Source organism: Salvia miltiorrhiza, chromosome 6, assembly GCF_028751815.1.
Source record: "Salvia miltiorrhiza cultivar Shanhuang (shh) chromosome 6, IMPLAD_Smil_shh, whole genome shotgun sequence".
Lineage (NCBI taxonomy): Eukaryota > Viridiplantae > Streptophyta > Magnoliopsida > Lamiales > Lamiaceae > Salvia > Salvia miltiorrhiza.
Window position 1 is genome coordinate 42,554,657 of NC_080392.1, and position 142,577 is coordinate 42,697,233.

Genomic DNA, 142,577 nt, shown 5'->3' on the forward strand with positions numbered 1-142,577 from the left:
CACTTTAGCTATCTTGCTTGGACCACAATTTCACAAGATTACAATATGCGCTCAATTCTATTAAGCCTCATTCAGTGCATAATTGGAAAAGAAGAATGTGACAAACATAATGGAAAGGGAAATGGTGAGTTAAAAGATATCTTGTATAGGAGCTTGTATGGTAGAAGATACATGATTGTATTAGATGATATTTGGAGCACCACATTCTGGGATGAGATAAGGAGGTACTTCCCGGACAACAATAACAGGAGTCGGATTGTGATCACCACTAGGGAATCGGATGTCGCCAAATATGCAGACTCCAAGAGTCTGCTTCATAAGGTGCAGTTGCTGAACGAGCCTCAAAGTTGGGATCTTCTTAGCCAAATTGTGTTTGGAGAAGAGTATTGGCCTCATGAGTTACAAGGGATAGGAGAGAAGATTGCGAGTGATTGCGGTGGGCTTCCTCTGGCTATCAATGTGATTGGAGGGCTGTTGTCAAAGGTGGAAAGATTGAAAGGTGTTTGGGAGAATATTGGGAATGACGTAAGAGCTGCAATTGGTGAATCAGACAAGCAATTCTCCAATATACTATCCTTAAGTTATAACCATCTGCCGATTCACTTGAAACCATGTTTCCTCTATATGGTAGCATTCCCTGAAGATTATGAGATTGACCCCTTGAGACTCATATGGATGTGGGTAGCAGAAGGATTTGTGAAATCAAATGGCGATAAAAGTTTGGAGGAAGAGGCAGAGGATTATTTAAAGTCACTTGTAGAAAGGAATCTATTTTCGGTTATTACAAGTTATCATTGGTATGGAAAAGAAACGAGGTACAACATGCATGATCTTTTGAGAGATTTATGCATTAGGAAAGCTGATGATGGGAAGTTTCTACATGTCAAGAATTCCACATTCTGTAACCAGCTGCGTCGTGTGAGTATTCACACATCATATGGAATGGAAGATGATGAGTATGCTTCATCAGAGATACTTGTTCGATCATTTCTACTATTTGTCGAGTTGGATAGGAATGTACTTCCCATGGTTTCCACATTAAGCTTGCTTAGGGTGTTGGATTTATTGGAAATGAATAAGTATCACATTAAGATTGAGTTCCCAGAAGAAATATTACAACTTGTGAACTTACGCTACTTAACTATCAATTGCAAGTCATTGCCAAGAAGTGGAATATCAAGATTGAGTAATTTGCAAACGTTGATTGCTCTGTTAGGCGATGGCTCTTGTCCAGCTGACTTGTGGGAGATGTCTGAGTTAAGACATCTCATCATATTGGGTACATTTCTCAGGATAGAAGATGATTACATGAAAAAAATTGTTCTGAAGAAGCTGCAAACGATACGGAATGTGTATCTAACTCTGTCAGTGATTAGAAGGGGTTTCTTGGAAAGCATTCCAAATATAAAAAGCTTGGGAATCGCTTATAAGGTTGAAGGCTCATCATGGAAGATGAGTGAAGTAGTAGTTGATCTGAGTCATCTTCACAAACTCCAAACATTAAGCTGGGTTTCATCACAATATCTGCACGTACCCAAATTTCCATCTACTCTTAGAGAATTAACTCTGGAGTTTTGTGTAATAACTCTGGCAGTGACGACGGCTCTGTGTGCACTACCGAATCTGGAAGTGCTCAATATGCACAAATGTAGCTTCAAAAGCAATGAGACAGAAGAAGAAGAAGCAAATGAAGAGTGGGAAATAGCAGAAGGAGATGAATTCAGCTCATTGCACTTTCTACTACTCGAAGATTGTATTAGTCTGGTGCGTTGGAGAGCTGATGAAACCAACTTCCCTAGACTCCGCCATCTCTATATACGAAAGTGTCCGTATCTAGAGGAAATCCCCGCCGGCATTGGAGAAATCCCAACCCTCCAATTAATCTTCTTAGAATATTGCAGCGATTCTGCAGAGGCCTCAGCGAAACAGATTCAGGAGGAGCAGGTATTTGAATACGAGAACTACGACCTCCAACTTATTATCTGCAGATATGATGATTAGGTCAATATTATTATCACTTTCTGCCTATCCAAAAAATAAATAAAATCTTTCGCCTTGCTTTCCAAACACATATATTTGTATCATAATAATTTTTTTTTAGCACCGATTTCAACAAAGAAAGGAAGATGAAGACGACTAAAAGTGGCCACATTTGAAACTCATTTGATTTCCCTTCTCTTGTCTTGTCTACTATTGCTTCACAATTTGCTTTGTTTTTCACTTTTCATGCTTTTTTTACTGCCTTGTTTTTTCCTCATTTGAAAAAGACTTTTTATCAATTTTAAATTGCCCCATTGTTTTTTTATTTTTTTCTAGCAAGTTGTCCTCCCCTCCTATTTTTTCTCCTTTAATTTCTTTATATATGTAAGTTTCTGGGTTTGATGCAACTTTAAAATCCAAAGAAACCCAAGTATATTAATGCATGTACAAGTCTTGAAGAATCGATCTTCAACAAAAATGAAAATTTTGTCAATTTTTAAAAAAGGCTTACAACACAACCTACAAACTTCTATGTTTGGTGATATATTCAGAACCGTGTATTTTAGAATGTCAAGGTTCAATATTAACTTGATTATGTCACATTATCTTTAGTAGAATAAGCTCGTGATTTCGGGAACAATAAGAAAAACATTTTGTTGGTTATTTTGAGACAAATTTATGTAATGTATAACATCGTCATTATGTGAACTACATATGATCTTTGTTGGTCATCTTGTAATTTGTGATTGTGCTAATTGTGTAACAATCATGTTGTGGTTCTTGGAACATGATGATTATGTAAAGAATAGCATTACCGTGTGAATTTTAAAACTATCGTAAAGAATTGCATTTTATGTTACAAACAAACACATACTCTTATCTTTCATGTAAAAATAATTCTATGAGAAAATGATACGGATTTTAATAATTATCTTTCATGTGAATTTTATGATTGTTTTGACGAAGAACGCATGCGCGTAAAAAGCTACTAGCAGCCCGAAAAGTCTCCTTCCGTAAAGCGGCGCATCTCTCCCTCTTCTAGGTTCTGCCGCCGCCGCCTGAGGCCGGCGAAGATCTGGCGTGGGAGAGTCGTCGTCTGGAGATCGCTGCCGTTCTGAGGCCGGCGAAGACCCGGCGTGGGAGAGTCGTCGTCTGGAGATCGCTGCCGTCGTCTGGAGATCGCAGAGAGTCGTCGCGCGGGGCTGCTGCCGCTGCGCCGTCGGCCGCTACTTCGCCCAGAGCCGCCTGCTCGCCCGGAGGCTGCTGTTCCGGAGCTGGCGAATGACGGTAGAGGAGCTGTTGTCGACAGCGGACTGCTAGCCGGAGCTTGATTTGAGCCCGGCGCCGCTCACCCATCAGCCATCTTCCACCTCTCCAGATCGGAGTCCACTCCTCCTTTTCGGCCCAACACCCAGCGCGGCGCCGCTCTGACCTCTCCACCTCTCCAGATCGGAGTCCTCTCTTCCCCCATCTGCTGTGATTGAGCCGCTTTCCCACCGGTCCGGCAGTCCACCTCCATTCTCGGTTCTCCTGCCGGTGATGGATTCGAGTTCGTCGGAAGTCCATCGTGACAAGGGGGGCCTCAATCTTCCCCTGGTATCTTCTAATTTTGACAGGTCTCGATCTAAGTCCCCTGCCAATGTTCCGTCTCAGCAACCGCCTCTCGTAAAGCCGGGTTATTCTTCCGGCGCAGTGGCTGTTGGGCAGAAATCGTCGGGTTTTTCATCGGCGCAGAGTTTGATAGGTGATCCTAACCAGGCTATCCTTGGTTTGATACAGCCACTGCCGTCTATTGTTACTTCAGTAGCGCAGGTGCCGGGTTCGGCTCCGGCTGTTTCTTTCGCTGCGAAAGTAGCTGATAAAGTCCAACCCAAATCCCTTAAGAAGCCGGATGTTGCAGCGTATGGCCTCCGAGGACTTCCAATACAGCGAGAAGGAGAGGTTGTCACCCTCTCAGTGCCCAAATCGGAATATCAAACAAAGCTGGAAGAGTTTCAATTTGCACTTATCGGCAGACTTATCCAACGTAAAGGGGACAAGCCACGCACGTTCGCCGATCTCTCTCATGAACTTCGAACCATATGGCAGTGCGCCGACTGTCAACTGGTGCCCATGGCTAAGGGATTCTTCGTTGTTAAATTTTTGACGATTGAAGCGAAAAAGAAAGCTAAGGGGAGTTCTTTTCTCCAACTGTCAATTGGCCACGTACGCTTCCGTGAATGGACTAGGTATTTCGATCCGTATAAGGAAGTGTCGTCTCTGGCTCAGGTCTGGGTTCGGATATATTATCTCCCTGTTGAGTTATGGACTCCGGTGATTATTGCTGGCATAGGTCGTGTGCTTGGTCATCCTCTGCGAATTGATAACGCCTCTGCAACTGGTCATGTGGGACACTTTGCGCGGGTTTTGGTGGAACTTGACATGGCTTTGCCTATTCTTAACTCGATGTACATTGATGACGGCGATAGATCGTTCTACATTGAGTTCGGTTTTGAATCTATGCCCCTTTTTTGCTCGTGTTGTAAACTTACAGGTCATTCAACGGATAAATGCCGGAGAGCTGATAGGGCCACGAGCAAACAAAAGATCACTGAGCCTCCTGCTGTGGTTGTGAAGAATCTTGATAAGGGAGAGGGTCCGACTCCTGCATGGCAGCCCAAAGTTGATATTCTTAAACCTCTATCAGGTCCTGATCTTCTAGACGCGGCTACAGTGCCGGTTAAGAAATATGATCTCCCTCTGGCGGGGGATGCTAACCGATATCAAGCGCTTGATGAGGATGAGGAAGTGGAGGAGACTATCATTGCGGACTCCAATTATGAAGCAGAGGCTTTAAATGAGGAAGAAAATGATGGGTCGCCTCACACGGACAAGGCTAGTGATAAGGAGGGCTCGAATGTAGAGGGAACTTTGGAGTTGGATCCTGGAACGAATAGTGGAGCTGTGGTAGAGCAACAACCGATAGTTGGGGCAGAAGATTCAGCGAGCCAGCGGGTTAATTCGCCGATTAAGGAAGTTGATTTTGATAAGAAATCCATTCCTTCTCCGGATGACATGGCGAGTCGTATTATTAGGTTAGAGGACCAAGTTAATCAGGGGATGCAGTTGCTCTCGGAGCAGAAGCGCGGACGTGGTCGTCCAAAGGGCTCGGTGAAGGGACGAGAGCCTGTACATGCAATTCCGGAAGGTTGTATTAAAAGTCGTCTCAGGAATGCGGAAGAAATGGGTAACAAGCCGAGGGAGTTTGTGATTGACGTCACCAATAGGCCTAGTATGATTGCAATGAATAATGTCGTCCATAGGCGTTGGTCGGATGATTTGGATAATGATCCTGAGTTTCCTTTTTGAGTTGTTCTCCTTCGCTTTTTAAGTTTTGTTCCCTTAGTCTGCATTTTTGTGCTTTCAAGGGATGTTTTTTCTTTTTCACTTTTTAATAAATCTCAATTTAATGAGTGAAAAAAGAAACTCGCTTTAAATAAAGTACTATTAAAGTAGATAAAGGACACCTTAGTGAATAATGGATTTCAGATTAAGCGCATGTTTGGTTAAATATTTTTAGAGGTTGAAAAGGGATTTTGTTAATTAAATTCATTACTTATTTGATTCGAGTAATGATTTAACTATTACCCTTACTTGAGGCCTGAGGGTAACCTAATCACCTAAATTATTATCCCTAAAACAAAAAAGAACAAAAAAAGAAAGGAAATATCTTACAAGTGATTCCTTTTCATTGTTACCATTACACTCCTTTATTTGATTTCATTCCATTTTCATTCCTCTACTTGAACCAAACGAGCACTAAATCAAAGTAGTTAACCATGTATTATAGAATAGATAAAATAAATTGATATAAAGATAATAGTGCGTACTATTAATTTGTCGTTGACCTCGTTTGAAAATAAAATAGGACTATTTTTTGTGAATGTTTTAAAATGAAAATATATGACTATTTTTATTAGACGAATAGGATATAAGGTTATTCAAAATATGACACTAAGACAAAGTAGTATTAATATGCATAAATGTCTCAAAATTGTGCAATGTCAAACTCGAATCCATTCACAACTTGAAGCATTCACTCCATATTTTATTGAACAATATGAAATCTCGAAGATGAGGGCGAAAGCACTCTGCTGGGCCGATATTGACACTGAGAGACGAAAGCTAGGGGAGCGAATGGGATTAGATACCCCAGTAGTCCTAGCCGTAAACGATGGATACTAGGCGCTGTGTAACATGCCACTTGTGATGATATCTGCATCTTGAAACAAATTCTAAGCAAAAACAAACACTCCTTTATCCGAGTCGATCATCCTTTTTGCAGCAGCAGATCCAACTATTCTCTCAAGCTGATCACAAACACAAACAAAAACAAGATGTATTGAAATATACACTTAAAATAAGAATGGGACTCGTACAAAAGAAGAAGCATCGCAAATACAGAATCAACAAGCATGCATGCCATAAATAAATTTAATTTAAAAAAAATCCAATTAACCGTTGGAAAAAATCAAAACATATTCTACAAGCATCAAAATGTTATTATCGAATTAAAAAGTAAAGTATTAAAGTTTAAAAATCAATTATTAAGAATGTGTTCAGTTAATCGGGCCAACCCAATCGGGCTCGGGCTATTTTCGGTTCGGGCATTAGGGCTAAATTTTTTTCGGGCTAATAATTTTCAGCCCTAACCCATCTTTTTTATCGGTCTATACCCGTTGGTTTTGGGCTTTTTTGACATCCCTAGTTTACAAAAAAAATCAGTCTTAATTTAATCTTAATTACTTATTTCAAAGCAAACCATTCTTAATTCAATCTCAATTACTCATTTCAAATTTTGGTGGGACCCTTTCTTTATTACATAAAAATCACCACCAATTTTCTTAAAACCTGTGCCCACCAAAAGTGTAGGACATTTTGGTGGGACGATTTTCGGCCACCAATTTTCTTTATTATTTTTGGTGGACGGAGGGAGTAGGACATTTGTAATGGCAAAGAGATTATTTTAATAAATTAGATTAGATTTTCTATTAGGGGTGATGAACGGGTCGGGTACGGGATAACCGTACCCAAAATTCGGGTACCACTACCCAAAATTTAGCATTTATGTTACTTGTACCCGAATCCAAACGAGATTCGATTACCGATTAAACGAAACGGTTATATGGGTCGGTTAAACAGATAACCAAAATACCATTAAAAAAAGTTAGCTATATAAGATGATAGCTATTTAGTAGAACTTATTTAATCAATTCACCTTCACGATTCCCATATGCCATGAACAAGTTGATGATTTCATTGAGTTGAGTTAATATTTTAATAAAGTTTAATAGTGTTTTATTGATTGTTTTATTATACTTTGACTATTTATAAGTTTATTTAATTATTAATTTTTAAATTGATACATTTTCTTTAACGTAAAGTTGTAGTTATATTATAAATATCAAATTAAATATATTTATATTAATAAATTTATATTTTATAATTTTAAAATTAATTAAATTGGTTAAACGGGTATACCGGTAACTAAAAAATCTCAATACTCATACTCATAACCATACCATTTAGTCAAATATCGGTTATTGATTACCCGATAATCGACGAGTTTCAGTTCGATGCGGATATAACCAATACCCAATATCCAAATAAGCAGCCATGTTTTCTATAATTCATAAACTTAGGAATACTTGCAATTGCAGCAAAGGGGAGAGTTTGGGGCGTGTGTCTCCCAACCATTGCCGGCCGTTGCTTGGTGCAAAAGCTCCAGTTGAGGCGTGTTAGAATACCTCCCTTGCCTAACGTCCAACGTGGCATGCAAGCTATGCATAAAGCAAAGACAACTCAGCTAAAGGAAGAAAAGATACCAGCTCATGATGGAGAGCATGTGCAAGATGAAGGAATTCTAGATCCTTCTCAATAGTGACATGTGTTATTTAGTGATTGGGTTTACTATACCAGAAAGCACTTTTTGTTATCTTTTCTTCTTTAGAGTTTTGCAGTACAGCTGAGATATAAAAGGGCTGTAGCTTTTGTTTCATTGTATTCCATTATTCATGCTATTATCAATGAAAGAAATCTCGTTCTTCTCAATGTCTCTATTTTCAGCTTTCCTTTTATGGTATCAGAGCAGGTAATCCTTACCTGTCTCTTGATATCTCGCTGCCTTTTATTTATTTCTTATGGCTGATTCAGATGACTCCACCACTGGTGGATCTTCTTCTACCTCCTCAAATACATTAATCTATCTTCAAAGTATACCTACACCCACAAAACTAAAAGAGACCAATTATCTCATATGGAAACAGCAAATCCTTGCTACAGTCAAAGGTTATGGCCTCGAAGGATATATTATTGGAGCCATCAAGCCACCATCTATGTGGATTGCAGAAAAAGGTGTTAGATCTATGAATCCAGACTTCATCTTATGGGAAAGGCAGGACCAGATATTATCGGCGTGGATCCAATCTTCTTTGACAGAGAGTGTCATGATCTTGGTTGTTGGTCTCACTACATCCATATCCATATGGCAAGCTCTCGAAACCAACTTTTCAAACCAGTCAAGAGCAAAGGTAATGCAATATAAATTGCAGCTTCAAACTCTCAAGAAGAATAATCTGAGCATGACTGAATATTTGTCTAAAGTAAAAACATGTTGTGATCTGTTAAACTCTGTTGGCCATCATGTTTGTGATGAGGATCAAATTATGTATATTTTGAATGGTCTAGGGAGTGAGTATGATTCAGTTATGGTTACTGTGAGTGCTAAAATGGAATCATGGTCTGCCATGGATGTCCACTCTTTGCTGTTAAGTTTTGAACACAGGCTAGAATCCACCAAAGCTCCTCCTCTCAACTCTGATGGCTCTCAACCGTCTCTTAATTATGCTGCTCAATCTGGACAGCAAAATAACAACTATGCTAGTCAAAATAATAGAGGAAGAGGTGGTTACAATGGAAATAGAGGAGGGGGCAGAGGTAACTACAGAGGAGGTTCTAGTCGTGGAGGTTTTAATGGAGGCAGAGGTAGAGGAAGAAATCCTGGGAATAAGCCCATCTGTCAAGTGTGCTTCATACCTGGGCATACTGCCGATCGATGTTGGTATAGGTTTGATCAGTCTTTTGTCCCACGACAACAGAATCAATACCAACAGCAACAGTCATCTCAGAATCAATATTCTCCTGGTCAGAACTCTCAGTTCAATCCTAAGGCAAACATGGCTCAGCTGCCAAATACCTCTCAATCTCAAGGCTATGGTGGTTTTCCTTGTGCTAATGCTGATTATACCAGAGATAATGCTTGGTACTTGGACTCGGGGGCTACCAATCATATCACACATGATTTGTCTAATCTCAATACAGCCACTGAGTATCAGGGAAACTCTCAACTGCAAATGGGAAATGGTCAAGGTATTGATATTGCTCACATAGGTAAAGGAGTTCTTTATTTTTCTTTCTCTCAAAAACCTTTCCATCTTAATAATCTCCTTCATGTCCCTCACATTACCAAAAACCTTTTGAGTGTGTCTCAACTTGCTAAAGATAATAGTGTGTATTTTGAATTTCACTCTGAATTTTGTGTTGTGAAGGACCAAGTAACCAAGGCTACTCTCCTCACGGGTACACTTAAAGGAGGTCTTTACCAGTTTGCTTCATTCAAGCCCAGCTCTCATTCCACCAGTAGATCTGCCCTCACTCTCTTACCAGCTTTCAATCAACAGCCATTAGTGGCTTCTGCTGTTTTACAGCCCCCAACTGTTCTTACTCAATCTATTCTACCCCTTAGCCTAGATGTTTGGCATAATAGACTAGGCCATTGCAATGTAAATATTCTCAAAAAGGCTCTGCACTCTTGTAATCTTCCATTTAGTGAAATGAAGAATTCCAGTTTATGCCAACCTTGTGTTTTTGCTAAAATGCATCGACTTCCTTATACTGATTCTGTCACTGAACACCATACACCTCTTGAACTTATACACAGTGATCTTTGGGGTCCAGCACCTATTAAAAGCATTAATGGTTACTCATATTATGTTAGTTTTATAGATCACTCTAGTAGATATGTCTGGATTTACTTACTTAAAGCCAAAAGTGAAGTCCATGATGTTTTTATTCAGTTCAAAAATCTGGTTGAAACTCAGCTCAATACCAAAATTAAATCTATCCAAACCGATTGGGGAGGGGAGTATAGGGCTCTCACTTCATTTTTTGCTTCTCAAGGCATTTCTCACAGAGTCTCTTGCCCTTATACCCCTCAACAAAATGGGTTGGCAGAAAGGAAACATAGGCACATTGTAGAGATGGGTCTTTCTTTACTTTTTCAATCTGGTTTACCCATGAAGCACTGGGATGATGCTTTCACTACTTCAGTTTACTTGATCAATAGGCTTCCCACCAAAATCATCCATCTTAAGTCACCTCTTGAACAACTCTTCCATCAACAGCCTGATTACTCTTCTCTTAGAACTTTCGGTTGCCTGTGTTTTCCTTTTACTAGACCTTATAACTCACATAAATTACAGCCTAGGTCTGCTAGAGGTGTTTTTCTGGGATACAGTATACACCATAAAGGATATAAGGTGCTTTTGCCTTCTGGCAAAGTCCTTGTCACTAGAGATATCTTATTTGATGAGACTGTATTCCCTTACTCTTCTTCTTCTTCATTAAGTTCAGTCCCTGATAACTCATCTCCACTCATCTCCAATCCTCCTGGTTACTGGCAGATTAACTCTCCCCCACCACTTTTCCCACCTCACACTTCTCCTCATATATCACATTCTTCTCCTCATTTATCACCTATTGATTCTCCTTCCCCTGTTCTCAATGATCTCTCTCCTTTACTTCCAACTCCACCATTGTCTCCTGTGCATACTACTTCTCCCACTGTGACTCCATCTCCTGTTCCCACTCATAGTTCTTCTTCTCCTTCTTTATCTCCTGTGAGCAATAGCAATGCTAACCGTTCTGTTTCCTCTCTTTCTTTATCCAAATTCACTGGTAGTCCTCTTCCCAATCCTAAGGAATACAGAAGTATTGTAGGTGGTCTTCAATATCTCACTATTACACGGCCAGATCTCTCATTCTCAGTCAATAAAGTTAGTCAGTTCATGTCTAATCCACTTGACAGTCATTGGAAAGCTGTCAAGCGCATTCTTCGTTATGTTGTTGGTACTCTTGATCATGGAATTCACCTTGTTCGCTCTTCTCATCCTCAACTTGTTGCTTTTTCTGATTCTGACTGGGGTTCTGATTTTGATGATCGCCGCTCCACATCTGGTATGTGTGTCTTTTTTGGTGAAAATCTTGTCTCTTGGGCAGCCAAAAAGCAACACGTTGTCTCCCGTTCTAGTACTGAGGCTGAGTACCGTAGCCTTGCTAATGCAGCTGCTGAACTCACTTGGTTCACATCTCTTTTTCAAGAGCTCTCTGTTACTGTCTCCCAACTTCCCACTATTTGGGTTGACAACACTAGTACTATTTCCATGGCTACTAATCCTATTCTTCATGCTCGTACGAAGCATATCGAGCTTGATATCCATTTTGTCCGTGATAAGATTGCTGCTCATTCTCTTCGTGTTCTTCATGTTCCCTCGCTGGATCAGACAGCCGACATCTTTACCAAGCCATTGAGTGTTCAATTCTTCACTCGCCTTCGCAACAAACTTCATGTTGTCCCCTCTTGCTCGCTCGAATTGAGGGGGCATGTTAGAATACCTCCCTTGCCTGACGTCCAACGTGGCATGCAAGCTATGCATAAAGCAAAGACAACTCAGCTAAAGGAAGAAAAGATACCAGCTCATGATGGAGAGCATGTGCAAGATGAAGGAATTCTAGATCCTTCTCAATAGTGACATGTGTTATTTAGTGATTGGGTTTACTATACCAGAAAGCACTTTTTGTTATCTTTTCTTCTTTAGAGTTTTGCAGTACAGCTGAGATATAAAAGGGCTGTAGCTTTTGTTTCATTGTATTCCATTATTCATGCTATTATCAATGAAAGAAATCTCGTTCTTCTCAATGTCTCTATTTTCAGCTTTCCTTTTAAGGCGCAGTTGATAGAAACATCACCAGTGGAGTCTGCTTGATCATTACTGCATGACGAGAATGTGATGAAGAACAAGCACAGAAATGTGTTAAATAGAATGATCAATGATCAATCAATAAATCACTTCAAAAAAAAAAATAAAGATAAGTTGACGAGCATTATTATATATATAATTCACAAGTCGTCGTTGACCTCCATGGCTCTGTGGGAAATTAGGGCTTCTCATGATAAGGTTTGCTCTCTCAGCTATCCTGGAGCTCTTAGTTTCATTATTATCAGTACATGATAGTGTTCTCTCTCTCTCTCGTTAAATAATGTAAGTAGCCAAATTTGCACATGGAGTCAATGTGTTTGATCAAATGACGCTGAGACAAGGCATCGAACATTTCATAAGCTTATTCATGGTTGTGCAACTTCTTTATACTGTTTACTTACTTGGATACTTTTATCTTACTTTAATGTGGATTCTGCTCATGCTCTGCTACTACCATTTACATGAACTATTTGCATTTCTTTTGAGAAAGTAGTTAAAAGAAGCTAAGTATTCATGGTGAGAGTTGGTTTTACTTGGTTCTGTAGTACTCCCTCCGTCCCAGCTGAAATGTCCTATTTTCCTTTTTGGGTTGTCTCACTTGAAATGTGTCATGTTTCCTTTTTTGGCAATACACTTTCTCTCTGTACTTAATATTTAAATAATTTTCACCAACCCACTTTATCTACTTTATACATATTTCTTGATCTCCGTGCCGAAAAGAAACAAGATATTTCAGCTGGGATGGAGGGAGTAGCTGAGAGACGGCCCAAAGGATAGAAGACTGTTTGTGTACGTATGCAAAGACTTACATAATCAATCAGATTTATATGAGGACTTATGCAGTTGACTATGAAAGTCATCATCAATTACTTATCATTTCATCCCAAACATTCTACACTTTTAAGTTGTGTTAGATTACATACAAGTACAACCAACCATGAATCTCTATCCAATTTCAGTTTCTTTACTATTTGTCTACTTCCTAATTACAGCCAAAATCGGCTAGCACTAGTTCGAGTCACTTCACAGGTGATCTTTCCATAGACTGTGGCTCAAATGCAGCTTCTGCAGGGAGCAACGGCCGACAATGGCTCGGTGACGTGCAGCCGAAGCTCTCTTCCTTGGTGCAAATTAATGGCAAATCAACCACCTCAACTGTCGCCAATAAGTGGGCTCCGGATGATCGAGTTCCTCACAAGATGGCGAGAATCTCGCTTTCATCATTTTCCTACGCTATTCAAGTGGATCCAGGTCAGAAAATTATCCGCCTTCACTTTAATCCGTCTGAATATAAGGGGTTCAGAGGGTTCAAGGATTTGTTCACGGTTAAATGCGGTGGTTTTATCTTGCTCGGTAACTTTAGTGCTTCACTTACTGCTGATGCTCTTGGCGTGAATACTTTCTCTAAGGAGTTCTGTTTGAACATACAACCAAATCATCAGCTTAACATAATTTTCTCCCCTGAAACTAGCCAATCGCTAGATGCATATGCTTTTGTAAATGGCATTGAGATTATCTCTGTCCCTGCCAGTCTTTCTTATTTTCATGGCAGCGGCATTGGACTCCAAGCCGGTAAGGAGTCTCTGGAATATGTTGATGGTAACACTGCGCTTGAGATAATCCAAAGGCGAAATCTGAAGCAGGATGCTGGTTTGGCTGATCGAGATCTGGATAGCATGTTTCCGAAGTGGGCAACTCAGGAAGTAGTCAAGAAGAAAAATTGCAGCTGGAAGATAGCAGTGGAGGTTGGATTCAGGTACTTGATCAGGCTTCATTTCTCGGAGCTGGGACTAGAGATTGCAGAGACGGGTAAGCTGAGATTTAAGGTCCTCATAAATGAGATGATTGCTCAAACGAATAGTGACATATTGAGAGCAAGGGATGGAAAACATGTCTTGTATAAGGACTACATTGTGATCATGGCAGGGCTCAAAACAGATGATAAACGTGATATCTTGATTTCCTTCCTGTCTTACGATGAACTCAGAGATGGACGTGGAATTCTCGAGGGATATGAGATAGTTAAGTTAAGCAACCCCGACAACAGTCTAGCCAGTTCAAATCCCCTGCATCGACATGAGGATGCACCATCCAAGAGCTTCATATATCTGCTCTCGCTCAATGGTAACAGAAATGCAATTGCAACTGTTGTTATAACTATAATATCTCTCATCAATGTAATTGTTTATAAGTTGCGATACAATTGGGAAGCTAGAAGCAGTGAGGACGAAATCAGACCATCAGCCAGGGCTGAACGACTCTTTCGCCATTTTTCACTAGCTGAGATTCAATTTGCAACTCGAAATTTCAACGAGGGGCTTGTGATTGGCAAGGGAGGGTTTGGTAAAGTCTACAAAGGAGTCATTGATGAAGGGCAGAAAACTGTTGCTGCAAAGAGGAAAAAATCATGTTCCAGTCAAGGAGTACGGGAGTTTTTGACTGAGATTGAGACACTCTCCGAGCTTCGACATATTAATCTGGTTGCTCTAATTGGCTACTGCAGGGAACACAGGGAAATGATTCTAGTTTATGATTATATGCCCAACGGTACACTGGCAGACCATCTCTACAAAAATGCCAGGCGCAACAGAAATCATTCTCCTCTCACATGGAAGCAGCGCCTAAATATCTGCATAGAAGCCGGACGAGGTCTAGACTATCTTCATACGGGGGCCAGAGTCATACATCGTGATGTAAAGCCTTCAAACATCCTACTGGATGAAAATTTTGTAGCTAAGGTCTCGGATTTTGGCTTGGCCAAACCTGAAGACAGAAACAGGTTGGAAAGCCATGTTAGCACAGGGGTTAAGGGCACATTTGGGTACATTGATCCATATTATGTTAGCACCCAGAAACTAACAAAGACAAGTGACACGTATGCATTTGGTGTGGTTTTATTGGAAGTATTATGTGGGAGGCCGGCTGTAGAACCATGGTTTATGGAGGATGAGCGGATTTTGGCTAAATGGGCTTTAGATAAGATTACTAAAGGAGAAGTTGATCAGATTGTAGCTCTAAATCTCAGGGAAGAGATTTCACCAAGCAGCTTGAAAACATATGTAGGGGTTGCTGAAAGATGCTTGCATGATGAGCCAAAGAATCGGCCAACGATGGCTCAAGTTGTGCTGCAACTTCAGTTGGCACTTGAGCAACAGGAGAGCAAGATACCTCTGGTGTTAAACGAGATAGAAAATGCTCCTGCTAAAATTGAACAGCCAACAAACACAGGGCCGCAGCCAACAATGACCATTGATGATTTGCAGAATGTCACTCATCCTCCAAATGATAAACCGTACAGCAAACTGGTTAATCCTGAACCTAGACGGGGAAGAGAAGTTGGGAGACAATCTGCAAAGCATAAGCAATCAAGATTTTGGCCGCGTGGGGCATTTTGGAATAGAACTAATACATCTAAGGAAACTGAACCGTATAGACCAGGTATGGGCACCGCTAAACTCAAAAGCATCCCATACCTTGTGGCTGGGAATGGGGATACGACACCCCTTGAGCCCTGTTCATATCAGTGTGTGTTGTGTCTCGGTGTCTTTATTTATTTTATCTTACTGTAAATCATACAAAAATGTGGAAATCTTGCAGATTGGAAGACACTTGCTGCTGCCACCAATCAATTCTCCTCTTTAAACATGGTTGGGCGTGGTGCTAGAGTATATAAGGTGACTTATTCTCAACATTGAACTTATATGTGTTAAGTTTTTTGGACTTAGTTTAGAGAGGAAAGACAAGTCCATAGTCTCATAAAAGGCCCCACGTCTCATTTATATTTTCGTAGATATATACAACAATACATACACGTAGCAGGTCACAAACATTCCACAAATTAAGGAAGTTTGGTTGTCAAACTTTATGCTCCTACAAAACTCTGTAGCCTTTTACACGAACTTTGGCTTATACAAAATACAAAATGTTAAAAAAATATATATGTATCAAATCAAGAGACCAAACTAACAACATATAACATTAATAAAAAATGTCAAAACAAAATATTATGAGACCAAAGTAACAAAATATCACACATAGCATCAAACTTTCTAACTTTGATTAATAACATATCATTTCCTCTAACAGATATCAAATAGACTGAGCCTAGTATTAATTATTAACTAAAGTAGCTTTCTGCTACATATTTCATTAATCATATATAGTCGTGCAGGCTGCATTATCTACCAGAAAAGTCCTGGAGGAGTTAAAAAATGAGGTTCTTTTCCTGGGAAGTCTTGAGCACAATTCTCAAATGCATATCTATGTAAATGACAAGTCCCTCTCTGTGGAAGAGTTGTTATTGCTGCAAAGCTGCCCAAATCCTCCCAAGAAGCTTAGACCTGGAAGATACTGGTATGATAGGCATACTGGGTACTGGGGGAAGGTGAGAGCTGTCTCTTAGACTAGCTTCGAAAATTGGTGCAGTAACTTCTGCTCTTTTATCCTTTTCTTGGTATTGATTGTTTTGGCTCAAATAAGCAGGAAGGAGAAAAGCCGTATCAGTTGATCACCCCCCTATTGACAGTATGTGATCAGGTGAGGCCGAACGCTAGCAATGGTAATACAAATGTTTGGATAAATAGTCGGGAGATTACTAAGGCTGAGCTCTTGGTGTTACAGGTTTGTTTCACTTAAAAGTTTTACTTGACGTGTTACTGTTTTCAAGTTTGAAATCTGAGCAATTTAATGGAGTGTTTGCAGGCTGCTGGAGTTAATTGTCAAGGAAATACTTATTTATGGGTTATGGCAGATGGAAGCTGCCAGGAAGAAGGCTCGAATACAGTCATCACGAGATTATGGGAAAGGGTAGGGAAAATATTTTCTTCTCAAATTGCCTCATAATTTATGATTTTTGATGCACCTCAGTCTGGTATTACTTATGCTGGAAAACTTTTGTTCTTCAGAAACTAGTAAGGATGTTATGTTCTGCTCTTGCTCTGCCATTTCCTTCTGATATGGCAAACCATGGTGGTGAAGAAGTCAACAAAGACAGGGATAGAGTTAATGCAAAGAACCTTGAAGAGAGCACAAGATATAAACTTCTCCTAGTAGGCTGTGACCAATCAGGAACAAGCACAATTTTTACACAGGTAAATAGTAGTTGGTGCAATAGATCTTGTTTTGCTTAAATCTCGAATTTGTATGTATTTGATAATAAAAAATGAGCAATAAGATCACAAAGATGCATCATGGAAGATGCAGAAATTGACCCTACAAACTGATGTGAGTGAAACATAACATTATGTTTCTATGCTGCTGCTTTATTAGTTCAGAGAATTGGTTTTGTTGCAATCTGCTTCCAGAAAACTTTAAAATCTTCACCTCAGTCTATGTAATTAGATCTTCTATTCTTTTAGTATTCCGAATGAACACATTTCTCTGCTCATAACTGTATTTGAGATGAGGGAGCATGAGCATATTTTTGTGGCTGTGTATACCTCTGCATATGTATGTTTTTTTTTTTTTTGTTTTTTTTTTATAAATCTAGAAGATTAATTACCTTGGAATAATTTTGAGACAGAAAAAGCATATGTTGAGTCATTTGGCTTTGCAGCCACAAACTTATGAAATAATTGTAGTTCTTTTAACAGAAAAATGCATAACACAATAGCCATAAGGTCCATAATGTTGCATTAACTTTTATAGTGAGAAAGAAAGATGACTAACACTTCAAAATTTTTTCATGATATGAGTGCGAAACTTCTTATCAAAAATCAGGTTGAGTAGCTTAAATCGACATGAAGTCTATTTTACTCGTTTTTTTTTTTTCTGTTAGAGTTTGTTTCCATTGAAAGGAAATCACATATCGTGATAGTAGGGGTATCAAAACCGACACCAAGTTCCTTGAAGTATAAAACAGTTGAAAACTTCATTCTTCCCATATTTGATAGCAAACTTTCTAATGCATTACTCACATTCAAATTTAACTGGCATTTTGGATATAGTTGTCCTATACAGACAATGAACCTCTTTGGAATCTACTGATCTGATTATTGATGACAATCTCTTAATAATAGAGCAACTGAATCTTTATGTTCAATTCTTGTGTGGTTCCAGGCCAAAACTATACGTGGTGCCCTTGTTTCAGAAGATGAGAAGCAAAACATAAAGATCATGATCCAGAGAAATCTTTACACTTGCATTGGTATTTTGCTTGAGGGTCGCCAGCATATTAAAGAAGATTATGTGATAGAAACAATGGGACAAAGGAAAGAGGCTGCTCCTTCAGGTATGCATATAGTTGAATCATATGTTTCCAACTGTTCAAAATTTGCGAACAATCACAGATGCTTTGGAAGAAATATCTTCTCAATTTGTCTCAATTTGCAACACTATTCACCTAGAGGGCCCTCTGGCTTCCTGCTCTTTTTGTAATAATGTGTTTTTATTATTTGATCTAATACTGGAATAACCAATACACATAAGCCTTACGAGCCCTGGACCATCTATAGTTATATAAAAAGACCAGTCTGTTCTTCAGGATGCTTGATTAGACGCACAAAAAACACACTCTGTCAGGGGTGAGCAAAATAACCAAAACCAAATAACCGAACCGATCCAAACCGAAAGTTGAAAATAGGGTTTGATTTTTTCGGTTTGGTTCTTTTTTATTTTTCAAAAGAATTTGATTTTTCAGTTCGGTTCGGTTTGGTTCTGTAAAAACCGAACATAACCGAAAATCGAATTATATTTATATTACTAATATAAATTGGCGTTATCTTTTTATTTTAGACATTTATTTTTATTCTAATACTTCATAAATTGGTATTGGAATCGTTAATTTTATAAATTATATAAAAATCAAAGTTCGGTTTTTTCATATTCCCTTTAACTTCAAATTATTAATAAAAATAACAATTCAGACTTCATTTTTATGTAATTTATAAAATTAATGATCTCAATATCAATTTATGAAGTATTAGAATAAAAATAAATGCTTAAAACAAAAAAGACTAACGTTAACGAGGATTAAATGTGAGTGGTGCTCAGATGAGGATGTAGCATAACATTTAAATATATATACATATACTTGATATATATAAATATATATACATACTGATACATAATTTTGGTATTAAAATATGTATATATACATATATAGAGTTTTTATATTAAATAAAATTTAATTTTACTTTTTTTCTTTCTTTTTTTTCGGTTTTTCAGTTTTTTTTATTTTTTCTGGACTATTTCAATTTTTTGGTTTTAATTCTAAAAATTTTGGTTTTTCGATTCGGTTAATTCGATTTTTTTTTTAATAAAAACAAATATAAATTTGGTTTGATTTGGTTTTAGCAAAAAACTGAACTAAAAACCGAACGCACACCCCTACTCTATCTCACAGTTTTGTATATGTCCTTATTAGCCATGGCCCACAATAATGGGACTGTGCGACAGACTACCAGTTACAATCACATGATCTTTGATGAACTTGCATTTATTAAGTTTAGTTGTACCCATAGTTATTAATCGCGCACATCCCGCACGCGATCGCGCACTGATATTGCACCGGATCGCGATATAGAGGCAAGTAACTGATGGCGCACTATTCACACTATTAGAGCATCGCGCTAATCGCGCGCTATTTAGAAGTCTGTTGCATGGGCTAATAAATGCTGCATGGGCTGAAAGAGCATTTAGTCGGACCCATAGTTATTAATCACGCATCGCGCATGATCGCGCAAACCTATCCTAGCGCTATCGCACATCGCGCGCTATTTGAATATATCGCTCATAAATTTATAGACATAATATATATCATAATCATAAGAAAAACATGCATGATATGTCTAGTTAATAAAAAGATAAAGTCATAAAAATACTCTTTCAGCCTTGTGATCCCTCCTTTGAAGACTTTAGTGCAATAATTACATCTAACGATTTTTGTATTATTTGCTTCGACCATAGTTCCATGCAGCCATCCTATATCCTTTTTTCTTTTTCACTAGTTGAACTTGCCATAGAATATGAGAAGGGGAGAGGAAGAAGAACTATGAGAGGAACCTGAAAAGATCAGGAAGAAGAAGTGCAGATTGCAGAACTGTTTCTTAATCTAAAGAGAGACTGAAACGAAAGAAAATAAGACTCTGATTCTGAATGAAGACTCTGGAGTCTGGACCGATCAGACTTAGTTATAAGTAATTAAGTATATAACTTAAAAGTTAAAACCCTAATTAAATATTGGATATTGGAGAATCTAAATGAAGTTGGACTGTTGGAGTAGTAATGGACGATAAGACTCTCTGAATAACCCTAATTAATAAATATTAAAAGCCCTTAAGCCAAGCCCATGCAATATTTATTAGCCTATGCAACAGATTTCTCAATAGCGTGCGATCAGCGCGATGCGGGATCACAAAATAGCGCGAATAGCGCGCACGATCAATGACTAACCTCTATATCGCAATGCGGTGCGATATCAGTGCGCGAGCGCGATCTGCGCGATTAATAACTATGAGCCGGAGGCTATATAATTAGATATTTATTTTTATTTGAAATTAAGTTTTTATGACTTTTATCTTTTTATTAACTAGACATATTATGCATGTTTTTCTTATGATTATGATATATATTTCTGCGCAATATATTCAAATAGTGCACGATGTGCGATAGCGCTAGGACAGCTTTGCGCAATCGTGCACGATTAATAACTATGGTTGTACCCACATTCAAAAGATTAATCACAAGTAATCTCTAGTGAAATGCATAGAATAGACACTCTTATCTGTAATGAACTTGGTCAAATAACCAAATTTTGTTCTAATCCTCGTATTCTAAATGTTACTTATTGGTGGCAGTGAACTCAGATCAGGAAGATGAAACTAGTACTTTTTCATTGCCTTCAAATTTGGAAGCTTTTTCAAAGTGGCTAGTTCAGATGATGATATCAGGCAACTTGGAGGTTATAATCCCAGCTCTTGTGAGAGAGCTTTCACCATTAACTGAGCAGTTGTGGAAGAATGAAGCTTTTCAAGCCATATACAGACGGAGAAAGAAACTGCCTACGCTGCCTAGAGATGCTACCTACTATTTAGATCGAGTTAGTTGTGCTTGCTTATCTTCATTCCACTTAATCTTTTACAGTAGGGTGCTAATTTACTTCATTCCATATATACTCATAAGCTTTTTCTGCCTCGAAAGGCTGTTGAAATTTCACGCGAAGACTATGAACCATCTGAAATGGATATCCTATATTCAGAGGGTATAGCTTCCAATGAAGTCGCATCAATGGATCTTTCTTATCCGGACTCGGAACATCATGATAATCAACTAGTGAGGTCAGTCAAAGTTTATATTGTGTGAATGATGTCTACCCTCAAGATGAATTTAAAGTTGATTTATTCGTTCTTTTCCATATTATGTACAAAATTAATGCAAATAATATTTACTCGATGTTGTATGGAATACCGAGTTGCCCTAACGAGACATTTTCAACATAGAAAAAAGGGTGTTGTATTATAAGTAATGCAGGTAATTTCATAGTATAATATTTGTGCGCGCAGATGCCAGCTTATTAGAGTTCATGCAAGCAGCCTGGGAGGAAACTGCAAGTTGCTGGATACGTTTAAAGACGTTGATCTTGTCCTCTGTTGTGTTTCCCTCACAGATTATGCCGAGTACTATGAAGACGCGGATGGACTTCGCTCAAACAAGATGTTGGAAACCAAGAAAGTGTTTGAGAAGATTGTGACTCATCCAGCTCTTGCTGGGAAGAATTTCCTCGTCGTCCTGAATAAGTTTGACCTGCTGGAGGAGACGATCAAACAAGTTCCTCTCTCCGAATGCGGCTGGTTTCACGATTTCAATCCTGTGGTTTCATTTGATTTCAATCCTGTGATTCATTATGTGGGGTCGAAGTTCAAAAAGACATTCCGTTCCCTGACCGGGCGGAAGCTGTACGTAAAACAGGCTACGGCGCTGGATGCCCGTAGTGTTGATGAGGCTCTGATGTATGGTAAGGAGATTTGCAAGTGGGAGGACGACGTGCGTAATTTTCCCGTGGATGAATGGTCTAGTGATAGCTTTTATAGTACAGATTAGTCAGTCTGTTTGATGCATATATTCCTACAAATTGATCAAATGTACTTATATGCATTTGGTTGGTAAAACTAAAATCTCGTTCATGTATAATCAGACTATTAAAAAAGATAACTCTTTTAGCCTCAACTTAAAAACAACTCTTTTGTATACCAAAATCAGTTAAAAGACTAAAATACCCTTACATTATATCATTAAAGAAAAGCAAAAAAAAAAAAAAAGAGAGAAGTCATCGGCCCCTCCTCTCTCCTCCCTCCACCCCCAAATTCAAATTCTCTCTCTCTCTCCCAACTCACGACACGCTCACGACCGGCGCCACCACACGATCGAATTCCAGTCACGACGTCGAGATGGGCGACCGCGACCGGAACGACGACGACTCGGTGTCGGCGACAAGCTCCGAAGAGGAGGAGCGTCTCGCACATCCTACTCCTCCGGTGAGTGAGCCCTAATTTTCGCCCAATTTTGCCTCCCTTGAAAAATTGGAGCCTAAATTCATTGTTAAATGCATGTATATGTGTTATAATGCTTTGAGAATCATGTTTAGTTGGTAAATAGCTAGAGTTTGTTGAGATTTGTTGAAAACAACTTGAGAATTTTGGTGTTTTTTGTGAATTTTTCGGCTGAAATTGGGGGAAAGATCGTGGATGGACACGACGGGGGTTGGGGCAGGGTGGGCACGACGACAGGGGCCTGAGGCGGGGTGGGCACGAAGGGGGCTTGTGGCGGGGTAGGCACGACGTGGGTCTCGTCGTCGGATTCACGATGGCAGGCTCCCCATCGTGGGCACGATGGCGCCGTCGAGGTCACGACGATGGCCCACGATGGCGTCCATCGTGGTCACGACGGGGGCTTGGGGCGGGGTGGGCACGACGGGGGTTTGGGGCGGGGTAGGCACGACGGGGGTCTCGTCGTCGGATTCACGATGGCAGGCTCCCCATCGTGGGCACGATGGCGCCGTCGAGGTCACGACGATGGCCCACGATGGCGTCCATCGTGGTCACGACGGGGGCTTGGGGCGGGGTGGGCACGACGGGGGTTTGGGGCGGGGTAGGCACGACGGGGGTCTCGTCGTCGGATTCACGATGGCAGGCTCCCCATCGTGGGCACGATGGCGCCGTCGAGGTCACGACGATGGCCCACGATGGCGTCCATCGTGGTCACGACGGGAGCCTCCCATCGTGATCTCGACAGTCCGCCTACCCCGCTTCGTTTTTTTTTTTTTTTTTATTGTTGTATTATTTGTTTCAAATACATGATTATCTTTCTAATTTGTTTTTAATACATTGATTTTGTAGATTAATTGTGATTGGAAAAGGCCTACATTGATCTACGTGACCCGTGGAGTTAATCTTTATATGAGGACCGATATATTGAAGGAGGTCAAGAATGTTTTACTTGATAAAGGCGGTCCGTTGGCTCTAGAGAGATTTAAAGAAGGCGTAGTAGGACGGTTGATTGATATCAAGAGAAACCATAGTGCAAGTAATGCTCTACATCACTTGCTAGCTCGTCAATTGAAAGGTAGCGATATACCATGTGACGAGTCTTGGTTTCAAGTTGGTGGACAGACCATTCGATTTAGGCCGACGGAGTATGCCCTTGTCACGGGACTTCACTTTGGCAACAGTGATTTTGATCCATATGCAAAACACAAGCCTCCACGGAATGGTATATTCAATCGATTCTTCAATGGTGTATCCACGAAGGTGCATGTGTTGCGCAAGAGATTCAATGAGAAGAGCCTTGGCAAGGATGTGGAAGACTATTTGAAGGCTGCCAATCTTTTGGTGTACTATCTATTCCTCCTATGTCGGGATAATCCAGTGATCGAGGATTGGGCATGGACATTAGTTGAGGATTTTGAGCGTTGGGATGCCTTTCCATGGGGCTCATACACGTATGGCGCATTGTCTTACTACATAGACACTGTTGGGATTGCCCCGGACCAAGCTGAAAAAGATTACCACTTTTATGGTCCGGTTTGGGCCTTACAAATTTGGTCGTACGAGGCCGTTCCAGATTTGGGAAGCCAATGTGGCTTTCGAGAGCGCGAGGAGATATTGCCTCGTTGTTTGAGATGGAGCACTCGACAGATGAGGAAGATTGATTTTGCAACTTTTTTAGAGAAGCGGGTACGTTTTATCTTTTTATTATATAATTTTTTATATTAAAATTTGAATTCTAATATTGTGCATGTTATATTGTTTTGTAGCGGCCGGTATATCCTGTGTTGGAAGCTACATCTAGTGAGTTAGATGAGTACTATATGATGAGCTTCGACAATGGGGATATGTTTGATGTTCGTTTCGAGGCTCCTGTACGCGTTGCCTCAAGATATGAGACAACATTGAAGGCGCCTGTACAGAAAGCACGACGCGGGACGAAGCGCCCCCGACAGAGCACTCCACTTCTCACTCCAACAGAGGGGGGAGAGAGAGCTAGAGTGTGTTGTGTGCACGGACGGCCTTGCCCAGACAACGAAGGGGGCACTGACAGGGGGCATGATATCGAGGACAGATTGAGGGCAGTTATCGATGATAGATTGAGGGCAGTTTTGACTGATGATTCTGATACAGGCTTTCTTGCTGTATTGAGAGCAGTTATCGATGACAGATTGAGGGCAGTTTCCGGCCGGAGGCGTTCTAGGAGTCCTCCACTCTTCCGGGAAGAGGATGTTATCTCCCACCACTCTCAGAGTCGCTCCCGCCAGCCACAGCCTCAGCATGTCGCTGCCGATGAGGCCTTTTCTTTGCAGCCTCAGCACGTCCCCACCGAGGTCGGTACTTCTTTGCAGCCTCAGCATGCCCCCACCGAGGAGGCTATTGTTTTTCAGCCTCAGGACATACCCATCGAGGAGGTTACTGCTTTTCAGCCTCAGCACATACCCACCGAGACCAGTGCTTCTTGGGAGCCTCAGCACGTCCCCAACGAGGCCGGTACTCCTTTGCAGCCCCAGCATGCCCCCGCCGATGAGGCTATTGTTTTTCAGCCTCAGGACATACCCATCGAGGAGGTTACTGCTTTTCAGCCTCAGCACATACCCACCGAGACCAGTGCTTCTTGGGAGCCTCAGCACGTCCCCAACGAGGCCGGTACTCCTTTGCAGCCCCAGCATGCCCCCGCCGATGAGGCTACTGCTTTGCAACAGTTTACCAACCTCTTCAAGTCTGTGGTACCTGTGTCGCACTCTCCTATCAAGGGAGCCTCTTACCAGACCTATATCCCATATGATAAGGTTTGTACCTTACATTCTCCTGACAAGGCCAAGAAAGCGTCTAAGCCACATGATAAGGTACAAACATCTGAGCCTAGTGTTGATTTGGATGATCTCGAGGAGTTTGGGGAGGATGAGGATGAGGACACGGGCGATAAGAGTTTGGGGCCTCGAGAGCGTAGACCGTCTGCTGCTATTCGGACTCCTTTTAAGGGTCAAAGTCCGTCTACTGCTGAGGTATTGAGGACTCAGTACAGAAAATTCAGAATTAGTGGACCTAATTCCATTGCAGTTGTGACTGCGACAGAAGCTCCTTTAAATCAAGAGTTCTTCGATGATCTTGAGAATACTGACATGGACTTCACCCAAGATGTAAGTTTTAATTCATAATTTGTATTGTGTTATGTACATCCTTAACTAACCTCAAAGTTTATGCTTCACAGGTCATAGACCAATACGTGCTTTTTATTCGGACACGTCTTGGGATAGCCAAAGAAAAAAGCATGTCTACTACTTTAGTCATCGGCACTGATTTTTATGTAAGTTTTACTATGATCCTTCATTTGTGATTCTTGTTTTCCTATCATTATTATTGAACTTGTATCTTGCAACTTTTTGTAGGTTGTATTGCATGCCGAGCTTACCCGACTGCATCCAAAGGATCCCAATTTTAAGAAGGTGAAGGGAAAGCCAACATATCCCAAATGGACTTTACCTGAAGGACTCGAACGCTTGGTTAAAGGGCTAGATACGACAAATTCAACTCCGTGGTGGAATGTAGATTTTGTAAGTATAGTATACTAGTGTAATTTGCATTTGGTATTCTTATTGGTTTATTAAACTATAAGTTATATTTTTTTTTTCAACAGATTGTTGCAATTTGTCTTGTGGGCAAAAATCACTGGGTCACTGTGCGAATTCGACTTGTTGATTGGAAGGTCGAGTTGTATGACTCATTGTCACACCTGTTTGATGAAGGCAAGGCTTCTGTGCGCGACGATGAGATGAAGCCCATTACTCGTCTCATGCCTCGTCTATTAGAGCTCTCCGGTTATTGGGAGAACACAACTCGGATAAAGAGAGAAGACGAGATGGAGCTTCGTAAGATGCCGAGTAGTGCCCAGTTCGCCCAGGTCGACAACCACAGTTGCGGCCCTTTCGCTTGCATGTATCTTGATCGTTTAGTTGCCACTCCTGACAAAAAGCTGAGACATTCGGAACAAATCAACGAAAAATATATCAAGAAGTATAGGTGGATTGTAGGATCTAGAATATTTTGTCTCACTCAAATTTGAAACATATTGAGACTTATTTTGAGATTTATTGAGACATATTTCATGTTATTTGCTTTTAATTTGGTATGTTGTTCACTTTTTGATGTTGATTTTTGTATATTGCCATCGTATGTTGTTGGTAATGGTGGCTACCGTGAAGGTGAGATGGGCTGCCGTGATCACGATGGGGGCTTCCCATCGTGAGCACGATGGGAAGCTCCCATCGTGTCCTGCAATCCCGTCGTCACCGTCCCGTCGTGTCCTTCCCGTCGTGTCCTTCCCTCCCGTCGTGACCCTCCCGTCGTGTCCTTACAATCGTGTTCTTCCCTCCCGTCGTGACCCTCCCGTCGTGTCCTTCCCATCGTGTCCTGCCCTCCCGTCGTGTTCCACTTCCCCTGCCCAAACGACCGTGCCCACGACGGCCACCTTCGTGTCCAACCATCGTGCCCACGATCGTGCAGACACGATGGCCATCGTGGGCAACCATCGTGATCACGATGGTTGGACACGAAGGTTGCCACGATCGTGCCCACGATGTCTTACTCACGACTATGGCCACGATGGCTTGTGGTAGTCATCGTGTGGTTATTAAAATCATTCAATTTCGAATTTAAATACGATTACTGACTTGTTTAGTGTATTATATTATGTTTAAAATCATATTTTATCACTCAACCTTTGTTTCTAATCAAAATTAAACTATCTGAGGTTATATACATTGAGATCTACAAATATCTAGTTTGAAAATACTTATAAGATTTCATAGAATGTATTATTTGATAACACATTTTACACAAACAATATAATTATGTGTTTTACGATAAAATTTTCAATAAACTATGTATTAAAATGTTTTTTAGAAGATATATATTATGTTGAATGTTAAATAATCGAATATAACATCATAAATTTCAAGAAATAAACATCACACGATAAAAAAATGTCGTGGCCACGTTCGTGGCCGACCTTCGTGCCCACGATGGTTGGACACGATGGCTATCGTGTCCAACCGTCGTGGGCACGATGGTCGGCCACGAACGCGCCCACGATCGTGCACACGATGTATTACTCACGACCATGGACACGATGGTTGTGGTAGTCATCGTGTGGTTATTAAAATCATTCAATTTCGAATTTAAATACGATTATTGACTTGTTAGTGTATTATATTATGTTTAAAATCATATTTTATCACTCAACCTTTGTTTCTAATCAAAATTAAACTATTTGAGGTTATATACATTGAGATCTACAAAATATCTAGTTTGAAAATACTTATAAGATTTCATAGAATGTATTATAGTTTGATAACACATTTTACACAAACAATAGAATTATGCTAACACGATCGGCATTCATTATGCTAACACACCATACATTCTTTATTCCAATCCTACCAACAATTCTAAAATAATTTAATCATCCTCTTCAATATAAAAAATTCCACGGAGCAAGAAAAACATCGGTTCTCCGTGCCACTGGTACGCAAGATAGCCTCTATCAGCCTACAACAAAAAAGGTTTACTTAACATTATGTGAAATTATAGAAATTAGTATATGTAATACAATGTTTGTATCATACCGCACTATACGCCTGCAACTGTTCGACGCTGATTTCCATTGTGTTATGCATGGGATCCCATTTCACACTGGGATCCTCAAGGAGGTTTCCAAATTTGAAAAATCGGTCCCTCAACTGGTTTATTTTAGCCTGGTAAAAATTAAGCTGGTGATGTATATCAAATTCACAGTTCATACCTTCACAAAGTCTGCGTTGTCGACCATCTTGCAGATGTTCGGGATTGCCATCCCACTGTCCGCAATCGACCATCTTCAATAGCCTTGTGAGAAATTTGTACTCTATTTGAGCCGTCCACTTGTAATCACCCCTATCGGCGGGGTACCACATCTCACGTTGAAGGAAATCTATGGTATTGAGATAATTCATTTTGTAACAAAACGAAGTTATGAAATTAACTCAAAATGCTTTGTGATATGAGACCTCCTCATCCCCTCATCCCTTAAATAGAGTACGAGAATGAGTTATATACAATTGCACCCGTGACTTTCGAGTTGTCATTCCAAAAAATTATACACTATTGCACTCGTGAGTGGCATGGGTCCCTTGCCATCGTGGACCACGATCGTGCCCACGATCGTGTCCATCGTGCTCACGATGGCACGATCGTGGGGTCATGCCGTGAACACGATGGTGCTCCACGATGGCAGCGACCATGTCCACGATCTTTGACGCCGTGAAATCGTACACTTTATTCGAAAAACATGTGGGACATAATTGATTCGTCTCATTAATTATGCTTTCCCGTGTGTTTGAACACATTTTCCAAAAAATGCACCCGTGACTAGTTGTCATTCAAAATAGTTAAACACTATTGCGCCCGTGACCACCATGGGCACACATGGATTGCCATCGTGGGCCACGATCGTGCCCACGATCGTGTCCATCGTGTCCCACGATGGTACGATCGTGGCCCACGATCGTGTGCACGATGGTACGATCGTGCCCACGATCGTGTCCCTCGTGCCCACGATGGCTACCATCGTGCCTACAATGATCACGGTTGCATAGTATTACTCTCTATTTAATGGGATCAAACCCCCACTCCTCATATCACTAAACCTTTTAAGTTATTTTCATAACTTTTTTTTTCCGCACAAAATGAATTATCTAAACACTCTAGATTGGCTTCAACGTGAAATGTGGTTCACCGATGATCCAAGGAACGAATGGACCCAGGATATGGAGTATTACTTCTTACTAAAGCTGATGAGGATGGTTGACAATGAGGTTTGGGATGGTAGTCCACAGCATTTGGAAATCGACCGCGCTCGTCGCCTTACTGAAAAAATGAATACCTACTTTGATGTGAATCATAGTAGACATTTTTACGCCGTTAAGATTCACACGCTGAGGTCCCGATATCTTTTATTTCGGCAACTCATTAAGGATGAAAATGTGAAATGGGATCCTTTGCATAACGACATTCGAATAAGCGACGAGGACTTTACCTACTTATGTTCGGTATGATTTCTCTATTATTGTATTACATATCGTTATTTCTAATAAGTTTACATAATTTTAAGTAAAACGTTTTTGCTTTTTGTTGTTGTAGGTTGATCAAAGGTATGCTGCGTACCGATTCCACGGAGACCCGTTTTTTTTCTTACTCCGTGGAGTTTTTTATCGTCAGGACGATTAAATCTTTTTAGTTGTAGATTGATGTTTGTTTGTGTTGTTTTTGTTGTTGTAAATTGATGTTTTTGTTGTTGTAAATTGTAATGATAATAAATGTCGTTTTAATATGCCTTACTCACGGAGACCCAATGAATGTCACGATGACAGATTCGTGACAAAACCGTGATCAGGATGGCAGCCTCCCATCGTGATCACGATGGCAGCTCCCATCGTGATCACGGTGGGAGGCTCCTATCGTGATCACGATGGCCGCCTCCCATCGTGATCACGATGGGAGGCTGCCATCGTGATCACGGCAGACTGTGTTAAAAACACCAACATCCACTATCAAAAACTCAATTGATACAAAAAACGGATTAAATTCAAACTAAATGAACATTAAAATAGATATTGGACACAAAGTTCCTTCTAAGAAGTGACAAAAAGTTTAACAACTTACATTTATTCACGGAGGGGCATTGGACATGCTCTAATATCATGACCCTCTTCTCCACAATTGCTACATCTTTTTTTCTTCCGACGTCTCTGGGTCGGTTGTGCTTCCTCCGTATCATGAGATGGTTCATCTGTGGCATGAGAAGGATCCTGAGAAGTTTCCTCAAACTCTGCTTCTTGAAATGGAACATTCAAATCCACCCCACCCACAGGGATAGATATTGTGCATTTTTTTCTATTGTGTCCCGTTCCATTACACCTAGAGCACACTTGACGCCGTCGTGAGGGTAGTCCTTCAACTGTTGACCGAGTACGACTCATCTTTGGACGCCCAGACTGACGTAGAGTCTCCGGATCGGGTGGACTACAATAGATTGATAAGACATCTCCTGGCACATTCCATTCACTCGGATGTGGTATTGGACTAACATGTTCGGCATAAGTTTGTGTCAACTCATATTGTTTGAAATATTTGTGTACGAAATCGTACACATTCAAACCATTGCCCGCCCACCTAATAAAACAATATAATTTCGGCTTAAAAACAAATTAAAATGTAATTAAAAAGTAAATAAATTTTACATACCTTATAGCGGCAACCGCATGCTTGCATGGAATTTTATCCTCATCAAACTCTCGACACTCACAAGTCCAATTCTGAAGATCGACTTGATATTGTTGATCATCCTCTTCAACTTTATACACAAGTCCGGTGGTGGCTCGAACAGTAAGAGAGAGACTTGCTTGCACAGAATTAGATAGCTTGTTGAACGTAGACACCGTTAACACATGATCTCTCGATTCAGACGATGTACGTCGCTCGTCAAACCAATCCTCCAAAAGTGTGCGAAACGATTCAAGTAAAGAGCACACTGGTAAACGCCTAGCCCACCACAACCGAGAGTTAAACGATTCCGCTGCATTAGACGTCATAAATCCATAGCGTTGCACCGGACACTTTGACCTAGCCCACCTCTCCGGTCCAATTTGAGAAAGTCGTCGGTGAGCTCCATCCGGACTAGCGTCGTGCAGCAATGAAAAAATTTTTTCGAACACTTCGTGACGATAAGAATATGCTGCTTCATAGAAGACCGTGGCCACTGTCTTCCCATAGGGCGTTAGATTCTTCAACAGATGGTGATAACACAGTCCATGGAATGCATTTGGATACACGGCTTGAACTGCATTCCGAATGCTTTTATGTTGGTCACTCACAATTAATAAATCTTCTGGAGGATTGTAACACCGCCGTAGATTGTAGAGAAAATAAGTCCACGACTCATCGTTCTCTATTGGTCCGAGGCCAATTGCTAGAGGAAACACTTGATCGTTCCCATCCTTTGTCACAGCAACAAATAACACTCCTCTGTTCTTTCCCTTCAAGTGGGTTCCGTCTATTACAATCACCGGTCGAAGATACTGCTCAAAAGCCCGAATACTTTGCCCGAGGGCAACAAACATGTGGCAGAACACTCCCTCACGAGTCGTCTGCAAATCATAAACAGTCCCTGGATTACGTTGTTTCAATAGATAAAGATACGATGGAAGCCTCACATATGACATATTGAAGTCACCATACGTTCTCTCTATCGCCTGCTGCCTAGTTCTGACTGCGAAGCAATATAGCATTTGAACGCCATACTTACTACGCATCTCAGCAATCATCTCCTTTGGCCTCAAAACAACCTTCTCATCGATTAATTTTTTGGCAAAATAATATGCAGCCACCTCGCCACTCACAGACCGTGCTGTAGTAACACGATTCAAATCCGCCTGACATGTGTGATCCAATGTCAACTTAGTAATTCTCCAAAGAGTTGCAGCCTCTACTGCACATAATCTAAAAGTGCAGTTCTTCCTACCACTCTTGCATATGTACACTGCACGAGAATCTGTAGAACGATCGGTTGCAAACTCTAGATAGTGCTCCAAATGATAAATTCCTATAGCTATCCTCAACTCTACTTTGGATCGAAATATGGCCCCTACCTCGAGCAGTCCGTAGGCTATTGGATGATACTCTTCCCACCCCAACTGTAATATACTTTCAATGTGCGGAAATGGAATATCCCAATCGCGCGAGCCATGTTCATGCTCAACATAGCTTGCAGTCTGATAATCCGATGAAAAATGTCGCAACTCATTGCGACGATCTTCCACATCGTCTTCAGATGTAGACTCTGCTTCATCTTCCTCATAATCCTCATCGAATACCTCTTCATCATCTTCCTCATGATACGGCATTCTTTGATCATGATGTACAGCCGAGGTACATCCTCTCATAGTGTTGCGGCTCACATTACTATCGGGGCCGGAAGAACCGCCTTTCTCAATCACATAAACTTCTGGATCCTCTCTAGGATCTGCTAACCATCGAAGCAACTCCATATCTCCCCTCAATAGAACTTTTGCTTTAATACCATTGATGTTTGTGACGTACCATAACGTATATTCGGTCTCATTTCGATATCCCAAACCCTCTCTAATAAGATCCACGAGGTTAGCACGATTAATTGTACCGGAATCGATATACGCAACAAAGAATTCCCCATCTATATATGTTGATCGCTCCCAACGACCGCCATGATGTATCATAATACGTCGCCCCGACATCTGAAATTAACAAAATGTAATATAAACAGTCAGAAAACCATTAAAAGTACCTTAAAACATGGACTGTCAACCCCACGATCGCAGCACACCATCATGATCACGATGGCACTCACGATCGTGGACACGATCGTGGCCACGATCGTGGCCACGATCGTGAGTGCCATCGTGATGACGATGGTGTGCTTCGAATATGTGGGCTAAACCCTAAACCCTAATAACATGACGTCGAAACATAAACTCTAATGTGTGACCTATTTGAAACAAAATAAACAATATTCATGATCAACATATATACTTCCATGAGATCAAAACGTTCAAACAACGAAACAATCATAAAAGCCGTTTTTAGAATGTTTTTTCACGTTTTTTTTTTCATATTTCATGCTTGTGAGTAGTAGACGGAGGAACAAAACATACATACCTTTATATGAAGCGAGATGAACGAAGGAACGTCGCCTCTTGTTGTTTTCTTCTTCCTTTATGGTTGATCTTTGGATTTCTTTGATTAGGGTTTAGGTTTTAATTCGTGGTTCTTTTTGTTTCGTTCTTTGGTTTTAATTCGTGGTTTTGGATTTCTTTCGTTCTTACAACAACTACAAGCTTCCACAATTATTATCACCAACAACCTCTTCATCACAAAAGTTATTCCTAGTCTCAACCGAAAAGATTCACCAAATCTGCACTTCATTAATGACATTCCGGAGTTCACGGCGTCGTGACCACGTTCGAGCCATTTATCGTGAGCGTCCATCGTCCCCTCGGCCCGTCGTGGCCATCGTCCCCTCGGCCCGTCGTGGCCATCGTGCCCACGGGCAATTGGCCTCGACCGTCGTGGGCACGACTGCGCGCTCGCGGGGTGGGCACGTCGGGGGCCTCGTCGTTCGGCGTGGGCACGATGGGGGCGTCGTCCGAGGTGAACACGATGGACGGGGTGGGCACGATGGCTCGCGTGCCCACGATGGGCACGATGGTCGTGTCCACCATCGTGCCCACGTTGGACACGACAGTCGTGTCCACGATCGTCGCCATCGTGTCCGCCATCGTGGACACGGGTTTGACTTTGGCTTCAAGTGGTGGGCACCGTAAGGGGTATTTTAGTCCTTTCACAGATTTTGGTATACAAAAGAGTTAGTTTTAAAGAGGAGCTAAAAAAGTTATCTTTTTTATTTTTTGGTATTTGTTGATTAGTTTCCTCTTTGTTAATTAAGGTTTAGGTGTGCTAGATATGTATGGTTATGGATGCAATGCATCGTCCTTTGTTAAGATGGAAAGTAGGCGGAGGATTTATCCAAAATTTTAATGATTAAATGATCCACAATGACTTTTTTTTTTTGATAAATTATATAAGTAATAAAGAAATTTAAAGATTTGTGTGATTGAGGATTTAAATTCAGGATCTCAAGTCTTGGGCATTATCCTCCTACCAGTTAGGCCAATACATGCACACAACCACAATGACTCTTTAATTATAAAGGGAGTTGTTGTAGTATCAGACGACGGACCATGTGTGCTCATTAGTTGATAGTTTGTTATGCTTATGCTAATAGAGAGCATCGGCTAACCACTTTAAATTAAGTCTCCCTTCGTCTCTCAAATATCTTCTTAATAGAGCGTGACACGTATTTTAATAGGAAGTTAATTGTATATTTGATAAGTAAAAAATGAGTCCTAGAAAAAATGAAGATTGTAAGGATAATTATTAGTGGAATTATTTCCAAAAATAAGTTATGAAGATGTTTTGAGATCAGACTAAAATGGAAATAGATGAAGATGTTTGAGGGACGAAGGGAATACCTATTATCTTAAGTATCATTTGTGGCTTCCTGAACCTACTGCTATTTGCAGGTCTGACTTGCATATTTTGTGAATGAGCTCCCATTTTAGCACTTGGCTCAATATGAGAAACCCATAATCCACATGCTAACTTTGTCTTGCAAAGATAACTTCAAGCTTTGCAGAGCCATAATTCACATCTACTTTAAAATTGCACCAGATAATGCTGGATGGACTTTGACAGCAAAGATTAGCTTTTCTTGATTGAATACATGCATGGTTACCAATAACCAATCGAAAAATAAATGTCCACAAAAATATTTATTTATTAGTGATGGGTATTTCAGATAAGATTCATATAATCATGGTTCTTTCAATTAAAATAGCTACTAGTAAAATACTACGACTAAACTTGTGGTTTTAAATTAATTAAAGTATTAAAAACATGAAGGAAGCAACATGTCGAAGCTTGAAGGAATAAAGGATATGGAAGAAAGATATCTCAGCTTTGATTTTCAGATGAATATTATTATTGGTTACATAAACAGTACAATTTTTCAAATTAAATCAGATCATGGCAGCAACCAATAATTTCAACGACTAATCTTGTTTGGGACACAGTTATCACATCTAAGGAGGGTTCCACTTATATACAGCTCACCTCTTACTGTAAGCCATGTATTTGACTTGCAACACATGGTGAGCTTGACCAACAAATCAGAGTCTACATCTTTGCATTGCTCAAATAGATACGAATTTGTATACCTTCTTACTCAAGTATTTATCTCTTTTATCTCGACTTTCTACATATCAGATTCAACATCATACTTCTCCTCTGCAATAGACTTCGCCATCGATCATTACCCCCATTGAACCGGGCTCGTGTTCTGGAAGAGGAGGGCCGGTCTACTGGAGTTGGGATGTGCATACTCATAGGAAGAGGCATTCATGTTATCCAAACTTCTAGATTGTTGATCATGTCTGGAAGGAGCAGTGATAAGAAGAAAATCTGTTCCACCACACCTTTGACAGCTAATATAGAAATTGCACCGCCAGTTTCAGTTGGGGAAAAAATTATATATGCTGCCACCGGTCAATGTAGTTAAATAGAGATGGAAACTTCTGAATGTAAAAGTTCAGAATATATGTCACTTTCAAGAAGACAGTAATGTCAAGAACTAATACTCTTCCACAAAAGAATTATTACATATGATATAGACAAGAATGTACTTTTAGGGTGTGTTTACTTTGATAAAAAAGGTTAGAAAAAATATATTTTCCATTATTTTCACATGTTTCCTATGATGGATAATTTTCTCCGATCAGGCTGGAAAATTTATTCGGGCAGCCCCTTTTCACTCATTTTCTCGCAAATGTTGGATAATATTATCCTATTGGGAGGGTGTGAAAATATTTTCCAACATTTGAATTTGTTTATCCATCTATTTCTAACAAAGTAAACACATGATAAAAAAAAAGAGAAAAAGATAATATTATCTCACATTTTCTTATCCATCATTTTCAAATGAAAATTTTACTACCAAAGTAAACACACCCTTAGTCTCTTAGATGCGTTCACTCTGGTTGTAAAATTTTCATTGAAAAATGATGGATAAGAAAAGATGAAAAAATGAGAAAATGTTGAAAAATATTTTCACACCCTTACCCTAGGATAATATTAACATTGGTGAGAAAATGAGTGAAAAGGAGCTGTCCGAAAAAATATTCCACTCTGGCCGAATGAAAATTTTCCATCATAATAAACACTGTGAAAATGATGGAAAATAAGTGAAAATATATTTTTTCTCTCATTTTCCATCAAAGTAAACGCACCCGTAATGTATACTAACATCCAACAAAAGTTTATGTACAAAATTTATACGTGCATGAAAATTTATGGATTTGTACGAGTATCGTAGGACCCATATATGTTGAGACGAAATTGCACTTTCAATTTCCAAGAAGATCTGTCTCTCAATTTTGTTTTAATCTACAGATTGTTGTGACCGACGAGTATGAAACATATGAAAAGTGAGGACTAAATTGATTAAACAGTCCAATCACTATAGAATATGTCTTAAAGACTGCATCTCAGCAACAGCTGGACTGCAAACATGATCATTTAACACCTAATGTCCATTCCTCTGGCTTCAGTGCACAGCTATGCATCCCTGTCGAATTCCTACTCATTCTTGTACTTTCTCTTCTTCGTCATCACACCCGCAGCTGCTAGGAATGATGATGTTTCCATCAACTGTGGCTCAAGAGAGCATTCGGTAGCAGAAAATGGCAGAAAATGGCATGGAGACATACACCAACCAAAGCTTTCTTCCTTGCTGCAGCTGAAAGGCTCGTCCACTAGTGTCGACTCCCATCCAGAAGTCGGCCTCTGCTCATCCAGTTCCCTACACCACGGCAAGAGTCTCTCGTTCCCAGTTCTCCTACGTATTTCAAGTGAATGCAGGTCAGAAAATCATCCGCCTTCATTTTAAACCCGCTCCATACAAAGGCTTTAACGGCCTCCACGACTTATTCGCTGTTGAAGCCGGACCTTTTATCTTGCTCAGTAATTTTAGCGCTTCTCTTCACTGCTGATGCTCTTGGTGTCAATTCATTTGTCAAGGATTTCTGTTTATATGTCAAGGAAAATGAACAATTGAACATATTTTTCACTCCTGAAAGTAGTCATGCATATGCTTTTGTTAATGGCATTGAGATAATCTCAGTGCCAGATAGCCTTTCTTACTTTCATGGCGGGGATAGTGGACTCCAAGTTCTTGGCCAGAGGTCTGTGATCTTTGTTGGCGACAGCACTGCACTTGAGATAGTTCATCGAGTAAAGATCAAACAGGATCCGGTTCCATTTTCCGAAGATTTGGACTTGTTTCCAAAGTGGGCAACTCAGAAAGCAGAGAAGATGGAGAGCAACACATGGAGAATAGCAGTCCAAGTAGGATTCAACTACTTGATCAGGCTTCACTTCTCCGGTCTCGGACTCAAGATTTCAGAGACCGGAGAAGTGTTGTTTGACGTCCTAATTAATGAAATGGTTGCTTTCACTAGTATTGACATGGGGAAGGAAAGGGAAGGAAATCGCATACTTCGTTATAGAGACTATATGCTGACAGTGAGGGGGCTGAAAAGAGAGGCTAAACGCGATATCTCCATCTCCATACGCTCGTATGATGAGCTCGTAGATGGACACGGAGTGCTCGGAGGATTCGAGATAGCTAAGCTGAGCAATACCGATAACAGTCTAGCCAGTCCACAGGATTCTCCATCACTAACCATCCAAAATTTGGACTATGTTTCTGGTCATAGAGATGCAATTTCAGCTGTCGCAATCACTCTAATTTGTCTGGTAAACATCATTGTTCATAAGCTGAGAGAATGTTGGGAAGCTAGCAGCAGTGAGGAAGAAAACAAACCATCAGCCAGGGCTGAACAACTCTGTCGCCATTTCTCACTAGCTGAGATCCAACTAGCCACTAGAAATTTCTGTGAGGCACTTCTAATTGGAAGGGGTGGATTTGGTAAAGTCTACAAAGGCCTCATTGATAACGGACAAAACACTGTTGCTGTGAAAAGGTTAAAATCAAACTCCAAACAAGGAGCACATGAGTTCTTGACAGAGATTGAAACACTTTCTCAGCTCCGACATGTCAATCTAGTTTCCCTGATTGGTTATTGCAATGAGAAGAGAGAAATGATTCTTGTTTACGACTATATGGGCGGAGGGACACTAGCAGACCATCTCTACAAACTTCCAAGGCAAAACATCAACTATTCTTATCTCACATGGAAGCAACGCCTCAACATCTGCATTGGTGCTGGTCGCGGACTAGACTATCTCCACACGAGCTACGGAGTTATACATCGTGATGTGAAGGCCTCAAACATTTTGATGGATGAAAGTTTCACAGCTAAGGTCTGTGACTTCGGATTGGCCAAAACCGAAGATGGAATGCTGAGCCATGTTAGCACAAATGTCAAGGGCACGTTCGGCTACTTCGACCCTAGTTACTTCCGCACGCGTAGACTAACAAGAAAGAGTGACACCTATGCATTTGGGGTGGTGTTGTTGGAAGTCTTATGTGGAAGAGCAGCTGTGGATTCTTGGGTTGCAGGGGATGATCATATTTTGTCGTGGTGGGCTCGAGATATGATTAGGAAGGGGGAAGTTAATCAGATTGTTGATCCAAGTGTGAGAGAGGAGATTAGACCAGACAGCCTCAACACATTTGTTGGGATTGCTGAAAGATGCTTATCTGATGAACCAAGAAATCGACCAACAATGTCTCAAGCTGTAACACAGCTAGAGTTTGCACTTGAGCAACAGGAAAGCAAACCAGATTTGGTGGCGAATGAGATAGAAAGTGTTCCTGATGATGAAACTGATACAACAACTGCCTCAACATATCAGCAGAAACTCACTCTGCCTAGAATGCAACAAACTAACAGCAATGCTGTCAGTGCTCATCAATGCTCCATCAGAAAAGAAACGCGGGATAAATTCATTAATGAATAAGCCATCGCGACCTTGTCCATGGGGCGCGCTTTGGAACAGAGTTAAACCATCCAAGAAAAGGGAGTTGTTATTATCAGGACCCCGCCACGGTAGAACCAAAGAAGATCCTATCAACATTCAAGTCTCTGTTGGAAAAACAGAGACGTTTGACGCAGACATACAACTGCCCAAGTTTAGTTGGGCTACAATTGCAGCTGCCACCAACCGTTTCTCATCTTCAAATGTAGTTGGGCGTGGAGGATCTGGCAAGGTTTATAAGGTGAGTTATTTCTTGAATGAGCACTCATTATAACAAAGTTTTCACAACCTTCCCCCTAACTAAACCATGCATTTGTATAGGCTGTGCTACCTACAGGAAAAGTAGTCGCAGTTAAGAGGCACTCACCAACATCCTCACAAGCTCTGGAGGATTTCAAAGCTGAGATTCTTTTGCTTTCCCATCTTCAGCATCGGAATGTCATAAAATTACTAGGCTATTGCACTCATAGAGATGAAAAGTTGCTGGTATACGAGTTCATGGAAAACAGAAGTCTAGATAATTTTATAGGTTGGTTGCTACCTCTTCCAAATCTTTTTTCTTGTTGGAAAAGAACTGCATTTCATTTTAGCTTAAAAGTGTTTTATGTCCCGAATTTTCAGTATTTTCTACAAAATGTCTCGAACTTTCATTTTCCTCCAAAAAATTCCTAACTTTTAGTTTTTTCCATAAAATGTCCCGCTATACAAAATTCGATGACAAAAAGATGAATTATCTTGCCGAAAGAAATATCTTGGGAGCCTTCATTGTTGGAAAACTATATTAAAAACCACCATTGTTGGAAAACGCTGAAAGTTCGGGGTTTTTTTTGTTATCTTTTCGTCATTGAATTTTGTATAGCGGGATGTTTTATGGAAAAAACTAAAAATTCAGGATTTTTTAGGATAAAATGAAAGTCCGAAATATTTTATGAAAAACACTGAAAGTTCGGAATATAAAATACTATTAACTCTTTCATTTTCATTGTCAAAGCAATAGTAATTAAGAAATGAGATGAGTTACTGTGGTCTGTACGCTTGCAATGGCTTATGTGGTCTGTACACTATGAAAAACTTTTATTTTCATTGCTGAAGCACAACATCGAGATCAACGCCTGCAATGGCTTCTGTGGTCTGTACGCTTCAAAGTCATAACTGGGATCGCGCGAGGACTTGTTTATCTTCATCAAGATTCTGGGCTGAGAGTGATTTACAGAGATCTCAAGTCTAAAAACATTCTTTTGGATGCTGATATGAATCCTAAAATCACAGGCTTTGAGTTTTCCAGGACACTGGAGGAAAATCAACATGAATTAGAAACCACAGAAATAGCCGGGACAACCTCGTAAATTCAGGATCCTTCTCTATTTGGTCTATCCCTCTTCTCTCCTCTTTCCAAATTTATTTTATTACCAAGTTTGTATTATCTGTCTTTGCAGAAGCTATATGCCTCCAGAATACCTCGAGCAGGGGAAGCTTTCAGTTAAATCAGATGTCTATAGCTTTGGAATCATAGTCCTTGAGATTCTAAGCGGCAGGAGAGTCTGGAGTGTAGCTTATGGGGAGGCCATGATGTTCCTTCCTAGCTATGTAAGTATGAATGAAATCAAACAATCATATAAGAGGGAGGGTGTTTGGCTGAGATTATAAGCTCTTTAACATACTCCCACTGTCCCACTTCAAATGTCTCAAAACCAGTCCTATGGTTTTGAGGTTTTGAGACATTTGAAGTGGGACAGACGGAGTAGCTTATAAGTCCTATGGTTTTGAGACATTTGAAGTGGGACAGACGGAGTAGCTTATAAGCTGTTTATGAGCTTATAAGTTCCTTTAAGGTGTTTGGCAAAATAAGCTCCTAATCAGCTTAAGCTCTAAGAGCTTATAAGCTCCTCAAAGCTTAACTTCATCTACCCCAACTTATTTTCTCATTATCTTATTAGCAACACTCATTTTATAAAAATAATTCAACTATGACTTTTTATTTTCATCATATATTATTCTAATTTCATTTTTCTTCGATTTTCTCTCTCTAACAAATATTTTCTCTGGGCTCATTCCTCCCTTAAAAGGCCTTATAAGGGAGAGAGTTGTCTCAACATATAAAGTGGCTCATGCCACTATCTCCAATCCAATGTGGGACACTTCAATACACCCCCCGCACGCGCAGCGTGGATTATCCCAAACGCCATCTGTTGACAACGATATTGGGGGGGGGGCCATCATTGGATTGGGTTGGCTCTGATACCATGTTAGAAATGGATATTGGGCCCATTCCTCCCTTAAAAGGCCTTGTAAGGGAGAGGGTTGCCTCACCATATAAAGTGGCTCATGCCACTATCTCCAATCCAATGTGGGACACTTCAATAAACACCCTAATTATGTACGTCAAAGTTACGATCCATTTATGAACACGATCATGTTTCAGGCATGGAAACTTTGGAGTGAAGCAAATCCATTAAAACTAGTAGATAACTTACTTGGACGTGCATTTCTGGTGGATGAAGCACTAAGATGCATTCAAGTTGGTCTGCTGTGCACACAACGAGATCCAAACTGCAGACCGAAGATGCCTTGCGTTCTCAAGATTTTGGAAGGCGATGAGCCACATGTGGAGCCGAAAGTAGAGCAACGAAAGCCGCGACGACTCCCCGGAGAAGATCATGTACACACTAATGAACCTGCCAGCAATGGAACAATAGAGCTCATCAGCACGCTGGAAAGGTAAATCTGTCAGTTTTATTGTGACACAACTTCATGATCATTTACAGAAAAAGACAGTTAAAAACTGCACTTCCAAGTAACACAACATTTTATATGTGTTAAAGAGGAGGTTATTCTGTATTTATAATTACTAGCAGAGGAAACGTGCGTTGCACGTATATGTAGATGCTGAATTACTTGATGTAATATTATGCTACAAATTATCTTTATAGACTACGTAACTATTGTTGAGCATGGAATTAATCTCAACAACGAAATAAATGAAAATAGAAAATAACATCAAGAATTTATGTGGTTCGATAGAAAGATGTACGTTCAAGGAGATCAAGAAATTTCACTATTAATTATTCGATTTTACAATAACAAGGTTGAGTCATGCCATAAGAATGAAAAAAGCCCCCCTTCAATCCACATACGAGAATCATATTTATAAGTTATAAAGTAAACTTAGTCCTAAAGCCCATTAATGGAGGCAATTGGGCCCAAATCTCGTTATAATAATCTTGGTTTTGAGGGTGAACTGTCAAGGGATGGTGCAGAGCTGGATTGTCAAGGCTGAGGCAGAGCTAAGCTGCAAAACTAAGTTCCAAGGCTGAAACAAAGCTAAGATCCAAAGCTGTCAAAAACTGAGCTATCAAGGCTGGGTGTCCAAAATAATAATAATAATAATAATAATAATAATAATAATAATAATAATAATAATAATAGAGGGAAAGATTTTAGCACTATATTCGCACAACGCTGACACGTGGTTTACCCCTCATCAACCATATTAGATGCAGTACTCAATACTCAGGATAACATTGAGAAAATTATTGTGAATAAAGTTTGTTAAAATACATATTAAAATTATGAAAAGTCAAATATTGCTAGTAAATAAAAGATTAACTAAAAGCAACTATGTTAACTATTAGTTAGTCTAAACTATTAAATGTAAATTTATGTTCACATCAATAGAAATTTTTTGGATTCTTCTCTCCACAAAGACCATGCAACATATGTTTTTTCATTAATTCAAATAACTCAGAATCTTTTTCTTCGTCGGGAACTTCAACACACACAAACTTGTCAATTTCATTTGTAGAATTGATCTTATTTTCAGACATGTGGTAATCCTCAATTTGGAATTTCAATTACATGAATATATGCATCTACATGTCCAAAATTTATTTTTTGTTGTATTTCCTTTCGTTCTGTGTTGCATGTCATTGTGATAAATAAAATTGACTTTCTAATTCTTTGTACTAATATCAATGCATCAAGATATATGTGTCTAATATCTAATGTTGGACCCCCGATAAACGTTGCAAGAAAAATAATTATTTTGCCAACTTCATTCCCTCACTACAATTCTCCTTTGAAAACATTATCAACAATTCTTTGATATAATTTTTCTCTCATACTTGATTGGTTGTGGCTATAGAAATATAGTCTTGTCGTCTCCAATTTTATATACATATCAACAATAAATTGTTGTAACAATCTTCTTGCTAATAAAGTATGGGTTCCTTTATATTTAAGATTTGTAGTTTATAGCAAATATATATATTCTTGACATGATACATTCTTATTATTTTGCTTTATGACACTTGTGAAATTGAAAGAATACATCACAAACATTTATTGAAATAAAAATGAGTTGGAGATAGAAGACAATGTCTAGGAGATCAAAGGAAAAGACTTCATTAAATTTTCAAGGTTCTCGAATATATGGAGAATCGAGATTTATAGTCAATATTAAGTTGTTGGTTTAGATTAGTTGATTCAAAATGGTGGCAAATAACTTTAATTAGGGATTAATTGATTCAAAATTTGATTGCAAATAACTTTAATAACTTTTCAACTGTTCTTATCTTTACTTTATTGAAAAAATGAGTGGATACTAGAAAGGATCATAAGACCCATAATAATATTTTATTCTATGTCTATCACCTAAATAAGCATGAATCATGATATCTCGCTCAAATGGTATTGTTGTCATTATTACCTTACAATTTGATTTGCATGTGGAGATCGAATTATATACTCGTTGATCTAAGTTCACATATTTGGATATATGAAATTCAACATTATCCATTGACAAACCTCCCTTTTTTCTTTTTATTATAATTTCTGGATTACTATAGTTATGATGTTTTTTGAACTTTCCATATATAGAAGAATAATCTTTCAATCTTCAAAAAACTTTTACATATGGATTGACCTCCAAAAATTTTGTGACATTCTTCACTACTATTTAGGATATAATTTGTTCATTGTGTTCTCTACTCGCTTCATGTTTCATAAACATAATTGAAATAAGCCAGGAGTTGAATCTTGTGGGATCAATTCCGAAAGATCATGATAAACCGTTCCTTGTGCTAAAAAATAGTAAATTCCTTCTCTTGCAAATGGAATAGACAATTGTATGAGCGGATATTTCTTCGAAAATCCATAGATTCTTGTGAACAATTCTTCAGGAATTTCATAAAAAGGAAGTATAACTTTTTCATTATCACAACAAAAAGTAGCCTCATATTGATATTTCGCAGCACCACAATAAGTGCAATTGGAGCACCGCAATAAGTGCAATCGGACATACCTTTTTTAATTTATGTAGCACCGAACCTACAACTATAAACAATAGATTTAAATATAATAAATATTATTTAATGTATATCTATAAATAAATATTATTCTCAAAACATTGTATTACTTACTATTTTAGGTTAGAACGTTTCCTTTTCATTTCTTTGTGGGTATATCTATGCGGCTGTAATATTACGTACAATATTAAAAAAAGATTAAGAAAAAAATTCCAACTCATGTATAGCCAGATGGTTTGGCTATGCCTAAATTAACCTACTCTATAAAAAATAAAATTCACGCATCATGCTATGTTGGCATTATATTTTTTGGTGTTGTTGAAGAAATTTTTTTAGCTAAAGGCGAGCTTGATGTGAATGAAGAATTGCGAGTACTCATACTTTAGAATCAAGAAGAAAAATAATACAAAACTTGTAGAAATATATATGCTCAAATTAATAATAATTCAAAATTAATCAGAATTATATAGTTTGAATCAAAATATTGATAGGTTTATCAAATTTTGAGACACAAAACGGTCATAATACAGAATAACCATGTAACTTTTTTTGATAATTATATGAATTGAGATTTTTTACATTAATTAGGTAACGACTCTATTGCATGCATATGATTAGCATACAAACTTATTGTAACAGCCCGGCTCCAAACTTGACGGTTGTCCCCACAGACCAATATGAGTCTTTTCTAGCGTGTTTTGTCCTCACTCGCACGCTCCCTGAGAAACTTCCCAGGGGGTCACCCATCCCGGAATTGCTCCAAGCCAAGCACGCTTAACCTTGGAGTTTCTTCCGTTTGGGCACCAGAAAAGAAGATGCATCTTATTGATATGAGTAGCCCAATCAAATCCTTTAAGCTCTCCTCGAATATGCAGTCCCATACCTGCATATTCTCGGAATCCCTCTCGTTCGGGTGTGTTCCGGTTCATCCCTGCGCCCCTCCGCTTGGAAGTCTTAACCGGAGCCGCTCTTTGTCCGTGCCTCTTTGCACCGGCGATCACTCCGTACTTCGTCCCCGGGCGTCACAGGCCCACCAGCTTCCGCGAGGTTCAGCTCTGATACCACCTGTAACAGCCCGGCTCCAAACTTGGCGGCTGTCCCCACAGACCAATACGAGTCTTTTCTAGCGTGTTTTGTCCTCACTCGCACGCTCCCTGAGAAACTTCCCAGGGGGTCACCCATCCCGGAATTGCTCCAAGCCAAGCACGCTTAACCTTGGAGTTTCTTCCGTTTGGGCACCAGAAAAGAAGATGCATCTTATTGATATGAGTAGCCCAATCAAATCCTTTAAGCTCTCCTCGAATATGCAGTCCCATACCTGCATATTCTCGGAATCCCTCTCGTTCGGGTGTGTTCCGGTTCATCCATGCGCCCCTCCGCTTGGAAGTCTTAACCGGAGCCGCTCTTTGTCCGTGCCTCTTTGCACCGGCGATCACTCCGTACTTCGTCCCCGGGCGTCACACCTATATATGCGAAAAGAGCTTAAAAGAGTAAATTATTTCACTAACTTATTTATGATGAAAGGGTAAACGAAAGAGGGAAGAAAGAAGAAAGTAGTAGTAATTTTGAAGAATTTGAACTTATTTAGAATTGTGATTAGTGTAATTCTTATATGTTTATAATAATAATAATAATAATAATATGATATTACATCATTGCCCTTAAAATTGATTTAAAAATAGGGACATAATAGGCAAATCAAATTTTATAAAACAAGACTCTTTTATAATAGGTATATAGATTTATAGGGTGATCACTTATTTACATTTGTATCTTAAGATTCAAATTTGTTGTTTGAGCAAACCACAAGAGAATATAGATTGAAGAAAACTTCAAGAAAGGGCTTACACATATATGAACTGGGGTGGCATGTAAACTACAAATTTTCTGAAATATTAAGAGAAAAGGTGCAGATAAACCCTCCTAAATGTAGCCCTTATAGCGTATACCTCCCCATTCTCACTGTGCATGCAACTAAACCCCCCCAACTCAAGAAAAAGGGTGCAAATACCCCCCTCGCCCTAACCTCCGTTTTCTCACCGTTAGTCGGTTTTAATGCTCCTTAATCAATCATTTAAAGAATAACGAGATTTTAATGTGTATTAATAAAATAATTCTTATATAGTTATATGAGAACTGAATCATGGATGTACTATATGTACATATATTTTATAGAATTTATTTCATTTCTGTTAATGTAACACCCCGTGTTTTGAGAAGCTATTTGTGCCCTAGCTCGAATTTAAATTGAGTTTTAAATAGTAGCTAGAGGAATTATGCACGTGGGCGAATAAATGAGATAAGAAATTTTTAGAGTTTAATAGGAGGCGATATTATTTTCCCGAGTCTTATAAATTCTCTTATTGAGAAACCTATCTTCGCACTATATTTTTATTAAAATGTCTATGTGACATAAATATTTTACTTGGTAGAATATTCACATATGATTTATTGATGCATTGTTATTATGATATTAGATATATCATAATAGAGATAATTTTTCCTCACATGAATAAATATATTTTCATGAGATATATTTTTCTCACATACTAAATAAGAGTTATAATTATTCAAGTATATATATATATATATATATATATATATATATACACACCTATCTCTCTTTCTCTCTCACTCTCTCTATCTCTCTCAATCTCTCTCACTCTTTCTCTCTCACTCTCTCACCCTTACGCAGCACTAGCTCCCTCCCCACTCTCCCACATTATTCTTCTCTTTCCCATCAATGGAAATCACATGCACCATTAAAGAGTCCCTAAAAAGCTAATCTAACTAGCCAACTCATTCCTCCACACTTTAAGCTCACAAGCACATGCACACCTCTCTCTCATCTCCCTCCCTCTCTTATTCTTCTTTATTTTCAGCAGCCCTCCTCCTCCTCCTCACTCCACCACACTTCTTTTTCTTGTTCCACCAAATATAGTAAGAACTAAGGTTTCTTAAAGTGTTCATCTTCAAGCTCAAGCTCCAAGCATACTACGCATCATCTTCTACTCCACCTCCATTGATCTTGTTGGTAGCAACCTCAATCCTCCTCTTATGTTATATATATATTTTCTTGTGGTATAAGCATGTATATTGATGCATAATTGAAGCATGATGAGTTATTAGTGTGAAAATGCATGAGAATGGTGATGAAAGTATAGATCTATGATGATATGTGTATATGTTGTTGTTTCAACCATTTTGAGAAGTTTTCTTACGTTCTGGACTGATCAGTCGACGAGGTTTCCCTCGTCCAAAACTCTTCAAACTTTTACAGTGTGTCGATATATGTGTCTTGAGGACGCTGGTAAAATTTCAAGTCATTTGGACTTCTTTTACTACCTTTTTAAAATGCAAAACTTTTACTGCGCATGTCCACCGGAAATTTAGAAAGGCAGTCCCTAGAGTCACACTTTTCAGTAACTTTCAAAAACATTCAGCCTCCCAAATTTTTATGGTAGAAAGATACATGTATTATACTGATTTACACCAAATTTCAAACCATTTGGCCAACGTTTACTATTTTTCAAAAATCATAGCTTCCAGTCGTGCAAAACTGCCGAATCTGGTAGACTGTGGGAAAACACCCATATCTCGTAAACCACTTGGAGTTTTTCACTCTACTTTTTTTTAAATAAAACTAGACGCAGAAAGGTTTTCAACAGTGTAAGTCTCGAATCTAGGAGATTTCTGAGTCAAAACAGTTTATTCGTTAAAGTTGAGGCAGAGCAGAATGATAAACTGTAGGAGTCTGAAAATTTCTACTTTGTAATTGTTTTGAGGATTTTAAAGTTTTGGTGGATTAATACACCATGTTATGTCATGAAAATACTACTAGAAAATTTTATATTTATTTCCAAGCTTACGTGAATATTTGGGAATTTACTTACAAGGAAAAAGATTTCGAGTTCATAGGATTATTTTTTTTAAGTCATTTGACTATTGTGATAAATCGTGAAAATGTATTATGTGGAAATTGATTATTGCAAAGTATGAATGACTATTTGATGTTTATGAATGCTATTTACCTAGGATTGAGAGTCTTTTAATTGGATAAGATATCTAATTAAATTGAGAGGTCCAATTGGGTAAATAGTAGATAGGTTATAAGATGAGATTAAGCATATGATGAAAGCATAAGTATTGAGATATTAGTTAGATGAAATTCTAACTAGAGTTTATTTTGTCTCATGACAATCTAAACCACGTGCGCCACCAAAGGTTCGAGTGACGGCCGGCGTTAGTACGACTCTGAGCGTTACGTCATCGACCCCTGAGACAGGTGGGCTTTATTCTAACTCTATTATGGCTAGCTACCATGATAATGAGTTCAAATGCAAATTCTTATGAAAATGAAGCATGTTGAAGCATTATTGATGAATCTTATGAAAATGAAGCATGTTGAAGCATTATTGATGAGTATTATGAAAATTGTCAACTTGCCATATTTATTATTGATGAGAATGAGATATGGTATGTTGCCTCTATGAAAGACATGATTATGATCATGATGCAAGATATCGGCCTTTGACTGATTTATATGACAGTAAAGGTTTTGTGCGCAGAGGTGACCGTGAGCCGTCTCTAGTCGGCCGGTCACGGTGATTTGAAGGAGGCCTCCTTCTCTTCACCTTATATATATATTATATGAGTTCTCATAGTTGGCACATACCGTGAATATATAATGTCTGCAGACTAATGATATTATTATGATGATGCAAATGAGTTTATGACAGAAAAACATGAACAGGTATTTTTAATCTCAGTTAAATCCTGTTGATGCATTGAAAAGGGCAAGATTGACATATAGCTCTAAGAGCAACATTTCAATTATTTCCGGCATGAGTCCACTGAGTGCTTTTTGGTACTCAGCCCTGCATGTATTTCTAAATGTGCAGGTCTGGCTTGGCGCGAGGATGGGTGAAAGCTGTTGGAATTGTCAGTTGGCTGTGTCTTTCCTATGTCTCATATTTATCTTTATAAGCTTTGACTCTATAAGAATTTGAACTCCCTGCTATATGTCTTCACACATATAGTAACGCATCTCGCTGCATAACTCTGATGAAACTCTTTATTTAATTTGCTTATGTCTGTAATATCCCTTAAGGGAAATACTTCTCAGACCCTTGCTAAGTTTCAATGGCTTAATCATGTTTACCCAAGCTAGTAATTATTTTGGTCTTGAAATCCTTCTTTAAAATGAGTAAAGTTTGCAATTGCTTCCGCTAAAACAAGATGTATTCCTATTTCTTTCACTATTTCTTTTATTAGTCGTACGATACTTGGTATACGCTATCACTGGCTATATCGGGCTGCGACAGAGTGGTATCAGAGCAGCTCGTCTGCTCTGAGTATAATCTCTTATAGAGTTTTTTTTTTTTTATTGAGTCTAAGCTAGAGTCTTAGACTAAAAGAGCTATGTCACTGACAAGAGCCAACACCCCATCTCCGCCAGCTTGACGAGGTATGCAAGTTAAAGTTTAAAGTTACTTATGAGCATGAGATATGCAATTGATAAGTTGATGATATTTATAAGTTGAGAAAGAAGCATGATTAGTACATGATGCAATATTATTGATATCTGGTTTTGATTGACTGGATAAGTAAGATGGTGGAAAATTTTTATTGGAATCAATATTGATACCGATACACTACGAGAATCCTAGAGGAACACCGACAAACGAGTATGTTATTGAGTAATAAACGAGTAAGTCATTCTTGACTTAGTAACACGAGTTGTTATTCTAGCATGGCAGACAGATTCGACATAGTACAGGCTTTCTATGACTGTACTTTGGAGCACCACGAGACTATTGGAGAGTTCTTAGCACGCTTCCACCACAGGTGGATTGACGCCGTAGAGCATGGAGTCACGGCCCAGCAGGCCATGCAGATACTACCACATAGGATGCCACCCCACTGGCAGGCTTGGTGTCATTTTATCGCCCCAGACTTCTATAGCCCGTTGGCACCGGGAGGATTTGAGGTGCGATTCCCGGAGTACCTAACCATTCTGTTGAGCCGGTTCGTGATGTATGCGAACCCACCTTACTTTTACCTGACGGAGAGTGACACCCGAGAGGGTGAGGTAGAGAGTCAGCCTCAGGGTCTTCTTGAGACTGAGGATCCTTTTATGGCATTGGGACTAGACCTCCTTATCTTCCAGCCGATTGATGACCCTATTCCTTCACTTCCTCAGGGCACTCTGCCCGAGGAGGAGATTTCTCCTATTGATATCTTGGTTACCCCTATGACCATAGACACCACTGAGGCCATCGATACCATCGAGCAGCTGATGAGCCCCATCCGTGAGACCCTCCCTGTTCCTCCCCTCCCTACGGTTGGAGAGGGCGAGATTGCTATGGCTGATGTTGATCCATTCGCACCAGGACCTTCACGACCCCAGGGGACAGCTAGAGACATGGAGGACGACACAGGATCAGTCCCAGTTGTTGGGACTCTCATCTCACAGCCTTGGATCTTCCTAACATGGGCCAGGCCTTCGAGACGGACGTCCCTCGAGGAGATCCGATTCGAGAGAGAGCCGCCTTCGACCCTTTTCACCGTGCCGACTCTGACAGTGAGGATGGTGTGCCGTATGTGCCCCGATTGGGTGACGCTCGAGCAGATGTCGGTGATGATGCTACGGAGGATGGGAGTGACGATAGTAGCCGGGGTGATGGTAGAGGTCATGGGTGGATATGGTTTTGATATGATGGTATTTGAATAGAGATGTATATATATGGTAGCTTTGTTTAGATAGCCCCTAGATTTGGCTAACAATGGATAGTTCCATCCCAGACCAGGGTTTGTACTTATTTTGTTAGGCCCCCATAGTACACGGGTAACGGATAGTATCTGTACCCAGTTGTAGGGCTGCTTGTACATAGAGGCAATATTGATGCAGTAGCTAGGTCTTTAGCAGAGTAGTACTTTGTACTGACCTATAGCAGTTTATAGATCATAGTATACATTTTGTACAAAAGAAGTCCTCGCTGAGGCAATTTTCACGGTATATACATGATGGGCCAAAGTGGCCATTTTTGACTAAATGAGAAATGTGATTACTTGTTTTGATGCATTGTTATGATGTAGTTGTCAATTTGTATACATTGATTGAGAACCGAGTACTTGATGCATTGAGTATACTCTATGTGATAATGTATGTATATACATATATATATATATATATAAGACGCATGGTATGTTGTGAATTACTCAGCCATAAGACTAGAGTAAGATGATCCTTGTCACATAGAGGAACTTATCTTTTGACCCAAACTTGTAGATTGTCATAATGCCTCCACGAAGAGTGAACAGAGATACACCCGAGAATGAGGAAGAACCCAGAGAACCTACGCCGCCGCCTCCACCTCAAGATAGGAGAGTGGAAGAACTTTTCTTAAGACAGAACCCACCGACTTTCGCAGGCACGGGAGACCCTGCTGAAACGGAAGAATGGATTCGTGCTATGGAACGAATCTTTCGATTTTTGAGATGCAACGACGCACAACGTCTTATGTGCGTGTCTTACCAGCTGAAAGGAACCGCCGACTATTGGTGGGAAGCAAAGCAGAAAACTATGACCCCGGAGCAGTTAGATGAACTCACTTGGGAGCTTTTTAAGACTGCTCTATGTGAGAAGTTCATACCCAGAAGCTATAGGAAAAAGAAGGAGATGGAGTTTACCACCTTAAAGCAAGGGAATAAAACTGTAGTGGAGTACGATCGACTATTCTGCGATCTGGCCCGATATGCACCGTATAGAGTGGATACGGATGAGAAGATGTCCGAGTTATTTTGCGCCGGACTGCGACAAGAGATAAGAGTTGTATTGGCAAGTCAAACGGCACTTTCCTACGCCGAGGCCTTGAACAGAGCTCTAGATATGGAGCTAGCAATGCAACCAGAGAAAATAACACACACACCAACGCCTCCATCAGCTCAATATACGCAAGTATCAAACACTCCCTACTCTAACCAAGGACAGAAAGGAAAACGCAAATGGGAAAATCGTGGAAATGAGGGTAAAAAGCCATGGCAAGGTCAGAATGTCCAGGCTCCATTCGTGAAAGGCGATAAATTATTTTATGGTGGACCAGCGACCTCACACCCCGGACACCAAGGGATACCCCCTTGTCCTAAGTGCAACAAGTTACACACAGGAGTGTGCAGAGCTGGAAACCCAAATTGTTTCACTTGTGGGAAACCAGGGCATTACTCGAGCCAGTGCCCCAACCGACAGCAAGGGATGAGTGGAGGAAGACCCAATCAGTTTCCAACCCCACAACTCAGAGCAATGGAGGGAATTCTTCCTCTACCTCAACCACTACAGCAACAACCTTTTCGCCGTCCAAACCAGCCTCATAAGCAGCTACCTGCACCGCAAGCAGGAATACCACCGCAATATCAAAGGATGTATGCTATCAATAAGAAGAATCAGGATAAGAACCAAGGAAACTTAACAGGTATTGGGGAACTGAAAGGTGTACCCATTGTTATTCTCTTTGATACTGGAGCATCACATTCTTTCATCTCATATACTTGTGTGGATACGTTAGAGCTGAATGTAGAACCAGCCCAGCTACACTTAAGGGTAGCCACTCCCTTAGGGAAGATCACCACCGTGACACATGTGTGTCCTAACTTAGAATTCGAATTAGGACCTCTTAAGCTTAAGGCTAAGACGTTGAGACTTCTGCGCATGTGGACCACAGACATCATTTTGGGAATGGACTGGTTAGCAGAACACCATGCGGTGATACAATGCGAGCAGAGACGGATATCATTCCAGCCACCTGGCCTGGAACCTACATGTTTTTATGCCATCAATAGGAAATGGAAGAAGACACCTATCATCTCTGCAGTGCAAGCGAACCAGATACTAAAAGAAAAGGGCGCGACAGCATATTTAGTATACTTGAGCCAAGAAGAGGAAGCACAAATAAAGATTGAAGATGTACCTATAGTGCGGGAGTATCAAGACGTTTTCCCTGATATTCTACCAAGTCTACCCCCGAACCGACAATTCGAATTCACAATCGACTTGGAACCTGGAGCAGCACCAATATCCAAAGCACCATATAGGATGGCACCAGCAGAATTGCAAGAACTGAAGTTGCAACTACAAGAATTGTTGGACATGGGATTCATTCGACCCAGTGTTTCGCCTTGGGGAGCACCGGTCCTGTTTGTCAAAAAGAAAGACGGAAGTTTAAGATTGTGTATCGATTACCGGGAATTAAACAAGGTGACCCTAAAGAACAAGTATCCTTTGCCACGTATAGACGATTTGTTTGATCAACTTCGAGGAGCACGCGCTTTCTCAAAGATAGATTTAAGGACGGGATATCACCAATTGAGAATACGACCTGAGGATATTCCAAAGACAGCATTCCGCACGAGATACGGACACTATGAGTTCATAGTGATGCCTTTTGGATTAACAAATGCCCCCGCCGTATTCATGGATCTCATGAATCGAGTGTTTCACGAATATTTGGATCAATTCGTGTTGGTATTCATAGACGACATCTTGATTTACTCGAAGAATGAGAAGGATCATGAAGAGCACCTTAGAACCGTGCTAGAGAAGCTAAGAGCTGAAAAGCTTTATGCTAAGTATAGCAAATGTGAGTTTTGGCTACGAGAAGTCAATTTCTTAGGCCACGTCATTTCAGCTGCAGGAATCAAAGTGGATCCTGCCAAAGTTCAAGCAGTGCAAGAATGGAGATCACCAACGACACCTCACGAGATTCGTAGCTTCCTAGGATTAGCAGGCTACTACCGTCGTTTTATACAAGATTTCTCCAAAATAGCCAAGCCTATAACTCATCTGCTCAAGAAAGAAGTCAAATTCTTGTGGACAGACGAATGCGAACAAAGCTTTCAAGAATTGAAGAAGAGGTTGACCACCGCCCCAGTACTAGCCGTTCCAGAAGCAAACAAGGAATATACCATATATACAGACGCATCAAAGAAAGGACTAGGTTGTGTACTGATGCAAGAGGGAAAGGTAATAGCTTATGCCTCGCGACAGCTTAGGCCACATGAAGCAAATTACCCGACACATGACCTAGAGCTAGCAGCAGTAGTGCACGCATTGAAAATTTGGAGACACCACCTTTATGGAGTAAGATGTGAAATTTACACCGACCATAAGAGTCTCAAATATTTCTTTGAACAGAAGGATCTGAATATGAGACAAAGAAGATGGCTAGAATTGGTCAAGGACTACGATTGTGGAATCAATTATCATCCAGGCAAAGCCAACGTCGTGGCAGATGCCTTGAGCAGAATGGAACGAGCCAAGTTAGGATGTATCCTAACCAAGGAGAATGACTTGGTTAGGGAATTCGAAAGGTTAAGGTTGGAAGTGGTATTTCCACCGCAAACCACAGATTTGATCATGGCGACACTCAGTGTTACCCCCGATCTAAGATCAAGGATTGTTAGTATGCAAAGAGAGGATGAGAAATTGGAAAGATTGCGAGTGAAAATCCGTACCGAGAAGCTTGAGTCATACCAAGAAGCAGCAGATAATGCATTGATGTTTGAGGGAAGAATCTGTGTACCCAATGATGAGAAATTAAGAAATGAAATCATGAGCGAAGCTCATGACACGCCTTACGCAGCACATCCGGGAGGTACAAAGATGTACCAAGATTTAAAAGCAAGATTTTGGTGGGAAGGCATGAAGCGAGACATAGCTTCGTTTGTAGAACGATGTTTAGCTTGTCAGCAAGTGAAGGCATTACACCAACGACCTTATGGCAAATTACAACCGTTAGAAATCCCAGAGTGGAAATGGGACCACATTGCCATGGACTTTGTCACTGCCTTGCCAAAGTCGAATAGAGGGAATACCGCCGTTTGGGTGATCATAGATAGATTGACGAAAAGTGCTCACTTCATACCGATTCCTGTCACAAGTGGTTCTGAAAAGTTAGCTCAAATATACATTCGTGAGATAGTACGTTTACACGGAGTTCCAATGACGATTACCTCCGATAGAGATACAAAATTCACCTCACGTTTTTGGATGAGCTTACACAGGGAATTGGGTACTAAGTTGAATTTTAGCACAGCTTTTCATCCACAGACGGATGGACAGTCTGAAAGAACTATACAAGTTTTGGAAGATATGATTCGGACTGTAGTGTTAGATAGAGGAGCTCAATGGGAACAAGTGTTACCCCTGATTGAATTTGCCTACAATAATAGTTTCCAAACGACTATTAACATGGCACCATATGAAGCCCTCTATGGAAGAAAATGTAGATCTCCGCTTTATTGGGATGAAGTAGGAGAAAGAAAAGTGTTAGGTCCTGACGCAGTGGAAGAAATGATCACAACTGTGAGACAAATTCGGCAACGAATTAAAGAAGCTCAAGATCGCCAAAAATCTTATGCCGACACTAGACGCACAGAGATTCAGTTTGAAGTGGGAAGTAAAGTCTTTTTGAAAGTTTCCCCTTCTCGAGGGATTCACCGATTTGGTATAAAAGGAAAGCTCAAGCCTAGATTTATAGGCCCATACGACATATTGGAAAAAGTAGGCCCTGTTGCCTATAGACTCGCGTTACCTCCAAATTTCGCGAATGTTCACAATGTCTTTCACGTGTCGCAGTTGAGAAAATACGTGTTTGACCCGAAGCATGTTATTCATCGAGAGGATATATCTCTTGAACCAGACCTGAAATATGAAGAAAGACCCGAAGCTGTGTTGGATAGAAAGATCCAACAATTGAGAAATAAGTCACTTGCCTTAGTCAAAATACAATGGAGACATCACGGGCAAGAAGAAGCAACTTGGGAATTGGAGGATAAAATGAAGGAAAAATATCCAGAATTGTTTCCCGAAGGTGAGATTTCAAATTTCGGGACGAAATTTTTTTTAAGGGGGTAAGGATGTAACACCCCGTGTTTTGAGAAGCTATTTGTGCCCTAGCTCGAATTTAAATTGAGTTTTAAATAGTAGCTAGAGGAATTATGCACGTGGGCGAATAAATGAGATAAGAAATTTTTAGAGTTTAATAGGAGGCGATATTATTTTCCCGAGTCTTATAAATTCTCTTATTGAGAAACCTATCTTCGCACTATATTTTTATTAAAATGTCTATGTGATATAAATATTTTACTTGGTAGAATATTCACATATGATTTATTGATGCATTGTTATTATGATATTAGATATATCATAATAGAGATAATTTTTCCTCACATGAATAAATATATTTTCATGAGATATATTTTTCTCACATACTAAATAAGAGTTATAATTATTCAAGTATATATATATATATATATATATATATATATATATATATACACACCTATCTCTCTTTCTCTCTCACTCTCTCTATCTCTCTCAATCTCTCTCACTCTTTCTCTCTCACTCTCTCACCCTTACGCAGCACTAGCTCCCTCCCCACTCTCCCACATTATTCTTCTCTTTCCCATCAATGGAAATCACATGCACCATTAAAGAGTCCCTAAAAAGCTAATCTAACTAGCCAACTCATTCCTCCACACTTTAAGCTCACAAGCACATGCACACCTCTCTCTCATCTCCCTCCCTCTCTTATTCTTCTTTATTTTCAGCAGCCCTCCTCCTCCTCCTCACTCCACCACACTTCTTTTTCTTGTTCCACCAAATATAGTAAGAACTAAGGTTTCTTAAAGTGTTCATCTTCAAGCTCAAGCTCCAAGCATACTACGCATCATCTTCTACTCCACCTCCATTGATCTTGTTGGTAGCAACCTCAATCCTCCTCTTATGTTATATATATATTTTCTTGTGGTATAAGCATGTATATTGATGCATAATTGAAGCATGATGAGTTATTAGTGTGAAAATGCATGAGAATGGTGATGAAAGTATAGATCTATGATGATATGTGTATATGTTGTTGTTTCAACCATTTTGAGAAGTTTTCTTACGTTCTGGACTGATCAGTCGACGAGGTTTCCCTCGTCCAAAACTCTTCAAACTTTTACAGTGTGTCGATATATGTGTCTTGAGGACGCTGGTAAAATTTCAAGTCATTTGGACTTCTTTTACTACCTTTTTAAAATGCAAAACTTTTACTGCGCATGTCCACCGGAAATTTAGAAAGGCAGTCCCTAGAGTCACACTTTTCAGTAACTTTCAAAAACATTCAGCCTCCCAAATTTTTATGGTAGAAAGATACATGTATTATACTGATTTACACCAAATTTCAAACCATTTGGCCAACGTTTACTATTTTTCAAAAATCATAGCTTCCAGTCGTGCAAAACTGCCGAATCTGGTAGACTGTGGGAAAACACCCATATCTCGTAAACCACTTGGAGTTTTTCACTCTACTTTTTTTTAAATAAAACTAGACGCAGAAAGGTTTTCAACAGTGTAAGTCTCGAATCTAGGAGATTTCTGAGTCAAAACAGTTTATTCGTTAAAGTTGAGGCAGAGCAGAATGATAAACTGTAGGAGTCTGAAAATTTCTACTTTGTAATTGTTTTGAGGATTTTAAAGTTTTGGTGGATTAATACACCATGTTATGTCATGAAAATACTACTAGAAAATTTTATATTTATTTCCAAGCTTACGTGAATATTTGGGAATTTACTTACAAGGAAAAAGATTTCGAGTTCATAGGATTATTTTTTTTAAGTCATTTGACTATTGTGATAAATCGTGAAAATGTATTATGTGGAAATTGATTATTGCAAAGTATGAATGACTATTTGATGTTTATGAATGCTATTTACCTAGGATTGAGAGTCTTTTAATTGGATAAGATATCTAATTAAATTGAGAGGTCCAATTGGGTAAATAGTAGATAGGTTATAAGATGAGATTAAGCATATGATGAAAGCATAAGTATTGAGATATTAGTTAGATGAAATTCTAACTAGAGTTTATTTTGTCTCATGACAATCTAAACCACGTGCGCCACCAAAGGTTCGAGTGACGGCCGGCGTTAGTACGACTCTGAGCGTTACGTCATCGACCCCTGAGACAGGTGGGCTTTATTCTAACTCTATTATGGCTAGCTACCATGATAATGAGTTCAAATGCAAATTCTTATGAAAATGAAGCATGTTGAAGCATTATTGATGAATCTTATGAAAATGAAGCATGTTGAAGCATTATTGATGAGTATTATGAAAATTGTCAACTTGCCATATTTATTATTGATGAGAATGAGATATGGTATGTTGCCTCTATGAAAGACATGATTATGATCATGATGCAAGATATCGGCCTTTGACTGATTTATATGACAGTAAAGGTTTTGTGCGCAGAGGTGACCGTGAGCCGTCTCTAGTCGGCCGGTCACGGTGATTTGAAGGAGGCCTCCTTCTCTTCACCTTATATATATATTATATGAGTTCTCATAGTTGGCACATACCGTGAATATATAATGTCTGCAGACTAATGATATTATTATGATGATGCAAATGAGTTTATGACAGAAAAACATGAACAGGTATTTTTAATCTCAGTTAAATCCTGTTGATGCATTGAAAAGGGCAAGATTGACATATAGCTCTAAGAGCAACATTTCAATTATTTCCGGCATGAGTCCACTGAGTGCTTTTTGGTACTCAGCCCTGCATGTATTTCTAAATGTGCAGGTCTGGCTTGGCGCGAGGATGGGTGAAAGCTGTTGGAATTGTCAGTTGGCTGTGTCTTTCCTATGTCTCATATTTATCTTTATAAGCTTTGACTCTATAAGAATTTGAACTCCCTGCTATATGTCTTCACACATATAGTAACGCATCTCGCTGCATAACTCTGATGAAACTCTTTATTTAATTTGCTTATGTCTGTAATATCCCTTAAGGGAAATACTTCTCAGACCCTTGCTAAGTTTCAATGGCTTAATCATGTTTACCCAAGCTAGTAATTATTTTGGTCTTGAAATCCTTCTTTAAAATGAGTAAAGTTTGCAATTGCTTCCGCTAAAACAAGATGTATTCCTATTTCTTTCACTATTTCTTTTATTAGTCGTACGATACTTGGTATACGCTATCACTGGCTATATCGGGCTGCGACAGTTAAACCAAGTGAAATTCGAAAGGAGTGGTCAGTTTGAGTATAATTCAAAAAGTTCAATTCTCAATTAAACTGGTTAACTGAATTAACCGATTTTTTTCTAACAAATTCAGAAATTGGGCATTAATCGGTTAACCGAAGTATTAACCGGTTCGATTACCGGTTATGAAAAGGTTGCTTATCCGGTTCCGGTTAACCGGTAAACCAGTTCGGTTAAAACCGAACCGGACCGGTTACCAGTCCTAGCGGAGATAAAAAATTTATTAATCAACTATCATAAACTGCTCGAGTGAGAGTGTGTGATTATCTGTGTGATCTTTTATCAGGACTGGATTAAACTGGTATTAGGATTAATAAATTAATTGTGCGAATTTGATTAACAAAGTTACATCTCTAGGATCAGTATATTTATTTATTTTACTTTTATTCTCCATCTTATATTTTTGATTTTTCTTGAATATTGCTAGATAATTATTAGAATTGCTTAGAGTATTTTCGGTTATCAGTTCATGTGAATATGATACTCGATTGTTATATATGTTATAATTGTATTGTGTTAATTGTGATATTTTGTTGCTAATAAAGCAGTGATCACATGTCTCTCTGTATTTATTATTGTAAAAGTTGTCCTTTGAATTTAAGATTTGGTGGGAATGAAAAACATGTTCTTTTGTTCTTAGTTTTCCTTCCACCTTTTCACTTTTACTCACTGACGTCCTTAAAAGTGGCGCACTAATTATAATGGTTGTTTAATTCAGCGTTTTTCTATTGCTTTTCATTAATGGAATGTTGTTTAGTTCTATCCTCTCTCTTCTCGTATGTTACATTAAAAAAATGCACTTCTCATATTTACATTGCTTAATTTTAATTAACAACACAAAAAATGATAAATTAATTAACAAATTTTGAATTATTCATCAAATTTAGAGATGGCAATGGGTCCGAGACCCGGTCCAGATCCGCGGATCCAGACCCTGTTTTCCGGATTTGGACCTTGCAAAATTTGGACCCGACGGATCTGGACCACTCTCTAAAATATCGGATCCGGATCTGGAGTAGATGTTAGAAAACCCAGATCCGGTCCAGATCCGGATCTGGACCCGGTTATATTTAAATATATAATATTTTTATTTTTTATTTTTATCTAACCCTAATCTAAACCTAAAAGTCTAACTTCACAATTAGAATTCCTAATTTCCTTATTAATTATGCATAAAGATATGAGAGTTAGATACAATATGGGGCATATTGCATGATTCGCATTATATTAGGATTATTAGGATTATCATTATATTAGGAGTATTATGTTATTTCTTATTTTGGATTGTTTGGTTTTAAATGAATTATGGTGTTCTTATTATTTGGGATTGTTTAGTTTTAAATGGATTATGGTGTATTTTTTGTTTAAATGATTGTTGAAACTTTAGGCAATTGTTATGATTTTTATTTTAATGTTTAATTAGCTTAGAATTTATTTTAGAAAATAAAATGATATGGATCTGGGTCTGGACCCGAGACCCCGTGGATCTTATGGATCTGGGTCTGGATCCTATTTTTTTGGATCCAATGGATCTGGACCGGATCTGGATCTAAGTAAAAAAATATGGATTTGGATCTGGACCAAGCAGGATCCGGTCCAGATCCGGCCCATTGCCATCCCTAATCAAATTATTGTTAAACATCAATGAATTAATTAGTCACAATCAATTTTAATTAACACACATAATAATATCGACTCAAACACCATTCACAACACACTCACCCAACATTTCTTAAAATCCGCACTAGAAAAAGTAAAGAACACTGATCATGGACGGGTGGAATATTATTCAAAATAGTGAAGAAATTAAAATAGATGAACAAAGACCATATACTTTTCATTAATTTTATGTTAAGAAAAAAAAAATAGAGGCATATAAAAATTATTCTACATTATTTTGTTATCATATCAGCAAATACCTTTTTTGTTTCATTATAATTTTTTGTTGAGACCCATCAGTCTACAAAGGTCAACTTACTCTGCTTCTTCTCTTCCTCCTCAATGCATATACAAAAGCAGCAACAAGCAATAATCTACTTAAAACCATGACCCGACTTTCCATTAACTGCGGCTCGGCCGCCACTTCTGCGGCGCTCAACGGCAGAGAGTGGATCGGAGATATACGACCAAAGGGATCATCGCTGCTACAGATAAAGGGTTCATCAACCACCTCAACTGTCACACATAGCTCCATCTCTGCTGATCAAGCTCCCCACAAGACGGCGAGAATCTCTGCTTCTCAATTCTCCTACGCATTTCGAGTTAGCCCAGGTGAGAAAATTCTCCGCCTTCATTTAGGCTGATCACCTCCACAAATATGCCAAGGAAGGTCTCACTTGGAAGCAACGCCTGGATATCTGCATAGGCACTGCGCGAGGCCTAGACTATCTCCACACCGGCAATGGACTCATTCATCGCGATGTCAAAGCTTCAAACATACTCATGGATGAGAATCTCGTGCCCAAGGTCTCGGATTTTGGGTTAGCGAAGCCGGAAGATCGAAGCAAGTTACAGAGCCATGTAAGCACCAAAGTTAAGGGAACGTATGGATACTTGGACCCATATTATTACAGTAGCCGCAAGTTAACAAGGAAGAGCGACGCATACGCCTTTGGTGTGGTGTTGCTGGAAGTATTGTGTGAGAGACGACCAATGGATCCGCGGTTTGAAGAGGAGTACTGCCTCACCAGGTGGGCTGGAAACAAGATTAGTGAGGGAGAGGTTAATCAGATTGTAGCTTCGAGTCTGTTGGATGAAATCCTACCAGATAGCCTGAAAGTATATGTTGAGGTTGCTGAAAGATGTTTGCATGATGAACCCAAGAAAAGGCCAACAATGGCTCAAATTTTGGTGCAGCTCGAGTTTGTGCTTCAGCATCATGAGAATGGGAGGATTGCAGAGCCAAATCACGTCGACATGTTTCCATCAAATGATATGGTGTCACCTGCAAACACCGAGCAATCAACAGAAGCCTCTTCTCCTACAAAACAAACTAATTCAAATTATTTTCCAGCTAGACAAGATGAATGGAGGGAAACAACACATTATAAGGCACGTTTTCGGGCATTAGATACATTATGGAACAGGTTAAAACCATCTAAGAGAAAAGAACTCAGCTTATCATCAGGTATATGTTCATTCTCCAACTTATTATCAATATACTGAGTTGTGTATTCCAATGGTGCATTTATTTTTGATGGATAAATTTATCATGGGAAAATGAAGGATAACAAAAATTTATGCCTTTAAATGTCTTCTTTCTTTTCCCACATGTTATACAAATGTAAAAAAAGAAATGAGGCATTTAAAGGCATAAATTTTTGTTATCCCTCATTTTTCTCATGATAAATATATCCATCAAAGTAACGCACCCCAAAAGTAAAATCATAACGTACAATTATTTTACAACGCACCCCAAAAGTAAAATCATAACGTACAATTATTTTACACAAATTTGTGAGGCTGACATACGCCTGCCCAAGTTTGAGTTTAGAAGGATTGTGGCTGCTACCAATCAATTCTCCTCGTCACATAAGATTGGAATAGGTGGATAAAACCACAAAAAAACATTTTTTTACTGAGGAATTACTGTCCCTCGGTAATTACCAAGTATTTTGTGACAATTTTCCGAGAAATAAGGTATTTTCGAATATTCCCATGATTTACCGAGAGAACACCGAGTAAGTTCATTACCGAGGGATTTAATCACTCGGTAAAGTTTAAATTTAATTCTTAATCATAACTTTTAATTTTACCGAGGGATTATGTACTCTGGGAAATTGAATTAAAGTATTTCCCTGGTTTCCACCCCACAACACTTTCCCTCCCCAAATTAGAAGCCCTAATCGCTGCTGCCGTCCGCCTCCTTTGCGCTGCCGTCCACCTCCATTGTTTCCGCTGCCATCCACCTCATTTGCGCCGTGAGCTCCCTCTCTCTCTCTCTCTCTCTCATTGCCATCCACCACATCCTTGTCAGCTTCTTCATTCCACTGTCGCTTTTGCCGTCGCCACCGCCGCTCGCCGCCCGTCGCTTTTCAAGTTATACTCTACTGTAAGTTTCATCTTGCCATTTGTGTAGTAACCATAATTCTAGGCACAAATATATCCATGAAAATCATTACTGCGCATCTTTTCCCTTGTCAGTGGACGCCAAAATATATTTGATCTTAGGATAATCATTGTTCTTAGTAATTATTGAATTATTTTCCTCATATATGTAGTGCAGTAGCATATTTGGAGTGTAACTGCTAAAATGAGAAACAGTAGGAAAACATTGGCGAGCTTATCAGAATACACCTGCTGATGCTCTTACAATTCCTTTTAACAAGTCAAGTAAAAAAGTTACAAAATAGTGATGGATTAAATGTTGAACTGGGATTCTTTTATATTTGAGTTTATAGCTTTGTTATGTGTATAATAAGAGATGAATATATATGTTTGAGGAATGGGGCCATTTTTTTGGATTTATTTGAAAGAAAGGAATGTAGAATTTAGGAGATGGATTGTTAGTCAGAATTGAGAATTAGTATTGGTGGAAGATTAGAATTTGAGATTTTGTAGTGGTCTGCGAAAGTTTATGTTGTCACACTATCTTCTGCTACTCCCACTATGTGCAGACAATTACAGAAACTGTAAAGTAGCATATATATATATATATGCTGCTTTTTGAAAAAAGTATAAATGAACTTTCATTATCTCTACGTGTTTATTCGTTGTATTTTTATTTTTATTGAGAATCTCAGGTGATATGTCTCGTGATTTGAGTTTCAATTTTTGGATATTAATAGAGAGGTAGCAAGATCCGTTTCACGGCTGATAGCTCTCACGCTGGGCCTAAATATCAACTTTTTTTTGTCAACCTGGAATACTTGGAAGATCCATTGCAACACTGAAGCTGCTACATTATGAAGGTAAGGATTATTGAGATTCAATCAATGCAAGTAACATGTCATATATAGCTGATATTAGTTGACCTCCTGGGCAATCAATGAAGTTCCCCAGATTTTTAGCATGTTGAAACAATCAGTATTATCGAACTTGCTCAGCATTCTTTAACACGTCATTGTGAAGCTGGTCATACCAGTGAAACTTTTTTGAAGTGATTGCCCTTAGCAAGTGGTTTAGAAATATCTCAACTGGTTTAGTTTACTGTTTGTAATTTCACCCATTTGACATCAGATTTTTGAAGAATGATAGATGAAGTTATTTAGGATGTAAAGAGTATTAATTAATAAGAATGGTAGTTTATTCTGATTCTGATCACTAAATCTTAGAAATTTCAAGCCTTGAAAGAATTACACAAACTTCAATTGCTTGTGCTTGATCTCAGTCAATTAGTAAGTTACCTTAGCCGGTTAAATCAATTTTCATATCACAGTGATTTTCTTGTTCAGTTTGAACTAATTTTTGTGAAGGGCCTTATATTATGTTGTTTGCCCTATTCTGCCTGCAGAGGTTTCATTATTGAGGAATGACATTGCCAACAATCAATGTTCGTGTCATTGAAAGATGAACTAGTAACCAATCAATCTGGTTCCTCTGTGAGTAGTCATATATATAATGTAGAAGAAACATTTCATAGCAAGATAATGTATAGGAGAATCACAATTTACTGGAATCCCATGTCAGTCAGTTTGTCATTGGTTGTACTTGGAAGTAGGTAAGGGCAATCGCAATTTATTGGAATCACCAATCGCTGCTTGTTGCTCCCACACCTTAGAAATGTGAAGTGGATGACAGATTAGGTATTCTTTCCTTTCAAGTTCTAGTTCTGCGGGTGATAGAGGTTTATGCTATCTGTATCCACAGGAATTGGATTCAAAAGTCTGGGATTGAGAATAACACTGCAGAAATTCTAGCAGCTGAAGAAATTGAACTGTGAGTATTATTCCCCAAATTCTGCAGAAAACAAACGTATTATTCTGTTTTAGACTACAACTTTCAATTAATTCTAGCTAGTTTTGACTCTGAACTCCAATTATTTATCTAAATTTGGAGGTGATTGAGGTAGTGTTATGTTTTTACCTACTCATCTGAATTTTGATGAAACAAAATTCATGGTAGTTAGTAAATCTGCTACTTTGCATTATGACTTCATCTACTATGCCTGCTATAAGGTGTATATAATTACTCATTCCCAAGTGAGTAATAACTGTTGCTATAATGACTACCGGTGCTTGGGCATAAAAAAAATCCAAGAGTGATGAACTGCAAGAAAACTGCTATTATTGAGTCTACTGTCTAAAGAGCAAATTAGGCATAGTTATTTGAAGGCATCCTAAAATGGAAAAGCAAGGTTGAGAAGTTATGGATATAAAAACTCATATGAGCAAAGTGATTTAAGTAACAAGAAGTCGTTCATCTTCATTCTATATAGTGATTTCAATTCCTTTTCATTTCTATATATATATATATATATATATATATATATATATATGTGCTCACAATTCCTTGCACAGATTGAGCTCCTAAGCAGAAGTATCCCCTCTTCCACACACACAGAGTGACTATCACGTGATCTCATAGTCCTCTTTATAATTTTTAAACACATGATCTCATTGTCTTTATTTACAGGAGGATTTTCAACAAAAAAGCCAATATTCTTCATGTGGATCTAACAAAACATGCATGTCTGGTGTCTTTATTTTGCAGTATAAGTGATTAAGCTCTACAGTTATGATTGATTTATAGGCTATTTACCATAACGTTTTTATGTTTGAACACTTCATTATATGTTCTTTTTTATGTTTGTAGTATACCATTCCGCGCTTGACTCGTGAGAAGTATAGGAAAGTCAAGAACAAGAAAAGAGAAGTATCGTGATAATGATGATGGTGATTATGACGACAATGATGAGTGACAGGTCTATTTATGTATAATTTTATATCAGTTTTGATTAATTGTTGTCTTTTTTTTTTTCAAATATCACCTTATAATGTGTATATGATAATTTATGAACAGATATGAGTACTAGATTCCATCGTGGCCGTCTTGGAGGTTCTAGCAGTGCAGCATCATCCCGTGCAACATCATCCCATAGAGCATCATCCCGTGCATCATCTACTTTGCCAGCATCGACTTCAGATGTAGAGTTAGAGCAAACGACATCTGATGCAGTCTCAAACAATGATGGAAGGATACCTCTTTCAAGGACGCTTGAAGGGTTTGTCACTTTATAATTTTTTCAATGTTAATATATCTAAAGTTGATAATAATTTTGTTATTTTTTTGTAATTCTAATTAACAGGGAGTTAGCATTGTACAAGGACTTCTCTAGAGTAATTGACAATTTTTTAGGAGGATTCAAAACCCGACAGGTATCAACTGGAAGGCTACTCCAGGCGACGTCAAGGATCTATATTTTGAGGAGTTTCGAGTAAGCACTTTTTTGCATATATTCACTACTTGACAACACATTTAATAAAAATTGTATGATTGCTCAATTTGACCAATATATGTTTTAATAGAGATACTATTCATGGAATGAGAGATGAGAGGATAAAGTAGGCCGGCTTTGGGAAAATAGGGCGGGTAGCAGGTTTACTGACTTTCTGTATGAGGTCAGGGCATGTAGGAAACCCGATGATAAAAGGAGGCCGGGTTACATATGTGATGATCAATGGAAGGCATTATGCGCAAATTGGGATACTCTTGAGGCGATCCAGAAGTCTAAACGTGCAAGCAAGGCTAGATTGTCCGAGCCAGATGGACCTAGCACTGGAATAAGCAAACATCGGGGTGGCTCAAAGTCTGTTGCTGTGAGAGCTCATGAGATGGTGAGCACTTAATAATTAAACTATTATTTATGTTCTATTATATGTATGTATATATATTATGATTGATTTATTTTTTTGTTTAATAGTCTTTGAATGAGGGAATTCCTGTGTTAAGAAGTGCGTGTATGATTCCTTTAAGACATTACACGTGAATAAAGATGGAACGTATACCTACAAGAAGGCTGAAGAAGTTGATGTAAGTTTTGTTTTATAATTAAAATCAATATTTAATATACCTTTAATTAATTTTTCAATATATTTGACTTTTAATTTTTACTAATTAGGCGAGAGTGAAGGCGAATGCTGAGCAGCAAAGAGAGAATGTTGATTTGAGTCAGATATATGTGGATGAGGTGATGGGAGGCCGCCTCGATAAGAAGAAGAGGATGTTCGGCACAGGTACTATTGCACGGAGTCTTGTGGGCGGTACATCACAGACATTCCATTCACAGTAGGTTGAGGCTCGAATTGAAGAGCTGCAGCAGCAGCTTCAGGAGGAGCGCGAGCATACACTCCAGCAGCTTCAGATGGAGCGCGAGCAGAGAGTCCGATTGGAGGAGTCACTTCGGGTGACTAATGAGATGCTCCAGCAGTTCTTGAGGTCCCAGCAGTCAAGGAGTAGTGGCTCGGGAGGTTCTCCCGAGCCACTACTCCTCGATTGCTGGGACCTCAAGAACTGCTGGAGTGTATGCTCGCGCTCCTCCTGAAGCTGCTGCTGTCTATGCTCGCGTTCCTCCTGAAGCTGTTGCTGCAACTCTTCAATTCGAGCCTCAACCTGCTGTGATTGAAAAGTCTATGATGTACCGCCCACAAGACTCCGTGCAAAGATAAATGTGCCGAACATCCTCTTCTTCTTATCGAAGCGGCCTCCCATCACCTCATCCACATATATCTGACTCAAATCAGCATTCTCTCATTGCTGTTCAGCAATCGCCTTCACTCTCGCCTAATTAGTAAAAATTAAAAGTCAAATATATTAAAAAATTAATTAAAGGTATATTAAATGTTGATTTTAATTATAAAAAAAACTTACATCAAATTCTTCAGCCTTCTTATAGGTATACGTTCCATCTTTATTCACGTGTAATGTCTTAAAAGAATCATACACGCACTTCTTACAGGAATTTCCTCCTTCAAAGACTATTAAACAAAAATATAAATCAATCATAATATATATACATACATATAATGGAACATAAATAATAGTTTAATTATTAAGTGCTCACCATTTCATGAGCTCTCACAACAACAAACTTCGAGCCACCCCGATGTTTGCTTATTCCAGTGCTAGGTCCATCTGGCTCGGACAATCTAGCCTTGCTTGCACGTTTAGACTTCTGGATCGCCTTAGGAGTATCCCAATTTGTGCATAATGCCTTCCATTGATCATCACATATGTAACCCGACTTCCATTTATCATCGGGTTTTCTACATGCCTTAACCTCATACAGAAAGTCAGGAAACCTGCTACCCGCCCTATTTTCTCAAAGCCGGCGTACTTCATCCTCTCATCTCTCATCCCATGAATAGTATTTCTATTAAAACATATATTGGTCAAATTGAGCAATCATAGAATTTCTATTAAATGTGATGTCAAGTAGTGAATATATGCAAAAAAGTGCGTACTCGAAACTCCTCAAAATATAGATCCTTGACGTCACCTGGAGTAGCCTTCCAATTGATACCTGTCAGGTTTGGAATCCTCCTAAAAGATTTGCCAATTACTCTAGAGAAGTCCTTGTACAATGCTAACTCCCTGTTAATTAGAATAACAAAATTATTATCAACTTTAGATATATTAACATGGGATAATTGCGTGAAAATACACAAACTTTGCCAAAAATTCATATTTGACGCTAAGTTAGGATTTTACATTTTAATACACCAACTTTCGTTGTTGTCCAAATTTGACACGACTTAATTATTAAAAATTCAAAAAACAACCTCTTTTTGTAAATAATTATACAAAGAGTCAAAGACCCACTTATGTTATTATTTGGGACATTTTAACCAAAACAATATATTTCCTTATGATGTTTTCTTTTAACTTTGATTCGCGCCTAAAATGGTTTAAAAGAAAACATCATAAGGAAATATCTTGTTTTGGTTTAAATGTCTCAAACTATAACATAAGTGGGTCTTTGTATAATTATTTACAAAAATGGGTTGTTTTTTGAATTTTTAAGAATTAAGTCGTGTCAAATTTGGACAACAACGAAAGTTGGTGTATTAAAATGTAAAATCCTAACTTCACGTCAAATATGGATTTTTGGCAAAGTTTGTGTATTTAGCTGCAATTTTCCCTATTAACATTGAAAAAATTATAAAGTGACCAACCCTTCAGGCGTCCTCGAAAGAGGTATCATTCCATCATTGTTTGAGACTACATCAGATGCTGTTTGCTCTAACTCTACATCTGAAGTCGATGCTGGCAAAGTCGATGATGCACGGGATGATGCTGCACTGCTAGAACCTCCACGATGGGATCTAGTACTCATATTTGTTCATAAATTATCATATACACATTATAAGGTGATATTTAAAAAAAAAAAGACAACAATGAATCAAAACTGATATAAAATTATACATAAATAGACCTGTCATTCATCATAATCACCACCATCATCATCACGATACTTCTCTTTTCTTGTTCTTGACTTTCCTATACTTATCACGAGTCAAGCGCGGAGTGGTATACTACAAACATAAAAAAGAACATATAATGAGGTGTTCAAACATAAAAAAGTTATGGTAAATAGCCTATAAATCAATCATAACTGTAGAACTTAATCACTTATTCTGTAAAATAAAGACACCAGACATACATGCTTTGTTAGATCCACATGAAGAATATTAGCTTTCTGTTGAAAATCCTCCTGTAAATAAAGACAATGAGATCATGTGTTTAAAAATTATAAAGAGGACTATGAGATCACGTGATAGTCACTCTGTGTGTGTGGAAGAGGGGATACTTCTGCTTAGGAGCTCAATCTGTGCAAGGAATTGTGAGCACACACACACACACATATATATATATATATATATATATATATATGTATATAGAAATGAAAAGGAATTGAAATCACTATATAGAATGAAGATGAAAGACTTCTTATTACTTAAATCACTTTGCTCATATGAGTTTTTATATCCATAACTTCTCAACCTTGCTTTTCCATTTTAGGATGCCTTCAAATAATTATGCCTAATTTGCTCTTTAGACAGTAGACTCAAATATAGCAGTTTTCTTGCAGTTCATCACTCTTGGATTTTTTTTATGCCCAAGAACCAGTAGTCATTATAGCAACAATTATTACTCACTTGGGAATGAGTAATTATATACACCTTATAGCAGGCATAGTAGATGAAGTCATAATGCAAAGTAGCAGATTTACTAACTACCATGAATTTTGTTGATTCATCAAAATTCATGAATTTTGTTGATTCATCAAAATTCATGAATTTTGTTGATTCATCAAAATTCAGATGAGTGGGTAAAAACATAACACTACCTCAATCACCTCCAAATTTAGATAAATAATTGGAGTTCAGAGTCAAAACTAGCTAGAATTAATTGAAAGTAAGTTGTAGTCTAAAACAGAATAATACGTTTGTTTTGTGCAGAATTTGGGGAATAATAGCATCTGGGGAATAATACTCACAGTTCAATTTCTTCAGCTGCTGGAATTTCTGCAGTGTTATTCTCAATCCTAGACTTTTGAATCCTATTCCTGTGGATACCGATAGCATAAACCTCTATCACCCGCAGAACTAGAACTTGAAAGGAAAGAATACCTAATCTGTCATCCACTTCACATTTCTAAGGTGTGGGAGCAACAAGCAGCGATTGGTGATTCCAGCAAATTGTGATTGCCCTTACCTACTTCCAAGTACAACCAATGACAAACTGACTGACATGGATTCCAGTAAATTGTGATTCTCCTATACATTATCTTGCTATGGAATGTTTCTTCTACATTATATATATGACTACTCACAGAGGAACCAGACTGATTGGTTACTAGTTCATCTTTCAATGACACGAACATTGATTGTTGGCAATGTCATTCCTCAATAATGAAACCTCTGCAGGCAGAATAGGGCAAACAACATAATCTAAGGCCCTTCACAAAAATTAGTTCAAATTGAACAAGAAAATCACTGTGATATGAAAATTGATTTAACCGGCTAAGGTAACTTACTAATTAACTGAGATCAAGCACAAGCAATTGAAGTTTGTGTAATTCTTTCAAGGCTTGAAATTTTTAAGATTTAGTGATCAGAATCAGAATAAACTACCATTCTTATTAATTAATACTCTTTACATCCTAACTAACTTCATCTATCATTCTTCAAAAATCTGATGTCAAATGGGTGAAATTACAAACAGTAAACCAGTTGAGATATTTCTAAACCACTTGCTAAGGGCAATCACTTCAAAAAAGTTTCACTGGTATGACCAGCTTCACAATGACGTGTTAAAGAATGCTGAGCAAGTTCGATAATACTGATTGTTTCAACATGTTAAAAATCTGGGGAGCTTCATTGATTAGAGAGAGAGAGAGGGAGCTCACGGCGCAAATGAGTTGGATGGCAGCGGAAACAATCAGTATTTGATTTGAAAGAGCTTATAAGCTCTTGGAGCTTACGAGATGTTTCAAGAGTTTATAAGATATAGTTTCTTAAGAGCTTGTAGGTTGGTTGAATTATTTTTATAAAATGAGTGCTGCTTATAAGATAATGAGAAAGTAAATTGGGGTAGAGAAACTTATTTTTTGGGGAGCTTATAAAGCCTTAGAGCTTATTTTTACAACCTATAAGCTCTTTAAGAACTTATTTTGCTTAACACTTTGAAGGAGCTTATAAGCTCGGCCAAACACCCTCTTAGTTCTTGTTTCTTCAATGTAATGGAACATTTGCTCATAGATGAACAACGATGTCGTCAGCTTCAGTGGTCAGCACGCTTCAAAATCATAATTGGGATTGCTAAAGGAGTTATTTATCTTCATCAAGAGTTGAGTCCGAAAACGATTCATAGGAATCTGAACCCCACCAATATATTTCTGGACAATGAGATGAATCCTAAAATTTCAGGCTTTGCCGCAGCCAGATATTTTCAAGATGACGACCAATCAAAAATGTCCGTCACCATTAATGCTGGAACCATGTACTGTCATGATATATATCCCTTCTACTCCAATTTCTGAGTTTTTGACACCTGAATATATAACAATATTTTGTTTCTTTCATTTGTGTATGCAGAGGTTATCTTCCACCAGAATATTTTCTTGAGGGGAGAATTTCAGAGAAGACAGATGTCTACAATTTTGGGGTGTTAGTCCTGGAGATATTGAGTGGCAAGAGAAATAGCAGAGACACGGAGAACCTCATTGGCGATGTAAGAACAATTAACTTCTACGAACTTCTAATAGAGTATTCTCTTTAGTTGTAAAATTATCATGAGAAAATGAGGAATAATCAAAATTTCTCCTTTTAAATCCCTTATTTTCTACCAAAGAGAATTTCACCTTTTCGCATTCCTCCTTTTTCCTGTAAGGAGGGATAATATTATCACACAAAAGAATGAATGAGAAATGGTGAATTTTTTTTATACAAAATAAAGGAAAAGAAAAGAGAGATTTAAAGAGAGAAATTATGTTTATCTCTCTTTTTCTCATGATAAATTTACAACAAAAAAGAACACACCGTAAATATATAATGTGCATGCAAGCAAGGCAAGTTCATCATCGATAGTAAAGATTGAGGTTATACAAATAGAACATACCAAGTCAAACTATAAAGTTAACTGCAAAAATTCTTGCTCCATTTTATCTGACTTGCCGCCTTCAATCACATGTCATCATACATTCATACTATACATGCATGAAATCAAATAGCAGAATGCAAGTGAACATGCAGATAGACGAATTCCATGTATAAAATCACATAGGGTAATTAAATTATGTATAAATGGTGCAATGGTGTTTGAGACTTTGAGTGCATTCTCAAGTTTATGCAGTTGTATAATCGTGAATGCATTATGATGTGATGAATGTCCACAGACATGGAAGCTGTTGACAGGAAATAAGGATGTATTCAAGACGGTAGATGGTTACCTCGGAGAAGAGTTTTCAGAGGAAGAAGCGTCGAGATGTATACAAGTAGGTCTGCTGTGCACCCAATATGGGCCACAACAGCGTCCAAAGATGGCTTCTGCGCTAAAAATGTTGCTAGGAGAAGACGTTTCGCTACAAGAGAAGATGGCACAAGCGCACTGCCCTTCCTATTTGGATCCTGACTTCGCAGACTTGCCCAATTTTGACTTCTTTAATCCAAGAAATTGTTCTAACGAGAGACAGAGTTATTTCCACTCAGTAGCACCACATAATATGGAAGTCGACTATGCAACCAATTGTGTGCAACAGATTGGACAGATTCAGACTCCTTTAATCCCCCCCGTTGAAAGAGAATTAATCAGAGTTGTTTCCTTTAATCCATTCGCATATCCGTATTTATTTGAATATGATAAATAGTGAATCTATATTTACTTGAGATCTCATACACATTTCCTTAGATTCTTGGTAAATACATTTGTGATCCAAAGCCTAGTTCATCGAGCAAATTAACTATCATACTCGATTGTTCTTATTGTAACTGTTTGCTCATTATTAGTTATTTTTTTTTAAACATCTATACCCCTTCTGTAATAGACAGGTTTGTGTTAGAAAATATAACGCAAGTAAGCGATAAAGTGCTTTGTCATTTCAAAGGAAAGGTTAAGTTTTGGTCACGGCCGGAAACAATGGTTTAGTTCTGGTGTGAATTGAATAGCTAACTTGCACCCATAAAATAAGAGATCCTAAGGTTATCTGGATTCTCATGTTAAATAAGCAGAACCTTGTAAAACCTTTTGTGTGATTTTAAGTTTTTGTTTCTCTCAATCAGCTCATCTAAACTGTCATACTATTTGCATACTTGTATACTGCATCATTAAGCATATCGTCAATTGTCCTTCTCAGCTAACTCAAGGCTAATCTGATTAATTTGAATGAGACGATAAAATTTTAATAAGGTTTCCAAAATATCGTGAGTAACTAAAGCCACCACATTTCGCTCCAAGTCACTTATTTGTCCAACTGATAAGCTTCTAAGCTATCAGTATGATATCTAACTGATCGCCACTCTACTGAACTGATCTTACTTATCCTATAGAAAATTTAAATTATAAAAATAACAAATTATATATGTGTATAAATATAAATAATGAACATTAATAGTAACAAACTTAAGTTATTTTTTATTTTTATTTTTTTGAAAAAAAATAACATGTAATATGCATTTTCGCGCATAGCGCACGAGCCCAACTAGTGAAATAAGAACAGTGGGTAGGAATTATATCTTACCCATAACTATTTCACACACTTTGACCATAAAAGAATTGTCACATGATCAATAACACGAATTTTCATAAAATGTGAGTGAAGTTGTTACTGGAATAAAAGCTCTACTTTAAAGTCAGTGGGGTTCTATAAATCGTACTGCTATAAATGGAAGTGACAAATTTTTATGTGGACGGACCAAAAAGGAAATTGTAGCAAATTTTTCACTATTATAAATCGTGGCGTAAAGTAATACCGTTAAATTTCGACGAATTACACGCTAGTATATAAGTAGATAGTTTTATAACGAGTATGATATACAAACGATTATAAAGTACTTATGAAGTCATATATGTAGGCTATGTCACGTTCAATGCAAGTGTAATACTACCGGTACAATGAAATTACAAAGATATTACATGAAGTAATTTCTGAAGAAATCTCCATTCCAACTCATAGAGGAGAATTTATCGACGGAAGAAGCTTCCATGTCAAATTCTTCTCATCTACCCTACATTTTTCTCTATTTTTGCAATTTAAAATCTTTAAAAATGCTCCAACTTCTTATCTTCTTAAATGATACTAGCAGACTACTTTTCAAACAAATCCGTGTGGCTGATGCAAATCGACAGTTATCTTTATTAAAAAAAAAAAAAGACTAAGAAGTTGACTGCAGATTACAAAATAAAGAATTCAATATCCATCATAGTAATGCAAATCTGATCTATAGCTTGATTACATTCTTCCACAACCCATCTTTAATTTTGAGAACAAAAAAATAAAAAATATGCCAGTTTCAGAATTACCAGTTATTCTCAAATTTCTGTGTTTGTTCTGCGAAATCTTTGTCGTCCTTGCCAGCAGCACTCCTACTACTCATCCCCTGCCAGACAGTATTGCCATTTCCTGTGGTTCTTCGGGCAGTTTGATTGCGCTGGATGGACGTGTTTGGATGGGTGATTCGGTACTCGAATCCAGCTTGTCACTGCAGATCAATGGCAAACCTTCCAACTCAAGACCCATCCACCAACTTGCTTCATTCGATTCTGTACCCTGCAAGACTGCTCGAGCATCTCACCACGCATTCAGTTACGTCTTCCAAGTCAAGCCCGGACAGAAATTCATCCGCCTGCACTTCTATCAAGATTCATACGACGGCTTCAAGAGGTCGGAAGCTTTGTTCACTGTTAAATCAGGCCCTTACACACTCCTCAACAATTTCAGCACAACTCTTGCTGCTGATGTTTTGGGTGAAAAGCATATCATCAAAGAGTACTGTGTAAATATTGAAGACGGACAACCTTTGACTATAACATTTTTCCCAGCTCAGGGGAAAAAGAAGTCAGATGACTTCTATGCCTTTGTCAATGGCATTGAGGTTGTCTCAATGCCGACTGGTCTTTATTTCACTCCCGAAGGGGAGTTGGGCGCCCATGTTGTCGGAAAGAAGTACAGATTCTACATTGATAACAGCACAGCACTCGAGCTGGTTCAACGGTTGAATGTTGGTGGAAGCTCCATCTTGCCAGCTCAAGATTCATGCCTGTTCCGCAGATGGGATGAAGACTCCAACTACTTGCTCGAGACAGGTGCTATTTCTGCCAATACTTTAACTGCAGTTAGATATGCAGACATGTTAACAATAACATACGTTGCACCAATTCAAGTCTATCAAACAGCAAGGATAATGCTTGCAGACACTAAATTGAGAGCCAGTAGTCTTAAATGGAAACTACCAGTGCAATTAGGATTCAGATACCTAATTAGGCTCCATTTTTCCAAGTTTAACCAGCAGACGGCGGAGATTAACAACAAGGACTTCTCTGTTCTCATCAATAATCAGATAGCTGAGGACAATGCCAATATTAATCAATGGGGTGAAGTATCTGAAGTTGCAGTCTACAGAGACTATATTGTGATGATGGATGGTGATAAAATGGAGGGGAAGCGCTACCTTACCATCATGTTCCAGCCAAAGTTTGAATCAAGGGATGAACAATTCCATGGCTCATTGATTGCTTTAGAAGTATTTAAGCAGAGCAACCCCGACAACAATCTAGCAGGTACTGGGACAGTTCCCGAGTTGCAGAATCCGAAATCAACACCAAAGCGAAAGAAATCAAAATCAAGTTACCGTACAAACTTGATCTCTGCTGCCCTCACAGCTGTACTAGCCTTAATGAATGTTGCAGTTTACAACCTGAGAAGAATCTCAGACTCTAGTTCCAGAAGGAACACGAGATCATCTTTGGTGGAAGATCGATGCCGTCAGTTCTCAATTGAAGAAATCCGTTTGGCAACCAACAGCTTTGATCCTCAGTTTCACATCGGCAGTGGAGGATATGGCAGAGTCTACAAAGGGAGCATCGACGGTGGGGCAACCGCCGTTGCAATCAAGCGATTGAAAACGGATTCCCGGCAAGGAGAAACTGAGTTTTGGACGGAAATCAAGATGCTATCCAAGCTCAGGCATACGCATCTCGTTACGCTGATTGGTTACTGCAATGATGGTCAGGAACGGATTTTGGTTTACCAGTATATCACCCAGGGAACACTTACAGACCATCTCTACAAAGCCAACAGACATGGAAGGGCTAATCCTCCACTTCCATGGGAACTTCGACTCAAAGTCTCAATTGGTGCTGCACGTGGCTTATACTATCTTCACTCACGGCATAGGATCATACACAGGGATGTGAAAAGCTCGAACATTCTGCTGGATGAGAATTGGGTTGCCAAGATCTCAGATTTTGGGCTGTCCAAAATGGGACCAGCAAATGATTCATTCACCCATATCAGTACGAACGTCAAAGGCACATACGGATACCTAGATCCAGAGTACTTCTTAACTCGTAAATTGACGAGAAAATCAGATGTCTACGCATTTGGAGTGGTTTTATTTGAAGTTCTGTCTGGAAGACCTGCATTGAACATGAGACTTGACGAGGAGCAACACAGCCTAGCCGGATGGGCTCGATATTGCATACGAGAGGGGAAAGTGGATCGACTCATTGACCACAACTTGATGGAGCAGATTTCACCAGCTTGTTTAAAAGTATTTGTTGGAATTGCAGGCAGATGCTTACACACTCAACCCCAGGGAAGGCCTTCAATGGCAGATGTAGGGATGGCCCTTGAATTAGCTTTGGCATTGCAGCAGACCGAAGATCCAACAGGCCAGGCGGAAGAGGTGGAAAATGCTGGAAGAACTTACAGCGACCATAGTGATGGGGTTATTTCTATGGATGACATAAGTCTCCCAACGGGAGAATCAGATAGGATTACCAATGAAGATAATCTCAGCAACGGAAGCAGTGATCAGAAGAGTGGAAAAAAGAAGGCTAAGGATAATGGTTCAAACAATAATGTCACACAAAGATGGTGGTGGGACCCATTTGGGATTTTTCCAAGAACGCCATCAAAATCGAAAGCTCTGCAACAGCAGCCACGCGAGGTAATCCATCAGTTTTCCCTCAAGGAGATTCAGAAAGCCACAAATAATTTTCACAAAAGTCACATTATTGGCTATGGAGGACTGGACAATGTATATAGAGGGTATATAGATGGTGGTAAAAAATCTGTAGCAATCAGATGCTCAAGAGCTAACGCATCCAGAGTATCCATGGCACATGAGTTGCAAACAAAGAAAGCGACTCAAATGACGTCTCATGATCATGTTGCCTCTCTGATAGGGTATTGCGAGACAGAATCAGACATGATTCTTATATATGAGCACATGGCAAATGGGACACTCTATGACCATCTCCATGATGCTTCAAAAGATCCCCTTCCGTGGAAGCAAAGACTTCAAATCTGCATTGGTGCAGCTCGCGGTTTAAAGTACATTCATTCCACGGACGAGCAGACAATGCTACATCGTGACTTGAAGTCGAACAACATCTGGTTAGATGACAACTGGACAGCCAAGGTTTCTGGATGGGGTTTGTCCAAAAAGACAGGAAACAATCAGGTGCCGTCAATTATCAGGGGGCTTCTGGATTCAGACTACATACATGGAGAAGAGTTTACAGAAAAGTCTTTTGTCTACTCATTTGGTCTGATTTTGTTTGAGGTGCTGTTTGCTGAAAAAGAATCAGACCGCTGGTTCGACGAGGATCAAGTGAGACTAGCCCAGTGGATCAAGTCATGCATGAGGACTAACTTTTCTGGTTGTATTGACCCCTTTCTAGTTGGGAGAATACCACGAGATAGCCTAAATATATTCTTGGAAACCGCTGGAAGATGTCTACTGGATTATGGAAGAGACCGGCCATCAATGACAGATATAGTGGAAAGACTTGAGGATGCATTACAGCTCCAAGAAGCGAGCTGACTTAGAGTAATCCATATTGGGCATGTTTGCTAGCAAGAGGATCAAAAATGTTTCAATGTGCCAACGTGAGTGAAATGTTGTTCAGGGCTCTCAATTCTCCATTTTGGTTTTTAACTAGTTAAACAACTTGTGTGGGTAAGAATACCCAAAGAGATAAAAATAGATGATGGCTCATATCTTTATCTCATGTATCATACTACCATATACATCTCAAATTTATGGTTTTTAACTGTTCTTCTTGTTATTTGGTAGTGTAGAAAATAGAATGACGATAAATGAAAAAGATACAGAGCCGAGGCGAGAATAAATTCTCTCTCCGTAAGGCAAAATTACTTCCGCTCTTGTGCTTGCGGATCTACAGTAATTGCCCCCAAGATACAACGATTTTGGGATGATAGACGAGTCCTTAGCACTAGGAGATCGCTATCCGGTCGAACAGCTTGATACTCGGGACTGAGTATGTAAACTAAACTAATATGACAAATTGATTATCTGAATTCGTTGGTGTATTTAATCTCATTATGGAGGACCCTATTTATAGTGTTCCAGGGGTTTCCTTGAACGGACGTGACTTTCCAATCCGAAGAGGTGCACCCTTCTTTGTTTGAAGAGATGTGTCTCTTCTGTCGGAAGAGGTGTATTGTTTGGGCAAACATGTGGTTCGAACCATCGTGTCTCTTCGGTCCTTAACCGCTGCCACGCGCACTGTTTGGATAAATATGTCCGAACCATCGTGTCTCTTCAGTCCTAAACCGTCGCCACATTTTTGGCATTAATTACTCATTCAATTCTTTATAGATTTAAATAAGTAAATATACCAATTTAATCTACTCAACATGTAGATTCAAAAATATCATTTAATTCCATTAATTACCAAAGTAATTATGACATTAAATAAGATATTTATTCCAACACTTCTACTGAATTGTCTCATATTAAGAACAATAACACAGGGAAATAGAAGTTAGCAAGTTGTGCAGGTGTACAGCCGGTACATTCTGTTACCATCAAATCTTTTTTCTTCCCTGCCATCACCAGGAGATTGCATGCTTATAACTTACCCTTACTGGCAGCCCAGTGCAGCGGGGTACAACCTAGAAAAAAAAAAAAAAACGCATCAGATGCTTCTGAAGTAGCTAACTGGACACATTTTTGACACAGTAAAAACAAATATGAAACACGATTATACATGTAGCGTGGAGCATTCCAACTAACCTTTATCTTGTCGCGTTCTATGAGCATTCAGATATAGCAGAAGGCAAATGCAATCAGGAAATCCCTTGTAAGCAGCCCTACAGTCATGATCAGTCATTAATGAAATTAACAAACTAAATTTAGCAAATTAAAGCCACTTTAGAAGTCTAACAAGAAAGAAAGAGAAATAACATGCCAAAGACAGCAGCTGCAAGCCCTCAACTAAGACAGAACATAGGATAGTTCCCTTATGAACTTAAACTTAAAATAATAATTGCATTTCAATACAAAGTTTTCTAAGAAAATCAGAGAAAGAAAGAAATACCTTTGCCAGTTGCAGTGTAAGCAGATATTTGGTCTATAAAATTTGGATTCTTTTATGTTGCTTCGTGCATATATTTAGCAAACAGTTGGAGAGCTACTTTTACTTCGTTTAACACTCAACACAATTTAACTGAGTGTTAAAGTTTCTCTTACACTACAACAAAACTCAATGCATGTGTTCTATCAAAAGTCACCACGAACATGGCCCAGGTATATAAGGAAGTAAATGATAGAATTGATTTTTGAAAAGAACATTAAAGAAGAATAAAAGTAGCAGATATGCCAAACTTGCAATGACCAAGTGATAAATATCTTGACCACAAGTGAAAAGGGAGACCAAATCAAAATACTAGAACAGGGAGCACATATCTATAATTATCTAAGAGAATCCAAACTACTAATACCAACATAAATGATAATGGTCCCCAGAAAACATATCCAATAGATCATAAAAATGAAACATCAACCTTGCTTCCATACAAAACTAATACTTCCTCACCTAAAACCTATAGTATAATCGAAGAAAGTCTATAATGGAAATGGAACATTGAGGTAATTTAGTATCTACTTCCAGAGCAATAAAATAAATGTCAATCACAAACCCCAAAATATAGTTTGTCGATTCAAGATTCGTGAGAAATAGTGGCAAAAAATGTCATTGTCGCCATCAGACATTTATTGACCCCTGTCTGAAACACCAAATAACTTTGCAACAAAATGCCATATTTGTGGAACTATATCAAGACTATGATGGTGATCTGACAAATTAATCTTTTGCATAGTTCGTCTAAAACTCAGATCAATTATTTTCAACTAGTAACAGAAGAATGTAAAACAAACCTGATAACCTAGACAATCAGCTGCACTGATACAAGCACCCTCCTGCAGCAGAAGTTCAGCAACCTCAATTGTAATGCCCCGACTTTTTATTAAGGATTATAGACTTTTAATTATTGATTTAAGGATTTCTTATGGTAATTAGGGTTCAGCATCCATTAATAAAATACGGACTTATGTGAATTTGATTATTACATACGTGATAATTTATTTTTATTTTTATTTCAACGGATGATGCACTCAAAATATATTTTGAGTCCATTAAGAGAATGATGGAGCTCAAAGATTTATTTTGAGTTTTCAAATCGAAAAAAAAAATTATGTATTTATTTATTTTTACCGAGAAATTTAGGAATGATGAGTTATAAAAATTTTCCATCAATATTTTTCTCAAATTATTTTCCTATGATGTATTTATAAATTGAGAGAGTGCACTAATGTTAGTGCTATTTATTCTAATTTTGATCACAAGAGTTTTATGCTCTAGCATTTTATTAATTGATGATTAGTCTTACATATATTTTTTTTTTACACATGGGTTATTACTACACCACATTTTTATATTTACTTAATGTAACACCCCATTATCCTCCACTAATATTTTCTTTTCCCTACCACTAATCTTTTTCCCTACCACCACTAATATTTTCTTTTCCCTACCACTAATCTTTTTCCCTACCACTACTCCTACCTCTCCACCACACTACTCCTTTTCCCCCACCACTACATTCTTTCTCCCAGTCTCACAACTTTTCTCCCACCATTATCACACTCCATAGAAGCCTTTGAAGCCCCAAGAGAAGTAGCAAAGCAAGGGAGAGTGTGGGAAAACTATAGAGTGAAGGTTGTGCTTCGAGGGTGAGTTTTTCTTTGCTTTTTCTCAACTGAAAATGCTTTATAGCCATGGATTTTTACACATTTGTGTGCTATATTATGTGAGGATATGTTTTATGATTTTGGATGATTATTTTGGTAGAGTTTATTGGGTGAAAAACCGTGCATGAGGTAAGGCAGCGAATCTGCCATAAGCACACTGCTCGGCAGTGTTTTGCAAGGCGATTCTAGCCATCCAAACGGTTCCCAAAAATTCCCAAATTAATTTTGTATCATCTTTCATATGTTTTCTATACTTTGGTAAAATTTCAGAAGGTTTGGAGCTCTTATGATTTATTTATGAATTTGTAAACATCACTGCCCATCTGGAATACAGTTTTGGTAAACAATCTTTGGGAGGCCATAAGTAAAGTTTCAATCGGTGAAAACCTTTGAAACTTGAATATGTCACTCTAGACTCCCGTATCTTTCTTTTGACATCGGTCTCACCATTTTTGAGTAAGGGAAACAACCGGTATAAATTCTTGAAATCTAGTTCTTATTCCTTGTACCATCCAGTAGATTTTACAAACCTACGACTTTGAGGTGGCAAAGGCCGACTTAAATCTTTGATTCTCAAGCCTATCTTTCTACGGAATATTCACTGACATGTTGGGAACTTACTTGTTCAGTTTTAGAATTTTTGGTGAAGCCTAAAGTGGTTTTTCCGATTTATGTTCTGAATCTGCCAAACTTGAACTCTTTTTGTGCACTGAAATTTTAGACAGTCATATCTTCTAAACCATGAATGTTCTTGGAGTAAATCCAACTGGAGAGTGTTACGATCTCTCCCTAGTTTCCAGATTGACCCTTGGGGTTCCCAGTGGAGTTTTGTAAAGGGGGATATGAATTTTTAAAGAAAGCCCACTGACTTGGTTGTAATCTGGAAATCTGAAATTTTCAGATTTTTGCTTGTTAAATACCCATCTTTGAGAGGGCATATCTTGCTCGTTTGAATTTTTTTTTTCATTCGATTCAAATTGGAGAATGATCCTTGAAATGTCTAGTTTCCAGAATGTCTTTTGGAGCCTCATTTGGAGATCCGAGGCAGATTTGATGTCTGTTGCAAAACAACCTCTTAAGAGCTCAAGTTGTTGAATTATTTTCTATGTATCAAAGTTTATTTTAAAGGATGTTTCATGAAAGATTTAGTATATGTGCGTAACGAATTTGGGACTATTTATTTAAAATGAGGTCCGTTCTTTTATTTAAATTATGATGGACTTTTAATGAATATTTTTGGGATTAAACTCTTATTTCTTGATTTATATAAATTATTTTTTTAAGGACTTATAAATATGAATTTCGTAGGCCTACTGACCTACTGTGATCGACGGTTTGTCGATGTCTAATAGCTTTGAAAATTTTATAGCAAGTCCCTACATGAGTCGTGAGTACCCTGGTAAAATTTCAAGCCATTCCAACTTCGTTTGATACTTCTTTAAAATGCAAAACCTAAACTGCACATTACTACCGAGAATTTCAGAGAACAGAGGAAAGCGTCATTCATTTCAGTAGCTTCCTGTGTGATCTAGCTTTCCAAATTTTTATGGTATTAACCTTATTGTGTTAGATAGATATCCACCAAAGTTGAGCCCAGTTTGACAACGTTTACTATTTTTCAAAAATCCATGTTTTCGATTGTTCAAAACTGCCGAACATGGTAGATCGTGGTAAAAACGTCATATCTCTCAAACCACTTGGAGTTTTCGACTCTACTTTTTTTATATGAAACTAGACTCGAATATCTTTCTTTCGGTACGAGTCTCGAGTCCAGGAGATGTCGGAGTCAGAACAGATTAAATTTTGAAATTGAGTCAGTGTAAAAATAGAGCATGTTTTGATGATGTTTGATTGTGATTCTTATGTGCCTTATGTGTTTGTGTTGCCTATGTGTTTGAATGAGATTAGACGAGGTATGATTGATTTTTGACTGTCTTTAATGTAATGAATTATGGATGCTAGAACCCTAAAACATTAAAAGATACCCTAGGCACGTAGAATTAGACTTTGTCTTATGACAATTTCTTCACGAACTTATCGACTCTTCATCAATGAAGGTCCGGGCGACAGAAAGTGAAGCCGAAGAAGAAACGACTCCACGCCAGCTTTAAGAACAATTGAGGTGGGCATTATTTTATTATTACATATATAGAGATCCCCTGCGTGACGTAGGCCTCATATGCGAATATATATGCATGATATGTTTTGACTATTTATTCAGTTCTTATAAAATGCTTATATGTTCAATGCCCTTTATGAAAATGAAAATGTTATGAAAATGAAATGTTTATGAAATAATTGACTGCCAAAATGTTTATGTTTTTATATGTATCCTATCTGTGTTGGTTCGCCAACTTTAAAGGAAATCCAATTGGGATCCTATGCTAGACAAAGGTCGCTAGCTAGGGTTAACGTGTACACTCATGGAGACTGCGAGTCGCTTGCGACCGGTCTTGGCGTCCGTGGTAAGGAGGCCTCCTTCCCGGCGCGTGACAGAAAGGACAGATATGGATCATATAGACTGAAAATGGGATGCGCATCCACCTTTATGAAAATGAATGAAATGTTTTAGTAAGCGCAGGTTATTCAAGAAAACCCCTGTGTGTTACTGTTGGCAGTTCAATTTATATATGTATGCATGTTGTATTTTCGGCTTATGTCACTGAGTATTTTTATACTCAGCCCTGCATGTATTTCTAAATGTGCAGGTTGAGCAGGCGATGGAATGGATCGGTGTTGAGCGGATTTCCCTTTTGATGTTTATGTAATGAAACCTTGAGTATGCATCTCCATATGCATAACTCACACGTTTTTTCGCTGCAAACACTCTGACTTATTTATCATTTCTACTTGAACTTATTACTACTTCATTTTAATTAACTTTCAGTTGGGGTCTAGTCGTTATGGCAGACTCGTTTGTGAATTACCCAAGTGGTTATATATATATACCACTAGTTTGTTATTAATGTTGGTTACTTAGTAAATCCCCTTTAATTTCTGTTTCTTATTGTTCACCCCAAGTCATAACCCCGGTTAACCCGTCATTGGGATAGTGGGTTGTGACATCAATTGACCCCTCACTGCACTCCAATGCAAAGCTGTTTCTCCAATACGATTACGTGCATTAGTATCACCTCCATGCTGTCAACAACAAACCACAGCACAATCAGATAACTCGTAACAGTTCACTATAAAACTAAATACATATAAGGGATGGTATAATTATTAGATGCAGGCCGTTATAATCTGCTTACATCCATAAATTCTATCTGTTAAAACATGGTATCATCATAATGCAGAGAAAAATAAAGAGAAGCCAATGGTTGTTATTGTATTTCTTATATTTCTCATTACAATCATCCCTTTTATAGTGTAAGTGTACGCTTGAAGAGGAGATGACAATCAATATTACACTTCTACAAAGTCATACAAGGATCCCTATGATTAAGGGATTTTGGTTAATTTTTTACTGATGTTGGGAGCCTTGACTGCTGCTATTTCTGACTTTGTTTATATTTTCAACACTCCCCCTCAAGTTGAGTGACGGGATTTCCGATACTCAACTTGGAAAGAATTTCACAAAAACTTTTGGAGTTTACAGCCTTGGTTAAGATATCAGCCAGCTGATCTTCAGACCTCACAAAAGGTAAAGCCACAATACCACTTTCGATCTTTTCTTTGATAAAGTGTCTATCCACCTCTACATGCTTTGTCCTGTCATGTTGCACAGGATTCTCTGATATACTGATAGCAGCTTTGTTATCGCAGAATAATTGGCACGTCTTTGTTGGATAGAAACCCAGTTCTGTCAGTAATCTTCTTAACCAAAGAACTTCAGTTAGTCCACTTTTGATTCCTCTGAACTCTGCTTCGGCACTAGAAAGTGCCACCACTTTCTGCTTTTTGCTTCTCCATGAGACAAGATTACCTCCAATGAAGGCAAAGTATCCAGCTGTTGATTTTCTATCAACTGGATTTCCAGCCCAATCGACATCAGTGTAGGCTTGTATTTCTAGATGCCCATTTTTTCTGAAAAGAACTCCATAGTCAAAGGTTCCCTTTAAATATCTCACAATTCTGAGTGCAGCTTCCAAGTGATCAGCTTGAGGTTGATGCATAAACTGGCTTACAACACCAACAGCATAGGCAATATCAGGTCGAGTATGGGATAGGTAGATGAGTTTCCCTACTAACCGTTGATATTGCCCTCGATCAGCTAACTCCGCCCCGTTCACAATTTTCAACCCATGATTCACAGCAATAGGTGTTTCTGCTGGTTTGCAATCCATCATTCCTGTTTCAGCTAGAAGATCAAGAGTGTACTTCTTCTGGTTGATAAAAATCCCCATTCTTGATCTGAGTACTTCAATCCCGAGGAAGTATTTCAGTGTCCCCAAATCCTTCATTTCAAATTCTTTGAACAAATTTGATTTGAGCTTCTGGATTTCTTCAGAATCGTCTCCTGTTATAATCATGTCATCAACATAAATGACTAAACAAGAGATGAGGTCACCTCGTTTCTTTAGAAAAAGGGTGTGATCTGCATTACTCTGCTGGTATCCAAACTTCTTCATGGCCATAGTGAATCTCCCAAACCAAGCTCTTGGGGACTGTTTGAGTCCATATAAAGTTTTCTTTAATCTGCAAACTTCACCTTCCTCGAATTCATTCTTAAATCCTTCGGGTGCTTCCATGTATACCTCCCTTTCTTCTTCGAGCTCTCCATGAAGGAAGGCATTCGTAACATCAAACTGATGAAGATCCCAATCCTTATTTGCAGCAATGGAGAAAAGAACTCTGACAGTGTTCATCTTTGCCACAGGTGAGAATGTTTCTGCATAATCAATCCCATATGTTTGTGTGTAACCTTTTGCAACCAATCGAGCTTTGTATCGCTCAATCGATCCATCGGGTTTCCGTTTGATTGTGAAGACCCATCTGCACCCAACAGTTCTTTTCCCTCTCGGCAATCTGCACTTCACCCATGTGTGATTTCGGTTTAAGGCACCTATCTCTTTTTTCATAGCATTTCTCCAATGTTCAATTTTGAGAGCTTCCTCTGCTGTTTGTGGGATCTCCTCATCATATAAAGCTGCTTCATATGCTGTAGCGGTTTTGGATAGGTTCCCTTTGGCAATATTGCCAATAGAGTACCTCGAATTTCTCCCGACCTTCTCTGGAGAGTATCGTTTAGGAGGAACCCCTCGAGTACTCCTAGGAGGCAGCACGTATCCCCTGGTATCTTTCTCTGCAATATTCTCCTGTTCTTCATCAATAACTTGATGAACACGATCAGTTACCTCAGAAGATAAATTTTGTTCTGAATGCCTTACCTCGAATATCAATGGTGGAGGAGATATAGAATCATGGGATGGAAGAGATATGGGATCTGTAGTGCATGAGATCTGCTCGGTGGCAAGGTTAACTGTTTCTGTTGGTCCTGCTTCCGTACTTGGCATTGGTAACCAGCTTAACAAGTCTATTTTACTTTCTTGCTCTCTCTCCCCCTGACTGTTAAGTTGGTTTTCATAAAAGAACTCAGTTTCGAGAAAATCACAATTCGTGGTGGTTAAGACTTGACGAGTTTTGGGATTGTAACACCTATACCCTTTCTGATTAATACCATAACCTACAAAGACACATTTAATGGCACAAGGGGAAAGTTTAGTTCTTTCATGTTTGGGGATATGGACAAAAACGGAGCACCCAAAAACCCTAGGTTGGAGAGTAAGAGCAAGAGGGACAGATGCCAAGGTGGAGAGTTTTTCTAAAGGAGTTTGTAACTGGAGAGTTCTAGTGGGAAGACGGTTTATAAGATAGACAGAGGTAGCAACAGCTTCAGGCCAGAAGTGTGTGGGTACTTTAGATTCAATCATCATAGCTCGGGTCATTTCAAGGAGAATTCTATTTTTTCTTTCTGCCACACCATTTTGTTCAGGGGTATGGGGACAGGTAGTTTGATGGATTATCCCCTTTTGTTGACAAAATTCCTGCATGGATCTATTGACAAATTCCCCCCCATTATCGGTTCTAAGAGTCTGAATGTTTTTCTCAAATTGAGTTTGAATCATAGTGGAAAAATGGGTAAACTTTTCAAAAACTTCAGATTTGTGTTTGAGGAAATAAACCCATGTCATCCTTGTGCAATCATCAATGAAAAGCAAAAAATATTTAAAACCTGAACCCCCGGCAATAGGTGAAGGTCCCCAAACATCAGAATGAATTAAAGAGAAAATAGACTCAACTACAGTATTATTAGGTTTAAAAGAGTGTCTGTGGCTTTTAGCCAAAATACAAGTTTCACAAGACAGAGTTCCCCCTTTTATTAATTCAGGAAATAATATCTTAAGATAACTTGTGGAAGGATGCCCTAACCGACGATGCCAAAGCCAAGCTTCCCGGTTAGCAGTTCCGTGAGCGAGCATCACCTCGCCTTGTTGAGCTATCTCATCCACATAGTATAACCCATCTCGCTCAGTGCCACGTCCAATAATCTCCCCCGTCCTAATATCCTGAAGAAGACAGAATTGAGCATTCATTAGCATGGTACAATTTAGTTCTTTTGTAACATGGCTAATAGACAAGAGTTTATGAGATAGAGAAGGGACATAAAGACAGTTTGAGAGGTGCATAGTAAGAGAGATTTCTATGGTTCCAGCCCCTTCAACACGGGTTAAGTCACCATTTGCAGTTTGAACATGTGTTCGGTATGGTGCTGATGGCTTAATGATATCAGTTTTATCAAAAGTCATCGTATCAGTGGCTCCACAATCAAAAATCCACCTTTTATCCCTATCCCTATTATCAGATGAGTTTTGATATGTAGCGGAAGATTTTAGGGATTTTCTACATAAAAGGCTGATATTTTGAGTATCACACAAAGGTTTGGGGTGTTTTTTAAATTTATGAAAAACTAGGGAGTTAGTTTTCATAAGATGGGGTTCTTTCTGAAATTCAGAATGGTTCAGGGGTGGATTTTCAAATTTCGAAAATTCGAGGGACCTAAGGGCAAAACATGGGGTCTTTTATAAGAATATGAAGAAGTTAGGGGGTTTGGTGTGAACCCTATACCTAATTCTGCGCCTCCATCAAACAAGGCTGCGCCTCCTCCCTTCCTTGGTCCTGCAGCCGCTGCCGGACGATCCACAACCGCTGCCGCCACCGCCGGTCGGTCCACGGCCGGTGCCGCCGCCCCCACGGTCAGCGGCGACTGATTTCCAGCCGCCGATATCTCCCTCGCGCCCCACGGTCCAGAGGCTGCCAGTCGGTCGACAGCCATGGCCACCGCCGATCCGGTTGGTGTTGCTCCGATCTGCTCCGAATTTCCTCCACTTCCGTCCGCCATTTTCCCTTTCGCAACCTTGGAATTGTTTTCCCACCACTCCGGGTAACCAATAATTTGAAAACACATTTCTTTAATGTGTTTGTTCATGCCGCAATGAATACAATAGAGTTTTGATTTGTCCTCTTTCTTGCGATTTGAAGTGTTCCCGGAGCGTGGTGGGTTGCCTCGGCCGGCGGCGATGTGTGGCGGCCGGGATATAGACTGTTGGGTATGGTGGTGAACGGTGGCGAGGCCGGTTCCAATCCCTCCCGATGATGATGCGTTGATGTCGGAATGGTTGGTTGCCGGCTGCAAAATTTGTAGCCGGGCGGCCTCCCTTCTAACTTTTGAGAAAGCCGACTCCGCTGAGGGAGCCGGGGTTTCCTTGAGGATATCCCGACGGACGTTGTCGTATTTTGTATCTAATCCGGAGAGGAATTGGTACAACCGCCGATTTCCGATCAGTTTCTGGTATTTGGTGATGCCTTCTTCACAACAGCCCAACGGATTCGGCTCCCTCCTGTCGATATTGAGCCATATGGTTTGTAATTCGTTCCAATATTCCTCTAGAGTGAGTTGCCCCTGATTCACCTTATTCGCTTTTACTTCGTTCCAATATTCCTCTAGAGTGAGTTGCCCCTGATTCACCTTATTCGCTTTTACTTCCAAGTCGTAAATTTGGAGTGGATCTGTGGCTCCACTCCCATAGGTTACTGCTAAGCTATCCCACACGGCTTTGGCTGTTTGATGTTGGGAAAAATTCATTACTAATTTCCCGTCCATATTCTGTAATAGCCAGCAAAAAACGGTCAAATCCGTTTCTTCCCATTTGTAGTAATTGGGATCTGTGGTGTCGGGAGGTGGTGGTTGTCCGGTAATGTGTCTGGTTCTGCCTCTACTGCCTATGGCTACCTTCATGAGGCGTGACCATAGTGGATAGTTGTTGCCATCTAGCTTGAATCCGAGCACGATGTTGTCGGAGTTTCGCATCATATTGGCGATTTGTTGGGTTAGTTCGTTTGTATCTGCATTCTGGTCTATATTTTGTAATTCCCCTGACATTTTCGTACTGTTTTCTGCAGGGAAAAAAAAGAAAAAAATGACAGTTGACTGCCTTGGTTTGAAAGGTTGGAGATATGGTAATGGAACAATGATGTTTTTTTCTGAGTTCCAAGGATTAAACTTGCTCTGATAATGCAGAGAAAAATAAAGAGAAGTCAATGGTTGTTATTGTATTTCTTATATTTCTCATTACAATCATCCCTTTTATAGTGTAAGTGTACGCTTGAAGAGGAGATGACAGTCAATATTACACTTCTACAAAGTCATACATACAAAGTCATACAAGGATATCCCTATGATTAAGGGATTTTGGTTAATTTTTGACTGATGTTGGGAGCCTTGACTGCTGTTATTTCTGACTTTGTTTATATTTTCAACACTATCAACAGTTGACATCAAACAAGAAGTAGAATCCACTATCTAGATGAGCATTACATCGCATATAGAAATTACACAAAACTTCCAATATATACAACATAATGCATCAGCAGATGCATATGCTACAAGTGATTTCAGATCCAAAGGCATGTCTATATTTGACAAACATGAACAAAAAATTGTGAAATTTTGTACATACTGAAATTTCCAACTGTACTTTCTAAAATTGCTGGCTGTAAATATGCACTTGGGCCAAGCATACATGGCCTTTAAGGTTGGGTCAAATTTCCAAACAAATCTGAGGAGTTTTTGTCCATTGACTAGACCATCTAGTTTGTGAAGGAGTCCCATAATTTGACAAACCTTCAGGTTAATTTTGTTCTGTAATCTAACCAAATCACGATGTAATCCACTCTAAATCGTTGATAGAAATCAATCAATTTCCCCCAATACAGCCAGAATATGATCATCACAAAAACGAAAATGTCACGCACGAAAGAGCAAAAGGGAAAATCCTCGATCGGTACCTCAATAATGTACTGAGCTATCGCCGGTAGATTATTAAGCGCCGCCCAATGGAGGGCGTAGTAGCCTTCGGCGTCGGGCTCCAAAACGGAGCAACCCTCACCCTCAACCAGCCTCCGGAGCTTCTACATATCCCCGTAGGCAGCCGCCCAGTAAACATCGTTCCTCGAGCTCTTGTCCTCCGGCGCGGTGGCGGCATCCCTCGATTCCACCACCTCCCCAACTTCGATCTCCGACGCTATGAATACAAAATAGACATCACCATACAAAGAAAAATAGACATCACCATTCTGCAACCAAAAACGTATCACCATACAAACTCAATGACTATATAAAAAAATATTTCTTGAGGAACATGATCAGTGGAGTCCCGATTATTCCGCGGGAGCTTAATATTACCCACCTCTTTTTCGCTGACGATAGTCTTATTTTTTTCAAGGCGGAAAAACAGTGAAGAGTATTATCCAAAGCTATCAATGTGCTTCGGGGCAGTTGACTAATATGGATAAATCTTCTATCACCTATAGCCCAAACACGAGCACGGTGATGGAGGCGGTAGTGCACATGCAGTGTTCTGGGGGGTTAAGTCAGGAGACGGAATTCAACGATACTTGGGTTTACCGGCTTTCTTGTTGCGTCAAAAGCGACTCCAGTTTGGGTATTTGAAAGAGAGAATGGAGAGAAAGATTCAAAACTGGAACCAAAGGGATTTTTCCGTGGGTGGAAAAGAAGTCCTCGTCAAATCGGTGGCGCAAGCGGTTCCCGTGTATGCTATGCAATGTTTCCGGCCGCCGGAATCTATCTGTGATGACATGCATTGGATGTGTGCTGCTTTTTGGTGGGGCGATAAAGAGAATGAGAGGGAGGATGCATTGGATGAGATGGGAGAAGATGTGTGTGCCTGGAGGTATGGGGTTTCGAGACCTTAAGGCTTTTAATAAAGCGCTTCTTGCGAAGCAAATTTGGCGGATGCTGATGCGTCCGGAGTCGCTTGTCACTCGTGTGTTCCGTGCGAAATATTTTAAAGATGGTGACATTATGCATGCACCGGTACCTCCGAGATCATCTTATGTATGGCGATCTATTACGGCAATGAGGATAAGCGATACTCCACTAATGGCACTAATATGGCCATAAGTATCATTCGTGCAGAACTGAGTATATGACACTAATAGTGTGCCATGTGTGCCTAACCTGCGCGCAAACTCGAATCCGACCTGAATCTGGTCAGCCCTAATCAAGGGCAAAACAGTAGGGATGGCAATCGGGTACGATGGGTATGGATAGAGACTATCCATACCCATACCCACGAACTAAATGGATAGTGGTTGCTACCCACGAAACTATCCATGGATATCAAATGGTATCCAAACCCACTACCCGCGGATACCCACTACCCGTCGGGTATCCGCGAAACCCGCTATCCGACGGGTATCCGTCACCCACTATCCGACGGATACCCGTTATCCGCCGGATACCCACTATCCGCCGGATACCCACTATCCGCTGGATACCCACGAAATAGAATTTAAATATTAATTTACAACAAATTTAATAGAAAAAAAAATCAACACAAATATCATAGTTCAAATCCACAAAGAACAATGTTTAAATTCAAATTCACAAAGAACAATGTTCAAATTCATCAACTAAAATATAAAATCCAACAAAGAACAATGTCTATAATTGCTCGACAGTAGAAATAGAATCCTCTTCATTGAACTCTTCTTCTTGGCATAGGAAACAGAATAATAGTATTAGAGCTTGGGCCTTCTTTCAATTTTTATTTGGGCCTATTTTCAAATATAATATGCTAGCCCATAACCTTAAAATATATATTCAAGGCCCATATTTTATGAATTTTTTTATGGATAATTGACGGGTAATTGACGGATAATTAGCGGGTATTTTTGGCGGGTAAACGGGTTTCGCGGGTATGGATAGTAAGTATCCAAACCCATACCCACGAACTAAATGGATAGTGAATTGCACCCACGAAACTATCCGTGGATATCAAATGGTATCCAAACCCTACCCTAATGGGTGCGGGTTTTCGCGGATACCCGCTACCCGTGGGTAGATTGCCATCCCTACAAAACAGTCCTAAAACATAAAAAATGGCTAGATTTTGTGTTTTTTCAATTAGTGGCCAAATATTGTGTTTCCTTCTTCAAAATGATCATGCGAGTATATTGTTTCAAAATCTATATATAATATAAAAGATCAGTACAACGGTAACTTTTTACCTCCAAATTTTCTCTCTCCCATTTTTCACTAAATTTAACCAATTTCTCTCACTTCTAACCAACTACCCGTCACTCACTCTTTCTCTCTCTCTCTCTCCCCCTCTATTTTCCTTTTTCTTTTTCTTTGCAAGTTTTCAATTTTTGTTTTCTTTTCTTTATTTTTTTTTTACATTTAGAAATTTTGTTTTTCCTAAAATTTATACATTTAAATTAATTAAAAAAATTAATACGCATATCAAATTAAATATCATGACATGAGCTTCAATTTAATTTATAATAGTATATAAAAAAAACTTTAAACTAAAAAGAAGATATTCAAATTAATTTTTTTTAAATTAATCGCTTTCTCTCTCTTATTTTATAAATGAAGTTAGTTTTTCATCTTTTTTGTTATTTGCATAAAATATTTTATGAAATCATGAAAATTATGTACATTTTATTATGCAAGACTGCAATTGTTTTTATTACTCTTTTATTTTAAATTTTTATTTTATTTTTTCACGATATTTATGTTTTAAACTTGCATGAGTTTTTCATAATTTCTTTTTGCGTTATACTTATAGGTTTTTTTCTATTGTTATTAGTGTAGAGAGATAAGGACCATAGTGCGTTTAATTATTTTCATATGTTTTGTCGTATATTTGGATTGCTTTAATAGATTATTTCGTATTGGTTATATATAAAAATATGAAATTTAATGATATACAATTGAGTTTTACATGAGTTTTAATTATAATATTTTTTTTAAAATCCAACTTGGTGTAGGAGTTTATATTGGTTTATTTTAGAATTCTTTAATCTAATAGAAAGAAAAAAAAAAGATAAATTCATAGGTTTGTAATTTATTTTTCCTGTAAAAAAAGTAGAATTGAACATATGATTTATATTTATTTAATTTAACAATAATTTATTTGGTAATATATATATTTTAAATGCATTAACTTTATAAATTCAATACAGTATAACTTTATAAATTCAATACAGTATTCTCACATTCTTACGAAAAACATAATTTTCACAATAACCAATCCATATATACTAGGTATGTGAATAAATTTTTATATAATATTTGAATCTCCTACTTTATGAAGAATGTGTATTAAAATATTTTTCATAAAATTTAAGGATATTTTTATTTAAAATTTACCAAGCTCCTTAAATTTTTTAGTCTGAATACCTCTTAATTTCAATATCCGTCGTGCATCGCACGAATGGGCGTATACCAGTATAATATAGTTATGAGTATTTTCTATAACAAATAAAGTTAATTAGAGACTTGATATAATTATTATTAATTATGGTATATAAATATAAATTGTACTTACTAATAATTTAATATTTTCAAACATCACGTGATGAACTTGTTCACGAGCTATCGAATCGAATACTACGATGCTCAAGCTTGACTTGTTTAATTGACGACTTCAATGCCCCTAAAATAATTTGAAGAGCTTCAATAAATGAGCTAAACTCAAACGAGTTTTCATATATATCTATCAAATTTGAACGGAAAAAGTTGCGACTTTTCATTTCTCCAATACAATTGGTAGATGGTGTGTTTTTATGCCATCTATATAAATAGTGAGTAATTTTGAAATTTTCAAACTCATTCAGAATTGTGATTGTAATAATAATAATAATAATAATAATAATAATAATAATAATAATAATAATAATAATAATAATAATAATAATAAAATACAAATCAAATATTGTAAAATAAGGCTATTTTATGCGTGAAACAATGGCATAAACCGTATAATTAATAAAGGAAGAAAAAGAAACAAAAAATCCTAACATACACACCCTTAAGAACACTTGAGGGTCGGGCTCCATCAAAATCTTACTGGCAAAAATTCAAAGGGAAAAGCACCAGGGAAAAGAGTGCCCCGTCTATTATAGCAATCAGTAAACACCAAAAGACAAACACAAAATACTATAATAGGTATAGATTTTTAGTTTGGGGATATGATTTGGAATTTCTACCCTCCTTCTTTCTCTCTTACAAAAGAGTATATCATTATTCAAATCCTAAATACTAATGCTTGAGGCGGCGCATCACAGGGTGGCATATCTGGCGGCGGCGGCAGCATCTTCTCATTGGGGCCTTCCCCGTCCTTAACGATGAACACCATCTTCATTCCCCAGCTCAGATGCCGCTCGAAATGGCAGTGCATGTACCACACTCCTGCGATATTATTGCAACATTACTTACTTAGTTATCAATCTATGGAACTTAATTATGCTTATATAATAAAGAAGATCGAAAGAGAAAATTGACAAAACCAAACCGGGATTGTTAGCCTTGAATCTGATAGCGGCCCATCCATTTCTTGGAACGGCAAAGGTGTCCATCAACGGTGGGTCAACGAGATTATAGTTTTCCGGATCCCTGGTTGGGTCGAAGTTCCCGAATCCGGTTCCGACGACGTAGACTGTGTATCCATGTAAATGTATGGGATGATCGATTCCCTCGCCGAGGTTGGTGCCTTGAAGCACGATCTCAACTTCCGCGTTATACTCCAACACGTACACAGCCGTTCCGAATCGGGGATGCGACTCACTCTGCGGAAAATCACCTTGCGTGAAGTCGAACACTCTGGCCGGCTGCGCCGGGAAATCGGGCGTGAAAACTCCTCTGACCCCTTTGTAATAAGCCTCGAGAATGTTGCCGGTTTGCGGCATCAGCATCGACACGTTGTTAATGCTCGCCAGCAGCCTCTCGCTCTGCACGCACGAACTCGTGAGACATGGCCACAGATTGATGGAGAGAACGAAGAAGAGGTTGCGTGTGATGTTCTTGGGAACTTGGATGCGGTAGTCGTCGTTGGCCAGGCTTCTGAGCCTCTTGCTGAAATGGGTCGACGCCCAGCTGCCACTCAAGTCAGGGAAAGATGGAAGGACGGGCGACGACGGCGGGGTGTAGTTACCGAGGTAGTCGAGGATTCCGGTGGTGGGGACGTAATCCGCTCCGGAGGCGTGTACGACGCCGGCCATGTAATAACGGTTGGGCGGCTGGTTGGCTTCGAGAAGGAAATCCATGGTCTGGCCGGGGGCAATGGCGACGTGATCGGTGTTCAGCGGCTTCGTGTAGGTGCCGTCCATGCCGACGACGGTGATGTTGTGGTTGTGGATCTTGAAGTACATGATGTAGTCCATCATTGCATTAACCATTCTGATCAGGTAAGTCTTGCCCGCCTCCACACTCAACTTGAATGTATCTACATAGAATTAAAAACTCTCATTTTACAAAATTTAGTTTGCTGATTAGGTCTCTATTTTTAAATCTAATTTAAAGACAATAATGTGATATCATTATACAAGAATCTCAATCCAATCCTATCAGACCGAGTCTATACATCAGACGGGTCGAGTCTGTGGCAGACGCAGATTATTGGGTGCGACCGTTGCACAGGTGTGCGACGGGTCGACCCGGCTCCAAACCCGCCCTCCTGACCCGGAACCCTGACCCGCGTGGGCTTGACCCATACTCCTAATTATTACATTTGTTTATATTAATTGTTACTTTTAATAAACATAATATATACATTTGTTCATATAAATGTATATTGATATGTATAATGTTTTATATTGAATGAAGCTAAATATTTATATTAATAAGTATACATTTGTGCGACCAAATGTATATCTTATGCTTATTAAAAGTAAATACTCCTATTAGGGTTTAGTCTTCAGGCTTAGGGTTTAGTTTACAGGGTTTAGTTTATAGAATTTAGGGTTTAGAAAATATAATACTTTATATTAAATGAAGGTAAATACCTATATTTATATAAGTATACATTTGTGCGAACAAATGTATATTTCATGCTTATTAAAGTAATAATTATTATAAACAAATGTAATAATTTAGGATTCAGGATTTCGGGTCTGGGCACGGGTCGAGTCGAGCGCGGGTCGGGGCGGACCCGTCGCACTGGAGTGCGACCGCCGCATTCAAGACCGACCCTGTGGCGGATAATTCAAAATAATCGGCGTGGAGAAAAGTAATGTTTTTGAAACATTAACTTTATTTATATCAATAATTATTTTTTCTAACAATAATAATTACTTGAACAAAATAACTAGACCGCACCCTCCCCAGCCACCGTGCCCGCGCCATCCTATTGGGTCGAGTCAAATCCGTCTCACCTAAACATTCGATTCGGAGACTAACTCTAATTCTAAATAAGTTTAAATGCATCAAAATTACTTACTAGTTATATAGATCGATGGTACTTTAAAAACATTAAAAATAAAAATATTAAACTAATTAATTAATAAAGTCACTTGAATTTTAGCTTTTAACACTTTCTTTTAAGATTTTTGATCACTTGAGAAGTGATGAGAATTAAACATTTAATTGAGTGCAAAGATTACACATATATCTTTTCTTTTCATTTTCTAACATTACTATACTTTTATAATAAAAGTGATACATGTATATATATTAAATATAATTAACATTTTCATTGACTTCTCAAAATATATAATATGATATATATATATATATATATATATATATATATATATAGGGAGAGGTTCAAGAAAGAACCATAAATAAAAGAAGACCGGAGAACCATTTTCAGCCATTCGATCATCAAGATCTACGGTGGATGCATCATCTTGTTGGATGAATGCAGATCCTGGGTTCGAATCCTGAAGGGAGCATTTTTTTTTAATTTTTTTAGTGCATTAATTTTAATAGCGAATGCATTAATTTTTACAGTTGATGCATTAGATTTGATGGTTCTCCCGTTCTCACAAATAATGTAGTTCTCTCTAGAACCACACCCTATATATATATATATATATATATATATATATATACTACTCAATTATAGTAAATTATATGTAGGAGTATTAATTAGTTGAATTGCCTAGGATGCACGCTTTCTCTGCTGATCAAATAAAATGTTGTACTCATATTTGTTTGGATTTTAAAATTAACTCACCTTGTTTTGAGCATGGATATAGGTCGCCAGGTTGGCCATTCATGACGAAAGCATCAGAAACTTTGGGATCGCGTCCTTCGGCTAGAAAATTCTTGTAAACTTGTTCCACATCATCATTCCACCACTCTCCTGCAACGCCATTAGTTATTCCGAATTCATACAAACCCTAAAATTCCAACACAATTCATTTGACATATATATATATACCTAGTAAGATTGGAACTTGAGCATGAGGCTTAGGGAAAGGATAAGTGTGTGTTTTCGGCGGTAGAATGACTATGGCGCCATACACAGTAGCTCGAGACCAATCGCTGTGAGCGTGCCAAAACAAAGTGCCTTCTTCGTTAGACAGCACAATCTGTTGTCTAAACCTCTTGCCGGGACTAATAGGACACTGTGTCACGTAGTTGACTCCATCTGTCCATGGATATCTCCGCATTTTTACTCCATGCCTGGAATCATCACCATGCTACGTTATGATATACTAAGGGTTCGTTTATTTTGATGGAAAATGAGAAAATAAAGTATGTTTTTACTATTTATCCATTATTTTGATATGCTTACTATGATAAAAAAAAAATAAAATAATAACATTTGTACCAGTGGATAGTAATATTTTGATGGGAGCGATTGATAACATCGACTACCACCACTTCTCCCCTTCTAGCATATATAGTTGGCCCCGGGAATTGGCCGTTTACCGTTAGCAGGGTTTTGTTGGTGCATAGTCTGGTGTGTGAAGTTCTTCTCACCTGCAAATTAACTTAGCCTTCCGATTAACATTTCTAAAATTAAAAAACATATATATAAAAAACAAAATCAATTATTAATGATATGATGGCGAACGTACTTCAAATTTATGAACTAAGGCATGGACTACTGGAGCCATGCCTCCGAGCATAATAATACCAAAGAAGCACATGACGAAAACCTTCCTAGTCGAAAACATTTTTGTTCTGTCTATTTTCTTTTTCTGATATGTATTGTGGAGGTAGCTAGCTAGGGCAAACTTCTTTCTGTATTTATAATATTGTTGATATTCTAGCTAGTCTTTATTGGACTTGATAATTAATTTGAAAATACCATCATCATCAACTAGTCTTGTAATTCGTCGAAAACATTTTTTTTCTGTCTATTTTCTTTTTCTGATAAGTATGGTTGAGATGGGATAAACATGTTTTCGTATTTATTGGCTTTCGTTTTCTATATTGGACTTGGTAATTAGTTTGAAAATACCATCATCAGGAAACTAATCGTATAATTAATTTCTCAAAATTCGACGGAAATGATTTCGTACGTATCATTTCAAATGGAGGGTCGACCCGAGTAAACCGATTAAGAAGGAGGGTTAGGCAGAGGCGGATCCAGCATGGGACGGTGGGCGTACAACTGTACCCCCAAAAAAAATAGCTAATAATATTATATATACTAATATATAATAAATATATTATTTAGTGTATTTTATACCCCTAATAATCTAAATGTCAGAATAGCGAGTCTCCGATTCTCCATCTTACTTGGGCTTGGCGGTTGGGCCCAATTTAAAGTTTTTTTTTTTTTTTGAAATGGAGGGCCCCAAATTGATTATTTAAGAACAAAGGCGGCTGTGGAGTGTGGATAGCAGCATAGATGTATTAACTAATAAAAAGAAAAAGTAAACTTACAATTTTTTATCCTTTAAATTTTCAAGTGTTGATTTATCAACTCTAATGTCAATTCCATATATTCATGAAAGATATGAGAAAAAATTAGAAGTTTTAATATTTGGATGATATTAATTCGTTTTCGATGAAGCTTGTTAAAACAAAAAGACATACAAACTTATCCTCTAATGTTTTCTGCTAATTAAAATGATATTGATTTTTTCCGTTGCCACTACAAATATAGAGATAGTATTTTTTGGAATGACTCATCACTTATGTCAAGAATAAGTTGCACAATAACATAAGGGATCAAGTTTTAAATGATTGTTTGGTCACTTTTATTGAGAAAGATATATTTTTCTACGAGTTTTCGATAATGAGATTGTCAAACGCTTTGAAGAAATGAAGACTCGTCGAAAAATAAACTACATATATCGTTATTTAATTTTCTTTTGTATCTTTGAACAACGTTTTAAAATAAATTATTTTTAACATTAAATTATCATTTACACTTATGTTTATGAGATTATTTTTTCGTACCCCAATTTAAAAATCCTGGTTTCGCCACTGGGGTAACGGGGTTAGGGCTGAAAATTTTTAGCCGAAAAAAATTTAGCCCGAATGGCCCGAACCGAAAATAGCTCGAACCCGATAGGGTTGGCCCAAAAATCAAGTCGAGTGACCCGATTAATCGAACACTTTCTTAATAATTGATTTTTAAACTTTAATACTTTACTTTTTAATTCGATAATAATATTTTGATGCTTGTAGAATATGTTTTGATTTTTTCCTAGGGTCATAACAAACATCTATAATATAAAAGTCAAAGAAAGATAGTCATTTATGTTAAATCTATAATTTTTATCGGAAACAAAGTTAAAGTTAGATATTATGTAAATTTACGTTAAAATAACACTAATTTTAGTATCTAAATCAAGATGAAATGTCTTGATTTAAAAAACACGACATATTGTTATTACAACAGTATGATTATCTATTTAAAAAAATAAACATATAAAAAAATCGTAAACTTGCGGGCCCGAACGGGCTAGCCCGAAACCGAGTGGGTTAGGGTTAGGGTTAGGGTCGAAAAAATTTCACCCGAAAAATAAAAAAACCGACTAATCCTAATCGAAAATAACCTAAAACCAAATAGACTAGCCCAAAACCGAGTGGGCTGGCCGATTGACATCTCTACTTGCCTCCGCATGTTCGTCTATTAATTAATTAATAGTCGTAGGCAAATACTTGCATGCGATGTGTGAAACAATTTATATAAACATAGTATTTTTTTTATGTTAGAATACTAAAATGAGTTCATGGTGTAGCGGATAGGTCAGTGGGCACAGGCGCTAGGGGCACGGGTCGGGGGCTAAGCTGGTGGGCAGAGATTGTATAAAAAATAAAGGGTTAAGTATCAAATATCCCCCTATCGATGGCGTCCCTATCGCGTACAGGACCCTATAGTCAAGGTAAGCGTTGTTTACTACCTCAACGTGGCAAAATCGAACCAATTCCCCCCCCCCCCCCGCGTTTTAACGGTGCTTAACACCGTTAGTTTTTTAAATATTTTTAATTAAGGTGGGCCCCTATCTTGTGTTTTCCGGTGACAGCGAAAGAGGTCGTTGAGCCGCCAAGCCAGAATCTCACAATCGCCGGTCTTCTTCCATCACCATTCCAGGCCACCAAATTCCATCACCATTTCATCGTCGGAATCTCACCAAATTCCTCCATCACCATCAGCAAACAACAACAAAAAAAAAACCTCAAATCTTTAGTGAAAAAACAGATCTATTGAATAAAAATGAAAAAAAACCCTCTCCCTTCCCCCCTCCCCCCAAAATTCCAGGCCACCTTCGAAATCTCCTCCAAAATTTGGGGCACCGCCGCCGTCAATGGCGTCGCCGCCTACTGCTCGGCTTCTGTGTGCAGATCGATTGCTAGAGCCCCGAGCCCCAACCCATAGCATAGATCTATCGGGGATAAAAGGATAGAGAGAGAGAGAGAATAAAGAAATTGGGGGAAAATTGAAAAAGTGAATAGATGTCGGCTATGGTGTTGGGCCGGCAAAGGAGCAGGCGGCGATGTCACAGAAGTTGAAGGAGGAGTAGCGGCTATGGCTTCAATGAGTTGTAGAGAGAGAGCAGCGGCGATGTCACAGTTTTGGGAATTTTTTTTGTTTCAATCGTCAATGGAGGATTTGAAGGAGAAGAAAACCCTCTTTTTTCGGGGAATTGGAGGGTTAGGCGTGACTAAGTTGGTCCGAGTTGTGTCCCACTCGTTAGAACTCGGGAGTGGGTTCTGACTCGGGGGGGAGAAAGTTGGGGCCCACCTTAATTAAAAATACAAAAAAATATTTATTCTAATGGTGTTAAGCACCGTTAAAACACAAGGGGGAATTTGGTTCGATTTTGCCACGTTGAGGTAGTAAACAACGCTTACCCTGACTATAGGGTTTTGTACGCGATAGGGACGCCATCGATACGGGGGTATTTGGTACTTAACCCAAAAATAAATAATGCTTAAGTTGATAATTGAATCCAAGACCTTTAGTTTAAAAAAATAATGACATGTCCTTCATATTACAATGCATTTTTAATTTTTTTTTTAAATTTTATTTATAAAGTTTTATTTAATTATATGAAAATTTTTATTTTCAAGTAAAGTCTTAATTATTATTAAGAAAAGTCTTATATATTCTTAAGCAAAAAAGTTATTTACTCTTGAGAAAAATCTTACTATTTGATTTTATGAAAAGTTTGATTCACATTTAAATAAAAGTCTCATTTACGAAAAAAATAAAAAGAAAGTTTTATTTGCTTTTGAGAAAAGTTATATTTGATTTTATGACAAAACGGGTTCACCACTTTCTATCACTTTTATCCTTAAATCACTCTTCTTCTTAATAATTGTGCCCAAAAGTAATGAGTCATTATCAATGAGACTGAAGGAGTATGTTATAAGTCCATGTATATAATCATAAATTTTATCAATATCAATATTTTAGTAATATTTTATGTTTACAAAATATTTTATTTATATTTACTAAATACTATATGTTATCATTTTAGACAAAAATATGTTATTACATACTCCCTTTCGTCTCACAAAAATATGTTTTTTTTTTTGTCATTTTGGGCCGTCTCACAAAAACATGATATGTTTCTACACTACTCTGCTCAATCTCTTTACTTTTTAAAAGTGGGAGCCATTTTTACTTACAATACACTTTTATCTAATATTTTTTTTAAACTCGTGTCACTCACAAATGTTCATATTTTTGTGTGACGAAGGGTCATTCAGAAAGAAATTATGTAATATGAGTCATATTACACACACACACATAACACCCGTAAAATATTTAAAAGATAAAAAGGTAACTAATACAATAAACTATAGTGCTATGATTATGTTATAATCAATTTGATGATATTATAATTGATACACAAACATAGCAGTTTGATTAATCTTATATGTTCGAAATATCTCTTAAACTTCGTGATTAAATGATCATGAATGAATAAATAAACAAATTAATATGTTAAAAGTCCAGATATAATTATAAATCTTGTTAATATTAATATTTTAATAATTTTATTTACGTTTATTGAATATTTTAATACATTTATTGACCATTTATGATCATTTTATATATTCATATAACTAACATTTATAATAAGAGATAAAAAAATTTATTAATAATTTAATTAGACAATAGAAAAAATTATAATAACAAAATATGCGCATGATCTAGGGTAGATAAAATAAAAAGTAAACAATTTTTTTTTTTAAAAAGTTATCTTCATATATAGTAAAATAATTGTGTAGATCCTACAACTGAAAATGAAAATGGTAAACAGAAAATTATGAAAAAAAATTAAAAATAAATTGTAGACGAATGCAGTAGTAATATTTTTCTTTTATTTTCAAAGTTATTTAATCGTTAGTTTGATAACACCACTCCAAACATGTCTTGTGGTGTCATAATGAACTTCAGTAAATGGCTTATTCAATATTATATTCAATCAGCACATATCACGAGGATAAATTAAATCGGTGAAAATATTGCCTTGTGGTATCCTGCATGAGCTGGAGTTAATACTAATTCAATTAGCACATATCTTGAGGAATAATTAAAGCAGTGAAAATATTGCCTCGTGTATCCTGCGTTTGCGTTTGCACCACTTGATTCCCTTAGAGCATCCACAATAATGAACTCACCTTGACTCATAATTGTGGTCTCCATCACTATTGCATCCACTCTCCACAATGGGAGAGCCCACCCTTAACTCTCTAAAACAAATCTATCTTCCCAATTATAATTTGCCACGTGAATAATAAGGGAGTGGCTTGCACGCGCCCTCCCCTTTTCACCATTGCACCCGGAGCAGAAGGGTGCTACGAGTTTGCGCACTGGGGGTGCAACATTGGTGGGGGCTCACAAAAAGGGGGCTCGCACCCACTATTAAGTCCCCCATTGCTTATGCTCTTAGGGACATCATAAGGATTAATTAAGAGGATGGGATTAATTAAATAAATGAAAATATTGCCTTGTGGTAAATCAGTGAGCTGATTTAATAATATTGCGTCGTAGAGTTAATAACTTAATACTATGTTCAATTAACGCGGATCATGAGGATTAGTTAAATCAGTGAAAATATTGCGTTGTGGTACCTACATGAGTTGAAGTTAATTAATACTAGAACGTCCATTCGTGCAATGCACGACAAACATCGAAATTAAATAATATGTTTAAATAATAAAATATTAAATAAAATTAAAATATAAATAAATGAAAAATATGTTTTAATAATAAAATAAAATAAAATAAAATAATTCACATCAATTACTCAATAAAATCCTGAATTTGAAGCGTATATTTCAACTTTGTATAATGTATAATGATAATTATAGTTATTAAATAAATTTAAATTATTTGATAATAAAAAGTGACATTACACATTCTTATTATTATTATAGAGTACTAAGCATCATAATAAATAAATTAATATTTTCATACACAAATATAAATAAAAAGTTGTAAAATGTTAATGAAGAGAGAAAATATAAATTATTTTTATTTTTTTCATAATTTATTCATTTTAACTTCATTTTTGATGATTTTTTATACCATATTAAAGATCTTTTCACGAACTTAAATTTAAGATACATAGCTTTTCGGCACAGAGATTAAGAAAAGTAAGATTATAGTGTAAAAGTGTGTACAAAATATGTGGACTCGTGTGATTTGTAATCTAAAAGTGTGTAATTGTATGTGGGCTCATGTGATTTGTAGTGTAAAAGTATGTGGGCCCATGTGATTTGTAGTGTAAAATTATTACCAAAAATAGAAATGAATCATTTAACTTGGGACACCCTGACATGGAATGCGTGTCATTAATAATGGGACGAATGGAGTAGTATATTAAGATTTTTTTTATGAATTAAATTTGATGATATTTAGAAAAAAATAAAGAAAAAAAATAGAGAGAAAAAATAGTGAAAAACTTAGTAAAAGAAGAGAGTGAAACATGGAGGGAAAAACTCATCTTTTATATATTATATAGATTGTATTGAATCAGCGGAGGTCACCGGGGTTTTTTTTTCTTTAGAATTATAACATGTATTTAATATATAATCAAATTTTATCTTTAGAATTATAATATGTATTTAATATATAATCAAATAAGTAACCCGCATGCAAGCTAGACTTTTACTGTTCAGTCTGCTCTACATCATACAAAGGTGGGAAAACTATCCGCTTGCACGACAGAACCACTACCCACACAAAAATTAAAAAAATTACATGCACGACGTAGTCAGGATTGAACCCAAGACCTCTCACAAAGAAGAGTCTTTCAATGCCTCAACTTTACAATTTGAGTTAGGCCGAAGATCATAGGGATTAGTTACGAGGATGCTTGGGCTGAATTTATATTTTTTTAAAAATAATTAATAAGTTGTTTAGAAGTTTATAATTTTTTTTAACAAATTTAGTAATTTTAAAATAAATTTCTAAGCAGCTTATAAGTTGTAAAAATAAGATTTAAGAGTTTATAAATTTTCAAAAAATAAGATCTTCTACTTCAACTTATTTTTTTTCTATAATCTTATATACATCGATTATTTTACAAATATTATTCAACTATAATTGTTATTTTAATTATATACCCTTTTAAATTCATATTTCTTTGATTTTTTTTTCAATAATAAAGATTTTTTTCTCTCTAACAAAAAAATTCCGTCTTTAACTATTAAAACATACTACTATTAAAACTTACGAGTTCTTTAAAATAAACTTAGCCACGCCCTCTAATTAATAAAACTATTGTTGTAACACCCCAATTTTCATAAACTTTTCAATTTAAAAACTTTGAGGAACTAATAGTTAAAATAAAATTTCTTGAATTATACAATTATAAAAGTTTAAACCAATTTAAAATCAACTTAAATTTCTAAGGAAATACTAAATCTCTAGTCATTATAGGCTACCTTTAGTCCAGAACTGCAAAACTGAAAAGATAAAGAGGTGAGCATATTGAAAATATACTCAGTGAGGAACCATGCAAACTGAAAAGGAACCATGCAAATATTCACATATGCTTAAACATGCAAATAATTCACATTGTCATACACATATACTGATAATCTGATGGACGAAGTATAATCAAACATGAAATAAGAGTATATAAAAGCGTACATGAATATAAACATATAATCTCTCACCTTAATGTCGAAGTTAATAAATCAAATTAAGAAAGAGGGTCTTAAGCGCATCGCACCTAATTCAATAAATACAATACTTATATGAGGATTTAAGTCAAACCTTAATTAAAAGTGTGTATGATTCAATGTTTTTTATAAAACCTGAACCATCTTCATAAAAAATTATATAAACTTAATTATTAGTAATACTGACACTAATCTAACATAGGAAATTAGGAATATATAAAAATTCAAAGTCAAACTAATTTCCCTTTTTTTTGAAACATAATCCAAGGCAACTATACATTGCCTAAAAATATATGTAATCATGAAATTACTAAATTATGTACTAATTAAATACTCCCTTTCGTTCGCCAAAAATATTCCACTTTAGCTGGGCACGGAAGTTTAATAAAATTGGAGATGATGTTGATGTAGTGGAGAAAGGGTCCCACCACTTTATGAGATGTGTAGTTGAGATTGAATTTGGGGTGAGTTTTTTTGTAAATAAAGAGTGTTTATAAGGATAAAATATAAAGGTGGATGGTGGGACCATGACTTAAAAAGAAAAGTGGAATACTTTTTGCGGACGCCAAATATAATAATTGTGGAATACTTTTGACGGACGGAGTGAGTAATTATTAATATACTAGTTAAATCAATCAATTAGTTATTTGTTAAAAGAATTTTCGCAACAGAAGATAAACAAAACTTGATTAAGTGATTAGGAAAACAAAACACTACATGAATTAAAAAGTCAAATTCTTCAACTCTTCTAACATATACGGAACCGGAACCGAAACCAGACTGATTGTTATAAAAACAATTTACTAATTGAACGTTAAAAGAAATAATGGAAGAAAAATATCTGATGTTGCATCGATTTTGATGAGGGAAAAGATTTGAATATTACTGAGTAATACTGACTACAAAAGTTTGAAGGCTTATTGTTTAGAACAATCTAGAGCAAAACTTTGCGTAAAAAAAAGAAAATAAAGAGAAGAAGAATGTACCAATTAAAATCTACTACTGGTTTCAAGTTTATGCGCGTGTGTCTTTTTTAGGATAATAATTGTGCCTCTATTATACTAATTTCTAAAGAATTTTGATAATATAAAAATTATATTTTATCTATATCTCCTAATAGGATATAAGGAATAAAGATGATAAAAAGAGTTCTAGTCCTAATAGAAATCGAATTAATAATAATAATAATAATAATAATAATAATAATAATAATAATAATAATAATAATAATAATAATAATAATAATAATAATAGTCTAAATAAAATTAATGGTATTTATCTATATGTATCATATAATTATCTAAAAATAATAAGTTATACAAGAAAATACTAATAATTAAACTTATATAATAAATTTAAATATTTAGGGTGTTACAACGTCTATGTTCAGCCATGTAGAGATACATGTTCAGCGATGTAGAAATACATGTTCAGAATTTTAGCCGTGTTGAGATAAATGTTCAGTGGCTTTCAGTTCGCCCATCAGATTATCAGTCTATGTGTATGACAATGTGAATTATTATTTGCAAGTTTAAGCGTATGTGAATATTTGCATGGTTCCTCACTGAGTATATTTTCAATATGCTCTCACCCCTTTATCTTTTCAGTTTTGCAGTTCTGGAGTCGAGGTAGCTGTGGAAGTCGAGAATGACTAGAGATTTAGTATTTTCTTAGAAATTTAAGTTGATTTTAAATTGGTTTAAAGTTTTATAATTCAAGAAATTTTATTTTAACTATTAGTTCTTCAAAGTTTTTATATTGAAAAGTTTATGATAATGAGGGTGCTACATAGTGGTATCAGAGCGGGTTTACGTTCCTGTAGACTTGGGTTAAAAAAAATTATTTTCAAAAATTTAAATAAGCCTAGTCATTCAAAACTCATGTGCTGCATCGATTCCAAGATATGTGTTTTAATTGTTAAAGTATATGACAATTATGATGAGTTATATTTAACAATCACTACAAGAAAAACAGGTTCTTGTGACGACATTCTGAGTGACAACAAAAATTTTGTCACTACAAACGTATGTATTGTGACACCAATTTTTGTCGTTACAAATATGTGTAACAGTGACAAATTTTATTGTTGTCAGTAGTTATTGTCACTATATGTCAGTGACGACCATAATTTTATCACTATAAATATATATGTAGCGACAATACATGTTGTTGTCACAAAAATGAATAATAGTGACACAATTTATTTTTGTCAGTATTTATCGTCACTATACGTCAGTGACGATCGTGCCGTTTGTCACTACAAACATATATGTTGTGAGAGTTTTTTTTTTTTGTCACAAAAAACTATAATAGTGACAAGTTCTGTTGTTGTCAATATTTTTTGTCACTAAAAGTCAGTGACGATATTATTTGTGTCACTATAACCATATATGTATAGTGACGATTATTTGCCGCGTCACAATAAAATAAATTAGTGATAAAATATATTATTGTCAATGTTTACCGTGACTATATATCAGTGACGATTATGGTGTTGTCACTAAACATATATATATAGTGACAATATTTTCGCCCGACACAAAAATTATATATTAGTGACACATTTTTTTGGTTGTCAAAGTTTACCGTCACAATATGTTTGTGACAATTTTTTTTGTCACTCCAAACATCTCTATATTATAATAATATTTTTCGTCACAAATAATAGATAACAGTGACAAATTTTATTGTCATTAATATATACGTATCACTATATGTCTAAATTTTTCAATATGAAGATGTATATAGTTCATGTCCCCCTTTTTTTAATAAGTAAGAGTTAGCGTATAAAATAATAGAGAAATAAAATATTTAAAATAATGTCATTCGTTGAAACGAGTTTAATTTCTAACAATATTCATGTTAAATATATTAATTTTATAATTTAATACTCATTAGTCTAACGAAAATGTTTCTGGTATTGAAGTCTTAGGCTCCGAATTGTAATGATCCTTAAAAATAAAATACTTATAATAATGCGAAAGGTTGATGCTTACATATAGTTTCATAAGTCATGTAAAGTCACCGAAATCAGTCCAAGTAAAAAGAATATAAATTAAAATTTTAAAATTAATCAGTATCAAAATCATCTTCACTTTCATGGACATTATCTTCTTGAGTGTTGCTAGCATCATCTTCATCACCATCATCATCATCGTCGTCATCATCATCATCAGTCTCTTCTTCTTCTTCTTCTTCTAGATGTGGTTCATCTTCTTCAGTGTGCTCTTTTCTTGGTGTAACTGTAGATGTGGCGATGGTTGATACTGGGATTTCATTTCTACACCATTGGATGGAATCATCATGATGCTGAATTAAGTCAACTGTAGACTGTGATTCATTCTGCTGATAAGACTCATTAGACGTGATACATTCATTATCCTTATTCTCAACCACATTCCATAAACTTCGAGCTTGTGCTGGGATAACGACTTTCCAATCATTGCCCAATTTGATGTCATTAACATAATACACCTGTTCTGCCTGAGTTGCCAACACATATGGTTCATTAGTCTTCCATGGCTTTGACATGTTCACACTTGTGTAATTATATTTGTCCTTCTGTACTGCTTTACCTTCAAACCAATCACAGTAAAATAATGTCACAGAATGATTCCCCAAATAGTCCACTTGAACTATATCTACCAGCACACCATAGTATTCTTGTAATCCAGAATCGTCGTCACCAACTTTCACAACCACACCATAATTTTGGGTTCGCTTGTTCAAATCATGACGTTTTGTATGAAATCGCAATCCATTCACTATACATCCATCATAGTGAGTTACTCTTTCATCAGGGCCATATGATAAGTACATGAGATTCTCATGAAATCGATGACTTTCTTCAGTCGAGGCCGATGCGATCTAATAAAGAATTAGATTAGATAAGAAATCGAAATAAAGGTTGAAAAAGAAAGTTAACATGATCACTCTAAAATAGAACTCGAATTTGAAGAAGATAGAATGATCACACTAAAAATTTACTTATCTCAATAGTTGAAAAAAAAAATTACTAATGATGAATTTCAACAAAAAAAATTACTACTGATGAAACAACGTGATCACGCTTTAAATTTTCTACATCTTATAAAAGAATAGTGTTATATTAGTGTGATCACGCTTTTTCTAAATGAAGCTTCTGCCTCAATATTGCAATTGAAAACCGAGCTTCTAGACATAAACATGATCACGCTTAAAATTTTCAATGTCTTATACAAGAATACTGTTAAATAAGCTGTTGCCTAACCTTTACAATTCGAGTTTTTAGAAATAAGCATGATCACACTTAAAAATGAAAATTTATAAAACTTACCCGATGTTCAAACCATTTCGTAAAAGATTCATCATGTGCCCTTTCCACGTTTGTACATCCATTTTTTGCCAGTTCCTCCTTATGCTCACTATATGAATGCATTTCGTAAAACTTATAGTATTTTTAATTTAATCTAACACTTAATGATATTGAATATATATGATTTAATACCTTATAAATTCCAACACTTCATCGCAATTCTTCAAAATATAAGTGTGCACCTGCTTCAATGCAATTTTCTCAATAGACGCATATACTCCTTTTTCCTAGGAAATGAACGTTCTCGGAGAAAACAAGCAAGTTGTGTTGTGCTAAATCTTTGCTCTTTTCGTAGTTACGTTCTGCTTTATTGAATTGTGTCATACATTCTTCAGCAATATAGCCCTCTGCCATTGACCCTTCTGGATGTGCCTTGTTAGTAACATATTGTTTCAATCGATACAAGTACCTACAACAACAACAAATGTTACACACATAAAATTAAAGAAAAATATATTATTATGCACCCTACATGTAGTTATCTACTAACCTCTCAATGGGATACATCCATCGGTATTGTACGGGTCCTCCCAAAATTGTTTCTCTAACAAGATGCACTGGTAGATGCATCATGATATCAAAAAATTGTGGAGGAAAAATTCTCTCCAACTTGCATAATGTAAATGCAATTTGATTTTCAAGAAGATCCAAGTCCATTCTTTTCAATGTTCTCGAACTTAACTGTCTGAAAAAATTACTTATTTCATGTATCGCTTCATGAACATTATTATCTAACAACCCATGGATTGAGATCGGCAGTAACTGTTGTAAGATAATATGACAATCATGGGTCTTCAATCCTGTAATGTGACATGACGTAGCGTTAACACGTTTTGACAAGTTCGAAGCATATGCATCTGGATACTTCACTGATGCCAAAAATGAACATAATCGTCTTTTTTCAAGAATTGTCAACGTATAACATGCTGAAGGCACCAAATAAGAATTTCCCCGTAACTTTGGATGTAGCTGAGGCCGTATACCCATTTCTTGCAAATCAAGTCTAGCATTAATAGTATCCTTCGTCTTCCCACTGATGTTTAACAATGTGCCTAGAATATTATCGCATACATTTATTCTCAATATGCATAACATCTAGGTTGTGTCGTAATCGTAGACTTTTCCAATATGGCAACTCGAAGAAAATACTATGTTTTGTCCAGTTCAAATCCACGTCACGCTTCCTCTTCTTCTGATGTAATTGCACCTTTCCAAATTTAACTGGGTTCACATTACTTAACTGTTGAACAACATCATCTCCAGTCAACGGAATTGGCTTATCTCTTAGTTCACTTTTTCCATCAAAAGCAGCTCTGTTGCTGCGCCACTTATGACCACGAGGCAAAAAACGTCGATGACCCATATAGCACACCTTTTTCCCATTTTGCAACCACGTACTGCAGGTTTCTTTATTACATACTGGACATGCTAGATACCCTTTTGTGCTCCACCCTGATAGGTTTCCATATGCTGGGAAGTCATTTATAGTCCATAACACCGCGGCATGCAAGTTGAACAGAGAATCGGTCGAGGCATCATACGTTTCAATGCCATGATCCCATAACTCCTTTAATTCATCAATTAATGGTTCTTGAAACACATCAATATCATTTCCAGGAGATTTAGGTCCTGGAATAAGCATTGAAAGAATGAAGAATGGAGCTTTCAAGCACTTCCAAGGAGGAAGGTTGTATGGCAAAAGTATAACAGGCCACGTGCTATGGGACAAGTTCATGTTCGAGAAAGGATTAAAACCATCACTTGCTAAACCAAGTCTAACATTGCGAGGTTCCTGCCCAAATGATTCATATTTCTTGTCAAAGTCCTTCCACTCTTGAGCATCAGCAGGATGTCTCAATACTCCATCATCTGTACGTTGTTCCAAGTGCCATCTCATATCCTTTGCAGTCTCTTTAAACAAGAATAATTTCTGCAATCTAGACTTCAACGGAAAATAACGCAAAATCTTTTGAGGGATTTTTTTACGTTGCTTCCCATTAGTTGCATCCTTAGCCAAATCATTGAATTTATATCGTGGCGCTGAACAATTTGGGCACTCTTCTTCGTTCTCATACTTCTTCCTGAATAGCACACAATCATTGACACAGGCATGGACCTTCTCATAATTCCATCCAAGCCCTTGAATTATTGTCTTAGCCTCATAGTAAGAGCTAGGGAGCGACTCATTATCTGGTAATGCCTTTTTTAACACTTCTAGCAACATTGTAGTAGCCCGCTCTTTTAATTATGATTAAAACTAGTAAATGCAAAAATTTTTATAAATGAATCTAGTTTATGGTCCTGATTTTTTTTTATATCAGAAACGGAGTTATTATTTTAGCTTTATACTTTATAACGTATGAGAAAAACGCGACGAGGATTATCCAGTCATTCAATAATTTATTATCCAGTTTAATAACTGACTTAGCAAAGTCAAGTTATTAATTTATATGCGATAGAAATATTATTTCTATTATTTACTAGAAGTCGAGGAATAATTCCGACTGCAACGCAGATTAAATCTACGGATTTAATTTAAGTTATATTACAGTTTATCAGCAGGCAAGGAAAAAGATATCAAGCAGATACAGAAATGCGATGATTTAAAATCGAAGCCAGTATTTATTTACAGTTCACAGATTACAGTCTAGTTCCCAGCTTGGGGAAAATCGTCTAGTATATTACAAAAGCAAAAGCTCTTCAATCAATTAAAGTTTAGATAAAATTTTTATTTCCATCTTTTGCTAATGATGTACACGTATTTACTCCACCAACACCACTCCAACCTTTTGCTTTCCTCCTCAGCCAACCACCACCACTATCTCCAATATCTCCAATGATTTAACTATCAACTCCACCACTACTTGCTCCCCACCCAACAAATACAATATTCACTCTCATTTCAATTTCATCCAAAAGTTCAGAGGATCAATTCCAGTTCGTTTCAGCCGAAACTTTTAAGGTAATGCTTGGCTTCAATGCTTTCTTCTCCTTTGATTAAGTTCATCCTGCAATTGTTAAGCAAATAAGCAATTTATTTCAGTTTCTATCCACTGATTCAATAGCAACAAACAGCCACCAACAACAAGCAATTACAGGTAAACACTAGGCTCAGCTCATTCAATCCATTCGTATTTCATTCAACAAGCATGATCGATTAAAGGATACTAAGCATACAATGAGTATATTCATAAAGAGACTTAGCAAACTCATATAATCTTTAGGCAGAAATCAGTATGTATATGTATTCTTTTCATGAGATATATATGCATGAGAACTTTTATGATGCAGTAGCAAAGCCACACGCCATTAATCCCTTGCATAATCGACAATATAGAAACTAAGAGAGTTGAGTTATGTACTGCCAGACTAGAATTTCCTATTAACAGTAGAGTATTACTAACTTAGCAATTAAGAAGAAGAGGAAGATAGAACAAAGACTTAGCTTATGGAAGAAAAGAGAGGCCGACTTCCTTGTTCAGTCCAGCTGCAACGACGGAGATAACGGCGACAAGCTCCTGCTACCTCGTCGTAAAACGGGAACAACAGCAGCGGTAGCAGGCGGCGTACCCTCCTCCTCCAGAATCCAGCAGCGGCATAGCACGGCTCGAACCCGCCGACTGCCGGAACGGAGAAGAAAGGCGGCGACTCCGGCGAAACAGCAGCAGTCGGCGGCGACTCCAGGCGAAGCAGCAGCCACTCCCAGACGACGACCGGCGCCGTTTGAATCGCCGGATCCCAGACGGAGGTGCGACAGCAAGCTTTCCCCTCCACTCGCCGATTTCGGAGAAGCGACAGCGGCGACAGCAGATCGAAGAACAGGCGAGAATTTCCTTGAGAGATGTGAAGTGAGAGAGGGAGTGAAGCAGCGCCGCTCGCCGGCCTTCACAAGGCGGCGGCGGAACTTCAGCGTGAGGGAGAGAGACCGGAACCGACGGCCGACTGTCGGATTCACAGCAGGAGCAGCGGCGGAGCTCACGAGGCAGCCGTGAATCGAGAGAGAGAGAGAGAGCTCGATTGGATTTTGAGCGAGAGAGAGAGAAAGAGAACAGGGCCGATAATTTTGAGAGAAGAAAGAGAGAGAGATCGGCTCCTTGAAGAGAGAGAGGACCGAGAGTTGTGATAGAAGGAATTGGGCTTGTTATTTTTTTAATTTTGGGCTTGAGTTATTGTTTGGGCCGAATTTGAGCTTGTTTATTTTAAGGAAATTGGTCTTTTCCTTTTAATTTATTGTGGGCCGAATTATTTTAAGCTGGGCTTGATGTTATTTTTAATGACTTGGGCTTCACATCTAAATTCGAATTGGGCCTTTATCTATATTATTTGGGCCGAATTATTTGAGCTTGGGTTTGTTTTATTCTAAAGGAATTGAGCTTCCAATTTAATTGATTGGGCTTTCATTAAATTCGAACTGGGCCAGTCTTTTATTTAATTGGCCCTTCTCATTAATTCTATTGGGCTCGATTTAATTAAGGAGTTGGGCTGATGCATATTTTATGATGGGCTATTATTCTAGTCCCATTTATATTTCGTTGGGCCAGTTTAATTCATCATTTTGGCCGATTAAATTGCCTTTTTGGGCTAAGATTAATTCTTTTCAGTCCACATTAATTATTATTTGGACCCCTATTTTAATTGTTTTGGGTCGAAGACTTTTAAGTTGGGCTTTAATTTTTTTAAAACTTGAGCTGAAGTTACTCCTTTGAGCTAAGCCTAGCAGTATCAATTTTTGATGGAGCCCAATTATTTATCAGTAATGAGCCGCCCAGTTTATTAATTAATGTTTTTGGACTTCCGACTTTAAAGCAAGCCATTATTGTTTATTTCATTTAAGCCACTGGTTTATTTAATTAATTGGCTACTCTCTTTTGAGCCTATTAAATATTTGAGGTTACGCTAGTAATGATGCTTCTATCGAAAAGCCCGATAATTTCTACAAGGTCACACCTCGTTTAAAGCCGAGTTAGTCCTTTTTCAATCAAGTACAAATGCGAGGTTTATTTCACGACTAGAATATTCCGATGAGGAAGGAAGAATCACAGTTTTATTCGACCGCGCTAGACGAGAATTAGCTAAATCTATTAACGAGGATTAATAGTAGAATTCCCGATTATCGCTCAGAGTATTAGTTCATGCATACCAGATTCATGCATAGTTAAATTACGCTTTCTCATTAATTAAGAATTTTCCTCGAGGCAATGTCTTATTTTATATTCTCGTGATTAAGGTCAAGCGCGAGAGTAAGAACTACACAAGGAGTTAGAGTACCTTAGCAAAACTTTGCTATCAGGTGGGCAATTTCTTACGCGTAAATAAAATGCTATGCATGTGTTATGCTTTAAAATGCAAATTGGATCTTCAAGTGTGGTATGCTTTATTATGCTTTACGCTAAATGATTTACGCTTGATTACGCTTATTTACGCTTGAATGTTTTACGCTGATAAGTTTATGCCTATGTTTGATGACATCGTCTGTTGGGGGAGGCCTCCCTCAACAGTACGATGCCGTGTCCGCTGAGGAGAGCCTTCCTCACGGCGCGATGCCCGTGTCCGCTGAGAGAGGCCTCTCTCGCGGCGCGATGCCAGTATGCCAGTGTTACAGCGTCTATTGGGGGAGGCCTCCCTCAATAGTACGATGCCGTGACCGCTGAGGGAGGCTCCCCCTCACGGCGCGATGCCCGTGTTCGTTGGGGAAGGCCTTCTCCACGACACGATGTTTGTTAATGAAGATTGATGATGAAGAATGCCCTTATGCTATTTATGAATTTGGAAATGTTTAATGAGCAAAGGATATGAAAGAAACTCATGCCTCTTATGCGATATTGTGAAATTGTTAATGATGTTATGTGATATGCTTGGCAACTGCCCACTAAGTACTCTCGTACTTAGCCCTTCGATGTTTATGTTTGTGCAGGTTGAGCTGTGATGGGCGATGAAGTGTTGTTGCTGAGTAGAGTTTTTGTCGAACTTAAAGTAGGCTAAAAAAGGATACATGTCTTCATACATGTATCTCAGTTATGCATTCCGATGTAAACACTGATTATTTCAGTTACACCTTCCGTTGCAAACTCTGATAATGTTTTAGCCAAGCCCCTAACGATGCCTTTTTCCTTTTAAGGAATATAACGCGTATACAAGTTCTTTGAGTACCCTTTTTATGCGAACTATGCCTTTTTCCTTTTTAAGGAATATTTCACGCGTATTCAAGCTCTTTGAGTATTCTTTTATGCACCCCTTTCTAAACCCGCTTCGTAATTTCCCTTCCCCAGTCATGGTTTCCCGGCTTAATTATCCTTAATTAAGGCCGGTCGTGACAAACATTGAGAATGATTTGTTGCTCCATCTATTAATTATCTTGATATGCATCAGCGTCACAACAAATGATAGCTTACTGAAAGTCTGACAACCTGGATATAACTCCTTATCAGCATCTTTCAGTAATTTCATAAATGTTTTAGACTCAAACTTCGACTCGGAATTCTGATTACTTGATGACCCCTCCTTAGTTCGATTCATCCTTGTTGGAGCATAAACATCTTCAAACATACCTTGTGTATCAAAAAATTCATAACCATCTCCACCAGCAATATTATTTTCTCGGCCCTCATTTATGTCATGCCCATCAATCATTCCTTTATCCTCATCAGAATCAGAATCAGGAAGTTCTTCCCCATGAAGCATCCATATGACATAATCTTTAATAAAACCATACTGTAACAAATCAGCCTCAACATCATCTCGACTCTGGTATAAGACGTTATTGCATCTTTTGCAAGGACATCTAATCTTCTCTTGTACATCCTTAATTAGTAGAATATGCAAAACTTAAGAATTGACGAACACCTTCTTCATATTGAGGGAGCCGTCTATTATTGAGATTGATTCAAATTTTATCCATAGCAAACTTCACACCTTTCATCAGTTATGCAATCAACATAAATTTAAGATTTTTGTCAATTTAATGTGATCATGCTGAAAATTAAATCCTATAAAAAAAACCTGTTCATAAAAGCTATAAATTCGAAAGTCATAAATCAAATTCAATGTTCAACAAAACCTGTTCATACTATATTGAATCTAGTAAATCATCAATAATTTAAAATACCTGGATTTAGATGGAAAAAGTGGTCTGCTCTTAGGGGAGTCTGAGATGAAAAAGTGGCCTTCCTTGGTTCAATCTAACTCCAAAAGATTGTCTGAGTTGTAATTGTATTAAGCTGTAACTCCAAAAAATTGTTTGAGTTGTAATTGGAAACCTATACTGGCGATAACTAGGGCTAATCTTGTAAGGCAAATTAAAAACAAAAAAACAAATTATGTAAAGCAAATTTTCGTTCAAATAATTAAAATAAATATAGGTAGGGTATATAGTAGCGTGATCACACTTTTGGATACATTTATGATCTTCTTTCTTAACTTACTAAACCATAGTATTTTCCTATTTGCGTGAAAATTTAATCTGTGACTCGATCTTTTTTATTGGAGATCTCACATCTGTTTTTAGTTTTTAGTTTTAGTTTTTTTTTTTTTTTTAATTTATCTTAATGAGTGTAATATTAAATATTATCAATTTAATTTAGAGCTATTTATTTGATTAAAATAATATATAGTAACAATATTATAAACTTAACGAGTACAATATCAAATATGTTATATGCTGTATAATATGTTATTTTTTCTTTATAATTGATACCTTCCTATTTCTTTCATAAATAATTTTTTTTTTGTCAAAATAATACCTTACTAATGAAAACGACAACTTATTTGAAACATGTTTATTGAACTTGGTTATCCTGCTGCTACAGAAAGTTCAGTGGCTTTCTGAAAAACATGATAGTCCATCGTGTGATTACTTTATCTCCACACGCTAAGCGATATAAAATGCACCAAAAGCATGGAATTCAACAAAAGGATAGTTAAATGAAAGGGGAAAATCATAAGCAGAGAAATGCACCAACTTGCGAATTACAGCTGTAATTTTTTACTCTAGCCAAAAACAGCCAAAATACATGCTCAGTGCAACAATTCCATTTAGCTAAGTGCAAAGCAGAGCATTTCAGCCAACAAAACAAAGCATTTCAGTTTTTGGCAGAAGTAGTTTGATGTGAATCAACTACATAACATCCTACCACAAAAATCTATCCATGCCATCAGGATTCTAACTAGTTATAGCGTACATTCATCTTGCTATGCACCACAACTCTGAGCATGTCTTTTGGTTCACAGCCAACCAATTCCATCGCACTGCATACATATAAGAAAATTGGAAAACACATTTATATCACAATTAAAGGGAAAACTAAGATATTATAACAAAACAAACATTACTATAGATTTACCTTAAGTCGGGTTCTGAGACTCAGACGGATGGAAGCTTTGAGAATTATAAAAAGCATCGAGGTCAGCCCGTATTTTATCATGCTTTTTCGCCATTTGATCAAGCTTCTCCGTCACATCCTTAGCTACTTGATCAATCTTTTGATTCATATCCTTAGCCACTTCATCAATTTTTTTCATCAAATCTTTACCCACTTGACCAATCAGTTGCATCAAGTCTGGAAAAGTACAATTTGATATGGGCTGGACAGGGGATTCAAGATCATCAGCGAGTTCGGTTTCTTCAAAACGGGCCCTCTTTGCTTGTCGGCGCACAACCTTAGGTTGAGGCATATGTGACTCAGTAAATACATATGTCTCATCCTTCTTTTCTATGATTCCCATCCTTTTAAGACTATCTAAGTCCAAAGGTTTAGGGTCGTGAGCTTTATGTAAAGAGTGATTGTGAAGATCAAGCAACCTACCCTTGACAGCTAGTTGGGTAATCACAGAACCAAGGATCAAACCTTTCTTTTTTTCCAACACTTTCTTAAATTGGTCAGCTAACCAATAATATATGTTGATATAAAACTAGCACACATCTTATAGTAATAATTATGTATTTGAAGATATAATATTATATTTTCTCATACAATATTAATTCATAATGTTAGAATTTAGAATTTGATTTTATCTATATATATAGTAGAATAATGATAGCAAATTTATTTTCCCAGCGAAAGTACTGCAACTGTAAAATCAATTTTTTTTATTTTAGTTAGCAAAATCAATTATTATTTCGGTTCGAAAGTTTAATTGAAGGTTGGCCGAATTTGATCGAATTAGGTTAATTACCCATTTAATGCATAAAAAATATTTCAAATGTTATCATCCTTAATTACTCTTCTATCATAGAATAATTGTTGTTAGGTTTTATTTGTACTTATTATTTTTTTTAAAATACAAATGTTAATATTAAACTTTATATTCATTAAATACAAATAATTAGTTAGCGTATATTAACACTCACAAACTCACATGTTTATATATTTATATATACATATATACATAAATATGAGTATAGTCTACATTTTTATATAATTTTGTATAAATTATTTTAATATAATGTTAACTTTAATTTTAGATTTGTATAATAGAATTTTGATAGCGATATTCAATAATAGTTTGTGATTTACAGTTCATTACTGTCTCGATAAAATATGCTGTGAAATATAAATATATTAAAAGTTTCAAAAACTGCTTCTATATACTAATAGAAAATTTGAAAGAAAAATTATTTAGATAATTTGGTAAATTTTAATAAAATAATAATAATAATAATAATAATAATAATAATAATAATAATAATAATAATAATAATAATGATGATGATGATCATTAGTTAAAAAAATAAATTGTAATATTTGTTCATTCATATAATACGCCTACAATTATAAAATGAATTCATCTTTATTGATTAGTGCTATTTTACATAATAAATAATTCATCAATTTTATTTTTTACTTATAAAATTATAACCAATAAATATTCTAAATTATATTATTGAAAGTGTCATCAATTTATAATCGTGTATCACACAGAAGGATGTACTGGTTAAATTCTTAATAATATCGCCAAAAAAACACTTTACTAATATTATTAATAATATTAAAAGAAATTTAGATGATGTCATATAAAATTCATTTTATTTTTTAAATATGTATTTTTATATGTTGTAATAATATTAAAAGAAATTTAGATGATGTTTCATATATTTTTACATATTCTCTGCTTAATTTACTTACATAATTTGTCATATTTGTTTATATGTTGTAGGTTCTACCAAGCGTAAAGTTCGAGGAGTTACTAAAGGTTTGTCCGTCCAAAAAAAGAGACAGTCTTCTGCCAAATTGGATGTCGTTATCCATCCTACAAGAAATCGTATTGTGGGTGACAATGCAAAGGATTTCAAGACGGAAGCATGTGTGATTGTGAAGCAATATGCACATGTTCAATACAAATGTTGGAAGGATATTCCAATGGACATTAAGAGAAAAATGTTATCCGGAATGAAGGTATATTCTATATGTAATACCCCGTTTCCTCGAGCTAAATTTAGAATTTATTTTCGAACTTAGAAGTAAGATGATTCACGCCGGATATAAAGAAAATGAATTTATTTTTAATTCCAACAAAAATAATGTACAAAAACATTTGTAAATTTAGTTATTGAATTAATATGCATTGCATATTTATTTAATTTAACATTTAGCATCTACACGAGCTATTTGTTTAAACGAACACTGAACGATTATTACAATTTTCATAGTACAAACCGGAAGACTTTTTATTATATTTTTATTTCACTTTCACTCACACTTTTCACTCCCACCCACTCACACTTTTCACTTCCACTCACCCTTTCCACTCTCCCCACTCACACGATACATTGCCCCCCTTTCCCTTCCACTCACCATTTCTCCTACATACCAAGGAACTAAGTGCGGAGCTACACCCACAGAAGTTCAGCTATACCACACTGACTCCACAAACTCAGCTGAAAGCTCTAAAGACTTCATCTACAAATCACTCTGCCCATTTTACCTCCATTCACGGTTAGCACCCCAAATTCAGTTTCAGTGATTTCCTCCAGTACTCAAACCTCTAATGTACAGCAGACAACAATTCATGTTTTTGTGTATGCACGTCACTTACTCTCACTTATAAATTGAATGAAGACTTTTGAACAAAGCATTCATATACATGTGCATACCATCTGTGTTTATATACTACATATGAAACATGTTTTTCTTTAATAAAATGAAAAGAAAGGATTTAGTCTTGAAGCCCTGTTTTAAATCTTCGGTCTTGAGCGAATGGGAAGGGCGCCGGTGGCAGCCCGCCTCATCTGCTGCTGCTGTCGACGGTGGCGTGGTGGCTGCGACGCCGAGGGTGGCGCGGCTTGTCGCTGCTGCTCCTCCGGCGAGCACCACGAAGGGCGGCTGTTACCAGCCGAAGAGAGAAAGGCAGAGAGGGCGATGGAAGAGAGGTGTGCTGAAGGTCGTGGCGTGGAGCCAATGACCGCGGCTGCCGAACCTAGAACATGGGGAGTTGAGAGAGCTGGGGTTGAGAATCGAGGGAGGACGGAAGAGGGAGGATTGGCGACGGCGGCGGTGGCTTGATGCTCCTGCTGCTCGTCGATTCAGAGAGAGTCGGAGTCACCGGTCGGCGGCAGCTTTTGTTGTTGCGTCGCCGGAGAATAGAGAGAGTATGAGGGATGGCGTCTGTGGGTGTTGGTGCGATGAGGGAGATGGGAGAGGGGAGAGCCGAGCGTCGTCAGCGGCTGCCGCTGTTGCTTCGGCAAGCTTCGGCGGCGATGGTGGCGGCATGAAGCTGCTGCCGTCGGCCAGAGTTGAGCAAGGGCTCGGCGAGCCTGAATCCGAGAGGGAGACAGAGACGGAGGTTGGTTCCAGATGCTGCGGCTGTCGGGTTGTGCAGGTAGAGGGAAAACGAGGGAGAGGGAGAGGTCCAGTCGCCGGCTCTTCGCCGGAGGAAGGCTGCGGCGGCGGGTTGGCGTGAACCGTGAGAGAGAGAGAGAGAGGTTCAGCTTTTGTGTGAGTGTGTGCGTGTGTTTTTCGTGAAGAAGAGTGAGCGGCGTGAGTTTGAGGAAGAATAGATGTAGGTTTTGGTTATTGGGCTTGAAAGTTGGGTTTGGGTGATGGGCTCTCATTTGGGCCGATTTATTTCAATGATTTGGGCCGAGTATTTGGGCCGATTTTTTTTATGAGTGATGGGCCGATTTTAAATAGATTTGGGCTGCGATTTTTAAAAACCTGGGCCGATTTTAATTTTATTTAGCTGGGCTCGATTTATTTTATTCAGTTTGGGCCATTCCTATTTTATTGAGTTGGGCCTCATCTTTTAAATTTATATGGGCTATTATTTATTTAAGCATGGGCCCTATTTCATCTATTTAAATGGTTTCCTATTTTAATTAATTGAACTATTAATTAGTTTAATTAATTTATTTCAAAGACTAGTTTTCATAATAATATTAAATTATTATTATGTGCATATTTTAAGTAAATTACTTATTATATGTTAAGCATGACATGAAATTGCATTTTTACTTGCAATAAAAGTATTTAATTGGCTTTAATTATAATTCCAATTATTAAAGAAATATGAGTAAGAATATTGTTGGTGTTCTTAACTCAAGAGAAATGTTTTCAATTATTTATTCATTAAATTTTGAAAACCCGGCTAAGTGAATCATAGAATATTAAGCAACTCACCGTGACTTAAGATTAGATTCAAGGAGACCTATTGAGAATAGATTTCTTGTAGGCTTCGAGCATCAGAAGGATTAGCACTGCTATTCCGATTCAGAGATAAGGTTAAACGACAGGCTTTGCCTATTCAGGTGGGCATTACTTTTACTATACGTATATAGAGATCCCCTACGTATCGTAGGCCTCTTATACGAATGAATGCATGAGATGATCTAACTGTTAATTTCAGTTTTATATATATCAAATGAGTTTAAATGTTACATTCAAGCAAGTTATTTCATGACAAAATCTTTGAGTTAAAGTTATTTCAAGTATTGTCTTGCCATAAAATTGTTTAAATTTTAGTATGATATCTATCTGCTTTGGCTTTGCCAATGATGCAATCGAATTCGGGTCCTGAGCAGTTGATATCTATCCTGCCAGGACTAGTGTACACCAGTGACCGTGAGTCATCTAGCGGGTTGGCCGGTCAAGTGACCGTGAGAGGTGGCCACCTCTCCGGCACACAGTTCCAGATATGATAGATTACAAGAGAACTTAGTCTGCAGACGAACTTTAAGAATCACAAATGAATTTAGTAAGCTTGGGCCTTTTTAGCGAAAAACTCCCTTGCTGTACTGCTTATGATGGCATGACAATTTACAACTTTACGAAGCATGTTATATTTCATAGTGGGCATTACTTTTACTATACGTATATAGAGATCCCCTACGTATCGTAGGCCTCTTATACGAATGAATGCATGAGATGATCTAACTGTTAATTTCAGTTTTATATATATCAAATGAGTTTAAATGTTACATTCAAGCAAGTTATTTCATGACAAAATCTTTGAGTTAAAGTTATTTCAAGTATTGTCTTGCCATAAAATTGTTTAAATTTTAGTATGATATCTATCTGCTTTGGCTTTGCCAATGATGCAATCGAATTCGGGTCCTGAGCAGTTGATATCTATCCTGCCAGGACTAGTGTACACCAGTGACCGTGAGTCATCTAGCGGGTTGGCCGGTCAAGTGACCGTGAGAGGTGGCCACCTCTCCGGCACACAGTTCCAGATATGATAGATTACAAGAGAACTTAGTCTGCAGACGAACTTTAAGAATCACAAATGAATTTAGTAAGCTTGGGCCTTTTTAGCGAAAAACTCCCTTGCTGTACTGTTTATGATGGCATGACAATTTACAACTTTACGAAGCATGTTATATTTCATAGTAGGCATATGTGCCCACTGAGTACTTTTGTACTCAGCCCTGCATATATTTCTAAATGTGCAGGTTGAGCAGCTGCCGATGGTGATGAAGTGACGAGCGGGACTCTTTTGTCTTATTATGTATTAATGAACTCTAGGGTTACATGTCTTCATACATGTAATCAGAACCTTATTCCGCTGCATACTCAGAAGTTTTAGGTTATTTTGGATAAGTCGGAGTTATCCGAACTTACTAGTTATTTGAGTCTATACGACTAAAACTCCGTTATATTATAAATATCCCTGTTGTTAACAATGATACTGCGATCCTTTCTTGTTTGATTATTCCCCTTTCTACCCCGCTTCTAATCTCCCTCCATTAGTCACGGTTTCCCCGGCTTAATTATCCTTAATTAGGGCCGGTCGTGACAGAGTGGTATCAGAGCAGTTCATTTTTGCTCTGAACCCTAGAGTTAGCCCATTTTTCTAGTATGATCACTAGTATATACGAGTCAGTCAACCAAAGCTCATCACTTCATCACATCATCATGCTCAGCAAGAAAGAAGGTGGTAATGATTTTAAACCATTGAGAAGTTCACGTTTTATAAGAATGTACTGATGCTTACATTCAAGTTTTATGCTTTATTGATTGATTAGATATCTCAATGAACTTAGATGCGTTAAGAATGCATGATCACTGTTACGAGAAGAACAATAGAAGCTAGAAACTCAGTTATATTTCACTATAGCCATGGTGAAGAGCTAAGAAAGAGGAAGAGAATCCAATGAAAGTAGGGCAAGCGGAGTGCCACGCACGAATCACTGACGCAGGCATTGTTCTTCATTCAGGTTGTTCACGCGAGACGGAACACCTAATCGACTATTGCCTTATTCAATGATAGTTTAAGTGTGATATTGCTTATAGCGATGAGTGTGACTTATGTAATCAGTTAGCTAATCCCTAACAAGTTGAGACTCACTTCTAGCCTCGATTATCACTAGCTATGGCTTGAGGATAACCTTCATGATTCATGTATGAACTTCAGAGTTAGACTTACGAAGGGTCAAAATGCTTTGTATATGATGTTATAATATTACGATTAAAGCTATCAGCTTATAGTTTCAGATATTCGGAACCATTCTACTTACAGTACCTATCGCAATAGATAAGGACATGACTGAGAATCCCTATTGATTACGATCACCTACTACGAATTGGAAAGACGAGATGTGATATGGGTACTAACAGTTACCAACCATTATGATTGATCATAAAAGTTTACGCAAGTGTGTAAGACGAGAGAAGTTCTCGAAGATGGTTTAGAGTTTAATAATAGCTAGAAGCGCCGACAGTAGATCAATGCTGAAACAAATGAATTAAGATTCTAATGAGACCCTAAGGATATACTCAAGATAAGTATATATACCTTAACCTATCGAGGACATCGCCTCAGTTAGAACGTCTTGGATTATGCATTTAGTCTGGTAGCCGCAATGAGAGCATTGACTAAGGTCATTCCATGACTTAGCATTACACATGGAGACACATATCCTATAAAGGTGCTCAGATGAGCAAAAGCTATTTCCTTATTGAACGCGTGATGATTCAGAAGGTCTTTTGCAATAACACGGAAGAGTGCTTCAAATTATATGGTTGCATTTCAAGCGCTATGTAAAGGAACACTAAGTACTAGAAGTACTACATTAAGATCATATAGAGGAACATTGTTGAGTAAGGTCGAGCCTACCTTATTTCGCCTATAGAAGATGTTTAAGGATTGCACTAAACTAGGAGGCAGACTCCAAGTTTGAGAAGCTCTAGAATATTTTCAAGGACATGTTCAAGATATTAAGAAGAAAGTGGTGATTTTAGACCAAATATACCTTTTGCAGCCAAGGAACAAGAGTTGCCAAGTTTGGAAAAGTATTTCCGAGTGACTGAGAAGTAGTTGTGTCGGACCTGGCCAGTCCACATGGCCAAAATCTCAGTAGTCGTCATATATGGGTCTTTAAACCTATATATTTTAAACCTTCATATGAAAAGCCAAACGGGTTCAGACTATTAGGTCATTTCGCTTCGACCTTTCAGTCAATTCATTTCTACCCTATGGTTATTCATTTTCAATTGTTTGGCAAATTATTGGAACACTTTGCCTAATTGTCATTTGTGATTTGAATCATTGCGATCTACTAGCTGTTGGTAGATTTTCTGTAACCCGAGGACAAACAGGTACTCATCAGATTAATCAGTCAAACACGTATGCTTCAACTCAAGGGTCAAGCACGTAATGCATACAGACAATCTCTTATGCATTTAGTAGGACGTTAGTGGTGTATTTCGAAAATGATGATCATTTCGATGTTTTTGTATGCCTCAATGTTGGCTTAGTTACTTTGACTAGTATTAGTAGGGAAACGTTGGTTCATAGGGCATTTCGAACTGAGCTCGTTCATGATAACCTTGCTAGATATCCAGTTCATCATATATAATGCTTGGATTGATCATCAGATCTATATTCAATTGTTGATAAAATAGTCTTCATTGATACTAATTTCCCATGTCTATGTAGCAACCCTATCAGTCTTTTGCGGCAAGTCACTTCCGCTATGTTATTTTTATACTTTCATGAGGAAGAGTATGAGCGAGATTTAAGAATCAAGAAAACAATTTACAGAATCGATGATACGCATATGTGTATTACATTGTTGACTATATGTCGACTCATCGAAATGCCAACAAAGCAAAGGCGTCCAAGAGAAGGGGAAAGAATTCTTTGAGATAATGGAAGAGGCCAGTACCAGGGCTAGAACAAAACATGGCCTCACCACCCATACAACCAGAACATAGAATAGATGAACTATTCCTATAACAAAGTCCACTTGTCTTCAGTGGGACAAGAGATCCAGCCAAGCTGAGACATGTGTGCGAAAGATTTAGTGCATTTTCAGCTTTTTCGCTGCACTGACCAAGAGCGCCTAACTTGTGTGTTCTTTTCAGTTGACTGGGTCAGCTGATTTCTGGTGGGAAGTAAGGATGAAAACGATGACAGCAGAGCAGATAGGAAACCTGACTTGGGAACAATTCAAAGCCGGTATATATGACAAGTATATACCCAAGAGCTACCGCAAGAAAAAGGAGGCTGAATTTTATAATTCTGAAACAAGGAAAGATGTCGGTAATTTAATACGACAGGATGTTCTACAATATGTCTAGATATGCGCCGGAACTAGTTGACACAGATGAGAAGATGGCTAAAAAGTTTTGTGCCGGTCTGAGGCACGAGATTAGGATGGCTTTGACAGGCCACGGAGGATTGTCCTACACTGAGTCGCTCAGCCGAGCGTTAGACATTGAGGCAGCCATGCCAGGAGAAAGACCTGCAACTGTACCTGCGCCCGCACCTCCACATGATCAAAATCATAATCAGAATTTCAAAGGAAAGAGGAGATGGGACAACAGTAATCTGAGCCCTTAACGATAAGATGAGTTAAAGTCGTGTTTAGGACTATCGAGCCTTTCACGAATACCAGATGTATGGTCGAGTTAGATTCTTTGAATCTTTTCGGCACAAGCAAAGTTTTCATGAAAGGGACTTTAAATGTCCATATATGTTAAGGTTTCAAAAGAAACAGAAGTATGTATGTATGTATGAATGAAAGAGAAAGCTTTATGCTGTCGTTTTAGGCTAGCTGCCTATACGATTAGAATGATGGGTCCTCTTACAAACCGTTTGAGTATCATCCAATAATGCTTTGAGAATGTTAATCGTGATAGCACCGTTTGATCGATTTAACCGTTTGAGTAAAGACTGGTAAGATAAAAATGTTTAACATAGAGATGTTACAACATAGAGGCACTGCCTTAAGACTAAGGATTCATTTGAGCTATTTCAATAGCGGTGAGAATAAGTTTTTCACATAAGAACTTAAGTTGCTTATGATTATGATGTTAGTTGTGATAGCTTTGCTAGAACGGCATAGAATGGACTTTCATGGTATCAGTGACTTATGATGAAGTACTTACTAGTAAGTTTTAAGTTAGAAGTTTGATCAGAGACTTACATGAATAAGAAGTTGACATGATTGGGGGCGAAGCTTCCATTTGACTGAGTGATTCGTTTTGTTGGGTCTGGCCAGCCCACATGACTAAGATCTCGGTGATTGTCAATTAAGATTTTTGATCTCGAGGTAGAGCATCACTACAATATATATAGACTCGCACTATATAGTTATCACAATAGAATATTTTTATCACGATAAGTATAGTAGCAATTAGAATTACTCAGTTTGTCATTAGTTTTCAACCAGCTGTCAATATGTGGTCCACATGGTGGACAATAATGAGAAATGCGTAAAGGAGTTCGTAAATGAATCGCGGCATGAGATATTCAATTTTCTTAGTGAACCAGGGAGACATTACGAAGGAACAAGCAATTAACGAGACTCTCACCACCGAGTCACCACAACAATTGGAGAAGGAGAAAAGTTCACGCACAAACAAGATATGTACACCACCTCAAGAGGGAGGTAAAGAAAATGAAATGGAATGAAAGAAATAGAGGAAACCCTGAAATAGAAGGAAAACACTGGAACTAAACTTAAGATATAACCAACCCCAAGGCTAGTAGGCTCAAGCTAAGAGAGTGAATGCTTTGGCTAAAGTGCCGGAAGCTACAACAAGAATAAAGTTGGAACGCCACCACAATGGAAACTTAGAAACCCCCATTAAATAACCATTTGGAAATGGGAAAATGAGTTTACATGGCAGAAGGAGTGCCATTAATCCTCGAAGTGAAAGTTACGAAGACGATGAGAAAAGTTTGATGTTAGAATTCCCTAGTCAATCTGAGAAGGTGACTTAGGACGAAGGAAACAATTAAGGAAGTTCAACAGATTTGAGAGTACAAAGATATTTTTCCCAATGAATTACCAAATTTTCACCAGACCTAGTTTCATGCAACATAGTATGTCACTATGGGGAGCACTAATTAAAGATGTCAAAGAAAAGATGATACACTAAGGATGTGTATTGATTATAAGAAGTTGAAGCAAGCTCATAAGAATAGATATCCTCTTCCGAGGATAGACGACCTGTTAAATCAGTTGAGAAGAGCCGGTGTGTTTTCCAAGATTGACCTAAGATCTGATTACCACCAACTCAGGATGAAAAGAGAAGACATTCCAAAGACAGCGTTTCGAACGCGTTATGGACTTTACGAGTTCACAGTGTTGCCCTTAGATTTAACGAATGCCCCAGCAGTTTTCATGGACCTAATGAACAGAGTTTTCCATCAGTATCTCGATGGTTTTGTCTTAGTGTTTAATGATGACATCCTCGTATACTCTAAGACCGAAGAACAACATGAAGAGCACTTACGCATCGTACTCAAAACCCTGCTCAATGAGAAATGGTTTACCAAATTCAACAAGTGTGAATTTTGGTTAAAGGAAGTTATGTTTCTCGGTCACATAGTGTCGACTGAAGGAATCAAAGTAGACCCCGCCAAGGTCGAAACAGTCAAGGAATAGAAGGCACCATCAAATGTCAATGAGATTAGAAGTTTTATCGGTGTAGCAGGTTACTACAGAAGGTTTATCGAAGGATTCTCGAAATTGGCTAGGCCAATGACTCAACTTTTGAGAAAAGGGACTAAATACGTTTGGTCTGAAGCGTGCGAACAAAGTTTTAAGTAATTCAAGACTAGGCTGACTACTGCACCAGTGTTAGCAATACCAGGAGAGAATGAAGAATTTGAGGTGTACACTGATGCCTCGAAACTAGGAATGGGTTGCGTGTTGATGCAAAATCAGAAAGTGATAGCATATACGTCTCGTCAATTGAAGCCCCATGAGCTGAACTACCCGATTCATGATTTAGAACTAGCAGCCGTTGTGCACGCGCTGAAGATTTGGAGACACTACCTCTATGGAGTTAAGTGTAAGATCTTTACAGATCATAAGAGTTTAAAGTACTTTTTCGAGCAAAAATGATTTAAACATGAGACAACGAAGATGGCTCGAATTAGTAAAGGATTACGATTGCACCATCAGTTACCATCCAGGAAAAACAAATGTAGTAGCTGACGCCCTGAGTCGAAAGACGAAGGCTAAGCTAGGGTATTTCATTACCCAACAGAAGGAGCTGATTCGTGAGTTCGCCTCACTCAGTTTAGAGATTGTTTATTCCCCAGATTCAGTATCGGGTTAAGTAGTTGCGCTGACAACTAAACCTGATTTGAGAGAAAGAATTGTGCAAAGCACAAAGAGAAGATTGGTTCTTGGAGAAGATGCGTCTCGCGGCAAGAACGAATGAAACGAAAGGATTCACTGAAGCAAATGATAACTCACTTATGGTTGGTGAAAGATTGTGTGTGCCACACAAAGAAGAATTAAAGAACGAGATTATGAGCAAGGCTCATGATACTCCATACACTGCACATCCAGACAGTAGAAAGATGCACCAGAATTTAAAGAAAATTTTCTGGTGAACAAGAATGAAAAGAGATATAGCGTCATAGTAGACCGATTATCAAAGTCAGCGCACTTTCTACCAATTCAAATGACATTTGGATTGGAGAAATTTGCAAAGTTATATGTCAAAGAGATAGTACGCCTTCACGGTGTACCTGTATCTATCACGTCAGATCGCAATTATCGCAGACAAAGGTAGAAGTTAGGAGAATTTGTTACCTCTCGAAGAATTTGCTTATAACAACAGTTATCAAGCAACATTTGGAATAATCCAGATGAGGTCTTGTATGGCCGAAAATGTAGTTTACTACTTTACTAAGATGAAGTGGGTGAAAGAAAACTGTTAGGTCCTGAACTGGTCCAACAGATGGTTGAGAAAGTCGACCACATCAAGCAAAGAATCAAAGAAGCTCGAGATAGACACAAGTCTTACGCCGATAAACGCCGATCGAAGTTAGAATTCAATGTTGGGGATCGATTTTTCCTCAAAGTTCCTCCCTCAAAGGGAGTTATACGTTTCGGACAGAGGGGCAAGTTACAACCCCGTTATATAGGACTTTTTGAGATCCTAGATAAGATAGGCCCTGTAGCCTAAAGGTTGGCATTGCCACCCAGTATTGGAGACGTGCACAATGTGTTTCATGTCTCTCAGTTAAGAAAGTATGTGTTTAATCCAAAGCATGTGATTAAGCACGATAAAGGAGTCCTAGCCAGGACCTAAGTTATGAAGACAAATCAGTCCAGATACTTGATCGCAAGGTTCAAGTTTTACGAGGCAATAATATTGTTCTCGTCATGTAGTGGAACCATCACAGGATGGAAAATGCCACAAAAGAGATGAATGAAACGAATGACTAGTATCACAAGCTAGAATACCAGATATGCAATTCCGAGGACGGAATTTTTTTTAAGGAGGGAGGAATGTAATACCCCGTTTCCTCGAGCTAAATTTAGAATTTATTTTCGAACTTAGAAGTAAGATGATTCACGCCGGATATAAAGAAAATGAATTTATTTTTAATTCCAACAAAAATAATGTACAAAAACATTTGTAAATTTAGTTATTGAATTAATATGCATTGCATATTTATTTAATTTAACATTTAGCATCTACACGAGCTATTTGTTTAAACGAACACTGAACGATTATTACAATTTTCATAGTACAAACCGGAAGACTTTTTATTATATTTTTATTTCACTTTCACTCACACTTTTCACTCCCACCCACTCACACTTTTCACTTCCACTCACCCTTTCCACTCTCCCCACTCACACGATACATTGCCCCCCTTTCCCTTCCACTCACCATTTCTCCTACATACCAAGGAACTAAGTGCGGAGCTACACCCACAGAAGTTCAGCTATACCACACTGACTCCACAAACTCAGCTGAAAGCTCTAAAGACTTCATCTACAAATCACTCTGCCCATTTTACCTCCATTCACGGTTAGCACCCCAAATTCAGTTTCAGTGATTTCCTCCAGTACTCAAACCTCTAATGTACAGCAGACAACAATTCATGTTTTTGTGTATGCACGTCACTTACTCTCACTTATAAATTGAATGAAGACTTTTGAACAAAGCATTCATATACATGTGCATACCATCTGTGTTTATATACTACATATGAAACATGTTTTTCTTTAATAAAATGAAAAGAAAGGATTTAGTCTTGAAGCCCTGTTTTAAATCTTCGGTCTTGAGCGAATGGGAAGGGCGCCGGTGGCAGCCCGCCTCATCTGCTGCTGCTGTCGACGGTGGCGTGGTGGCTGCGACGCCGAGGGTGGCGCGGCTTGTCGCTGCTGCTCCTCCGGCGAGCACCACGAAGGGCGGCTGTTACCAGCCGAAGAGAGAAAGGCAGAGAGGGCGATGGAAGAGAGGTGTGCTGAAGGTCGTGGCGTGGAGCCAATGACCGCGGCTGCCGAACCTAGAACATGGGGAGTTGAGAGAGCTGGGGTTGAGAATCGAGGGAGGACGGAAGAGGGAGGATTGGCGACGGCGGCGGTGGCTTGATGCTCCTGCTGCTCGTCGATTCAGAGAGAGTCGGAGTCACCGGTCGGCGGCAGCTTTTGTTGTTGCGTCGCCGGAGAATAGAGAGAGTATGAGGGATGGCGTCTGTGGGTGTTGGTGCGATGAGGGAGATGGGAGAGGGGAGAGCCGAGCGTCGTCAGCGGCTGCCGCTGTTGCTTCGGCAAGCTTCGGCGGCGATGGTGGCGGCATGAAGCTGCTGCCGTCGGCCAGAGTTGAGCAAGGGCTCGGCGAGCCTGAATCCGAGAGGGAGACAGAGACGGAGGTTGGTTCCAGATGCTGCGGCTGTCGGGTTGTGCAGGTAGAGGGAAAACGAGGGAGAGGGAGAGGTCCAGTCGCCGGCTCTTCGCCGGAGGAAGGCTGCGGCGGCGGGTTGGCGTGAACCGTGAGAGAGAGAGAGAGAGGTTCAGCTTTTGTGTGAGTGTGTGCGTGTGTTTTTCGTGAAGAAGAGTGAGCGGCGTGAGTTTGAGGAAGAATAGATGTAGGTTTTGGTTATTGGGCTTGAAAGTTGGGTTTGGGTGATGGGCTCTCATTTGGGCCGATTTATTTCAATGATTTGGGCCGAGTATTTGGGCCGATTTTTTTTATGAGTGATGGGCCGATTTTAAATAGATTTGGGCTGCGATTTTTAAAAACCTGGGCCGATTTTAATTTTATTTAGCTGGGCTCGATTTATTTTATTCAGTTTGGGCCATTCCTATTTTATTGAGTTGGGCCTCATCTTTTAAATTTATATGGGCTATTATTTATTTAAGCATGGGCCCTATTTCATCTATTTAAATGGTTTCCTATTTTAATTAATTGAACTATTAATTAGTTTAATTAATTTATTTCAAAGACTAGTTTTCATAATAATATTAAATTATTATTATGTGCATATTTTAAGTAAATTACTTATTATATGTTAAGCATGACATGAAATTGCATTTTTACTTGCAATAAAAGTATTTAATTGGCTTTAATTATAATTCCAATTATTAAAGAAATATGAGTAAGAATATTGTTGGTGTTCTTAACTCAAGAGAAATGTTTTCAATTATTTATTCATTAAATTTTGAAAACCCGGCTAAGTGAATCATAGAATATTAAGCAACTCACCGTGACTTAAGATTAGATTCAAGGAGACCTATTGAGAATAGATTTCTTGTAGGCTTCGAGCATCAGAAGGATTAGCACTGCTATTCCGATTCAGAGATAAGGTTAAACGACAGGCTTTGCCTATTCAGGTGGGCATTACTTTTACTATACGTATATAGAGATCCCCTACGTATCGTAGGCCTCTTATACGAATGAATGCATGAGATGATCTAACTGTTAATTTCAGTTTTATATATATCAAATGAGTTTAAATGTTACATTCAAGCAAGTTATTTCATGACAAAATCTTTGAGTTAAAGTTATTTCAAGTATTGTCTTGCCATAAAATTGTTTAAATTTTAGTATGATATCTATCTGCTTTGGCTTTGCCAATGATGCAATCGAATTCGGGTCCTGAGCAGTTGATATCTATCCTGCCAGGACTAGTGTACACCAGTGACCGTGAGTCATCTAGCGGGTTGGCCGGTCAAGTGACCGTGAGAGGTGGCCACCTCTCCGGCACACAGTTCCAGATATGATAGATTACAAGAGAACTTAGTCTGCAGACGAACTTTAAGAATCACAAATGAATTTAGTAAGCTTGGGCCTTTTTAGCGAAAAACTCCCTTGCTGTACTGTTTATGATGGCATGACAATTTACAACTTTACGAAGCATGTTATATTTCATAGTGGGCATTACTTTTACTATACGTATATAGAGATCCCCTACGTATCGTAGGCCTCTTATACGAATGAATGCATGAGATGATGTAACTGTTAATTTCAGTTTTATATATATCAAATGAGTTTAAATGTTACATTCAAGCAAGTTATTTCATGACAAAATCTTTGAGTTAAAGTTATTTCAAGTATTGTCTTGCCATAAAATTGTTTAAATTTTAGTATGATATCTATCTGCTTTGGCTTTGCCAATGATGCAATCGAATTCGGGTCCTGAGCAGTTGATATCTATCCTGCCAGGACTAGTGTACACCAGTGACCGTGAGTCATCTAGCGGGTTGGCCGGTCAAGTGACCGTGAGAGGTGGCCACCTCTCCGGCACACAGTTCCAGATATGATAGATTACAAGAGAACTTAGTCTGCAGACGAACTTTAAGAATCACAAATGAATTTAGTAAGCTTGGGCCTTTTTAGCGAAAAACTCCCTTGCTGTACTGTTTATGATGGCATGACAATTTACAACTTTACGAAGCATGTTATATTTCATAGTAGGCATATGTGCCCACTGAGTACTTTTGTACTCAGCCCTGCATATATTTCTAAATGTGCAGGTTGAGCAGCTGCCGATGGTGATGAAGTGACGAGCGGGACTCTTTTGTCTTATTATGTATTAATGAACTCTAGGGTTACATGTCTTCATACATGTAATCAGAACCTTATTCCGCTGCATACTCAGAAGTTTTAGGTTATTTTGGATAAGTCGGAGTTATCCGAACTTACTAGTTATTTGAGTCTATACGACTAAAACTCCGTTATATTATAAATATCCCTGTTGTTAACAATGATACTGCGATCCTTTCTTGTTTGATTATTCCCCTTTCTACCCCGCTTCTAATCTCCCTCCATTAGTCACGGTTTCCCCGGCTTAATTATCCTTAATTAGGGCCGGTCGTGACAATATATATGCATATATCGTTTTCTTTTTAATTCTCTTTGATATATTTATAATGATAAAATACTTCATTTTATTACAGCAAAAGTTTAATTTGGCCGACGATCTTAAAGTTACACAAGTGGTGTTCCAGCAACTCAACCGTCAATACAGGAGTTATCGACATAAATTACACCTACACTACCTTCAGAACAAAGGCAAAAGCGACAATCCTCCAAGTGGAGTTAATCTTGAGGATTGGAAGACATGTATTGAATATTTTGAGAGCGATGCATTTAAGGTAATACATTCTCTTCATTTGTTGTATTTATATTTGGTTGGGTATGATGATAACTTTGGTGTAAACTGGAATAACAATTTCATTTATTGTTTTTATGTTTGGTTAGTATGATGATAACTTTGGTATGATCTGGAATAACAAATATTGGTTCAATAGTTTGTACTCATAATTTGTGGTCTCATTGGTGCATGAGAAGTTGATGTTTCGCATTCTGTGGTTTTTTTTTAACAGAAAATTCTTCAAGTATCGATCTGATAGAAAAAAGGCATGTTCACGCTTTTGTTGCAATTTTATAGTTTGTTTCATAGTCTGGTTGTCTTTTTCGGAAAAAAAGGCGTCTTTACTTTGGTGTTGAAATTTTCTGTAGAAAACTATAATTATGATATAAGCGTGATCAAGTCATTCTATATATGATCAAGTCATTATGTATTTAAGCGTGACTAATTCTTGATAGTCCTGTAGAAAAACTAATTATCATATAAGCATGATCACGTCTTTCTGTATATGGCCTTCAAAATACTACTAATTATCATAAAAACGTGATCACATCATTCTGTAAATTTTCTTCAAAATTTCAGTATGTATACAGTGAATGATTGATTGTTGAAATGATAGTTCAGAAATGAACGTATTCACGCCTTTTCATAAATTGTCTTCTTATGCTTAGTATTGTTCCTTTGTAGAAAATGAGCGATAGAAATAAAGAGAATAGGAAAAAGTTGCAGATGAATCATGCATGTGGAACAAAATCCATTGCACAATTTTGCTACGAAGAGGTACATTAATTTACATGCTTTTATATTTTAAATATTTTGAAATACTTGTCATTTTAACTAACTTATATATTAGCGTGATAATGAAACTGGAGAGGAGCCTAGTCGCACAACTGCATGGAGATTGAGCCGTTATAGTAATGCGAAAAAGGGATGGATCGATGAAGCCTCAAAGGAAGTTTATGTGAGTGAATAGTTAATTATTGTGTGTATATATTTATTTATGAAAATTATACATACTAATATAAATTTAATTGATCAGGACAATCTTATGAAGTTGCAAACTGAAAACATTGAAGATGAGGAGGGTCCAATGTCAGAAGATGAAGCTTTCGTCAAGGTTCTTGGGGAGGAAAAATCGAGCCGACTTCGTGGATGTGGAGATGGATTGAAGCCACCATCCAAAAGAGGAGAGAGGATTAATCTTGATTTGCAAAATGAGAATGAAGAGCTGAAGAAAAAGAATGAAGAGTTGGCCTCCCAATTTGAGTCTTTACAAGCTCAAATTAACAATCACCAAGTGAATATACAATCTCAAGTAGAAGAACTTTTGAGAGCTCAACTCCCTGCTATCATCCAAAGCCTAAATCAAAGTCAAGTCCCACATTCTAAGTAGAGAAATATTAGTTGATTAAATTTATCTTCTTTCATAGAAACACCTGATTTTATGCTATTCCATATATATATATATATATATATATATATATATATATATATATGTATATATATGTTTTTTCCTCAATTTTACACTTTCTTATTGACTTTTTAGAGATAAGCGTGACCATGCTTAAAATTTCCAGCAATACTGATAAATTAACGTGATCACGTATATACTTGAATAAGCTTCCGCATCAATTTTGCAATTCGATTCCGTTGCTCTTATAGATAAACGTGATCACGCTGTTTTTTGAATAAGCTTCTACATCAAATTCAGAATTCATTTTATATAAATAAATGTGATCATGCCCCTTTTGTTAAAAAAGCTTCTAATATTAAAATAATACATATAGTGACGACGACAAGAGCATTAGTGACAAATCATTTATTGTTATTACACTATTATTGTGACCACTTTTCAATATTTTTTTGTTACTACATGATTAAGATTTTGTGGCAACAATTATAGTGATAATAATATATGTCACTAAAATTAACAACTATAGTGACCAAACAAACTAATTTTAGTGATGCGATAGATATGTCACAACAAATCATAATTTTTGTGACAACAATTTTAATTTTTTGTGACAATGATTATAGGTGACTATTAAATAAAATTTCAGTGACAAAAATCAATTGTAACTATATGACGAAAAATTTAGTGACGCTTATGCTTTTTCGTCACTATAATTATATATGTATAGTGACGATTATAACATGTGACTAAATGATATGATTTTAATGACGATAAAAGCATGCAACTATATGCTGGTTTATATAGTGACGATAAAAAACATGTCACTAAATGAGAAAATTATAGTGACGACAAATACATTGTGACTATTGGCTGGACAATTTAGTGACGTTTGTATCATGTCACTAAATTACATCATTACAACGACAACAATATCATGTCACTGCAAACAGAAACTATTGTGACAAACTTCAAACGTGGCAACAAATTTCAAGATATAGTGACAAAAGTAAAATCGTCACAATTTAATCATATTCAGTGGCAACATCATCCGTGACAATAAATAGATTTGCAGTGACAATATTTTGTCGTCGTCACTGTAGCTTTTAGCGACAGTTGATATAGCCGCGACTTACCGACGACCACAAAAGTTGTCACTAGGATGCTTTAGTGACGATTTTGGCACATATAGTGACAAAAATTGTCGCCACTAAAACCCTTTTTTTTTGTAGTGAATCAGTCTGGTTCCGTATATGTTAGAAAAGTTGAAGAATTTGACTTTTTAATTCATGTAGTGTTTTGTTTTCCTAATCAAGTTTTGTTTTTCTTTCCTCTGTTGCGAAAATTCTTTTAACAAATAACTAATTGATTGATTTAACTAGTATATCAATAAGTATTTAATTAGTACATGCATAATTTAGTAATTTCGTGATTACATATATTTTTAGGCAATGAATAGTTGCCTTGGATTACGTTTTTTTTTAAAAGGGAAATTAGTTTGACTTTGAATTTTTATATATATTCCTATGTTAGATTAGTGTCAGTATTACTAATAATTAAGTTTATACTCCCTCCGTCCCTGAAATGGCTTCCTCTTTGGGGACGGCACGGATTTTAATGAAAAGTTGTAAAGTGTATTGATAGTAGAGAAAAAGTGATATAATTATTATTGGAAGTTGTGAAAAGTGTTATAATTTGTATTGGGAGTGGTGAAAATTGAAAAGTAAGAATAAATAAAGTATTATTAACATCACAAAATAGTTGCAATGAAACATGATGATATATATATGTATCCAGCAGGCTCTTCTTTAAGTGGCTAATAATGCACTATACTATAATAGGATGGCTATGTCAATCGTAGGCTTATGGCAACAAGTTCGAATACCTTATAAAAGGTGTATTCTTAGATTTTGATCCTCAGCTCCTCACCAAAATCACAAACAAAGAATTTGTTTAGAAGAGTCACAATTACAAGAGAGAATTTGTTCCATAGCAAGGAATAAGCAAAAACTTGGCTTGATGAACCTTTATGAGCTGCAATCCTCCTATAAACCTTGGCAACAATCAAAATTACTCATAAAACGACAACTAAGTAATCGTGTTAGAGCTTAGGCAATAAACCATAGTTCAAAAGCATAATTAAACCCCACAATTAACCAACATAACACAAATAGATAGACAAAGGTAAGAGATTCTTGAAACTAAAGAAATAAGAGTATTTGCATAAAAATATGCAGTTTGTACTAAAATTTGAAAGCAGCAGTAGAAAATGTATTAATGAAATAATTTCAGAATAAAATTCGTTTCTGTAAATTGGCCCCATAGAGGAGAATTTATTGACGGAGGAAGCTTCCGTGCAAAATTATTCTCCTAAATTTGTCTCAATTTTCACTTTAAAACTTTAAAATGTTCCAACTTCTTCTCTTCCATGAACACTAGGGCCAACATTGGCTACAAATGTATAAATGGGTAAAACGGAACAAAACAAGAGTAAGGGACGTAACACACCCTTCAGAACACATGACACAATCTAAGGGCGGCCGAGTCTCATCAAAATTTTACTAGCTAAAATTCAAAGAAAAAAACACCAAGCTAGGAAAAAGAGCACTCGTCTATCATAGCGACAAGTAAACACCAAAAGACAAACACAATATACTATAATAGGTATAGATTTTTAGTTTGGGGGATATATATGTTTTGAGGTGATTGGAATTTCTACCCTCCATCTTTCACTCTTACAAAAGAGTATATCATTATTCAAATCCCAAACAAATTAATAAATCAAATCCTAAATACTAATGCTTGAGGGGGCGCATCACAGGGCGGCATATCTGGCGGCGGCGGCAGCATCTTCTCATTGGGGCCTTCCCCGTCCTTAACGATGAACACCATCTTCATTCCCCAGCTCAGATGCCGCTCGAAATGGCAGTGCATGTACCACACTCCTGCCATATTGCAACATTACTTACTTAGTTATCAATCTATGGAACTTAATTATGCTTATATCATAAAGAAGATCGAAAGAGAAAATTGACAAAACCAAACCGGGATTGTTAGCCTTGAATCTGATAACAGCCCATCCATTTCTTGGAACGGCAAAGGTGTCCATCAACGGCGGGTCAACGAGATTATAGTTTTCCGGATCCCTGGTTGGGTCGAAGTTCCCGAATCCGGTTCCGACGACGTAGACAGTGTATCCATGTAAATGTATGGGATGGTCGATTCCCTCGCCGAGGTTGGTGCCTTGAAGCACGATCTCAACTTCCGAGTTATACTCCAACATGTACACAGCCGTTCCGAATCGGGGGTGCGACTCACTCTGCGGAAAATCACCTTGCGTGAAGTCGAACACTCTCGCCGGCTGCGCCGGGAAATCGGGCGTGAAAACTCCTCTGACCCCTTTGTAATAAGCCTCGAGAATGTTGCCGTTTTGCGGCATCAGCATCGACACGTTGTTAATGCTCGCCAGCAGCCTCTCGCTCTGCACGCACGAACTCGTGAGACATGGCCACAGATTGATGGAGAGAACGAAGAAGAGGTTGCGTGTGATGTTCTTGGGAACTTGGATGCGGTAGTCGTCGTTGGCCAGGCTTCTGAGCCTCTTGCTGAAATGGGTCGACGCCCAGCTGCCACTCAAGTCAGGGAAAGATGGAAGGACGGGCGACGACGGCGGGGTGTAGTTACCGAGGTAGTCGAGGATTCCGGTGGTGGGGACGTAATCCGCTCCGGAGGCGTGTACGACGCCGGCCATGTAATAACGGTTGGGCGGCTGGTTGGCTTCGAGAAGGAAATCCATGGTCTGGCCGGGGGCAATGGCGACGTGATCGGTGTTCAGCGGCTTCGTGTAGGTGCCGTCCATGCCGACGACGGTGATGTTGTGGTTGTGGATCTTGAAGTACATGATGTAGTCCATCATTGCATTAACCATTCTGATCAGGTAAGTCTTGCCCGCCTCCACACTCAACTTGAATGTATCTACATAGAATTAAAAACTCTCATTTTACAAAATTTAGTTTGCTGATTAGGTCTCTATTTTTAAATCTAATTTAAAGACAATAATGTGATATCATTATACAAGAATCTCAATCCAATCCTGTCAGACCGAGTCTATACATCAGACGGGTCGAGTCTGTGGCGAATAATTCAAAATAATCAGCGTGGAGAAAAGTATTGTTTTTGAAACATTACATTTCTTTATATCAATAATTATTTTTTCTAACAATAATAATTACTTGAACAAAATAACTACTACACCGCACCATCCCCAGCTAACGCGCCCTTCGCCCTCCCCTGCCCTCGCACCCTCCCCAGCCACCGCGCCTGCGCCGTCCTATTGGGTCGAGTCAAATCCGTCTCACCTAAACATTCGATTCGAAGACTAACTCTAATT

At 37.8% G+C, this 142,577-nt stretch overlaps 13 protein-coding genes, 4 long non-coding RNA genes and 3 pseudogenes across 28 annotated transcripts in view; 15 read left to right on the top strand and 5 right to left on the bottom strand.

The window, feature by feature from the left end:
• Positions 1–2,001, top strand: part of LOC130990984 (putative late blight resistance protein homolog R1A-10) — a 2,568-nt gene extending 567 nt beyond the window's left edge. The window contains exon 1 of the mRNA XM_057915193.1: positions 1–2,001. This exon is cut by the window's left edge and continues 567 nt beyond it. Coding sequence (XP_057771176.1) covers positions 1–2,001 — 2,001 coding nt within the window.
• A 5,628-nt stretch (positions 2,002–7,629) lies between these two features.
• Positions 7,630–22,184, top strand: LOC130989709 (uncharacterized). Of its 2 annotated transcripts, XM_057913777.1 has the most exons (13): positions 7,630–7,752; positions 12,024–12,254; positions 13,049–13,865; positions 13,983–15,494; positions 15,654–15,730; positions 16,228–16,440; positions 16,539–16,676; positions 16,758–16,862; positions 16,961–17,146; positions 18,114–18,285; positions 20,852–21,093; positions 21,195–21,331; positions 21,557–22,184. In XM_057913777.1, exons 2-13 carry the CDS (start codon positions 12,087–12,089, stop codon positions 22,092–22,094), a joined length of 4,305 nt encoding a protein of 1,434 aa, XP_057769760.1. In that variant the 5' UTR covers positions 7,630–7,752; positions 12,024–12,086; the 3' UTR covers positions 22,095–22,184. The 2 variants fall into 2 exon arrangements, with proteins under 2 accessions (XP_057769760.1, XP_057769759.1); XM_057913776.1 differs by having other exon boundaries at positions 13,049–15,494.
• A 938-nt stretch (positions 22,185–23,122) lies between these two features.
• On the top strand, positions 23,123–25,698 carry LOC130990985 (uncharacterized). Its single transcript, XM_057915194.1, has 2 exons — positions 23,123–24,226; positions 24,307–25,698. The coding sequence occupies exons 1-2, from the start codon at positions 23,450–23,452 to the stop codon at positions 25,696–25,698; spliced, it is 2,169 nt and encodes a 722-aa protein (XP_057771177.1). The 5' UTR covers positions 23,123–23,449.
• A 94-nt stretch (positions 25,699–25,792) lies between these two features.
• Positions 25,793–26,617, top strand: LOC130989710 (uncharacterized). The gene is made up of 3 exons (XM_057913778.1): positions 25,793–25,847; positions 25,930–26,094; positions 26,178–26,617. The coding sequence occupies exons 1-3, from the start codon at positions 25,812–25,814 to the stop codon at positions 26,601–26,603; spliced, it is 627 nt and encodes a 208-aa protein (XP_057769761.1). The 5' UTR covers positions 25,793–25,811; the 3' UTR covers positions 26,604–26,617.
• A 3,608-nt stretch (positions 26,618–30,225) lies between these two features.
• LOC130989711 (uncharacterized) lies at positions 30,226–32,843 on the bottom strand. The gene is made up of 2 exons (XM_057913779.1): positions 30,821–32,843; positions 30,226–30,748 (listed from the first exon to the last, which is right to left on the bottom strand). Exons 1-2 carry the CDS (start codon positions 32,827–32,829, stop codon positions 30,241–30,243), a joined length of 2,517 nt encoding a protein of 838 aa, XP_057769762.1. The 5' UTR covers positions 32,830–32,843; the 3' UTR covers positions 30,226–30,240.
• Positions 32,844–33,742: 899 nt separating this feature from the next.
• Positions 33,743–42,099, top strand: LOC130990986 (receptor-like protein kinase FERONIA; annotated as a pseudogene).
• Positions 42,100–47,251: 5,152 nt separating this feature from the next.
• Positions 47,252–49,634, top strand: LOC130989712 (uncharacterized). The gene is made up of 3 exons (XR_009090724.1): positions 47,252–47,503; positions 48,694–48,754; positions 49,371–49,634. It is a non-coding gene; the product is annotated as an uncharacterized LOC130989712 (long non-coding RNA).
• Positions 49,635–51,943: 2,309 nt separating this feature from the next.
• On the top strand, positions 51,944–53,216 carry LOC130990988 (uncharacterized). The gene is made up of 2 exons (XM_057915195.1): positions 51,944–53,107; positions 53,190–53,216. Exons 1-2 carry the CDS (start codon positions 51,944–51,946, stop codon positions 53,214–53,216), a joined length of 1,191 nt encoding a protein of 396 aa, XP_057771178.1.
• A 3,759-nt stretch (positions 53,217–56,975) lies between these two features.
• On the top strand, positions 56,976–59,353 carry LOC130989714 (uncharacterized). Its single transcript, XR_009090725.1, has 3 exons — positions 56,976–57,227; positions 58,418–58,478; positions 59,095–59,353. It is a non-coding gene; the product is annotated as an uncharacterized LOC130989714 (long non-coding RNA).
• Positions 59,354–61,600: 2,247 nt separating this feature from the next.
• On the top strand, positions 61,601–62,757 carry LOC130990989 (putative receptor-like protein kinase At5g39000). Its single transcript, XM_057915196.1, has 2 exons — positions 61,601–61,826; positions 61,885–62,757. Exons 1-2 carry the CDS (start codon positions 61,601–61,603, stop codon positions 62,718–62,720), a joined length of 1,062 nt encoding a protein of 353 aa, XP_057771179.1. The 3' UTR covers positions 62,721–62,757.
• A 468-nt stretch (positions 62,758–63,225) lies between these two features.
• LOC130989716 (uncharacterized) lies at positions 63,226–67,975 on the top strand. Of its 8 annotated transcripts, none has more exons than XM_057913787.1 (10): positions 63,227–63,606; positions 64,343–64,465; positions 65,008–65,095; positions 65,184–65,299; positions 65,364–65,432; positions 66,309–66,417; positions 66,516–66,717; positions 66,802–66,930; positions 67,120–67,330; positions 67,615–67,974. In XM_057913787.1, exons 7-10 carry the CDS (start codon positions 66,518–66,520, stop codon positions 67,783–67,785), a joined length of 711 nt encoding a protein of 236 aa, XP_057769770.1. In that variant the 5' UTR covers positions 63,227–63,606; positions 64,343–64,465; positions 65,008–65,095; positions 65,184–65,299; positions 65,364–65,432; positions 66,309–66,417; positions 66,516–66,517; the 3' UTR covers positions 67,786–67,974. The 8 variants fall into 8 exon arrangements, 6 of the variants coding, with proteins under 6 accessions (XP_057769772.1, XP_057769770.1, XP_057769769.1 ...); XM_057913786.1 differs by having other exon boundaries at positions 65,215–65,299; XR_009090727.1 differs by lacking the exons at positions 65,008–65,095; positions 65,184–65,299 and adding an exon at positions 67,417–67,526 and having other exon boundaries at positions 67,022–67,330.
• Positions 67,976–72,019: 4,044 nt separating this feature from the next.
• Positions 72,020–74,016, top strand: LOC130989715 (cysteine-rich receptor-like protein kinase 24). Of its 2 annotated transcripts, none has more exons than XM_057913781.1 (3): positions 72,020–72,470; positions 72,593–72,728; positions 73,393–74,016. In XM_057913781.1, exons 1-3 carry the CDS (start codon positions 72,238–72,240, stop codon positions 73,861–73,863), a joined length of 840 nt encoding a protein of 279 aa, XP_057769764.1. In that variant the 5' UTR covers positions 72,020–72,237; the 3' UTR covers positions 73,864–74,016. The 2 variants fall into 2 exon arrangements, with proteins under 2 accessions (XP_057769764.1, XP_057769763.1); XM_057913780.1 differs by having other exon boundaries at positions 72,045–72,497.
• Positions 74,017–75,332: 1,316 nt separating this feature from the next.
• On the top strand, positions 75,333–79,295 carry LOC130989717 (receptor-like protein kinase FERONIA). Its single transcript, XM_057913790.1, has one exon. It carries the CDS (start codon positions 75,497–75,499, stop codon positions 79,040–79,042), a length of 3,546 nt encoding a protein of 1,181 aa, XP_057769773.1. The 5' UTR covers positions 75,333–75,496; the 3' UTR covers positions 79,043–79,295.
• Positions 79,296–81,094: 1,799 nt separating this feature from the next.
• LOC130990990 (protein S-acyltransferase 24-like) lies at positions 81,095–92,866 on the bottom strand (annotated as a pseudogene).
• LOC130989723 (uncharacterized) lies at positions 82,004–85,159 on the top strand. Its single transcript, XR_009090731.1, has 3 exons — positions 82,004–82,255; positions 84,331–84,395; positions 84,982–85,159. It is a non-coding gene; the product is annotated as an uncharacterized LOC130989723 (long non-coding RNA).
• On the top strand, positions 89,522–90,976 carry LOC130989722 (uncharacterized). Of its 2 annotated transcripts, XR_009090730.1 has the most exons (3): positions 89,522–89,660; positions 89,759–90,606; positions 90,680–90,976. It is a non-coding gene; the product is annotated as an uncharacterized LOC130989722 (long non-coding RNA). The 2 variants fall into 2 exon arrangements; XR_009090729.1 differs by lacking the exon at positions 90,680–90,976 and having other exon boundaries at positions 89,759–90,608.
• Positions 92,867–95,726: 2,860 nt separating the features above from the next.
• LOC130989719 (laccase-14-like) lies at positions 95,727–99,737 on the bottom strand. The gene is made up of 6 exons (XM_057913791.1): positions 99,611–99,737; positions 99,361–99,512; positions 98,968–99,212; positions 98,761–98,889; positions 96,100–97,029; positions 95,727–95,996 (listed from the first exon to the last, which is right to left on the bottom strand). The coding sequence occupies exons 1-6, from the start codon at positions 99,707–99,709 to the stop codon at positions 95,833–95,835; spliced, it is 1,719 nt and encodes a 572-aa protein (XP_057769774.1). The 5' UTR covers positions 99,710–99,737; the 3' UTR covers positions 95,727–95,832.
• A 10,467-nt stretch (positions 99,738–110,204) lies between these two features.
• Positions 110,205–113,713, bottom strand: LOC130990991 (uncharacterized). Its single transcript, XM_057915197.1, has 5 exons — positions 112,639–113,713; positions 111,980–112,541; positions 111,730–111,898; positions 110,420–111,002; positions 110,205–110,269 (listed from the first exon to the last, which is right to left on the bottom strand). The coding sequence occupies exons 1-5, from the start codon at positions 113,711–113,713 to the stop codon at positions 110,205–110,207; spliced, it is 2,454 nt and encodes an 817-aa protein (XP_057771180.1).
• Positions 113,714–137,467: 23,754 nt separating this feature from the next.
• Positions 137,468–138,264, top strand: LOC130989721 (uncharacterized). Its single transcript, XM_057913792.1, has 3 exons — positions 137,468–137,556; positions 137,630–137,737; positions 137,816–138,264. Exons 1-3 carry the CDS (start codon positions 137,506–137,508, stop codon positions 138,167–138,169), a joined length of 513 nt encoding a protein of 170 aa, XP_057769775.1. The 5' UTR covers positions 137,468–137,505; the 3' UTR covers positions 138,170–138,264.
• A 2,200-nt stretch (positions 138,265–140,464) lies between these two features.
• LOC130989720 (laccase-14-like) overlaps positions 140,465–142,577 on the bottom strand; it is a 4,307-nt pseudogene continuing 2,194 nt past the window's right edge. The window contains exons 5-6 of the transcript XR_009090728.1: positions 141,233–142,162; positions 140,465–141,132 (exon numbers count right to left, since the gene is read on the bottom strand). The product of XR_009090728.1 is annotated as a laccase-14-like (transcript). The remainder of the gene's footprint in view (positions 141,133–141,232; positions 142,163–142,577) is intronic.

Bases quoted from the DNA above. Each gene is read 5' to 3' on its own strand.
- LOC130989711 (XM_057913779.1), bottom strand. From the start codon at position 32,829: ATGATACATCATGGCGGTCGTTGGGAGCGATCAACATATATAGATGGG. The intron at 30,749-30,820 runs GTATGTAAAATT...TTGTTTTATTAG, and splicing joins CATGCGGTTGCCGCTATAAG to GTGGGCGGGCAATGGTTTGA.
- LOC130989721 (XM_057913792.1), top strand. From the start codon at position 137,506: ATGAATCATGCATGTGGAACAAAATCCATTGCACAATTTTGCTACGAA. The intron at 137,557-137,629 runs GTACATTAATTT...CTTATATATTAG, and splicing joins CACAATTTTGCTACGAAGAG to CGTGATAATGAAACTGGAGA. The intron at 137,738-137,815 runs GTGAGTGAATAG...TTAATTGATCAG, and splicing joins AAGCCTCAAAGGAAGTTTAT to GACAATCTTATGAAGTTGCA.
- LOC130989717 (XM_057913790.1), top strand. From the start codon at position 75,497: ATGCCAGTTTCAGAATTACCAGTTATTCTCAAATTTCTGTGTTTGTTC.
- LOC130989715 (XM_057913780.1), top strand. From the start codon at position 72,238: ATGGAACATTTGCTCATAGATGAACAACGATGTCGTCAGCTTCAGTGG. The intron at 72,498-72,592 runs GTACTGTCATGA...TTGTGTATGCAG, and splicing joins ACCATTAATGCTGGAACCAT to AGGTTATCTTCCACCAGAAT. The intron at 72,729-73,392 runs GTAAGAACAATT...GAATGTCCACAG, and splicing joins CGGAGAACCTCATTGGCGAT to ACATGGAAGCTGTTGACAGG.
- LOC130990988 (XM_057915195.1), top strand. From the start codon at position 51,944: ATGGAACGAATCTTTCGATTTTTGAGATGCAACGACGCACAACGTCTT. The intron at 53,108-53,189 runs GTGTGTCCTAAC...TGTGGACCACAG, and splicing joins AGATCACCACCGTGACACAT to ACATCATTTTGGGAATGGAC.
- LOC130989710 (XM_057913778.1), top strand. From the start codon at position 25,812: ATGTCTACTACTTTAGTCATCGGCACTGATTTTTAT. The intron at 25,848-25,929 runs GTAAGTTTTACT...AACTTTTTGTAG, and splicing joins TCATCGGCACTGATTTTTAT to GTTGTATTGCATGCCGAGCT. The intron at 26,095-26,177 runs GTAAGTATAGTA...TTTTTTCAACAG, and splicing joins CGTGGTGGAATGTAGATTTT to ATTGTTGCAATTTGTCTTGT.
- LOC130989719 (XM_057913791.1), bottom strand. From the start codon at position 99,709: ATGTTTTCGACTAGGAAGGTTTTCGTCATGTGCTTCTTTGGTATTATT. The intron at 99,213-99,360 runs GTACAAATGTTA...TGATGATTCCAG, and splicing joins CAAAATATTACTATCCACTG to GCATGGAGTAAAAATGCGGA. The intron at 97,030-98,760 runs GTGAGTTAATTT...AATTCTATGTAG, and splicing joins ATATCCATGCTCAAAACAAG to ATACATTCAAGTTGAGTGTG.
- LOC130990991 (XM_057915197.1), bottom strand. From the start codon at position 113,713: ATGTTGCTAGAAGTGTTAAAAAAGGCATTACCAGATAATGAGTCGCTC. The intron at 112,542-112,638 runs GTATTTTCTTCG...ATAATATTCTAG, and splicing joins TTTGAACTGGACAAAACATA to GCACATTGTTAAACATCAGT. The intron at 110,270-110,419 runs GTAGAAATGAAA...ATGGTGATGAAG, and splicing joins TGATGATTCCATCCAATGGT to ATGATGCTAGCAACACTCAA.
- LOC130989716 (XM_057913789.1), top strand. From the start codon at position 66,518: ATGAGTACTAGATTCCATCGTGGCCGTCTTGGAGGTTCTAGCAGTGCA. The intron at 66,718-66,801 runs GTTTGTCACTTT...TCTAATTAACAG, and splicing joins CTTTCAAGGACGCTTGAAGG to GGAGTTAGCATTGTACAAGG. The intron at 67,331-67,614 runs GTGAGCACTTAA...TTTACTAATTAG, and splicing joins CTGTGAGAGCTCATGAGATG to GCGAGAGTGAAGGCGAATGC.
- LOC130990989 (XM_057915196.1), top strand. From the start codon at position 61,601: ATGACCCGACTTTCCATTAACTGCGGCTCGGCCGCCACTTCTGCGGCG. The intron at 61,827-61,884 runs GTGAGAAAATTC...ATGCCAAGGAAG, and splicing joins CGCATTTCGAGTTAGCCCAG to GTCTCACTTGGAAGCAACGC.
- LOC130989709 (XM_057913776.1), top strand. From the start codon at position 12,087: ATGAAGAACAAGCACAGAAATGTGTTAAATAGAATGATCAATGATCAA. The intron at 12,255-13,048 runs GTTTGCTCTCTC...TCCTAATTACAG, and splicing joins TTAGGGCTTCTCATGATAAG to CCAAAATCGGCTAGCACTAG. The intron at 18,286-20,851 runs GTATGCATATAG...TATTGGTGGCAG, and splicing joins GAAAGAGGCTGCTCCTTCAG to TGAACTCAGATCAGGAAGAT.
- LOC130990985 (XM_057915194.1), top strand. From the start codon at position 23,450: ATGAGGACCGATATATTGAAGGAGGTCAAGAATGTTTTACTTGATAAA. The intron at 24,227-24,306 runs GTACGTTTTATC...ATTGTTTTGTAG, and splicing joins CAACTTTTTTAGAGAAGCGG to CGGCCGGTATATCCTGTGTT.